The sequence below is a fragment of the Symphalangus syndactylus genome, chromosome 7, assembly GCF_028878055.3.
Source record: "Symphalangus syndactylus isolate Jambi chromosome 7, NHGRI_mSymSyn1-v2.1_pri, whole genome shotgun sequence".
Taxonomy (NCBI): domain Eukaryota; kingdom Metazoa; phylum Chordata; class Mammalia; order Primates; family Hylobatidae; genus Symphalangus; species Symphalangus syndactylus.
In genome coordinates this window covers 127,691,866-127,836,044 of record NC_072429.2, presented here as the reverse complement: position 1 = coordinate 127,836,044, position 144,179 = coordinate 127,691,866, and the positions used below count along the sequence as shown (strand labels likewise).

General features: G+C 38.5%; 1 long non-coding RNA gene across 1 annotated transcript in view; it reads left to right on the top strand.

Annotated features, from left to right (window-relative positions):
• The window catches only part of LOC129486818 (uncharacterized), a 13,137-nt gene extending 4,670 nt beyond the window's left edge, over nucleotides 1-8,467 (top strand). Inside the window, exons 3-4 of the long non-coding RNA XR_008659104.1 lie at nucleotides 5,694-5,786; nucleotides 8,133-8,467. This is a non-coding gene — a long non-coding RNA (uncharacterized lncRNA). The remainder of the gene's footprint in view (nucleotides 1-5,693; nucleotides 5,787-8,132) is intronic.
• The last annotated feature ends 135,712 nt before the right edge of the window (nucleotides 8,468-144,179 follow it).

Genomic DNA, 144,179 nt, shown 5'->3' with positions numbered 1-144,179 from the left:
AAAGAGACTCTGTTTGTCCTTATCCTGGAGAGACCTTGAGAAAAAGTGTTAACTTGTGAAAAATTTTGTGAGATTAGGCAACGCCTCTGAAGCCCCAGGTGTTTATCTGAAAAAATGGGGGATTATAACACTTAACGCTATACAGTTGTTCAGACAATCAAAAGAGACAATATTATATCAAATGCAATACACACCACTGGTACTCAGCGAGGTGTAGTAATTTTTATTCATTATCTTTCAAAAAGATGATCACCTTGTAAAATGCTTCAGTTTCACTCAGAATTAAGTTTTCTTTTAGTCATGTTGTGGGAAGGAATAGTGAATATGTGCATGATTTGATTTACTGAGAGGCACCATGGTATCATGGCAAGAGCTTTGAGTCTACAGCCACCAAATAGCAAAGCCAAATTTTATCAGCGTTATCAACCAGTGTTTCTCATATTTTTATATCCATGACCTCCTTTAAAAGCAGAAAATACTGTCACAGCCAACTAGTATTAGTTGAAATTTGAAAACAATTTAAATGCTACAGCCAAGTTGGTGTTGTGTTGTAACTCTTCTATAAGCTCTTATCTTCCCAAATTGCTCATAATCCTCCCTAATCCTACCTCAGACATGTTTTATGTGTTTTTCCTCATGCATCATTGAGAAACACATTTTAAATACTGCCAGAATGCTTAGGTGGTCCCAAGGAGTTTTTTTTTTACCCAGTTTCGCAAGGTCAATCAAACTCATGGCTCCGTAATTGAATAATCAATCAAATCAAAAACAATTGATCTACTCCAGGCATGTCAGCAACATATTGATTTACCCATTGAGCTCTGTTCAAGTATAATGAAGGTGATGAAAATCATCATTGCATTGAGAAATGGTCAAATAAAGGACCCTGTGCAGGCATTTTCTCTCTCTCCTCCTTAATTATTGCTGTTCTCTTATAAATTGATTTTAAGGTTAATACATAAATCTATATATACCTTGGCATAGTGGGAAAAATTGGTTCAAAACTTCCTTTGGGCCACTTGTCTGTGTGAGCACAAACATGTTTCTTCATCACTAGTGTTTTTGTCCATAAAACACAAATCACATGAAGTCTCTTCAATGAGAGGCTAAAATGTGATCATGTGGGAACAACTGCAAGGCAATAGTTAATAGAAGTTTGGGGATCAAATGACATTGACATGAATTCTAACTGTAATTTTCTAGCTGTGAAACCCTGGGCAATTGACTTAACTTGCTTGTATCTTAGTTTCCTTACCTGTAAAATTGCTATAGAAACAGTAGCTATCTCACAGGGCCTTTACGCATGAGAGTTAGTGATATGGTCAGGCTTTGTATCCCCATCCAAATCTCATCTTGAATTGTAATCCCTATAATCCTCACATGTCAAGGGAGAGACCAGGTGGTGGCAATTCATTGATGGAGCAGTTTCCCCCATGCTGTTCTCATAATAGTGAGCGAGTTCTCAGGAGTTCTGATAGTTTTATAATGGGTGCTGCCTGCTTCACTCAGCACTTCTCCTTCCTGTCTTCTTGTGAAGAAGTGCCTTGCTTCCCCTTCACCTTCTGCCATGATTCTAAGTTTCCTGAGGCCTCCCCAGTCATGCTGAACTGTGACTCAATTAAACTGCTTTCCTTTATAAATTACCCAGTCTTGGGCAGTTCGTTATGGCAGTATGAAAATAAACTAACACAGTCAGGTTGAAAACCAATAGAGCATTTACGTTGAAAGCACTCAGTAAAAATTAGCTTTCCTATTCTTGTTTTTTGAAATGCCTTTCATTGGCTATTTCTGCCTATGTTTCCCAGTGTTATAGTTTCCATTTTATTTCACAAATGCTGAGCTTTCATGCTATATGAGATGGTCACTGCTGTCTGTGATTTCTGATTTCTGATTTCTACCCACTAAATGCACTGCACACTGGTTGTCCACCAAAATCCAATGTCCAAGGCTCCCTCAGTTATAAAACTCCCCAGCACTAGCTGGGCATATGGTTTCCAAATTATAGACCTCATTTCTAAGTCTTCCCTGAAAAGATAGACCTGGTCATTTGGGTAAGTGCTACCCAATAGATTGTAAGATTTGCTACAAGTAACTCCCAGGAAGTATCTGTAAGGAAAAGAAGTATTTTTTTTTTCTGTCTCCTTTCTCCTTTGGGTAAGATATAATGTAAATATTTTGAATAGAATTGAATCATAAACTTGAAAATAAAGTTGAACAGCTTAAAACATAAGTTGGAAGATGAGAGTAGAGGATGGTAGAACAGAAAGATATAAGAATTCTGGGACTGTGAAGTCACCAAAGCAGTTGTGGATCATCTATCAGAGTTTATATCCAAGAACAAGGAAGATACTCATGCCTTGTTGAAGTCACCATTAATTGAAGATGAGGAAAATTCATGTAATCATATTAATAGTTATCATCTTGGCACCATGGAATCAAGTGATTTCCACAGTACTGGCTAAGAAATGCCCTTGGATAATAAATAGCCCAGGATGATGATCTATTTGCATGGGTACACGACTATCTTCATCCCTTTTTATTTAATTACAAACAATAACTGAATAAGTAGATGAATATTAGAAAAAACACATGAATGAACTCACGGCCCTCCAATCCCATCTATTTCAGAACAATACAATTTAACTTTCTCCCAGGAGTTTCTCAGAATTAAGTGTAAATCATGTATATTTTAGCAATAAGGAGTGTTAGAAAAAACACAGGGCTGAGAATTAAGGGAGATGGATTTTGCCCTGTTCCTTCCTGGGTAAACTATGTGCCTTTGAAAATTCACTTTGTATGCACTTTAGTTTATTTCTCTATATGATATACGTCATAACATCAACACTTCCGTAGCATAAAAAGTTGCTTATACAGTAATAGGTATGTAAGTATCTTGAAAAGTTAAAATTTAGAAAATTTGTAAGGTATTTCTGTAGTTTCACTGAGAGATGATGTTGACACAGAGGTTCCATGGAAGAGAACTACCTAGGGATGTTTCAGAAACCAAAAGGCTGCTGATGTGCCAGTTGGCAGGACATCCTACTGGAATTGAGAATATGCATTTATGCACTTGGGTCTGCCATTCACACCTGCGCCCAACCCAATCCCTGCCCTCTGTGAAGAGACACAGCATCCTATTCATCACAGTCTTTGCATGCCGCCAAGAATGTGCTGCTGCTCCTGTCCATTGAAACAGGCGGTTGGTTGGCAAGGCCATCAGACACCTGTTGAGGCTGAGTCATCCCTATTCACAGGATATGCCTCACAGCTTGGGTGGAGCGTGTTCAGTAAAGGATGAGAGTCCTGGTGAGCCCAATCTGGTGCAGCTGATGCTCTCATTCATTGGCAGCTTTGAGGGGAAACTAGAGAGCCACGGTCTAATTTTGCTTACTCCTCATCTTCTCTTTGACAGAGGGATGTTTGCAGTGGAGTGGTCATGCACATGCGTTCAGGCTCAGGAACCTTAGAAAGAACTGTGTTGGGCCTGAAGGACATCAACCATCTCATGGATATTAAAATGAGTGGTGGCATTGACAGTGCCTGTTTAGATCCCTGACACTTTCTTTCAGCATATGCAGCTTTGTTACCACGGTTTCTTAATTTAAGGTCCAGGTGATTATGTCAATTCCAGAACTGACCAGTGGCTTCGTAGATCAAAATTAGTTCCACGAGTCAAGAAACTCTTGATCCTAGCTGATACTTTTGTAATTTGTTAAAGTAATCTATGACTATTGGAGTTTTTACAGGAACCAAATGATCATCTATATTGAAGCTTCTAGGGCAGTCTAAATAGTTAACCCCTTCTTTCAGTTGCAGCTCCAGAATTCCTATATAGAAAGGGTTTAGAAGCTGCAACACACATAAAAAGGGAGAGGTAGGGTCTTGAAAATGAGTTTCCTATGGGTTTTACAAAATATTGAGAGACATGCATTTCTAAGGATGCTGAGCAGGTGATGGCTACCCAAATCCTTACTTTACAACTGGAGCTGCTTTTCTCTCTTTGGATATTGAATTATCTAAAACACAGAAACAGAAATAATACAGGAAAAAATAGCCTTGTTACTAAGTAAGACTAGAGTATTTTGGAACTGGGTTCAAAATAAACCTTTCTTCTGCTTTTCTGCTAAATTAAACCCAGTCACAGGCACAGTAGTAACACTACAGGGTTTTTCTGATAAAACTGATGTCTACATTGGTCTACACTGTAGTCTACACTGGTCAGCTTAGCTTATGGAGGAGAGTGTCTTGTCTGCAGGCAAGCAGATCCCATAAAAGGGAGCCAAGAGAAGTCACAAAGTGACTGTTTTTAAAATCTCTAATTTCTCTTTTTGAGGAAAATATGTCAGAGGTAAAGAGAAGAGCAGAAAGTATCAACTCAGTATTTGCAAAAGAGTAGAAGCTCCTATTTTATAGGCCAGCAGTACTGTTGGGAAAGAAAATACACAACTCCTTACAGTGACCAAGCTCAAACAAAATGGCTGGGGTGAGATAGGAGAGTAGGAAAAGCCCTGGATTTGGAGCCAGATGCAACTAAGTTTGAATCCTGGGTCAACTGTTTACCAGACCTAGACAAATCTCTTCATCTGTGAATGCCTCAGCTTTCTTTCCAACAGAATGAGGGTGCTGAGACTCCAAGGTTTCCTGCAGAGCAATAGACTGAGAGGCTATGTGGTTGAGAGTCTTGGCTCTGGAACCAGAAGGACCTACTTTTTTTCTTTTTTTTTTTTTGAGACAGGGTCTCACTCTGTTGCCCAGGTTGGAGTGCAGTAATGCTATCTTGGCTCACTGCAACCTCCACCTCCAGGGCTCAAGCAATCCTCCTGCCTTGGCCTCCAAAGTAGCTGGGACTACAGGCACCTGCCACCATGTCTGGCTAATTTTTGTGTTTTTGTAGAAATGGGGTTTCCCTTGAACTCCTGGTTTCAAGTGATCCATCTGCCTGCCTAGGCCTCCCAAAGTGCTGGGATTACAGGTGTGAACCACCACACCTGGCCAGTACCTACATTTGTTTAGTAATGGCTGTAATGTTCCCCAAAAGTCGGGTTTTGCATTTGCAAAATAAGGTTGATAATCTATTTTACAGGTTAATTTGGGGTAGTTGCTGAGAGACTATGCATGAAGAATTTTGCATGATAACCACTAAGTAAATTTCATTTTAAAAGACCCAAAGAATTGCTGTTAAATTTTATTAAATAATTGTCAAATTAAGAAATTTAATGTATTTATATATTAGGGCAAATGCTAAAACAAGACAAATTAGGGTTTGCTTATCTAATAATTTCTAGGGCTTTAAGTATAACAGGGGCTATTTTCACCTATCATTTCCAACATTTATCCTTCAAAGTAATGTTGGGTCTTCCAAATCTGAAGATAAACTGAATTATGTTATAAAATATCTGTGCATGGCATACAACCAAAAGCTGCATCCAGGTCAGAAAGAATAATGATAGTAGATCAGATAGAAGTAATCAAGCTTACTGAGGAATTTTATCTATGTTATTGAACTTATTCCTTTCAAATAGGACTTGAGTTCACAACTATTAATTGAAAGGGGACGTTTGAATAAAGTCCATGATTTTTATGTTTTTAAATAGAACACTTATGAGAAATATAAATGCATAAAACAGTTAAAAGTGGAGATGCTCTTTCGAAGTTTCTGGTTTCCCAACTTCCTCATCTTCTCCCTCCTCTAGCAATGACAAGGATTCCCTAAGCTCTATGAAACTGCTAGATAAACACCTACCAGTTTGATATCATATCACTCAAAAGCAAAATTTATTCCTCAGGTGAGTAGATCCATCCAGAAAATCTTAATCCTCAATTTAGTGGAGAAACTCATGATTTGTATAAGATATATAGACTACTCTGTGTAAAAATAAAATGAAGACCTCTCTATATAAAAATGTTTGTTCAGATGTATAGACCAATGGAGCAGAACAGAAGCCTCAGAAATAACACCACACAACTACAACCATCTGATCTTTGACAAACCTGACAAAAACAAGCAATGGGGAAGGATTCCCTGTTTAATAAATGGTGCTGGGAAATCTGACTAGCTTTATGTAGAAAGCTGAAACTGGATCCCTTCCTTACACCTTATACAAAAATTAATTCAAGATGGATTAAAGACTTAAATGTCAGACCTAAAATCATAAAAACTCTAGAAGAAAACCTAGGCAATACCATTCAGGACATAGGCATGGGCAAGGACTTCATGATTAAAACACCAAAAGCAATGGCAACAAAAGCCGAAATAGACAAATGGGATCTAATTAAACTAAAGAGCTTTTGCACAGCAAAAGAAACTACCATCAGAGTGAACAGGCAACCTACAGAATGGGAGAAAATTTTTGCAATCTACCCATCTGACAAAGAGCTAATATCCAGAATCTACAAATAACTCAAACAAATTTACAAGAAAAAAAAAAAAAAACAACCCCAAGAAAAAGTGGGCAAAGGACATGAACAGACAGTTCTCAAAAGAAGACATCTATGCAGCCAACAGACACATGAGAAAATGCTCATTATCACTGGTCATCGGAGAAATGCAAATCAAAACCACAATGAGATACCATCTCATGCCAGTTAGAATGGCAATCATTAAAAGTCAGGAAACAACAGATGCTGGAGAGGATGTGGAGAAATAGAAATGCTTTTACACTGTTGGTGGCAGTTTAAATTAGTTCAACCATTGTGGAAGACAGTGTGGCAATTCCTAGAGATCTAGAACTAGAATTACCCAGCAATCCCATTACTGGGTATATACCCAAAGGATTATAAATCATGCTACTATAAATACACATGCACGTGTATGTTTATTGTGGCACTATTCACAATAGCAAAGACTTGGAACCAACCCAAATGTCCATCAAGGATAGACTGAATTAAGAAAATGCGGCACATATACACCATGGAATACTATGCAGCCATATAAAAGGATGAGTTCATGTCCTTTGCAGGGACATAGATGAAGCTGGAAACCATCATTCTCAGCAAATCATCACAAGGACAGAAAACCAAACACCACATGTTCTCACTTATAGGTGGGAATTGAACAAAGAGATCACTTCGACACAGGGCGGGGAACATCACACAAGGAGGCCTGACAGGGAGTGGGAGTCTGGGGAAGGGATAGCATTAGGAGAAATACCTAATGTAAATGATGAGTTGATGGGTGCAGCAAACCAACATGCCACATGCATACCTATGTATCAGACCTGCACGTTGTGCACATGTACCCTAGAACTTAAAGTATAATAATAATTTTTTAAAAAGTAGTTTGTTGTGCCTAACTTATTAGTCATAATAAAATTAAAGAAAATTAAAAAATGGTATGGAAACTAGAGTGATTACTCAAGAAAGTCTATAGGTACCAAATGTATTATATAAAATTAATTTTAAATAAAACCAAAGTCTAAAGTAACCCTGATAAATATAAACTCTATATAGGCAGATTCATGCCTAAGACATTTTACAGTTTATAATACATTTAGGATGTCCTAGAATATTTGTTGAATAAATAGAGAAATCAATAACCCAATGAAGCAATAATTATGTTAGAATCAATGACATTATTTTCTTCCTTACGAACAAGATCTCTTTTTAATAAACTTACCCAGCCCTGTATGTTTAAATATTATCTATATATCAATGATTCCCAAATTTTCATTTGTAGTTCTGATCCCTCCAATGAATGTCTGACATTTGTGTCTAATTGTTCATTTGAAATATTTTAAAAAGTGTCAATATGAATCTCAACACAACCAAAAGAGAGCTGTCTTTCAATGTCCTACCCTCTTTCTGCAACATATTCTTCCATTTATTTGTTCCAGTTATCTATTGATGCATAAAAAAAAAAAAACAAGAGTTGGTGACTTAAGAAAACAATAACCCTAAATCTTTTCACCTCTTTTTTAAAAAAACAAATCTGCAATTTGGGAAGAAGTTAGCAGGAAAGGCTTGTCCTTCCCTCATGTAGCCTTAGTTGGACAGCTGAAATAGAGGCTGAATGGTCAATTTCCAAGGTGGCTTAATCACTTGGTTGGTAAGTTGGTGCTAGCTCTGAAGCTCACCTGGGGCTGAGGGCCAGGGATCTCCATTCTTCTCCAAATGAGTATCTCCATGTTGTCTAGGTCTCTTCACAGCATGGCACCTGGGTTCCAAGGGGAATCATCCCAAGAGAGAACCAGGGAGAAACTGTATCCACCTGCAAGATCTAACATCAGAAGTCACATAGAGCACCGTTCCCTACTCGTAGCTAAGGAAGTCACAGAGATCTGACCAGGTTGAAGGGAGGGAACCATAGACTCTACTTGTGGGACTGGCTGGGTTCTGATAGAATATGGAACTATGACTTCAGCCATTTTTGGACATTATACTGTGCCACACCTTAACATGTCAGAAGACGAGGACACTGTCATAACTTTCAGTCAATTGCTCAAAGCAAATATCAAAGTATTATCCCGAATATGTCCCCTTTTATTTCACACTCACATCTGTTTAATCAGAAAATCCCATCAACTCAAAACATACCATAAACATGTGTTTGTCTAGGACAACCATCCTCATCCTGGGTGCCATCCTGTCTCTCCTAGTTGGCTTCAGGAACCTCCTAATTGATCACCATCTTCTCTGTTCTTTTCTCCCTACACTCCATTCTCCATATGACAATTAAGATAATCATTTTAAAGCATAAGTCAGATCATAGCCTTCCCTGCTTAACAAAACCTCCAATGACAAAGTGGATCACAGCCTAGTGATAAAGTGGAGTAATTCACCAGAAAGATATAAAAATTCTAAATGTTAATGAATCTAATATCATAAGGACAAAATATACAAAGCAAAAACTGACAAAATTGATTTGATAATTCCACACTCATAAATGGAGATTTTTTTCATAACCTTCTCAGAAATTGATAGATCAGGCAGAGGAAGAATGTTAATGCCATGTATCTTAATGGATTACTGCTGGGCTGAGGCACTCCTCCCCTCAGCCCATGGTCTGTCTCTCGCCTTAAGCAGTCTCGTCTGAATTATTATGTTTATGCATATTTTATGCATATTGAAAAAGATTAGGAATCACTGCCTTAGACTACCTCTCAAACAATAAGGCATACCAGAACGTTCACTGTGGCAGTGTTTTGTGATAGTAAACATTTTGAAAAAAAAAATCAAAATACTGATTTGCAATAGAATGGAAAACAAAATTGTTACATTACATACAACAAAATCAATATGGATACATCTCACAAACATAATATTGAAGAAAAAAAGCAGTTGCAGAAAACATTCAATATGATGTTATATATGTAAATGTTACAAATTTGCCAAACAATATTGTAATTATTCAAGGATGCTTACATGTGCTCTAAAAGTGTGAAGACAGGAATAGTAATGAAAGTCATCAAATTCTTGTTAGAGGTTATGTCTTGGAAAGATGATGGGAGCAAAAAAGTGAAGAGAATATAGTAATGGAATCATGAGGAAAATAAAATAGGTTATTTTTAATATTTCTCTTCTTAAAGGGCAATGGCACATAGATTGTTATTAAATTATTTCTTATACATTTTGTACATATGAAAAAATAGAAGAAATCAAAACTGTAGCTCCAAGCTTATAAAAGCACATTCACACGTGTGCACAAAAGACAAACATAACAGACACACACCCCTCTAGTAGCTTCCCACCAGATTCCTTTTTCTGATTAACAAAGCACACATTCTATGACCTCTGCCTACCTCTCAGATCAAATATCACACCACTCTTCCCATGCCAGTTCATCAAGATCCTCTTTTTTTTTTTTTTACTTTTTTTTTTATTATTATTATACTTTAGGTTTTAGGGTACATGTGCACAATGTGCAGGTTTGTTACATATGTATCCATGTGCCATGTTGATTTCCTGCACCCATTAACTCATCATTTAGCATTAGGTATATCTCCTAATACTGTCCCTCCCCCCTCCCCCCACCCCACAACAGTCCCCGGAGTGTGATGTTCCCCTTCTTGTGTCCATGAGTTCTCATTGTTCAATTCCCACCTATGAGTGAGAACATGCAGTGTTTGGTTTTTTGTCCTTGCGATAGTTTACTGAGAATGATGTTTTCCAGTTTCATCCATGTCCCTACAAAGGACACGAACTCATCATTTTTTATGGCTGCATAGTATTCCATGGCCAAGCTTAGTTCTGCCTTTGAATGTGCTTTCCCCTGTTCAACCAATGCCTTACCAATTAGAACTCAGTTTAAATGTCACTCACTCAAACACCCTCCCATGAATGCCCAAACTAAAGTATTTGCTGCCATTCTTATTACTTTGCCCTCACTTAGACTTACTTCTTCTCATAATGTATTCATTTATTCATAATTGAATAGACTCATTGATTTCTTCTTGTTTGAGACACTCCCACCCCGCCGTGTCTAGGGCTGGAGCTCCAGGAGAGTGGAGACCTTATCTGCTTGCTCCCTACTGGCCCCCAGTACCTCAAGAGGTCTCATCCATTGAAGACAGACAATAAGTGTGTGTTGAGCTGCTATAGAAATGAACATACATTAGAAAACTACTGGAAAAAAATACAACCTAATATTATTAAGTTGTTAGTGTTACTTTCATGTTAAGAAAATTGAAACACCATATTATTTTACATTTTTAAAAGTTTATGTCCTAGTTTGCTATGTATTAGCACAGAGGTCTTACATAAGTCACTTTATTTCTGCTAATTTTTATATGTAAATTATAGAAGGCATTCAAACTTGGCCATTCTCAGTTCCCAGTTAAGATGTGCACATTTTCCTCTCACCTTTGAATGGTGAGAAACATTTATTAGAAAATTACCTGATGCTCAGACCATTCACCCACTTTATCTCCAGAGGACATTCCTCCTGTTGCTTGTATTTCTCAATGTTTAATCACACGTGATTCATCTTGTCTGCAGTTTTACTCTATTGGTGTGGGCTGGTCCTACTCATGTATTTGAGTACTCGGCTCATATCAAGCTCTACTGAGAAGCTTTCTGTATTCTATGGCACCCTAATCTTACTTTAACTCAAAGTTGGTTTAGTTATCCCTCCTCTGAATCTCTGAACTCATATCAACTCCCTACATTTTTCTCTGTCATAGCCCTTATTTTATTTTTTGTTGTTTAATAAACATTGAGAAGTTAATAAACTTTTATATGAAATACAAAGTTTCCCCTCAAAGAAGAATTCTATGCTGTAAAACTTCTGGTCCTTGATCTCTACAAAAGCAGAGACATAAAAGTGAAAAAAAAGTGTGTTTTCCAACTGAATCTTTCCATCTCTAAGCCATACTTGCATCCAAGTCATCTAAGAAAGACAGTTAATTACATCTTCAAAACTCTGTAAAAGAGCAGTAAGAGGTCCTACATTTGGAAAAATTAGAGCCATTATATTGTAACTTTCAAGTTCAGTAAGTTCTTTCTAAAAGCTAACTGCAGTATTTCAAAGTTAGTGTTGCACAGTCTCTTTGACCTAACTTTCTGGGTTTAGTCATGGTCCTGCTAATCAGTAGCTGTTGTGACCTTAGGCAAGTTCCTTGATCACTCTGTGCAAAATGGATGATTCTCAACAAGAATGTTGGGAAAATGAAAGATCTCCTGCATGTACAGCGCTTAGAGTTCTGCCCAGAACAGAGAAAATAGCATGTATGTGTCAGCAATAAAAACTCCTCACTTACTAGCTTCAAAACACTGGCTTTGACCTTTGCAGTCACAAAGAGTTGGTCAGCTTCGCTCCTAGTTCACATAAGATTTTAAGCAACTTGACTAAATCTCTTGTATCTGTTTTTCCCAGGCTCAGGATATTTCTTCATAATGCCAGCAATAATAGTTGAGGACTAATTGTAGTTGCATACTTTGTGGTAAATAATTCCTTTTACAATTTTCCAGTAAATTTTCAATTACTTTGACAAGGTTGGCCAAGGACACCACAAATCTGACCCCTAACTACCTTTCTACTCTCACCTCTCCTCACTTCTCCCCGTATGGCTTGTGCAATTCAATTGTCTTTGGGAGGTAGTGTTTCCAGATCATGGGAATTTCCGCAATAAAGTTGTATTGAACCGAATTGAAATGCTGAAATAATTACCATAAGACAATTGTGTTTTATTATATAAGCTGAATCACTTCTAGGCTTTCAAATTAGTGGTTATCTCTTCTAGCTTTAATACTTCTGTCCCATCTCTGAACCTTTACTAAGCTTTCCTTTTAATTCCAAGGCATTAATATCTCTAGAATCAAGACCTGATCAACAGTGAGAATAAATTTAAAAAGTTTTATGGGTCTGTCTTATTACCATGTATCTGCAACTTTTTGCAACTTTATGTTATTTACTCATCTGATGGACAGTGAAAATTTACTATATGCCAGACTTAAGGTGCATCGATTTGGGGAAAAATCGCTCATCACTTTTTAAGAATTTCAAAACCTAGCTGGAGAGACAGATACATGAAGACAGAGAGAGAGAGAGAGAGAACTAGAGAGAAAATTTTAATATATGAAAATAAGTGCTATGACAGAGAAAAATGCAGGGAGTTGGTATGAATTCAGAGGTTCAGAAGAAAGACAATGAATCCAACTTTGAGTCAAAGTGAGATTAGGGTACCATAGAATACAGAAAGCTTCTTGGTAGAACTGATAGAAGCTGAATACTCAAGCACATGGGTAGGACCAGTCCACACAAATAGAGCAAAACTGCACACAAGATGAATCACGTGTGAGAATCAGTTCATTGGGATCTGCAACTAATTGAGGAAGAATCAAACAAGTGAAATGATCTAGACTCACTTCCTATACAGGGATAATTTTAGGACTTAGCACAGGAACCAGGAAGCTCTGAAATAAGTCAACTTGACTGATGGTCCTGGGTAGTAGAGTCACTGAGCTTTCATAACTAGATTCTTACCTTAAGCCCCAAATATACTTCAGCCTTATAGTGCAACCTTTATTAATTCAATTGCTAATTGCCTAAATATTTAGTGTCACCAACTATGTCAGGCGCTCTACTAAGCACTATTGCTACAGTGATTGCTAAGTTTTGTTCCTGTCATTTACAGAAGCACAGTATCTGCCTTATTCATCTGAGCCCATACCCTATCTTAGTTTCTTAGGAAGCCTCTCTGTCGTTGGGACATTTCCAGGTCCTGCTGAGGCCATGAGGAGGTTTCAAATGCCATTCTAGAACTGTGGTTCTTATGGTCATATCTCTATTACCCTCTCCTAAAGCTCTAAGTTCAATTTCCTCTTCCTGACCCCACTGATACATTTCACCCATTTATTGATGTTTCTCTCTATAAACCAATCTGGATTTCCTCTTTTTACATTTATCCCTGGGGACCCATCTAGCTTCCAAATCATGACCTTCCTCAGATTGTTTCATTCTATTATGAACCAATACCCAGTCCCAGGAATCAAGATCATTGGGTGTGTTCAATACAATTTGGGATTATTATTTCCTTTAAAATCTATTTACTGAACACCTGATGCGTGGCAGGCAAGTGTTTGCTACATAGCCTTGTGCGGTTATTTACTCTCCCTAAACTTCAGTTTATTTAGCTGCAATAATAATACCTGTCTCTTTGGTTATAAAAATTACATGAGATTATAAAGTTATCTTAGGTTTGATTTCCTTGAAGCAGAGCCTGATATGTGGATTCAGGCATATGTAACTTACTGAAGGAGTACCCTCAGGAGAAGCTGGTAAACGAATGAGGAAACAAAATAAAGAGGAATGAGCTATATAAGAATGTAGTTTCAGATAAGTTCTAAATAACTCTGATTTTCTGGGGCTTTCTGGAACATAAGTTGCATGAAAGAACCTGCCCTGACTTGAGGCAAGGTCAGTGGTAGTGGAGGGGGTCATGGTGTATTACAACCGCAGAAACTCCAAGGAGAAGCATTTTCAATAGATCAAGAGGAATCCTCTGGAGAAAGTTGCAAGTGAAAGTTCTGAGCTGAAACACCCCAAGCAATTGAGGAATAGGTACACCAATCCTTCAGGTAAAAGGGATTCCAGGGGACTTGAGAGGCCGGCAATATCATTTGTGATAATAATCTTACAATGGAGACAGAGAAGGAAATGGGTAATTACAGATCAGTGGAATTGACAGAGGTAAGCATGAGCATGAGTGTTTACAGCCCTGGGTGCCAACCAAGGGTGAAGAGAGGCTTCCTGGAGGATGATGGAAGTGAATAGAGCTTTGGAGGTTAACTAGGAGGTGGCAAAGCAAAATCACATGTCAAACATGGTCTTGACAGGAAGGCTCTGACCAAGGACATCATCCAAAATAGACTGCCTGTTTCATAGTCCTACCTGACAGGGAGATAGTTGGTGGTTTCTATCGGGAGAAAGCAAGAACTTGCCTTCTGAGCATCATTATTAAGGTGTAGCATGATAAACTGAGGTTTGATGTGGTGGATCTTGAGTGAAGTTTATTTCTTCCCAGGCAGTCATCCAGACACTGTTCATGTTAATATTCCTTCATCAGGGCCCAAGAAGAGCACACCACAAATGCATAGATTAATATCAGCATGTGCTGGGAACAGCTCCAAACCAAGCTTTCAGCAGTTTGTAAAGATATGTATGAGGCACAAAGCAAAAGATACAGATTGGACTGGCCTGGAAGAGAAAACAAACATACTGTTCTTGCAGGGTGTTGCCATTTGATTTTGTTTAGGGGCCCCTCAGACAAATAGGTGAGCTAAGAGCATCTGATGATTCAAAAAGCAGACTCAAACTGAGGACATTTTGCTAAAACCCCAGCAATTCTATGGATAAAGCTATGACACTTTAAAAAATGAGAGCAAGAGGGAGAGAGATTAACTTCAATCTGTGATGCTTCTGACTGGGCAAAAGGCACTGATTCATCCATGAGATTGCTAATAGCAGGTGTCTTTGGTGATTTATGCCAACAAACAAAGTTGTTGTGGGCCCTAATCCTTTTCCATCTGTTCTATAATAGGGAGTGGAAACAGGAGAGGTTATGAATAATTCTAGAGCTCTGGAATCCTTTTCCCTCTGAAATGGGGAAGCCAGGCTTCCTCATTACTTACCTTGTGATCTTTAAGAGGCGATGGGGCTTTCTGGGGAGTCAGGTTACCGCCCAGATACAGATTCTCTATCCTCTTTTGTAATCTATGCTGATGATGCTTTCTGGACTTGAAATGAGGTAGGGACATAAAAGAAAATCTTTCTCTTCCAGTTAAAATCCATATAGTGAAAAAGTTTTTTCACTGCTTACCCTGAGTCCACCATCAGCTGAGAAGAATCTCCAGGAGTTTAGGTTTTCTTGATAAGAAAGACTGACAAAGATAGTAAGAAGAACACCAAACACGCATTCATAGAGCCTAGGTACCCTCCTCCTGTTGGTGTTTTCTCTGTGGACATAAAATGGCTGTGGGTCCTTAAGTGAGTTACTTACCTCCTCTGACCATCACTTTCTTCACTTTTAGAATGAGGATAATATCTGCATTTTCAGGTTGGGAAGAAAACATTAGATAATTTTGAAAGTGGTACATAAATGTTAGTTTCTCTTATATTATTTTTAGGCATAAACATACAAAAATACATGGAAATCTATAAGTTCTACTTGCTTCTTTAATGGGTAGGTAACTCTGAAGTGAGCTGCTGGGGTGGTATTTGAGCTGGGCTTCGAAGAAGAGATGGGCTTCCATCAGGTAGAGATAAGAGATCAGTGCAGTTCAAATGAGAGGAATCATCTGCTTTAGTTTCCTAAGGCTGGTGTAAGAAATGTACTGCAAACTATTTACATGGTGAGTTTGCTTAGGAAAGCATTTCGTTTGAGGTGTCTGTGGGACTTCTGGGAATAGATGTCCAAGGTACAATAGGTTGGCGATATATGGTTTCCAGAAAAATCATGATAGTGAAACATTATATATGGATGAGGTCTCAGGACCACTTAGCAACTAGGAAAATATAGGTCAGTTGCTTAAACAATAGTAACTTATTCTTTCACAGCAAGGAGGCTAGATATCTAAAACCAAGGGATTGGCAGAACAGTGCACTCTGGATCTAAGAGCAGACATATCCTAGTTTCTGGTGGTTTCTGACAATCCTGGGTGATCCTTGAGTTACAGATGCATCACCCTCATCTTTTCCTCTGCTGTCACATTGCATTCCCCTGTGTGTCTGAGTCCAAATTTCACTCGTCTTGTAAAAATGTCAGTCACTGGATTAGGGCCCACCCTATTCCAGCCTGACCTCATTGTAATTTGATTATATCTACAAAGACTCTATTCCTATATAAGGTCACATTCACAGGTACTGGGAGTTAGGATTTTAACATATTTTGAGGGGAATGTAATTCAATCCACACCATCATGTAAGCAAAATTCCCAGAAGGGAGGAACAGGATATAATCAGAGGAGAGGTGAGTAACTTATCATGAACATACTAGAAATGTGGCAAGTGAGTGGAGCACAAGAATGCCAGAAAGGCATAGCAATCAACAAACAAGTTCCAGGCAAAGAACTGAGAGTGTCAAGATGAGAAACACTATATTCAGAAGCCGAGGCAGGTGCATCACTTGAGGTCAGGAGTTGAAGACCAGCCTGGCCAATATGGCGAAACTACGTCTCTACTAAATATACAAAAATTAGCTGAAAGTTGCTTGAACCCAGGAGGCAGAGGTTCCAGTGAGCCAAGATCACACCACTGCACTACAGCCTGGGTGACAGAGTGAGACTCCGTCTCAAAACAAAACAAAACAAACAAAAACATTCCTGCATTAGAAGAATTTCATGTTGCATTAGAAGAATTTCATGTTGCATATAAAACCATTCTGTACACAATAGGCAGTCAGTGCTCTCCAGGACTGTGATATGTGTGATATCTATGTTATGGGGATATAAATTATACCTCTGATCTCTGTTTTATTCATCATTGAATGTTCAGAACCTAGTATCATTTCTGACAAACAGTAGATACTTGGTAAATATTGTTGAACAAATGAACACCTTCTTTTATAAATGTAGACTCTAATTGAGAGAGAGTAACTTGTTGAAGGACACACAGATAATGAATAGAAACGCTGGCATGAACCTGTGGCCTGTTTGTCTACAGAGTCCATGCTGTCTTAACTACTTCATTGCCTCTTTGAGTAGTTTCTTAACTCTGAATAGTTTATTGTTCCCATCATTGTTATCTATTTTCCACTGTACGTGAAGATCAGATAATACTTGGAAGCTCCTGTATTGCCTCCTGAGACAATGAGACAAGGCAGTCCACTGGGCATGCCATTTGACAGAGGAGAAGCCTTGATCTGGCTCTACTCCCTCAAATGACATGCTCACTTTCTCCCACAGATGTTAGAAAGAGCCTAAAGGACACAGTGACATTTGGCATCTGCAAAAGGCCATGGTAATTCCCTCTGTCACAGGCATTGCCATTCATCCTTTCAATATCCATTAAAAATAGTGCCATATTCTGACCCTCTGCCCATGGAAAAAAACAGTATTCAGTTGGATAGGTTTGCCTCTAGGCATTTATTACTGAGTTGGGAGATAAAATGAAATTTAGGTTCATGAGAAATAAATTATCAGGAGCAAAAGGAAAGTTAAAGTTCACCCAATTTTAGCCCTTATAAACAAAGCTTAAAGTGCCACTCCCAATTACCTCATGTGTGTGTGTGCACATGGTTATCTGTAAGACTTTTCTACATCTTTATTCCACAGATATTACTAGACACAACATCTTGGTCTTCGTCCTTTGAAGGCAAGGATGAAACTTTGGCTTAATCAGTCATTCTTATAAAAAGGGAAATTTAACATTCAAAATATTGGAGGGAAAATCTCACCACTGGATAGAAGAAAGATGTTTTATTGTATGTTCTCCAACATTATATGATATTTAGTTAATAACTATAATTTTAATTTACTGTTATTTTTCACACTTGACTATAACAGTGATCTATGTTTTAAATGGTGTAAGCCGATGTTGAACTTTCTCTGCTGCCAGTAGCTAACTTCACCATCTCTTTCTTGATAGCAATGGTTGGAATTATATCTTAAGTGTAGATTGACTAATGGCTTTATTGAATGGTAGTCTCCTAGTTCTAAAAATGATATGAAACTGGCCGAAGAAAAAAATTAATAGGAATTATTTAGATCAGGGGTTAGAGAGTCACATTTCACCTTGTTTACAAGAGCACCAGAATTTGCTATCCCTTTCTTAGCTCCATTTTAGAGGCAGCACCATCAAGGGCAAAGGAGAGACACTGCTCAGGGCCACTGTGATAGGCAACAGAGCCTAGACTTCATCTTCAGGTGCTGCATGTAGCATTTGTGTTGTGACATTATGTTAATTAAATTAAAAATATAAATTCTTTAGATTCAGGTTAGAGGTAGGAAACCATCACTTAGTTTTCAGCAAACTCACAGAAAGAAAAATTCTATAGTGGGAAGAAAGAGTTGAAATACAAAGGCCAGATATTAATCCCTTTAACGCCAGGTAAGAGTTGGGTTGAGATGCTTGTGTTCAGAAATAACACATCATGAAGAACCTTGAGTTTGAACTTGGATTCAAAAGCTGTGCAAGAATCATTCAACAGTTTTGGGTAAAAAAGATGTCATGCTCAGATCTGTGTCTTTAAAGTGTCATTCTGATAACAATGTGGAGATATGGAAGTAGGCAATACTGTAGACAAGATTATTGAGAAGTCTAGCAAGGCAGAAATAGCAGAAAGAAAACAAAAGACAGATTTTACATGTATTAAGAAAGTGGAATCTGTAGGATTTCTAACTATTTGAATGTGGGGGCAAAGTAATTGTGAAGGGGGAAAGTACAATGGTCCCAGGCTTTTAGTGAGGCAACATGAAGGGCAACCATGTCTTTTGTGAAGAGAGACAAAATAAGAGAAGCTATTTACATGGTGAGTTTGGTTAGGAAAACATCTTGTTTGAGGTGTCTGTGGGACTTCTGGGAATAGGTGTCCAAGGTACAATGGGTTGGAGACAGAAATATATAGTTTTCAGGAAAATCATGATAGTGAAACATTATATATGGATGAGGCCTCAGGACCACTTAGCTACTAGGAAAATATAGGTCAGAACACTTCTAAGTGGTAAAGACAGGAAGAAGATTCATGGAGGCAGATTTAGCAGAAGCAGCTGGATAAGTCATAGATTAAATAAGAAAAACAGTACAGTATGATAGACATAGACAACAAAAGAGACAATTTAAGAAGGAAATGGCCACCAGTTTCAAATGCTGAAGAGACCTCAACTGAAATAGAAAAAGAAGTTATAGTTGATAAACCCTAACCCAAACCTGCTCCTTCTGTGGTTGTATTTGTCCATTCTTGCACTGCTATAAAGAAATACCTGAGATGGTAATTTCTAAAGAAAAGGGTTTAATTGGCTCATGGTTTTTCAGGCTATATGGCATCTGCTTGGCTCCTGGGGATGCCTCAGGAAACTTAACGATCATGGCGGAAGGGAAACGGGAAGCACACACACCACATGGCTGGAGTGGAGCAAGAGAGAGAAGGGTGAGGTGCCACACACATTTAAACAACTAGATGTCACGGTAACTCACTCCCTCCCTATTGCCACAACACCAAGGGAGATGGTGTTAAATCATGAGAAACCACCCCCATGATCTATTCACCTCCCACCAAGCCCCATCTCCAACACTGGGAATTAGAATTCAACCTGAGATTTGGGCAGGAACACAAATCCAAACAATACCAGTGGCATATACCATCTGAGTAAATAGCAACACCACTTAACTCTGAGCTCATGGCCCATACTGGAAAGTCATCCTTAATTCTTCTATTTCACTTCTGTCATGCAATCAATTAGAAAATCTTGTTTCAATATCTACCCATAATCCAATCACCTCTCACCACCCTCACTGCCATAATGCTGTCCAGACCCCATCATCTCCCACTTAGACCATAGAAGCCATCTCCCAGTTGATCATCAGGCTTTCATTCTGATGTTGCTACAGCCTGGTCTTTATACTGCAGCCACAGCAATCCTTGAAAATGTAAATTTTAATATATTGCATCTTTTCTAGAAGCCCCAATAGTTTTCCAACATAATTAGAATTAATTCTACTATTTTTCCTACGGCTGACAAGACTTTATAATTTATTGAGGCCCTGGTGGTCCCTCCAACCTCTTTTCTATTACTCGACTACAGCTTCCCTCTACTGCACCCACAGTGGCCGCTTTTCTTGAACACTTCACTCACCTTCCTGCATCAGAAGCTTCCAGTTTGCATTTTCCTCTGCTAAATTGCACTTCTCTCACGTGTCAAAATGGTTCACTCTTATACTTTGTTTCTTATTCATTTGTTAAGTTCATTACAGAGATCTTCTCTAAGCACCCAAAGAAAAAAGATAGAGTCTTCTTTAAATCATTCTCTATCCCTTTATTTGGCTTTATTTTTCTCCATAGCATTAATTTTACACACACACACAGACACACACACACACACACACACACACATTGAATATCTCTTATTTATTCCAAATGCTTGGAACCAGAAATGTTTTGGATTTCACATTTTTCAAATTTTGAAATATTTGCATTAATTTTCATCCCTAATCTGAAAATCCAAAATTTGAAATGCTCCAATGAGCATTTCCTTTGAGCATCATGTTGCCATTCAAAAAGTTTCAGATTTTAGAGCATTTTGGATTTTAGATTTTTAAATTAGGGATACTCAGCCTGTGTGTGTGTATGTGTGTGTGTAAAATCTCATATCACTGAGATACCAGCTTATGAGGATATGAGGATGAAGATTTTATCTAGTTTGTTGACTGTTGAAGCTCCCTTGCAGGGGATAGTATTTGGAAATTATTAGCACTGAGCCATTGCTTGGTAAATGAATACTGCATTTAAAAATTTATCTTTCTTTAGTTATTGGCTGTTTATCTTCATTCACAGACCGGTGATCTTTTCTGTCTTGATGATAAGTAAGTCCCCAGTAGCTGCAGGTTTATAGCCATCCTTTTCAGGAACTCTAGTGGAAAGGGGGTATTTTTTCCCATTTATTTATTCCTACTTATTTATTCCAACTAAAGTCTCACATTGGAGTATCAATGGATTGAGTTGTGTCATTTGCCTAATTTCTCATCACAAGTAATCCTCGTGATGAGAAAGATGGAATAAACTGGTTGGCTAGGCCAGATTGTGTTTCTACCACTGGAATTGGGATTGGTCAATCCCCAGGCTGCATGGAATAAGAATGGGGTGCTGTATCTCCCCAAGAGAAAATTGAGGTGTAGCTACCATGAGGAGATCTTGAATCTGTGAGATATAAAACTTAAACAATTTAGGGAGAGCATCATTAAGAAAATGAGTATAAAACTACAAATATGATATTGATTATAGGGCATTGGAAGTGGCTTACATGTGTAACAGGCTCTGGAACTTTAACTCTATATTGTCATGGTACATCTGTCTCTGGAAAGGGAAAAAGAAGAAACAGATGTCCCTTCAAGGGGACTGAGAAGGAAAGGAATATACGGACTAGCCCAGTGGAGTACAGGTGAGGAGGACTTAATTAGAGACATGGAGAAGGATAACCATCATTTAGACCTGACTAAGCTACCCTCTCTTCAGCTGAACACACTTCCTGCTCAATGCAGGAATTTGCAGAGCGATTTTCAGCTAGGAAGAGAGAAAAGAGGAATTTGGTCTTAAGCTTTCTGTTCTTACCATTGTCTGCAACTTGCTCTGAAGAGACTTGTGGAAAGAACAGCTGTGTGTCCCCAGTACAGCTAATCCTTTTGGAAAAAAAAGTTACATAACATAAATGTGTTTAGCTTTATCCTCTTCTTCTTCATAATTTAAAACATCCCACAGAATGCCAAGTTTGGGTGGGGTGTGAATATTAATGACTGAATCCTGCACTATACATCTGGCCTCTCAACATAATTAGAATCAATTCCATTATTTTCCCTATGGCTGACAAAGCTCTATAATATACTCTGGTCCTTGTAATCTAGACTTCTTGTGCTGGGGAGGCCGACCCAACTGCCCTGGGAACTGTGGGGCTAAACATGTTGACAGTGGCACAAATGAACTCAGCCCTCAGAGTCAGAGTGGTTCTGTTCTTGTGAGTTCATCAAGGGTTGCCTCAGTGCATGTGTGTAAGTCAGTGAATATCATCCCACGGAGGTCAGGTGAGGCTGCCAAGATATCCTTTCTAGAGATCTAGGGAGGGGGACAAAGAAAGGAGCATGTTTAGGCCAAGTAGGACAGCTGTCCTGTGGACTTTGGCCCCTTGTAATATTGCCTAGCAGAAAGCATCTTTTGAATTTCAAGTGTTTTTCTGAGCTTTCTGGGATTATAGACTCTCACCACCCTGGTGAGTCACATGGGTCACAGACCCATGAAAGACAGAGCTCAGAGGTAATCGGGGCCAATGTCCTTTTGTGTAACCAAAGAACAGACTGAGATATCATAACAGTGATCTTACGTATAAAGTGTTTACTCTGTGCCAGGCAATGTGCTTGATGCTTTTTATGAACTATTTCAAATACTCAAAGCAATCCTCTACCCAAGTAGATATTATAACCCCACTGTACAGCAGAAAGACAAACAAAACATAAGCTTTGAAGGGACAAGGAGAGTAAATAGAAGACACAACATTCAATCCCTTATCTATCTAACCTGAAAGCTCATGATTTTCATAGATAGAAGATCCTTCTTAACAAAATCTTTTATTAATATAATTGTCTTTAATGTTTATAATTAGTGAGTACTTGCTATGTGCCAGATACTGTGCTAAACACTGCGTGTGTATGAGTGTGTGTGTGTTTGCATGTGTACAGATTTAAAAAATTGTTTTTCTGAAAGAATTGGTAATTTCCCCGAGGTCATTCATTGATATTTGATATTGGAACCCAGATCTTTCTGACTCCTGTGACAAGATATTAAAGGCCTTGCAAATGCCCACTCATAGGTGTTGAGGTTCACAGTGCTCCCTGTCACTTGATGACCTGGACAGTTGGCTCCTCCGTGGTCAGCAGCCTGGCAGCCAGGGCTACAGGATTTATGACAAGGTAGCTAAATAGGGAAAGCCTTTCCAGAGGACAATTTTACACTTGCCCGATGATTCCAAAGTAGTTCACTCTGAACTGGACCAGTGGGTCCCTCAAACACTCCAGCCCACAGCTACACGTCATGACTGTGCTTGCTCCACCATGTGCAGTAACCACAGCCCTTGGGTGGATGTGTGGCCGATCCCACGAGCTGGCTTCCCTTTCACTGTCCTGATTGTTAGCTCTTCTGTGGTGACCAAAGAACCGACTGCCTCAGCATTTAGATGTGAAGGTGCACATTAGAGTCCCACATGTCCTGGCTGAGGAACGCACAGTCAGTTTTGTACTTCATGTTCCTCCAGCGCAATCCCGCAATGAGGGTAGTGTGGGGCTTCCTGGATGTCCTGGGTAGGAGGAGCTGATACAAAATCCCAAAGAGAAACGGGACATGGTTTGAAGTACAGAATCTTGGCCAAGGCATTTTCAGTAACTTCCCTCCAAAAAGGTGGTTTGAGATAAAAATGGTATCCCACTTGAGAAACCCTTGTGTTGGTCTGGTCAGGGCAAAAGTCCAGACATTCCAGAAGTTTGTGGAAGAAAAACTAGATTTTCAGTTCCTTGAGGCTTGGGCTTAAATTCTCATTTCAAAAGAATCTAAGATGAAAGGACTCCACCAACTAATTTTAGAGCAAGCTCTTTTATCCCTTTGATTGACTCAAACAGGGAAGGGAGAGAGAAGATTGGGAAAAGAATTGAGATCTTTACTTTAAATCCAACCGGGCGCATGAAGCCAGCTCATGCTATGATTTCATCCTTCACATTCTGGGTAAAACACCTTGCAATAGGTACTGTGGAGTCATTTTGCCAACACATATAAGAACAGAGATCCTCCTGGATGTGCCCGGGTAATTAATTAATTAACTGGGAGATGATGTGAAAACCACCGCTAGACCTCAGTTTCTTCATCTCTAAAATTGGAAGATGGAATCAGAGAATGTAAAATGGAAAAGGGTTGGAAAAAAAAAATCATGTAGTTCCCAAACCCTAAAAAGCAGAGGTATGTGAAGATATCTATATAAAGTCATATAACTAGTTAGTGACAGAAGCAGGACTAGCACTTTGGTGTTCTGAACCCAAGTTCACTTCTTTTGCTCTTCTCTTTAGGTGAAACAGTTTCAACAAATATTTATTTAATGTATACTCTATTATTGAAAGAGTATATTTAATAATGTCACAACCACAAAAAGCTTGAAAATCTGAACTCTGAAGCACTTTGCAGATGAAAGCTGAATTTTCTACAAGCCAGGACAGTATGAGAGTGAGGATGCCTTCCTATCCTTTGGGAGGGCTGGCTCTGGCAAACTCAGCCACTGCCTTGGGAGGAACCAGGAAAAAAAGACTCAGGCAACTGATGCGGGAAAGAACTTCTGAGAGATGGTCCTCTAACACCTGACACTACTGTACAGAGGATGGAAAGAAACACAATCCTAACCTGGCCTACCTGTTTTGACTTCTTTGGTTATCTTTATCTCTCTAGGGCATAGAGTCTGGGGTCCTCCAGAGATGACCGAGGAAAAGATGTTTCCAAAGGATCAGAGAACATAGGAACAAAGAATCAATGAAAGGAAAGTGTCTCTTCATCTGTTTTCCCCTACCTCTCACCTTCCATTATAAGCTGGAAATCTGATCAGCAAACTCCCCTTAACAACCACCCGCAGTGCTCCCAAATGCACATACATTGTCATGATTCCTCCTGGCTTCTGCCTTTTCCCCACATGATATACACCGCCGCCTCTACTATTGAATTTTATTCTGTTCCTTACAATAGCTCTCGTGTATCTTACTCTAAGCTGCTCTCACTACCTGGAAAGTCTCATTCCCTTTGCCTGGAATACTCACCTTCCACTGAGCCCTCACCCCCAGCTACCACCACCATGCAACCATCTACACATCACTTTATCCAGAAAGTCTTTGCAGCCCCTGAATTGTCTCAGGACTCCTCTGATCTACAGGGCACTGCTGTGGTCACCTCTAATAGAATTCATACACTGTATTGATATTTATCTTACTTACTTTCTCCTCAATATACTATAAGTTCAATGACTTCAAGGAGCAATGTATGTTTAGTTCAGAATTTTGTTTCTAGACCTTAGTGTGGTTCTTGACACAGCCTCCTTGCCCCTTGTTAAATATTTAGTGCATAAATAACAATACCTAACATTTATTAAACACTTATATGACTACGACTGTTTAAGGGCTTTAAAGATATTATTAATTCTTTAAACAACTTTTAAAGAAAATGCCATTGTTATCTCCATTTAATAGAGGAGAAACTTTGGGTTAGGGGTGTTAGAGAATTTACTTGAAGCTACATGATAACTTTGTAGTGGAGAAGGGAATGGAAAGCACGAATGCCTTGAGAACCCAAACTCTGACTCACTTTGTCAACTGTTACAAACCCACAGTTCTTACCCGCTGTGTTTATTTCCCCCATGAACTCTGTGACTTCCCTGGGATTTGGTACAAAGGGAATATTGCACTAGAAGCAGATTCCTTTCAGCACCAACATGCTGTCTTTGTGAGACTTGATGTTTGGGTATGGGGTGGAATGGGGTTAGAAACAGATGTCTCTTGAGCATCTTCTCATTGACAGCTATGTGCATGATATCTCAGCTCCCAGGCCTCCACTTTAGCAGAGAAGTTTCCCCATTCCAGTTCTGATGAATTCTGTGAAGAACAAAATGTTACCAAGGCTGGCCCAATGAATAGTTTGCCCAGCAGTTTCTGGCAGTTAACAACACACCCTGTCATATTCATGAGCATCCATCCCAAAGAATAACCCAGTTGCATTTATGGTATTTGTGAGGGTAGAAGTTTGGGTCAAATGGGGTAATCATATTTCATAAGAAGAGATCCAATCAGTTTTAGGCTGTTAAACACTAGGCTTATTTCCTTAAGGAATTGTTGAAGGTTTTCCCCCATTTTATTCCTATTTGACTACTCCTTCCCCATTCACCTGGACAAGATTTTGATGGCAAAGAGGATATTTTATACAAGCCCAGAAACAATGGCTTTAAAGGGGATTAAAGCCATCAGCCCTGAAAAGCAACACGCATGCCCGAAAGAAGTAGACTTCATGGAAGTCAGACGAATCTGCTTGGGTGGATGTGGTAACATTGGTTTTTGCTATCTCTGTTTCTCCAGAGCACTTTCCCATTCTCATTCTTCCTGCTCAGCACACTTCAGGGAGATGCACTAACTCCTTTTGTACTTCATGGCCTGGTATCCGTCAGTTGCTGGGTGCCACCAAAATCATATGTACACAAGAGCTCATTCACTCAACACATATTTATGGGCACCAATTTCCCATGAAGGGTGTCAGCCAAGTGGGATGATTCCGCATTTAAGTACTGGGGTGGAGGAGTGGACCAATGTTCACTATGAGTATAACTACTAGTATGTGTCCAAGGATGAATTCCTAAAATTAAGTCATAGATTCCACTTTTGAGATTTACATTGTTTCTTTTAATTACTTCAGACTCTGTGGTATGTAGGTGAGCCAGCTTGGATTGGGTCAGACACAAGAATACAAATATTTTGTTGTTGTTTTTTGTTAGTGATGGAGTCTTGCTCTGTTGCCTAGGCTAGCGTGCAGCAGCTTAATCACAGCTCACTGCAGCCTCAACTTCCTGGGCTCAAGTGATCCTCTCACTTCAACCTCCTTGTAGCTGGGACTACAGGCACTCTCCACCACATCTGGCTATCTTTTTTTTTTTTTCTTTTTTTCATTTTTTGAAGAGACAGGCTCTCACTTTGTTGCCCAGACTGGTCTCCAACTCCTGGGCACAAGTGATCCTCCCACCACAGCCACCCAAAATGCTGGGATTACAGGCATGAGCCACTGCACCTGGCCTAAACATGTTTCTTTTTACCAGTAATATTATTCCTCAGTGTTAAGATAATTTATATTTGAAACCATATTTTAACTGAAGAACAAACTATTAGCAATTATTTATATCTCAACATATGTAAGCATATTTGATAAGCTAAAATGGAAACAAGGGTAAGTCTCTTTTAAGAGGAGGGACAAAGAATATCTTAAGACTAGGATCCTGGTACTTGAAGTAGAATTTAGAAGAAATGACCTTAAGCACCTCTGTACTGTTGCAAAGAAATGATAGGGTGGGAGGAAGAAAGATGTTGAGAGAGATGCATAGAGAGAAGAGGAATGTCAGAGTTTTGTCTCACAAATATATCCCACAGTTATACCTTCAAACCAATTACATGAGTTTAACAAGAGTAAATAGACTCCCTTAGAAGTCTGTTACAGACAAGAGAATCAAGAAGTTCAATATGGCTCTCAGAGATAAAAAATATTTTTAAAAATCCAGAAAAACAGATATACCTCAATATAAGAAATATCTTTTTAGGTGTCAGATATGCCCCAAAGTAGAATAGCTTACCTGGGAATGTAGTGAGTTTCCAGTCACTGGAAGTGTACAAACAGAGGTTGGATGACCATTTGGTGGAGATGTTGTCACATGAGCTCCAGCATTAGTCACACTTTTAGACTAAAATAAAAAATAAATAGAAATGAACAAATTCTGTGTTGTATACTTAGGTCTGTATTTTCCTTTACTACAAGTAACACAGTACAACTTAGAAAAATGAGGGTTATTTGTTGAATATTTCATGAAGTCCAAAGTTAGGTAGTACAGGGTGGTAAATTGGCTCATAATGCAACCATGGACTAGAGAAATGCGTATTTGTTTTACTCTGCTATCATTATTATTTAGAACTTGTTCTCATGCTCATAACAATGATAAAGTTAACAATGGTAATGATGGTAATAATAATATCCTAATAATATGAACACTTTGTAGAGCTAACCAAGCACCAAGAATTTCTGTAATCACTTTTATGTAATTAATGCATTTACTGATTACAAGATAGCTGTAGTAAGACAGACCTCATGTCTATGTTCCAGTAAACAAAAAAAGGTAGGTGTGTGTGAGAAAGAGAGACTAAAAAGGCTCAGGGCAGGTCCTTTTTATCAGGATAATACACAAGTTTTTAGAAGCTCACCAAAGAGAAGTCTGCTTTTGTTTCTTTGGACAGAAGTACATCACGTGACCATCCTTAGCTAGAAGGTGGACAAGGGAAAAGGAATCATGGATGGGGACTGGGTCAACCCAAAAACAGGTTTTGGCATATGAGTTAATCCTTTTCACAACCAAATGTCATTGATCCTTTCAACAATTCTATATGCTAGATGCCCCAAACAAAACAAAACAAAACCAACAGTGAGGAACACAGAGTTTTGAGTAGCCAGTTATTTAGGTATTAACTTCCAAAGCTGACATGTGAACCTGCGTACAGTGATTTCAGAAATCATACTCCTGTGCTTGTCACTACTACACAAGGCTATCTCCCTTGATTGGTTTTAATGTTCCCCCTTCCCTGAAATATGATAACTGAGATGTGCTAGTCACCTTGAAATAGAAGACCAAGCAAAATTACACAGTGGAAGCCTAGAGTCAGTTTTTTTCCTGTAATGGCTTTCCATGAATTTGCTGGATACAGTAAATGTCTAACGAGGTGAATGCTCAATGCCACTTAAAAAGGCATAAATTCAGGCTGGCACCAGAATAAAGAGCACGGTTACTGCCACCGCTGAACAAGGCACAGATTCTCTGAAAGGAAAGTCATTCTCTGGAAATAGGTTAGATCCTTTCAATAGCACGTTGCTCGTATCAGGTCACAAGAGTATCAGTGATGCAGCTTCAGATTAACGTCATCTGCAGCAGTTCAGTGACCTGAGGAGGATGCTTTTTCCTAGGTTGTTTCATCTGACCTTCCAAGAGAGATATAAGCACTAGGAAAATCTGGATCACTGTATGATGGAGCCATTTCCTTTTTGGCAGAGGCAGAGATAGCAGCCAGGCTATTCCTGTGGGATCTGTAGGTTAAAAGACTAAGAGACTTTGATGACTGCCCAAAATATCTGCTGTAATCCTAGAACTACCTCTGCCCATGTGGAGGCAGCATAGCACAGCCATAAGTATAGGCTGAGTTGGATTTGGATTCCAGTCCTCCACTCCCACACCTTAGCAGTGCTACCTTAACCTTCAAAACTTACATGACTGTTTTGAGAATTAAATAAGTTGACATCTTGCAAGCACTCAACAAGGTGGGTGGCTGGCACAAAAGGAATAGTCCATAGCTGTTGGTTGCTATTCATCATTATTACTGCTGTTGTTCTTGCTGTTGGTTATATTATTATTATTATTTTAAAGAGTAAGTTTGAGTTTCTCAACATTTGGAGGACAAAACACTGGAAAAATCCCAGATATCTCCAAAGCAAACTTGAGGTCCATGAATACGGATTAGAGTTCAGACATCTAAATCAGTACTCGGTCATTAAAATTTGAAGCTGGAAGTCTGTCTTCAGACAATTTCAGAGCAGGCTAGTAGACCTATGAATACTGATTCAGAATGTAAAAGATCTTTACAAATCAATCATGTGGCTAAGGTGAACCAGTAGTGGGAGAATTACCTAGGGCGAGGTACCAGTGTCTCAAAAAATCAACCCGTAGGTCTGTCCTGTGTCTTTCTTAGATAAAGCAGTAGCTTCTACTCAGATGAATAACAACATAAACCACTAACATTTTTTGAACACTCACACACTTACTTTGTGCCCAGATGACATTCTAAACCTATATGTATTAGCACACTTAAGCCACACAGTTCCTGGAGGTAGGTTCTATTATCTTCTACATCATAAAGTTAAGAAGACTGAGGTAGACAGATGTTGAACAACTGGTCCAAGGGTACTGAGCCTGTGAGCGGCAACTCTGGGCTCTGGACTCATGTAAGCACAATAGAAATGGATCCCTTCTCCCTGCTTTACTGCCTTCTGAAGACAGGAGGAGAAGCGGGCTTACAGGAGCTGCTCCTGACCATCACTCGCTTTCTTACTCACTTCTCTCCAGTGATGTTGAGTTCTCTTTCTTTCCTGGACCCATCGAACTTACTCCCATTTGCATTTTCTGTTTTATCGTGTTTAAAATGCATTCAGAGGTCCCTCAGAGGGAGAGAATGACTCCTGAGAAGGTATCATTTATCACAGAATCTGAAACTTGAAAATATAACAAAAACACAACAAAACAAAATCCTATATATTCTATATTCTGGTAGTATATTATACTTGCAATTAAATTGGATTAAATTTTCAGTTCTCAACCCTCTCCTCCATCTCCCAAAGAAAGATTAAAAATCAGCCATCAGAGTCACTTAGGTTATCCATTCATCTTGGTTTGCCCAGGACGATCCCAGTTTATGCCAGTTTTCCTGGTGTAATTATTGAGAATCCTGTTTCACTTTAAAAGTGTCTCAGTTTAGAAAATAAATTATATGGCACCCTGTTCGTAATGGGAATTTCTATGGCCAGTTATCTGTTTACTAAGTAGGGTATCTTACTTAGGTGCAATTCTTTCCAGAAGCAGACAGGGAAAAGGAGGCTGTACCTACTGAGATCCAAGCCTTGACAACTAGATCATAAGTCTAAGGACTAGTCCCTGTCCTTAAGTGACTAGAAAATCTTCCCAGCTCTGACTCTTCTCCCCACCATCCCCACCATTTAATCTCAATTAATCTCAACTCCTGTATCAGTTACTACCTCTATGATAGAGTTGGTAATGTTTGTTCGATGACATTTTTATTTTTTGCATATATTTATTAATTCCATAAAGAGAAACATGATTAATAGCTAAGTTTTTTATTTTATTTCTTATGGTGTCTAGCACAAGGCTATGCATTAACTAGGGACACTAAATGTTGATAGAAAAGATAAAGTACAAGAAGAAGAAAGAGATGTATGAAATATAAAAGCAAAGAAAGAAGAAAAGAAGGGAGGCAGGAAGGAAAGGAGAGAAAGAGGGAGGAAAAGAAAAAAAAAAGAAAAAGGAAGGAGGAGGGAAAGCAAATTTAGTATATATTTCCTGCAACACCAAGAATAAATGGAAGCCAGCTGGTCCCTTACAACAACGGGCTTGTCTTCAACCAAGGCAAGCACATGAATCTTCCCTTGGCCATTCTCTGTGCTACTGTGAGCAATGTGCATTTCTAAACTGAAGAGTTGCAGTCAGGCTGGACTGTAATTGGGTTCATCTCATATTAGCTACTTAAGAGAAGCAATGTGCCTTTCTACTTGGGCAATCTTAGAAGCCTTCTAAATAAATAAAGGATGAAAGGCAATTTGTTTAAAAATAAGGAGTGCTTTCACCAGAGGCTGCTTTCTTCAAGAGTACTAAGTTTCTTCGCAAACAACTACAATACGGAGGTTCTTTTCTAAATGAATAACCTTATTACTTCCAGAGCCCAATCCTTTTTTTTTCCACTGGTTTAACAGAAATCTAATGATTTACCATCTCTTTATAAGTTTGATTTGCAAATAGAATAAATGCTTATCAGATAAAAATTGTTGCTTCCATGATGGTCTCAAGTTAAGCATCTCCTATTAAAAAATACTTTCTCAAATATTGATGCTTTGTGTTTATTACAACATTCTGCAATAACTTGGCAAAACACAAAATTTTATAATTTTAATCATTTTCTCTATACTATGTATAAGAAGTGAACTAAGATTTAAGAAAGTATAATCACTTAAATAATTATTATTTCTCTTTACCTTTAATTCACTAATGAAATCACTTTTTCACTTAACTCTGATTGTATTTATCCATTCATGAATACATGAATTTGCAGTTATTACTTAATGAATAACTACTATATGCAAATGACAGTATATGAGACTTGCAAAACTAAATAAGAAAACAAAATTCAACAATGCTTTATGATTAAACCAGGAAGTAGGGACAGAAGGGTGCTTCTTCAACCTGATAAAGGTTTACAAAAAGCTCACAACTAATCACATATATAATGGTGAAAGAATGGGTTCTTTCCTTCTAAGGTCAGGAAGAAGAAAAGGTTATTTTCTCTTGCCACTTTTAGTCAATATTGGGCTGGAGGTTCTAATGAGAGCAATTAAGCAAGCAAATTAAATAAGGAACATCCAGACTAGGCAGGAAGAAATAGTACTATTTCTATTTGCAGATGGCACGATCCTGTATTTGGGAAATCCCAACAAATCCACTAAAAAAGCGATTAGAACTAATAAATGAGTTCATCAAGGTTGCAAGCTCCAAAATCAATGGGCAAAAATCTACTGTATTTTTATATACTTATAATAAATGATACAAAAATAAAATTAGCAAAATATTCAATTTACAATAGCATCAAAAAGAATCAAATATGTAAAAATTAATGCAGCAAGATAAGTGCAAAATATATACTCTGAATACCAAAGAGCACTGTTGAAAGAAATTATAGACAACATAAATAATTGAAAAAGCATCCCATGTTCATGAATTTAAAAACTTAATATTGTTCAGATGACAATACCCCTAATGTGGTCTACAGATTCAGTGCAGGCCTTATTAGAATCTCAGCTGATTTCTTTGGATAAATTGATGAGTTGATTCTAAAATTCATATGGAATTGCAAAAGGCCCAGAATAGACAAAAACAACCCTGAAAAAAAAAAATAGAGTATCACACTTCTTGATTTCAGAACTTACTACAAAACAATGGCAGTCAATACAATGTGTTACTGTACAAGTAAAGATCAGTGGGATTGAATTGAAAGTCCAGAACAAAGCCATGTGTCCATGGTTAATTGATTTTCAACAATTGACCCAAGACCATTCACTGGGGAAAGAACACTGTTTTCAACAGTTGCTGGTGGGACAACTGGATAGCCGCATGCAAAAGAATGAAGTTAGACCCTACTTCACACTAATCATACTTTTTAAATGTGACTTGGAAATAGTTTATCTATTTCTGAATGCAGGAGACATCAACACACGTACACCTGCATTCACACAGATATAAACACACTATTTCTGTTCAATGGTGAATAATTTTTCTATAAGAAATCTTAGGTGTAGATAGCATATGAAAGCCCTTAAAATAAAGGCTTTAGAGCCAGTGACTTACCCCTCAAGGAAGCTGTAGTCTAGTCAAGCAGAGAAACAAGAAATCCATCAATTCAACATTCTATAATCAATAACATATGGCCATTATGTGGATCAAAATGAGAGCACTAATCTAGACTAGGGTGGGTCAGGGAATGATCCTCTAAGGATCCATGCTTGAGATGACCATTGACAAATGGATGGGTTTGTGATGGTCAGGAGTGTGAAGGATGAACTGTGTGATCCATACATTTATGGAACGTTCCACAAATTTATGGAAAGACTTTAAGTTGGTTTGGCTTTCAAGGGCAATGTATCTTGAGGTATTAAAGACTTTGAAGAAAGAGTGGTAGACCAAGGACAAAAAAAGAAGCCCAAAGTAATGTTGAAACACTTTTAGGCCGGGCGCGGTGGCTCATGCCTGTAATCCCAGCACTTTGGGAGACCGAGGCAGGTGGATCACGAGGTCAGGAGATCAAGAGCATCCTGGCTAACACGGTGAAACTCTGTCTCTACTAAAAGTACAAAAAATTAGCCGGGTGCAGTGGCGGACGCCTGTAGTCCCAGCTACTCGGGAGGCTGAGGCAGGAGAATGGCATGTACACTCAGGCCTGGGCGAAAGAGCGAGACTCCACCTCAAAAAAAAAAAAAAGAAAGAAAAGAAAAGAAACACTTTTTAAATAACCACAGCAAGATGCAAAAGAAGAATCCATATACATGGGTTGTAATATCAGATGGTTTTCTAATCAAACATGAATCTTTAGGGACTCTCCAGTGTTCTTATCTCTAAAGTACTTCTTAACTTCAATGTTCTTATCTCTAAAGTAAGTACTTAAACTTGTTCTAAAATTTCTTTAGCTTTAAATTTTAGAATCCTGCATATTTGCAGACAGATCTCTAGAGCAGACCTTTAAAACAGAAAAGTGTATCTATGGAAAGCACACCATTAAAAACAAAAACAACCACTGCAACAAAAATGCTCCTTTACTTATAAAACAAGCTAAACAAGAACACAGAATGATTTAAAAACAAATCTAAGTCATAATTCCAAGAAACATAGTTTGTTCTTTTTCCTTCTCTTCCCACTCTGTAGGACACTTTTCCAAGCCTTTTAGCCTTTGATGCAGAATAAGCAAGAGGACTCTACTCTCATAATAACTGTAATCCTCTGCTTCAGGCACCAGACACTAACGCTCTGCCAGACCTTCACCACCCGGTGAAGCCAAGCACCAAACCACAAGCAGAATGGCTTGCAGGGTAGACAGCATATTGCCCTGATGTTAGACATGGAACTGCTAGGTCAGCTCCTATATTTAGACAGCTGTTTCACCATTGGAAAAATTACTCTCTCTTTTTCGATCTGAAAACACATAACTCTCTCTCTCTCTCTCTCTATATATATATATACATATATATGCAAATGTATACATGCACACACACACACACACACACACACACACACACACTCCATCCTCAGGGCTAGCTAATTCCTAAAGAGAGTGAACAACTTGTCTGTGAGTGCACCCTTCATATCAGACCAACCAATCCAATAAACCATGTACTTAACCACCTCTTTTATCAAGTTTTTACACCCCAGGCCACTATTCCCCTGCATTAATCACCCTCAGGTCAGGTCATTGTCAATTAGGGACAACCTCTTATGCATCAGAGCCTGTCAAAAATCTTCGTATTAGCCAGTCTACAACCTGCTTACCCTGTCTTGCCCTTTTCTTCTTGGAGAAATCACAATAAAGACTGGTTGCAACTTCCCCCCGCCCCCTCTGCTTTCTGACCAACTCTGATGTTTCTCTGTATGGCCCTCCCATTACCTGGAGTGTCCCTCCTTTTGGGATCTGTAAGTCTAACTGTATTTTCAGAAATAGTTATTTCCTGACCTATTGGCTTTTCCATACCTAAATAGTAATAAAACTTATACTTTAAAACACGTACGAACACACATATGTACATTAATGGCTAACAAAATAGTTATCTTTCCATTTATAGTATCTAGTAAAAGATGAACCTGATTTCAAATCCCACATTCTAATTTTGGTTTAATTATTTTGGGAAAATGTAGGACTCAATTTCATTCATCGTTATGAAAACTGGACAATAGAAACTTGTAGGTAATTCTAAGAAAAAATGCATTTATGTATGCGTGTGTGTATGTGTGTGTTTAGAAGGAGGAAGAAAAAGAAACTTCTTATAAAGTATAGTTACATTAAAGTCAGTGTGTAAAGAAGAAAACCTTGCATTATCAATACTACCCTTGAAAATTACTTAGGAAGCAGCCTAATGATTTTCTATGCGCCATTTTTCAGTGAGTCCAGCAAAACAATCTTTTTAACCAACATTGGAAATTTGTTCTTGCGTTGAGGTGCCAGATGAAATTTTGGTCTGGCCAGGTGCGGTGGCTCACGACTGTAATCCCAGCACTTTGGGAGGCTGAGATGGGCTGATCACCTGAGGTCAGGAGTTCGAGACCAGCCTGGCCAATATGGTGAAACTCCATCTCGACTAAAAACACAAAAGTTAGCGGGGCATGGTGGCAGGCACCTGTAGTCCCAGCTACTCAGGAGGTTGAGGCAGGAGAATTCCTTGAACCCGGGAGGCAGAGGTTGCAGTGAGCCGAGATAGTGCCACTGCACTCCAGCCTGGGCAACGGAGTGAGACTCTGTCTCAAAAAAAAAAAAAAGTTCAAAGAATTCTCTAATGCCCCCTCATGGAAACCCCAAATGTTTTCTGTTATTTGCATGTTCTATTAGTATGTTTTTCAAATGTTACAATTAATGAACCAATAGCAATATATTATTATCAACTAAAGCCCATAGTTCACGATAGATTCACTCTTTGTGTTGTATATTTTATGGGTTTGACAAATCACAGTTTTTCCTTTTCCTGAATGTTATATAGTTAAAATTATGTAGTATGTAGCCTTTTCAGATTGGCTTCTTTCACTTAGAAATATGCATTTAAGGTTCTTTCATATCTTTTCATGACTTTATAGTTTATTCCTTTTTGTTGCTAAATAATATTGCATTGTATAGATATACCACAGTTTGTTTATTCATTAACCTATTGAAAAACATCTTGGTTAAAGCTATTATAAACATTCTTGTGCAGTTTTTGTGTTGATATAAGTTTTCAACTCATTGGGTATATACTAAGGAGTGTAGTTATTGGTTTCATGGTGTCTTCGCCCATTTGGGCTGCTATAACAAAAATACTATAAAGTGGGTGGTTCAAACAACATTTATTTCTCACAGTTATGGAGGCTGAGAAGTCCGAGATCAAGGAACCAGCAGATTTGGTGGCTGGTGAAGACCTGCTTCCTAGTTCATAGGTGGCTGCCTTCTCCCTGAGTTCTCACATGGCAGAAATGGCACTGGAGATTTCTGGATTCCTTGTATAAGGGCACTAATCCCATTTATAAGGGCTCCACTTTGATGACCAAATCACCTCCCAAAGGCCTTACTGTCAAATGCCATCACATTGGGAATTAGGTTTCAACATATAAATTTGGTGGAGACATAAACATTCAGTCTTTAGTATATGTAAGAGTACTTTTAGCTTTATAACAAACTGCCAAATTATCTTCCATTTTTCATGTGACACTTTTCGTTTTTATAAGCAATGAATGATAGTTCCTGTTGCTCTACAACCTCACCAGAATTTGTTATCGCCACTGTTTCAAATTTTAGCCTTTCTAATAAGTGCATAGTGGCATCTCATTTTTGTTTTATTTTCATTTCCCTAATGCCATATGATATTGACTATCTTCTCAAATGCCTATTATCCCTCTCTGTATCTTCTTTTGTGAGGAATGTATTCAGATTATTTTGCTTTTTTTAAAATTGGATTATTTGTTTTCTCACTTTTTTTTAGGATTTTTTGGTGTATTTTGGATATAAGTTCTCTGTCAAATCTATGTTTTGCAAATGTTTTCTTCCTATCTGTGGCTTGCCTTTTTATTCTCAACTTTCTTCACCATTTACAGTATTTTTAATTAGGATATTCATCATATAATGTAAAATTCACTATTGAAAGGTCTACATTTCAGGATTTTTCATATATTCACTCTTTTGTGCAACTATCACATCTGTCTAATTCCAGGACATTTTTGTCACTCCTTACCTACGAACAGTTAGTTCCAACCCCCTTCCCCTCTTCCCTGGAAACCACTAATTTAGTTTTTGTCTCTATTGATGTTCCTACTCTTAAATTTTCATGCAAATAAAATTGTACAATATGTGGCCTTTGTTTCTGGATTCATTAAATTAGTATAATCTTTCCAAAGTCCACCAATGTTGTAGCATGTAACAGGACTTAAATATCTCTTTCTATGGCTGAATAGTAAAGGTCTGGGTTTTCTTTTTTCTTTTTTTTTTTATACCTGTGTAAATTCTCACAGCATTTAGTATTAAACTTATTCACTCAATATTAGTAGACTTATATATAAGTCAAGATTCTAATAGGAGATGAAAGATACACTCAGAAGGAATTCAGAAGAGAACTTAAGGTAGGCACCACTTATAGGCAGGGTTCAGAGAACCAATAAAATGTGTTGAAGTACCAAAAGATTAGCAATTTGCAAACGCCTTACATCCTGAGGAGGTAAGAAGAAGATAGTATGTTACTAGAGTCCCTCGGAAAGCTAAAACCATGAAAGAAGGGCATCCTGGCAGAAGTTTTTATTTTAGAGGGACACAACTGTTGCAAAAACAGCAGAAAATAAATGGACAAAGAAATATTAGTATAGATCCCCAATCTCTTGTTGATTGATTTTCATTGGTTGAATGAAAGTGGAAGACTGATCACGTCTGATGGCTCTGCAACTCAGAGAACAGAGCAGAATGGAGCAGAGACTTTTTGTGGAGAAGGGGTAAATATGATAACCAGCATAAATTATATTTAATTCCTTTCCAACTTTACCTGTTCACTGGAGACATTGTTAAATGAATGAGCAGATAAAATTTAGCACACAAAGATCTCACTGGCTACACCCAGAATGTTTGCATTGGCAAAAGCCAGGACTTAGTATCACATCTGCATACCTACTGCTGTGTTATTTTGAAAAACGAATTCATTATGCCTCTGAGCATGAGTTGTTTCCTTCATGAAAAATAATAATATTACCAATGTAATGGCTGGTTTTGCATCTCAATAATTTAGCATATTAGACATATTGTAGTCACTCAAATGGTTGCTATGATCATACAATATTAACACTTTTCTTAAAAAATCAGTTGAAAGTGAATAATTAAATATAACTGTAGTTATAGATATTCATTCTAAATTTTCCTGAAATTAAATAAAAAGATATTCAATAAAAGGCAAAATGATCCAATTCTAGTCATTAGCAAAACTATGTTGTTTTATTCAATCAATATTTGTATGAAAAATTTCAACATTTTTCCTTCAATACTATTCTCCAGTTATTGGGAGAATGTTTCTATCCATCACTGCCCCATTAAGTCATGGTCAAAATGAAATTTGCCATGATTGCATTATGTTTAATCACTCTGATTTCTGGCTTAAAGAAGACTTTCAGAAAGAAAAAGAAATAACATTAACAATTCAGTTTTTGGAAATATTCATTATATTTAACTACTGATAAACTTTTTCTTCCTTTTCTGGTAAATAGTCCCGTTTCTATTGGAGAAATCCATGCTCTGTGGGTTGAATGTGACATACTTTGGCTCTTTTCTGCATTCCCTCATACAAAGATGCATACTTCACCCAGGTTAATCAAATCAATGTACCTTATTCTCTGAAATTAGGAACTTTAAATAGATTGTTCTTATTTATAGTTGTCAAAAAAAACTATTTTTCAGTGAACTGGCAGTATAACGTGGACTTGGGACCTTCAGCAGCCATCTTTCCTATTATGTGCAAGGTATTTGAGAAGAAAGCAAAGTGAAGGAATGGAAAATGAAATAGACTAACAATGTGACCTGAACCTCTAGGTTTGGCCAGACTTGGCTTTCAATTCACCAGTTTTGTAAACAGAAGTAATAAATGGTTGGCCGGGCGCGGTGGCTCACGCCTGTAATCCCAGCACTCTGGGAGGCCGAGGTGGGCAGATCACGAGGTCAGGAGATCGAGACCATTCTGGCTGACACGGTGAAACCCCGTCTCTACTAAAAAAAAAGAATACAAAAAATTAGCTGGGCATGGTGGCCAGCACCTGTATTCCCAGCTACTCGGGAGGCTGAGGCAGGAGAATGGTGTGAACCCAGGAGGCGGAGCTTGCAGTGAGCCGAGATTGTGCCACTGCACTCCAGCCTGGGCGACAGAGCGAGACTCCGTCTCAAAAAATAATAATAATAAATAAATAAATAATAAATAAATATAAAAATAAAAAAGTAATAAATGGGTTTTTTGTTGTTGTTTAAGGCAGATTGGTTTGTTTCTGTTTCTTGCAACTGTCATTCTCTATATAATCATTTTAGTCATCACAGATTGAAACATGGACTATGAATCTATTCTCTGAATCTTCTACCAACCAGCTACCCACAAGCAAGGTCTCAAATGTGTATGTGCAGAATTCAATCCAAGCAAATGTATACCTGTTCCTCCGCCCACTGCTAGTCATCCGGGGCAATTGGCATCAAATTCCCTAGTGGCTTCATTCTCTGACATTCAGGCTGTATCACACATGAATGGTGTGCTTCCTTAACTAGTCTACCTCAAGGCTCTTACTAAAACTAGGACTCACAGCCTCTTCAGCTGCTTTCTCTGATGCTCATGCCCTCATCTTGGTATGCTGGATCCCACATCTGTGATGATGACATGAGGTGTCAGATAGAAAATGACTGCTAGGGAAAAAAATAAGAATATTCCTCTCTAAAGATTGAGAAAAGGGGAAACCAGATCCAGACATCCTTACCTGTAAACCCTTTCTAAGACTTTCAAGGTAGGCTATAAAGTGTTCTTCTAAGCATGGAACATCCATAGTCCATCTTTCTATAGAAGAAAGAAAGAGACAAGGGAATCACCCAAATTTAACCAATAGATAAAAATGGTTTTTAACTATTCAGTATACAGACATGTATATTTGAGTTAATTATATGTCTCAGTTTGTGGCACATATTATTATTGGTTCATATAAGATTCCTTTAGTTTTTTATTAATTATTTTTATTTTATTTTATCTTTTTCTTTCCTGCCTCTATTTCCTGATCTCTTTCACAAGTAATCTTTCTATTTATAGTTTTCTTTTGATTTGTATGTATTTTTACAGGTTTTTTTTTTTGCTTTGTGTGAACTGCATTATCTAACTCATTTGATATTTGTCTTTCTCTGACAAACCCTCCATTTTTAAGAGCCATCCATTTATCATGTGAACATATACTGCTCTGCTTTTCTAATGTTTTTTATTGGAATACATATAATATAAAATATACTATCTTAATAATTTGTAAGTGTACAGTTCAGTGATAGTAAGTATGTTTATATTGTTCATGCAACACCATCATTGATCTTCAGAACCCTTTTAATTATATGAAACTGAAACTACACACATGGAACAATAATTCCCCATTCTCCTCTGAACCTAGTTCCTGGCAACCATCATTCCACTTTTTGTCTCCGTGATTTTGAATACTCTAAGTACCTCATGTAAGTGAATTTATACAATAATTGTCTTTCTTGTGGGCAGTTTATTTTATTTAACAAAACATCTTAAAGATTCTCTCATGTTGTAGAATATGTCAGAATTCCATTTCTTGATAAGGCTGAATATTATTCCATTGCATGCATATACTACATTTTGTTTGTCCATTCATCTATTGATGGACATGTGGGTTACTTCTACATTTCAGCTACTGTGAATAGTACTTCTATGAAGACGAGTGTACAAATATCTCTATGAGATACTGCTGTCAATCTTTTGATTATATTCCCAGAAGTAGAATTGCTGGATCATATATTAATTTTACTTTTAATTTTGAGGAACCACAATAGTGTATTCCACAGTGGCTATACCCTTTTACATTCCTACCAATAGTGCACAAGGTTCAATTTCTCCACCAACATGTTATTTTCAACAAAAACATTCTATTTTCTGTATTTTTTTTTTTTTGCTAGATTATAGCCATCCTAAATGGGTGTCATTTTCATGTGCGTCCATGTGAACAGACCACCAAACAGGCTTTGTGTGAGCAGCAAGGCTGTTTATTTCATCTGGGTGCAGGCGGGCTGAGTCCAAAAAGAGAGTCAGTGAAGGGAGATAGGGGTGGGGCCCTTTTATAAGATTTGGGTAGGTAAAGGAAAATTACAGTCAAAGGGGGGTTGTTCTCTGGTGGGCAGGAGTGGGGGTCACAAGGTGCTCAGTGGGGGAGCTTTTGAGCCAGGATGAGCCAGGAGAAGGAATTTCACAAGATAATGTCATCAGTTAAGGCAGGAACAGGCCATTTTCATTTCTTTTGTGGTGGAATGTCATCAGTTAAGGCAGGAACCGGCCATCTGGATGTGTACATGCAGGTCACAGGGGATATGATGGCTTAGCTTGGGCTGAGAGGCCTGACATTTCTGTCTTCTTATATTAATAAGAAAAATAAAATGAAACAGTGGTAAAGTGTTGGGACAGTGAAAATTTTGGGGGATGGTATGGAGAGATAATGGGCGATGTTTCTCAGGGCTGCTTCCAGCGGGATTAGGGGTGGCATGGGAACCTAGAATGGGAGAGATTAAGCTGAAGGAAGATTTTGTGGTAAGGGGTGATATTGTGAGGCTGTTAGAAGAAACATTTGTAGTGTAGAATTATTAGTGATGGCCTGGATACGATTTTGTATGAATTTAAAAACTAAACAGAATAAGAGAAGGAGAAAAACAGGTATTAAAGGACTAAAAATTGGGAGAACCTAGGATATCTAATTAGAGAGTGCTTAAGGAGGTTCAGCATAGACTTGCCAGCAAAGATTATTTATTTACTTTAAAAGTTAAGAGTGGCAGTTTGGGGATAGCACCAGGAGATATCAGCTGTGATGGCTTGGAGAAACAGTGTAAACCGGCAGTGTAAACAAGAGCAGGGCATGTATGAGTAGTTGAGAACAGTGAACAGGTGTATAACTACAGAGAAGATAGTAGGGATGACAAGTTTTTTGGGGCACAGTCTAAGCTGGTCTGGTGTCTGGAATGAGACTGGAGCCTAATAAATAGGAGCATCCATACAGGAGCTTAAATGGGCTGTACCCTGTAGCATTCCGAGGACAGGCCTGAATTCTGAGAAGGGAAAGTGGTAAAAGTATTGTCCAGTCCTTTTAAGTTGGTGGCTGAGCTTGGTGAGGTGTGTTTTTAAAAGACCTTTAGTCCGTTCTACTTTTCCTGAAGACTGAGGGCAGTAAGGGATATAAAGGTTTCACTGGATACTAAGAGCCTGAAAAACTGCTTGGCTGATTTGACTAATAAAGGCCGGTCTGCTATTGGACTGTATAGAGGTGAGAAGGCCAAACTGAGGAATTAATGTCTGACAGAAGGGAAGAAATGACTGCAGTGACCTTCTCAGACCCTGTGGGAAAGGCCTCTACCCATCCAGTGAAAGTGCCTACACAGACAAAGAGGTATTTTAGTTTTCTGACTTGGGGCATGTTAAGTAAAGTCAATTTGCCAGTCCTAGGTGGGGGCAAATCCCCGAGCTTGATGTGTAGAGAAGGGAGGGGGCCTGAATAATCCCTGAGGAGTAGTAGAATAGCAGATGGAACACTGAGAAGTTATTTCCTTGAGGATAGATTTCCATGATGGAAAGGAAATGAGAGGTTCTAAGAGGCTGGCTAGTGGCTTGTACTATAGCATAGCCTGCCTTTGCTGGTGTGTGGCAATTAGGCCTGGTGGAACTGCCATCAATAAATCAAGAGTGACCAGGGTGAGGAACAGGAAAGAAGGAAATATGGGGAAATGGGGTGAATGTCAGGTGGATCAGAGAGATACAGTCATGGGGGTCAGGTGTGGTGTCAGGAATGATGTGGGAGGCTGGATTGAAGTCTGGGCCAGGAAGAATGGTAATTGTGGGAGACTCAACAAAGAGTGAGTACAGCTGAGGGAGCCTGGGAGCAGAAAGTATATGTGTCAGGTGTGAGGAAGAAAACAGATTTTGGAAGTTATGAGAACTGTAGAGAGTGAGTTGAGCATAGTTTGTGATTTTGAGGGCCTCTAAAAGTATCAGCTGCTGCACGGAGACATGATGGCCAGCCTAAAACAGTAAGGTCAAGTTGTTTGGACAAAAAGGCTACAGGACAGGATCCCGGTCCTTGTGTAAGAATTCTGACTGCACAGCCCTGCACTTCAGCTGTGTGTAATGAAAAGGGTTGGGATGAGTCAGGGAGAGCTAGAGTGGGGGCAGTCTCTAAAGCTGTCTTCAAGGAATGGAAAGAGGAGTAGGGAAAGGATTTAGGATCTATGGGGTCAGCTAGGTTTCCTTTTGTGAGTTTACATAATGGTTTTGTTAGGATGGCAAAACCAGATATTTAAAGTTGAAAGTATCTAACCATGCCTGGGAAGGAAAGGAGTTGTTGTTTTGTAGAAGGGATTGAGGTTTGGGAGATTAGTTGGACATGATCAGTAGGGAGAGCATGTGTTTTTATGAGAATTATGCCAAGATAGGTAACAGATGAGGATGAAATTTGGGCTTGACTGAAGTAATGAGGGCTATCTGTGAAGCCTCGTGGCAGTACAGCCCAGGTAATTCGCTGAGCCTGATGGGTGTCAGGGTCAGTCTAAGTAAAAGCGAAGAGAGACTGGGATGAACGGTGCAAAGGAATAGTAAAGAAAGCATGTTTGAGATCCAGAACAGAATAATGGGTTGTGGAGGGAGGTATTGAGGATAGGAGAGTATATGGGTTTGGCACCATGGGGTGGATAGACAAAACAATTTGGTTGATAAGGCTCAGATCCTGAACTAACCTGTAAGGCTTGTCTGGTTCTAGGACAGGTAAAATGGGGGAATTGTAAGGAGAGTTTATAGTCTTTAAAAGGCCATGTTGTAACATGTGAGTGATAACAGGCTTTAATCCTTTTAAAGCATGCTGTGGGATGGGATATTGGCATTGAGTGGGGTAAGAGTGATTAGGTTTTAATGGGATGGTAAGGAGTGCATGATCGGTTGCTAAGAAAGGAGTAGAGGTGTCTTATACTTGTGGGTTAAGGTGGGGAGATACAAGGGGAGGGTGTGAAGGAGGCTTTGAACTGGGGGAAAAGGCGGCAATGAGGTGTGGCTGTAGCCCAGGAATAGTCAGGGAAGCAGATAATTTAGTTAATGTGTCTCGGCCTAATAAGGGAACTGGGCAGGTGGGGATAACTAAAAAGGAGTGCATAAAAGAGTATTGTCTAAGTTGGCAGCAGAGTTGGGGAGTTTTAAGAGGTTTAGTAGCCTGGCCATCAATACTCACAACAGTTATGGAGGTGAGGGAAACAGGCCCTTGAAAAGAAGGTAATGTGGAGTGGGTAGCCTCTGTACTGACTAGGAAGGGGACGGACTTACCCTCCACCATGAGAGTTACCCGAAGCTTGGTGTCCGTGATGGTCTAGAGGGCTTCCGCAGCGATTGGGCAGCATCAGTCTTCAGCCACTAAGCCAAGAAGATATGGGAAGGAGTCAGAGAGCCTTGGGCCAGAGTTCCAGGGGCTCTGGGAGTGGCTGCCAGGTAAGTAGAACAGTCTGATTTTCAGTGGGTTCCTGCACAGGTGGGACGCAGCTTAGGAGGAATCCCAGGCTGCGGGCATTCCTTGGCCTGGTGGCCAGATTTCTGGCATTTGTAGTAAGCTTCTGGGGGAGGTGGGCCGGGAGGAACACCTGGCCACTGTGGTTTAGGCATTTGGAAGTTGTGTGCTGGAGATGTGGCTACGGTTTGTCTCACAGTGGAGACAAGGAATTGCAACTCAGAAATATGTTGCTACTTGGCTGCCTCTACTCTATTATTGTAAACCTTGAAGATGAGGTTAATTAAGTCCTGTTGTGGGGTTTGAGGGCTGGAATGTAATTTTTGGAGTTTTATTTAGTGTCGGGAGCAGATTGGGTAATAAAATGTATATTGAGAATAAGACGGCCTTTTGACCTTTTAGGGTCTAGGGCTGTAAAGCATCTCAGGGTTGCTGCCAAACGAGTCATGAACTGGGCTGGGTTTTTATGTTTGATGAAAAAGAGCCTAAATGTGCTCTGATTTGGGATAAAGAAAAAGGAGCATTAACCTTGACTATGCCTTTAGCTCCAGCCACCTTTTTAAGAGGAAATTGCTGGGCAGGTGGGGGAGGGCCCAGTGGAAAGAAACTGTAAGCTGGACCAGGTGTGAGGAGGGGAGGTGATAAAAGGATTATAGGGTGGAGGAGTGGAGGCTGAGGAAGAATTGGGACCTAGCTCAGCCTGGTGAGGAGGGGAGAGGCCAGATGGGTCTGTAGAAAAGGAAGATTAGAAAGACTCAGTGATGCTTGGGGTTGGGACTGAGGGGACAGGTGGGAGGGAAAGACAGAAGATTTGGGACGAGTTGCATTGGGAACAGACTAGGGAGGGACCAATGTGTAAAAGAATGCCTGGATGTCAGGCACCTCAGCCCATTTGACGACAAGAATTATTTAGATCTTGTAGGATGGGAAAATTGAAAGTGCCATTTTCTGGCCATTTAGAGCCATTGTCAATTTTGTATTGGGGCCAAGTGGTGTTACAGAAGAAGATAAGGCCTTTAGGTTTTGGGTCAGGTGTGAGTTGAAGAGGTTTTAAGTTCTTGAGAACACAGGCTAAAGGAGAAGAAGGAGGAATGGAGGGTGGAAGGTTGCCCATAGTGAAGGAGGCAAGCACAGAGAAAAGAGAGAGTAGAGACATGGAGGGAAGGGGTTCGGGGGTTCTTACCCTCCAGAAAAGTGGGAAAGGGGTTGGGGTGCAGAAATAAGGGATTGAGGTGCAGAGATAAGAGGTCAGGGTGTGGAAATAAAGGATGAGGTACAGAGATAAGAGGTTAGGGTGTGGAAATAAGGGATTGGGGCACAGAGATAAGAGGTAGAAGCATGGAAATAAGGGATCGGGGAGGAGAGATAAGAGGTCGGGGCACAGAAATAAGGGATCGGTGTGTTGTTGCCCCCCAGAAAAGCAGAGAAGGGGTAGAAACATGGAGAGAAGGGGTTGGGGTTCTTGCCTCTCCCCCAGAAAAGCAGGACTTGCTGCTAAGGGTGAAGGACCAAGGCAGGCATCTCTGTGTGGTCATACACCTCTGAAATGTGGGTAAATAATCAGAGAGGCATCCCTGCAGTGATTAAACACCAAGGGAAGGCTGCCTTCCCGAGTCCGTGACTGGTGCCGGAGTTTTGGGTCCATGGATAAAACGCATCTCCTGTCTCTACCAGAAAAGGAAAGGAACTGAAATTAAGAGAAGGGAGAGATTGAAGGGTGGCGCCAAGATTGAAAGGAGATAGTGGTTGAGGGATAGAGAGAGAGGTTGGAGAAGAGAATAAGAAGAGGCCGCTTACCTGATTTAAAATTGGCGAGATGTTCCTTGGGCTGGTGGGTCTGAGGACCCAAGGTCGTAGGTGGATCTTTTTCACGGAGCAAAAAGCAGAGGACAGGGGATTGATCTCCCAAGGGAGGTCCCCGATCTGAGTCACAGCACCAAATTTCATGTGCGTCTGTGTGAAGAGACCACCAAACAGGCTTTGTGTGAGCAGCAAGGCTATTTATTTCACCTAGGTGCAGGTGGGCTGAGTCCAAAAAGAGAGTCAGCAAAGGGAGATGGGATGGGGCTGTTTTATAAGATTTGGGTAGGTAAAGGAAAATTACAGTCAAAGGGGGGTTGTTCTCTGGTGGGCAGGAGTGGGGGGGGGTCACAAGGTGCTCAGTAGGGGAGCTTTTGAGCCAGGATGAGCCAGAAGAAGGAATTTCACAAGATAATGTCATCAGTTAAGGCAGGAACAGGCCATTTTCATTTCTTTTGTGGTGGATGCTATCAGTTAAGGCAGGAACCAGCCACCTGGATGTGTATGTGCAGGTCACAGGGGATATGATGGCTTAGTTTGGGCTCAGAGGCCTGACAGTCATGGTTTCCTCATAGTTGTGATTTTCATTTCCCTGTTAGTGATATTGAGCCTCTTTTCATGCTAATTGACCATTTGTGAATCTTCCTTGGATAAATGTCTATCAAAGTCTTTTGCCCATTTTTAAATCAGGTTGTTTATCTTCTCATTGTTTAATTTTTAAAGTTCTTTCTATATTTTGGATACTAATAACTTATCTGATATATGATTTGCAAATATTTTATCCCATTCTGTGGGCTGCCTTTTTACTCTGCTGATAGTGTCTTCTGATGCACTTTAAAATTTTTTTCATGAAGTTTAATTTGTCTATTTCTAGCCTTAGTGCTTGGGCCATTGGTGTCATATCCAAGAAAGCATTGCCAAATATAATATTACAAAACTTTTGTCTTATTTTCTTTTAAGAGATTTATACATTTAGGTCTTACATTTAGGTCATAAATGCACTTTGATTTAATTTTTATATCTGTTGTTAGGAAAGGGTTTAATCTCAAATTTTGCATATAGATATCCAGTTTTCCCAGACTAGAGTCTTCCAGGTTTATTCCTTTTTTTTGAGGATTATCTTGCCTATCCAGGGTCTCTTTAAAATTCCATATTAATTTTAGAATGGATATTTCTATTTCTGTAAATAATGCTTTTGAGATTTTGGTAGAGATTACATTAAGTCTATAGATTACTTTAAATAATACTGTGGTTTAAATGTGTTACCCCAAATTCACATGTTGAAAACTTAATCTAAAATGTAACAGTGTTGGGAGATGGGGCATTTTGGGAAGTGTTTAGGATATGAGGGCTTTGCCCTCACAAAAGAAGTAACATTGTTACAAAAGAGCTTGATGAAGGAAGTTTGTCCCTTTTAATCCCCAGCCTTCCACATCTGAGTATGTAGCCAAAAGGCCTTCACCAGACACCAGAAGTTGACCCTTTGATTTTGGACTTCCTAGCCTCCAGAACTCTAAGAAAATAATTTTATATCTTTATAAATTACCCAATCTGTGGTATGCTAATATGACAGCTCAAAATGGATTAAAGCACATTATTGACATCTTAATATTGTCTTCCCAGTCTATGAAGACAGAATGTCTTTCCATTTATTTATGTTTTCTTTCATTTATTTCAGATACATTTGGTACTTTTCATTATGCAAGTGTTTTACCTTCTTAATTGATTACTATTTTACTCTTTTTTATGTTATTACAGATATAATTTTAAAATATTTACTTATGAGAGTGTTGATTGTTTATAGAAATGCGACTGATTTTTTCATGTTGATTTTATGTTTTACTACTTTGCTGAATTTTTTTATTAATTCTAACTTGGCTTTTGTTTGTTTAAACTTTAGATTTTCTACCCGTAAGATCATATCATCTGTTAACAGAGATAATTTTATTTTTGCCTTTCCAATTTAAATGCCTTTTGTTATTATTATTATTTGCCAAATTGCTCTGACTAGAACTTCTATTATTATGCTGAATAGAAGTGGTAAAAGCAAGCATTTTTGCCCTGTTCCTTATCTTAGAATAAAGGTTTCAGTTTTCAGCATTGAGTACAATATTTGCTGTGGGTTTTACATATTTAGGTTTTGTTATATTTAGGTCATTTCCTTTTTTTCTCAGTTTGTTTAGTATTTCTCTCATAAGATGGCATTGAATATTGTCAAATGCTTTTTTCTGTATCAATGAAGATAGTCACATGTGTTTTAAATTATATTAATGTGATATATTACATTTATCCATTTTTATGTGTTGAACCATCTTTGCATTCCAGAAATAAATTCCATTTGGTAATAGTGTGAATATTTTTAATATGGCTTGCTTGAACTTTGTTAAGATTTTTTGTATCAATGTTTATAAAGGTGATGAAGCTTTTTTTCTTGTAGTATCTTTGTCTACCTTTGGTATCAGGTTAATGCTGCTTCATAGAAAGAGTTAGTAACTGGTTTCCTTTTGGTTAGTTTTGTGTTTCCAAGAATTTGCCTATTATATCTAAGTTATGCAATTTGTGTAGACTTACAGTACACTCTTATAATAATTTTTATTTCTGTACAATTGGAAATCATGTTCCCACTTTCATTTCTTATTTTAGTAGGTTGAGTCTTTTTGTTTTTAGTTCATCTAACTTAACAAAATTAAAAATGTTAATTTGGTTCAGTTTTTCAAGGAAGAATCTTTTAGTTTTATTGATTGTTTTTTACTATTTTTCTATTCTCAGTTTTATTTTATTTCTGCTGTAGTCTTTACTTCCTGATTTCTGTTACCTTTGGGTTTGTTTATTTCCTTTCTCTAGTTCATTAAATTATAAAGTTGCTTTTATTTGAGTGTTTCTTATTTTATAATGTAAGCATCTATAGCTAGAAATTTCTTCATTTGCACAGCTTTCTCTGTGTCTCATAAGTTTTGGCATATTGTGTTTTTATTTTCATTTTTCTCTATTTTCTAATTTACCTTGTGATTTCTCATTTGATCCATTGGTTTTGTAAGACTTTATTGTTTAATTTCTGAAAATATATAATTTTTTAGTTTCTCTGTAGTTACTGATTTCTCACTTCATTCTGTTATGGTCAGAGAATATCCACCCTTTTAGATATGGGGAGGTTTAACTTGTGGCCTAACATATAGTCTATCATGAAAATGTCCCTGGTACACTTGAGAAAAATGTATTTTCTGTTGTTGGAAAATGTGTTCTGTATATGAGTTAGATCTGTTCAGCTTATTGCATTGTTCAAGTTCTCAATTTCCTTACTTATCTTCTGTCTGGTAGCTCTATCAAATATTGAGTGTAGGGTACTAAACTCTGTTACTATTACTGTAGTATTGTTTATTTCTCCCTTCAATTCTGTAAATTTTTACTTCACATGTTTTGATGGTCTGCTATTAGCTTTGTTAATGTATGTAATTGTATTTTCTTGCTGTATTACATCTTTTATTATTTATATAATGTTCTTTTTCTCTCTTGTAACTTTTTAAAAACTTAAAATCCATTTTGCTTGATAATAGCATAGCCACCCCTACTCTTTTTTTGATTACTATTTACATGGAATATTCTTTTCCATCCTTTCACTTTCAACCTATTTGTATCTTTGGGTCTAATGTGAATTTCTTGTAGACAGCGAATAATTAGATAATTTTTAAAATCTATTTTGTCAATCTCTGTCTTTTGAATGGAGAATTAAGTCTATTTACAATTAAAGTAATTACTGATAAGGAGGGAATTACTTCTGTTATTTTGCTAATTGTTTTCTATATGCCTTACAGCTTTTTGTCCCTCACTTCTTGAATTACTGTCTTCTTTTGTGCTTAGTTGATTTTTTGTAATTAAACTTTTAAATTCCTTTGTTTCTTTTTGTGTAAATTCTTTACATATTTTCTTTGTAGTTAATATGAGGATTATACTTAAAATCCTAAAGTTGTAATACCCTTAAGTTAAATTTATGCCAGCTTAACTTATATAACTCTGCCCTTTTTATAGTTTTTAGTACAAAACTCTGCTCTTTTAACAGTTCTGTCCTCATTTCTTTCTGTTATTAATGCCACAAAATTTCATTGTTGTACATTGTGTGTCCAAAAACTTAAACTATTAATTTTTAAATGTAAACTAATCCTAAATAGTGTTGAAAGAGAAATATACAGTACTTAGCTTTTAGACTAGTTTTTTAATGTGTTAGTCTCTTTAATTATGTAGACAACAAACAAAAAAATGGTGCCACACATCATCATTACAATAATACTAGTTTTAATAATTTCCCAGGTATTTACATTGACTGAGATCTTTATTTCTTCATATGATTTAGAGTTACTATCTAGTTTTCTTTCATTTCAAAATTCAAGACTCTCTTGAGCACTTCTTGAACAACAAGTCTAGCAGTGATAAACTCCCTCAGCTTTTGTTTATCTGGCAATGTCCTTATTTCTCTCTCACTTTTGAAGGATAGTTTTGCTGGATATGTGATTCTTGGATAACAGAGGTTTCTTTTGTTCATTTTTTGTTTTTTGCTGGACTTCTAGTTTCTGACAAAAAAATCAACTGATGATCTTATCGAAGATCCTTTGTATGTGATGTGTTACTTCTCTCTTGCTGCTTTCAAAATTCTCTCTTTGACTTTAGACAGCTTGATTATAATGTTTCTCAGTGTGATTCTCTTATAGTTCATTCTTTTTGGAGTGGGAGTTTATTGAGCTTCTTAGATGTTTATATTCATGTCTTCCATTAAATTAGAAAAGTTTTCAGACATTATTTCTTTAAATATTATCTCTCCCCCTTTTACCCTCTGTTACCCTTCTGGCAATGCCATAACATCTATGTCGGTCTCCTTGAATGTGTCCTACAGGTCATGTATGCTCTGATGCTCTGATCAGTTTTCTTCATCCATTTTTCTTTCTGTTTCTCAAACTTGACAATTTTTTTGTCCATCTTTGAAATAGTCTTTTTTGCTTGCTCAAATCTATCTCTAAAATATTCCAGTGGAGTTTCATTTTCTTTTTTAATTTTTCAGCTCCAGAATGTTTTTTCTGTGTGGTTTATGTTAGGTTTTATATCTCTTTAGACATTTTTTATTTGTTCATACATTTTATTATTGACTTTCTCTGTGTCATCCTTTGGTTCTTTGAGAATCTTTAAGGCTGTTGTATTAAAGTCTTTTTCTAGTAGTTCTGTCATTAGGTCTTTTTTGGAGACATTTTTTATTGATTTACTTTTTCTTTTGAGTGGGTCATACTTTCCTGTTTCAGTTTTTTATTAACCTTGAGATTTTTTGGGTGCTGCTTTTTGTTTTGTTTTGTTTTTGTTTCTTCATAGTTATAGGCTGTTTCTGTGTGAAAGATCAGCCTAAGTTGTAAGCTTAAGGTATTCTCAGGTCTTTTCTGAGCTTGGGCCTACCCCTGAGCATGCATAGTGACTTTCTAAATTTTCTTATATATGAAGTTGCTTTTGTATATTCTACTCTTCAATGTCTGACTCTCAAAAAAAGATGAAGAAAAAAATGAAATGAGGGGGATAGCATCAGTCCTTTAACTTCTCTGGAAATCACTTCAGCCAGAGCAGAAGAAGCTTGCAACAATGGGAAGAGATGTAAAAACAATGGTCACAGCCTCATTGTCTGGACTTCTGTGGTCAGAAGCAGCAATTATCAAATCACAGTTACCTAGTACTTAAAGACTAGGGTTCTTTTGGCCCACTCATTCCCCTTTAAGCTATCAGCAAGCTGCTCCAGGAACAAGTTCACATCTGCCCACCATGGGGTTGAGGGATGGGGCGTGGGTAGCTGCTAATGTGCTAATAGCTGAAATTGGCTGAAATGAACAGCAATTTATGAAGCAAGTCTTCCTCTGGAAGTTTTAAGCTTTCAATAGACTTTAGAGTTCCAAAGTAGTTACTTTGGATATATTCTGCCATTGTAATTGTTGTCTAGGTATGGAGACAGATTCCTGCTGCTTCCTACTCTGCTACATTTCCAAAATATTCCTTTATGGTTTGATTTTTATTGCTGAAAAATTCGCCATATTGTATATCCAACATATATTACCTATTCATTCTCCAAGTGATGGATACCCAGGAGGCTTCTAACTCTGTCAACACAAATAAACTGCAGTGAGTAGCTTCAAGCAAAATTACTTATAGAGCTGTGTGGAATATATATCTCAGAGAGAAATCTTAGGGTTATTAGAATGTATACATCCATTAGTCGGCAGTGTATTAAGTCTCCTTTATCTGAACATCTGTCCATGTCTGGTGTTAGCTTTCTAATTTTTGCCCTTTTCACTTATAACCATAATTGTATAAATTGAAAGAAATCATTTGCTAAATAAAACTGAGCATGCATTCAAAATAATACATCTTGATCAAGTACAATGATCAGAGACTCCATCAGTAAAATTCACCACAACTTAGCTAAATTTATAAAGATTAAAGAAGAAAAATCAATGGATACATTTAATTTTGAAAAAGAACATAATAAGCTTCAGCCCCATTAATGGTTAAACAAATAAACAATAACAACAAAAACAAATAGGAAATAAATGGAAATGTTCTCAACTTGATGGACATTACATAATGAAACAAACTAATAAGCAAATAAAACAAATGATTGGCAAACTTTGGCCACAAATCTTCTAGTATCATTAGCAAGACATGAATGCGTATCTCATCAGCAATAATATATGAAGCAAGGAAATGAAAAAAAATAGGTATTAATATGTAAGTAAAGAAATAATCCTTAAAGATGATTTTTTTCTATTGGTTAAAAAGTAATGAAATCAATAGATAAACTGTTAGAGTTTATGAGTTCAACAATGATTCCTGATACAATATCACTCTTGATAAATCAACGTTCTTTCTTTACATAAGGAATGAGCAACTAAAAATGTTTGAAAATAAAATATTACATAATGTAGCAGAATAGTAAGTTTCCTAGAAATTGAACTAACCAGAATTACTAGATTCCTATGGGCAAAACATTAAAACTCCAAACAGGACATAAAAAGTAATCTGAATAAATGGAAAAGCTTCCATGCTTTTAGACTGGATAACATTTTAAAGATATTAATTCTTTCCAGATTAAGATACAAATTTGATGCAAGCTTAATAGAAATTCTAATTATATGATTTTAACATACTTAGTAAACCTATTCTAAAAGTTTAAGTTGACTAAAAATCGCTAAATTAACTTTAAAAATGGTGAAAAGGGGAAGCTTGCCTCTACCAGATATCAAGACATATAGTAAGACTGTAGTAATATAAATACTGTTTTATTGGTGTAGAAACAGGCAAATTGACTAATTTGATAATAAGTAGCTCTGCAACAGGCTCATTAGCATATGACATCTAAATATATGATAAAGTTGGCACAAGAAATTAATGGGAAAAGGACAAATTAGTAGATGGCATGAACACGGCTGGTTCATTTTCATTTGAAAAATGAATCCAGATCTTCATCTAACACTACATATAAAAAATTGAAATCTGGAAGGATTAAAGTCATAAAAGTAAAAAATAAGCTATAAATTTAAAGGGAGCTTTGCTCAGTGTTTAAAATTTAAAAAATGATTAATATCAACAACAGAAATCAATCCTCTGCTGATTCAACAGAACACTTCCTCCCCCAAATACACCAGGCTGAAGATACAAACAGGCAAGTTACAGAAAAGAAAACTAAAGTGAATACGTGCATAACAAGATGATCAAAATTATTCATAAACAGAGATGTACAAATTTAAACACAAAGAGATAGTACTGTGCACTTATAGAGTAGCTAACTATATCTTTCTAGACCATATAATTCCTCCTCCTTTTAGAGGTACAGAGGTCTCTGTATTAAAGTCCACCATTAATAAATCGAATTTTATGAAGAGCTCAGAGAGAGCTTTATAAGATATTTATTATAAAATCATTCCCCTTTTAAAATAAGCTCTCCCTCAGAAAATAGTTATTAAAGGTCTCAATAGAAGGGCATGAGTATAATCATTAGAGTCAGTAACAAGTGTTTTTACTCTGGTCATCTCAGTGATACAAAAGAAACTGTGCTATTTAGCTGTGTGCTATGAAAGAATAAGTTATGCTTTGGTTTGTTAAAGTACATCATGTCTTCTTTATTTCTAGGGCTGCACTTACCTCCATGAGCTGTGACCATTAAAGATTTGTATTATAAGAAATAGTAAACAAGTTTGATAACTGAAACCATTCCATTCAATTATTTAATTAGTATTCATCTAATCATTATCATATCTTTATTCTTCATATTGTCTGTAGTGAAAATGGACAGTAAGAATGGTCTTCTTGTCTTATTGGAGTTTTTAAATGCTCCCATTTTTTCATAGATTTCATGAGTTCAGGGCTGCTTTGAGATTTACTTTTTACTCTCTAAAGCATTACTTACAATGTATATTCTTTTTTTTTAATTATACTTTAAGTTTTAGGGTACATGTGCACAATGTGCAGGTTTGTTACATATGTATCCATGTGCCATGTTGGTGTGCTGCACCCATTGACTCGTCATTTAGCATTAGGTGTATCTCCTAATGCTATCCCTCCCCCCTCCCCGCACCCCACAACAGTCCCCAGAGTGTGATGTTACCCTTCCTGTGTCCATGTGTTCTCATTGTTCAATCCCCACCTATGAGTGAGAACATGCAGTGTTTGGTTTTTTGTCCTTGCGATAGTTTACTGAGAATGATGATTTCCAGTTTCACCCATGTCCCTACAAAAGACATGAACTCATCATTTTTTATGGCTGCATAGTATTCTATGGTGTATATGTGCCACATTTGCTTAATCCAGTCTATCGTTGTTGGACATTTGTGTTGGTTCCAAGTCTTTGCTATTGTGAATAGTGCCGCAATAAACATACGTGTGCATGTGTCTTTATAGCAGCATGATTTATAGTCCTTTGGGTATATACCCAGTAATGGGATGGCTGGGTCAAATGGTATTTCTAGTTCTAGATCCCTGAGGAATCGCCACACTGACTTCCACAATGGTTGAACTAGTTTACAGTCCCACCAACAGTGTAAAAGTGTTCCTATTTCTCCACATCCTCTCCAGCAACTGTTGTTTCCTGACTTGTGAATGATGGCCATTCTAACTGGTATGAGATGGTATCTCATTATGGTTTTGATTTGCATTTCTCTGATGGCCAGTGATGATAAGCATTTTTTCATGTGTTTTTTGGCTGCATAAATGTCTTCTTTTGAGAAGTGTCTGTTCATTTCCTTCGCCCACTTGTTGATGGGGTTGTTTTTTTCTTGTAAATTTGTTTGAGTTCATTGTAGACTCTGGATATTAGCCCTTTTCAGATGAGCAGGTTGCAAAAATTTTCTCCCATTTTGTAGGTTGCCTGTTCACTCTGATGGTAGCTTCTTTTGTTGTGCAGAAGCTCTTTAGTTTAATTAGATCCCATTTGTCAATTTTGGCTTTTGTTGCCATTGCTTTTGGTGTTTTAGACACGAAGTCCTTGCCCATGCCTATGGCCTGAATAGTAACGCCTAGATTTTCTTCTAGGGTTTTTATGGTTTTAGATCTAACATGTAAGTCTTTAATGCATCTTGAATTAATTTTTGTATAAGGTGTAAGGAGGGGATCCAGTTTCAGCTTTCTACATATGGCTAGCCAGTTTTCCCAGCACCATTTGTTAAATAGGGAATCCTTTCCCTATTGCTTGTTTTTGTCAGGTTTGTCAAAGATCAGATAGTTGTAGATATGTGGCATTATTTCTGAGGGCTCTGTTCTGTTCCATTGATCTATGTCTCTGTTGTGGTACCAGTACCATGCTGTTTTGGTTACTGTAGCCTTGTAGTATAATTTGAAGTCAGGTAGTGTGATGCCTCCAGCTTTGTTCTTTTGGCTTAGGATTGACTTGGCAATGAGGGCTCTTTTTTGGTTCCATATGAACTTTAAAGTAGTTTTTTCCAATTCTGTGAAGAAAGTCATTGGTAGCTTGATGGGGATGGCAATGAATCTATAAGCCATTTTCACGATACTGATTCTTCCAACCCATGAGCATGGAGTGTTCTTCCATTTGTTTGTATCCTCCTTTATTTCATTGAGCAGTGATTTGTAGTTCTCCTTGAAGAGGTCCTTCACATCCCTTGTAAGTTGGATTCCTAGGTATTTTATTATCTTTGAAGCAATTGTGAATTGTAGTTCACTCATGATTTGGCTCTCTGTTTGTCTGTGATTGGTGTATAAGAATGCTTGTGATTTTTGTACATTGATTTTGTATCCTGAGACTTTGCTGAAGTTGCTTATCAGCTTAAGGAGATTTTGGGCTGAGACAATGGGGTTTTCTAGATATACAATCGTGTCATCTGCAAACACGGACAATTTGACTTCCTCTTTTCCTAACCGAATACCCTTTATTTCCTTCTCCTGCCTAATTGCCCTGGCCAGAACTTCCAACACTATGTTGAATAGGAGTGGTGAGAGAGGGCATCCCTGTCTTGTGCCCGTTTTCAAAGGGAATGCTTCCAGTTTTTGCCCATTCAGTATGATATTGGCTGTGGGTTTGTCATAGATAGCTCTTCTTATTTTGAGATATGTCCCATCAATACCTAATTTATTGAGAGTTTTTAGCATGAAGAGTTGTTGAATTTTTTCAAAGGCCTTTTCTGCATCTATTGAGATAATCATGTGGTTTTTGTCTTTGGTTCCGTTTATATGCTGGATTACCTTTATTGATTTGCATATGTTGAACCAGCCTTGCATCCCAGGGATGAAGCCCACTTGATCATGGTGGAGAAGCTTTTTGATGTGCTGCTGGATTCGGTTTGCCAGTATTTTATTGAGGATTTTTGCATCAATGTTCATCAGGGATATTGGTCTAAAATTCTCTTTTTTGGTTGTGTCTCTGCCCAGCTTTGGTATCAGGATGATGCTGGCCTCATAAAATGAGTTAGGGAGGATTCCCTCTTTTTCTATTGATTGGAATAGTTTCAGAAGGAATGATATCAGTTCCTCCTTGTACCTCTGGTAGAGTTCGGCTGTGAATCCATCAGGTCCTGGACTCTTTTTGGTTGGTAAGCTATTGATTATTGCCACAATTTCAGAGCCTGTTATTAGTCTATTCAGAGATTCAACTTCTTCCTGGTTTAGTCCTGGGAGGATGTATGTGTCTAGGAATTTATCCATTTCTTCTAGATTTTCTAGTTTATTTGCGTAGAGGTATTTGTAGTATTCTCAGATGGTAGTTTGTGTTTCTGTGGGATCAGTGCTGATATCCCTTTTATCATTTTTTATTACATCTATTTGAGTCTTCTCTCTTTTCTTCTTTATTAGTCTTGCTAGGGGTCTATCAATTTTGTTGATCTTTTCAAAAAACCAGCTCCTGGATTCATTAATTTTTTGAAGGGTTTTTTGTGTCTCTATTTCCTTCAGTTCTGCTCTGATTTTAGTTATTTCTAGTCTTCTGCTAGCTTTTGAATGTGTTTGCTCTTGCTTTTCTAGTTCTTTTAATTTTGATGTTAGGGTGTCAATTTTGGATCTTTCCTGCTTTCTCTTGTGGACATTTAGTGCTATAAATTTCCCTCTACACACTGCTTTGAATGTGTCCCAGAGATTCTGGTATGTTGTGTCTTTGTTCTCAGTGGTTTCAAAGAACATCTTTATTTCTGTCTTCATTTCGTTATGTACCCAGTAGTCATTCAGGAGCAGGTTGTTCAGCTTCCATGTAGTTGAGCAGTTTTGAGTGAGTTTCTTAATCCTGAGTTTTAGTTTGATTGCACTGTGGTCTGAGAGACAGTTTGTTATAATTTCTGTTCTACCTTTGCAGAGGAGAGCTTTACTTCCAACTATGTGGTCAATTTTGGAATAGGTGTGGTGTGGTGCTGAATAAAATGTATATTCTGTTGATTTGGGGTGGAGAGTTCTGTAGATGTCTATAAGGTCTTCTTGGTGCAGAGCTGAGATCAATTCCTGGGTATCCTTGTTAACTTTATGTCTCATTGATCTGTCTGATGTTGACAGTGGGGTGTTAAAGTCTCCCATTATTATTGTGTGGGAGTCTAAGTCTCTTTGTAGGTCACTAAGGATTTGCTTTATGAATCTGGGTGCTCCTGTATTGGGTGCATGTATATTTAGGATAGTTAGCTCTTCTTGTTGAATTGATCCCTTTACCATTATGTAATGGCTTTCTTTGTCTCTTTTGATCTTTGTTGGTTTAAAGTCTGTTTTATCAGAGACTAGGATTGCAACCCCTGCCTTTTTTGTTTTCCATTTGCTTGGTAGATCTTCCTCCATCCTTGTATTTTGAGCCTATGTGTGTCTCTGCACGTGAGATGGGTTTCCTGAATACAGCACACTGATGGGTCCTGACTCCTTATCCAGTTTGCCAGTCTGTGTCTTTTAATTGGATCATTTAGCCAATTTACATTTAAAGTTAGTATTATTATGTGGGAATTTGATCCTGTCATTATGATGTTAGCTGGTTATTTTGCTCATTAGTTGATGCAGTTTCTTCCTAGCCTCAATGGTCTTTACAATTTGGCATGATTTTGCAGTGGCTGGTACCGGTTGTTCCTTTCCATGTTTAGTGCTTCCTTCAGGAGCTCTTTTAGGGCAGGCCTGGTGGTGACAAAATCTCTCAGCATTTGCTTGTCTGTAAAGTATTTTATTTCTCCTTCATGTATAAAGCTTAGTTTGGCTGGATATGAAATTCTGGGTTGAAAATTCTTCTCTTTAAGAACGTTGAATATTGGTCCCCACTCTCTTCTGGCTTGTAGAGTTTCTGCCGAGAAATCAGCTGTTAGTCTGATGGGCTTCCCTTTGTGGGTAACCCAACCTTTCTCTCTGGCTGCTCTTAACATTTTTTCCTTCATTTCAACTTTGGTGAATCTGACAATTATGTGTCTTGGAGTTGCTCTTCTCGAGGAGTATCTTTGTGGTGTTCTCTGTATTTCCTGAATCTGAATGTTGGCCTGCCTTGCTAGATTGGGGAAGTTCTCCTGGATAATATCCTGCAGAGTGTTTTCCAACTCGGTTCCATTCTCCCCGTCACTTACAGCTACACCAATCAGACGTAGATTTGGTCTTTTCACATAGTCCCAGATTTCTTGGAGGCTTTGTTCATTTCTTTTTATTCTTTTTTCTCTAGACTTCCCTTCTCACTTCATTTCATTCATTTCATCTTCCATCACTGATACCCTTTCTTCCAGTTGATCGCATCGCCTCCTGAGGCTTCTGCATTCTTCACGTAGTTCTTGAGCCTTGGCTTTCAGCTCCATCAGCTCCTTTAAGTGCTTCTCTGCATTGGTTATTCTAGTTATACATTTGTCTAATTGTTTTTCAAAGTTTTTAACTTGTTTGCCTTTGGCTTGAATTTCCTTCCATAGCTCGGAGTAGTTTGATTGTCTGAAGCCTTCTCTCAACTCATGAAAGTCATTCTCCTTCCAGCTTTGTTCCGTTGCTGGTGAGGAACTGTATTCCTTTGGATGAGGAGAGGCACTCTGATTTTTAGTTTCCAGTTTTTCTGCTCTGTTTTTTCCCCATCTTTGTGGTTTTATCTACTTTTAGTCTTTGATGATGGTGATGTACAGATGGTTTTTTGGTGTGGATGTCCTTTCTGTTTGTTAATTTTCCTTCTAACAGACAAGACCCTCAACTGCAGGTCTGTTGGAGTTTGCTAGAGGTCCACTCCTGACCCTGTTTGCCTGGATGTCAGCAGCGGTGACTGCAGAACAGAGGATTTTCATGAACCGTGAATGCTGCTGTCTGATCGCTCCTCTAGAAGTTTTGTCTCAGGGGAGTACCCGGTCGTGTGAGATGTCAGTCTGCCCTACTGGGGGGTACCTGCCATTTAGGCTGCTCTGGGGTCAGGGACCCACTTGAAGAGGCAGTCTGCCTGTTCTCAGATCTCCAGCTGCGTGCTGGGAGAAGTACTACTCTCTTCAAAGCTGTCAGACAGGGACATTTAAGTCTGCAGAGGTTACTGCTGTCTCTTTTTGTTTGTCTGTGCCCTGCCTTCAGAGGTGGAGCCTACCAAGGCAGGCAGGCCTCCTTGAGGTGTGGTTGGCTCCACCCAGTTTGAGCTTCCCAGCTTCTTTGTTTGCCTAATCAAGCCTGGGCAATGGCAGGTGCCACTCTCCTAGCCTGGCTGCCACCTTGCAGTTTAATCTCAGACTGCTGTGCTAGCAGTCAGTGAGACTCCGTGGGCATAGGACCCTCCAAGCCAGGTGTGGGATATAATCTCCTGGTGTGCCGTTTTTTAAGCCCGTCAGAAAAGCACAGTATTAGGGTGGGAGTGATCCGATTTTCCAGGTGCTGTCTGTCACCCCTTTCTTTGACTAGGAAAGGGAACTCCCTGACCCCTTGCACTTCCCAAGTGAGGCAATGCCTCGCCCTGCTTCAGCTTGTGCACAGTGCGCTGCACCCACTGTCCTGTGCCCACTGTCTGGCACTCCCTAGTTAGATGAACCTGGTACCTCTGATGGAAATGCGGAAACACCTGTCTTCTGCATTGCTCACGCTGGGAGCTGTAGACCGGAGCTGTTCCTATTCGGCCATCTTGGCTCACAATGTATATTCTATAAGATTCTTCTTTACAGGTTGACCACAAATAGTACATAATTGTGGTGGGTAATTTTATGTGCCATCTTGACCATGCTAAAAGATGCTCAGATAGTTGGTAAAACATTATTTCTGGCTGTGTCTGGGAGAGTGTTTCCAGAAGAAATTAGCATTTGAATGAGTATCTGTGAGAGAAGATCCACCCTCACAAATGTGGAAGGGCATCAACCAATACATTAAGGAGCTAAGCAGAACAAAAAAGTGAAGGAAGAGTAAATTTTCTTTCTCTTTTCTTGAACTGGAATATCTATCTTCTCCTGCCCTCAGACATTGGAGCTCCTGGTTCTCAGGCCTTCAGAGCATGCCAGTTTCTACAATAAATTCATTGATACAAACACACACTCACACACACACACACCCTATTGATTGTATTTTTTCTGGAGAGCCCTGACTAATATGAAAATCAAGATTCTTCTTTATAAGTTATTCACCAACAATAGAGGACTATTCAGTAAAAGAATTTCACTTAATTTCAACAATCTCATTATCACTTATAGGATATTTTGTCACTCACACACACAACAACGAAATCTAACCTTAATATTGCAAAACTCATAAATTTAAAAATGCTCTTTAGCAGTTTGTGTAGGAGGTTTGTAGCCTTTATGGGAAGAATAACACCAAGCCTTTGTTTAGCTGTCAATCAAGGGAACAATGAATGTGAACACTGGCCAGTCTATTGTTCTCCTTCACAGGCTAACAGTCTTTCAGTGAATATCACAAAAGGAATGCACAGGTGATTAAACACCAAGTTTCACACACATATGATCCTGAGCTCTTCGGGTGTGATTATTTCCCCAGAAGCCTCATAAAACAGTTTTGAATCACCTCTTCCACTATCCAGGTGAAATTTCCTCTAGTTTGAATATACTAACTCCTATCCCTTCAGCTAACTGGTTGAGCACCCAGATGACTCTACTTGGAGAAGAAAGACAAGATATTATTGTGCACACCACTTTCAGTGGGAGAAACACCTTGGAAAGTGTTACTGCAGCTTACTTTTAGAGAAATGGGTAGAACTTGGCCAGTTAGCAAAGGGAAAGGCAAATGCTAGCTGCAGAGGTCGAGGGAGATAACTCTCAAGGGTCTGGCAAGAGGAGGTGTTCCAATAGAAATTGGGTCACAGATGATGTGACAATTGTGCAAGAATGTAACAAACCATTCATGTAGTGGTTGGTTGTACATATTGAAACAATCAGTGGACTCTTGTATACATTTAGTCTGCTTAGTTCAATAATGTATACAGTTGACCCTTGAACAACGTGGATTTGAACTGTGCTGGTACATTTAGATGTGGATTTTCTTCTGCCTCTGCCACCCCTGAAACAACAAGACAAACACCTCCTCTTCTCTGTCCTTTGCAGCCTACTAACTGTGAAGACAATGAGGGTGAAAACCTTCATGATGATCCACTTCCACTTCATGAACAGGAAATATGTTTTTTCTCTTATGATTTTTTAAAAACATTTTCTTTTCTCTTGCATGCTTGATTGTAAGAGTGCAGTACATATTATATATATAATATATGAAATATGTGTTAATCAGCTATGTGTTCGCCAACTATGTTATTAATATAAGACTTTTTATGATTTTCCATATAACATTTTCTTTTTTCTAGCTTACTTTACTATAGGAATACAGTATACAGTACATACAACATGCAAAATCAGTGTAAAGCAACAGTTTATGTTATTGGCAAGTTCAGGTCAATAGTAGGCTATTTGTAATTAAGTTTTCTAGTTAAAGTTGTATGTGGATTTTCACCTGCTTGGGGAATCGGCACCCCTAAGCTCTGTTTTGTTCAACATCAACTGTATAATTTTTTTAGCCTTGGCCCATTGGCAAATGGACAGAAACATTTGTAAACTTTGCAACTACAAGGAAAAGTACAATTTGGGAGCAATAAAAAGTTAAAATTTCTTTTAGACGTTGATAGAAACTTCAAAGAAAGATGATGCAAGACTATTAATAAAAATAAGTTTTAAAAATCATGTCAAAGGTGATTCCTTTTATTGTTCTTAGAACACTGTAATGTATAGAATAAACTCAGTTTTAAATGTATTTGGAAATGTTTTTGGGTTTTATGTCATGTCAATGTCTACACAGAAAAATGTCCTTTTTATTGTTTAAGTAAAACTTTAAGTGTAAAGAGCTGAGCTAGTCATCATAGGAACATTGACGTAATCTATCCGAGCAGGTAACAGTGGAGTTTAATTCACCTTTTCCCCCATTTCTTTGATGTTCAGTCCCATTCTGCAGTCCACAGATAACCAATGTAAAGCACTCAGTATATGCCCTTAAATATTATTAATAGTGTGTTCTTATAAGATAACTCTTTCTTTATATGTGTGTTTTAATTCACACAAATTATATTATGTTGTAACCTATCTGTTTTTCTATCTCAATACTTTTGTTGTGATTTACCCATGTAACTATGAACATCTAGTTTGTGTTCCCTACTGATGCCCACAGTGTGTTAGTGAACATCCATCACTTACTTATTTCCTTAAAGATTAGCTTTGGTTGACTTCAGTTCCCTGACACCAAAAATAACACTGAAAAACAGGCTTGTATATGATCCCTTTCAAACATTTGCAAGAATTGTTCTGGTCTACACACATGGGAAATTTGCTTACATGCCTCCCATAATGGTTGTTACACTTTACTTTCCATCAACAGTGCATAAAATTTTCTATCTCTTAAAGTCCTGACAACAAATGATAGTCTCAATATTTCTATTTTTTACCATTCCAATCGGTGTAAAGTAGTATCTCGTTTTAATATTCATTCCTGTGATTTCCGATGAGCTCAAGCATATCTTTGTATACTCTTCAGACACCTGTGCTGCCATTTCTGTAAATTGCCTGGTCACTTTGCCCATTTTTCTACTATAGTTTTCTGCTTTATTCTGCTAATTTGGAATTGAGGCATATCTCAGAAATTAATTTCTCTTTAATTTTAAATATTAAAAATATATTTTCCCAACACATAACTCATTTGTTAACACTGCCTAAGGTATTGTCTCAAATAAAGATCCAGAAATGTATAGAATTATTTCATTTGATGATTTGTGCATTGGAATCTTGTTTAACTAGCTTTTCACCACTTTAAAGTCATTAGGATATTCTTGTACAAGGCATTCTATTATACAGGTACTGTTTGAAGTATTTCACATGTCATAGCATGTTTAGGTCTAGGAACTACCTCCAAGCAAATAAGATCGCTGTTGTTGTTGTCCCCATTTTACAGATGAGAAAACTGAAGCATCAACAAATGAAATAACTTGCCCAAAATTACATAGTTTGGATGTGAAAGATTCTATGTTTGAACTCAGGTTACCTGGGCTCAAGAATTCATGCTCTTATAGTTAGGTTTCTAATACCTCTAGTGTCCACTTTTTCAAGTTAACAATATTAACTTCTTTCTTTCTTTCCTTCCTTCAATTTTTCTTTCTTTGTCCCTCCCTCCCTCCCTCCCTTCCTCCCTCCCTCCCTCCCTTCCTTCTACAAATACTTAAGGCCCTGCTGTATGCTGAGTATAAATTAGTAGTTATAGTTGTTATTTAAGCCATAAGCCTAGATGAGGTCACCAAGCGAGAGTGAGTCTAGATAGGGCAGGGAACACCAAGGCCTGAGCCCTGGGATATTCAACATTAAGGTGGGGCCAAAAAGGAAATACCAGAAGAGGATGCTGAGAAGGAGCAATCAATAATGTGGCAAGAAAATCAAGAGTCTTAAATTTCCTGGAAGCTCAGTGAAGAAAGTGTTTCCAGAGGGAGGAGTGATCAACTCCATTAAATGTTGCAGAGGATTCTAAGTGAGTTCTCAGAACTAACTGCGGGTGCAGCATTAATAACCTGTGCAAGAGTAGCCTTGCTGGATGATAGGAGCTTAAGAGAATGGGGAAAAGAAGAGTTGAAATCAGAGAGCAGAAACCATGGGTTTTTTGTTTGTTTGTTTTTGTTTTTTTGAGACAGAATCTCCTTCTGTCACCCAGGCTGGAGTGCAGTGGTGCGATCTTGGTTCACTGCAACCTCCACCTCCTGGGTTCAAGTGATTCTCCTGCCTCAGCCTGCCGAGTAGCTGGGGCTACAGGCACGTGCCACCACACCCGGCTAATTTTTTTGTATTTTTAGTAGAGACGGGGTTTCACTGTGTTAGCCAGGATGGTCTCGATCTCCCGACCTCATGATCCACCCCCCTCAGCCTCCCTAAGTGCTGGGATTACAGGCGTGAGCCACCCAGCCCAGCAGAGACCATGTTTTTTTTTAAAAGATTTCTTCAAAAGAGAATGAAGAAAGAGAGTAGTAGCTGGAAAGGGAAGTAGCCTCAAAACAGAGTTAGGAACTAGTTCACTGCTATCCATCTAATTATACCACAATTTATTCAACCAGTCTCTGTTGATGGCTATTTTGTTGATGGTAATAATGCCATAATGAAGATATTTATACATATAAACTTATAATATAAATCATGTTTTTCTTACCAGCCAGTCATCTCAATACTCACCCATATATACTTATAGATGACAGTGTTTTGTTATTTCTATGGGCCAGATTTGCAGGTGATATGGTTTGGCTGTGTCTCTACCCAAATCTCATCTTAAATTGTAGCTCCTATAATTCCCATATCTCATGGGAGTAACCCAGTAGGAGGTAATTGAATCATGGGGGCAGGTCTTTCCTGTGCCGTTCTCGTGACAGTGAATAAATCTTACAAGATCTGGTGGTTTTATAAAGGGGAGTTCCCCTGCACACACTTTCTTGCCTGCTGACATTTAAGTCATCCCTTTGCTCTTCCTTTGCCTTCTGCCATGATTGTGAAGCCTCCCCAGCCATGTGGAACTGTGAGTCCATTAAACCTCCTTTCCTTTATAAATTACCCAATCTCAGGTATATCTTTATTAGCAGCATGAGAACAGACTAATAACAGCAGTTATTGGATTTCTGAATAGAATTGCATAAGTATCTTGTATTTCTTAGGTATCAATGTATCGAGGTACATATATGTGTGTGTATGTGTGTATATATATATATATATATATAAAACATACAATATAATTTAAATATAAGTTACATTTCCACCAGAAATATTCATGTATATCTTTCTCTGGAATACTCACTGGCAAGAAAAACACATCCGTGGATTGTGCTTTTTGGTGCAAAATTGTCAATCATGATCAAGTAAACTTACAGCAAGTGCTTGATTTGATCTTCAAAATGAATGTGTGATGCTCATTATTCTATGATCCCCGGTTTACAGATCCAGAGAGAGAAAGATGCTTGTACAGAAGCACACAGCTAGGAAGTGGTAGAACTGTTTCAAACCCAGGTCATCTGAGTTTAGATTCATTTCTCATCCTTTAATTTTCTACTGTCTTATTTGTTACTGGCTCTATTCACAGACCCTTCTCAGTCCCTCCCACTGGGAATAGAGCAAACCCTTGTGACACCTTCCGTGTAAAGACCTGGCTGCACAGCCTGCTGCCTGCCCTTCTTCGCCAGGCTCCAGGTCCCGTTGGCCCTGAGTGACTGTCTTCCCACTCTGAGGCCCCCGGAATCTCAGCACATATTACACATTCCTCCAGCAAAATGAGTGCACTGGCAAGTACCCAGGGACACACAGTTACACACAAGCCTCCCCCAGCTGGCTGGACTTTCTCCAGTTGTGGTCATAAATAGCCACAAAGACAGACATCAACGCAGGTTCTGGAGACTGGACGAAAAGCATGTTGGGTTGGGTGGGTGGAACCACAGGCATTCTGTACAGACGGCGACCAGTGACATCTGCTCCAGCACGCCAAGAAAAACAGAACATAGTAGAAAGCAAAAGGATTCTCTCACCTCCCTGCCCTATGTTCTTCTCCCTCAGAAATGCATTTCTGATAATCTTGAGTCTAAGGTTGTTAATCACTAGATAACACTAATAGTTACAGCTATTGCTTATTTTGGAAATCAACAAATAATAAGTTATGGGCATCTCACATTCATTATCTTCCAGCTTTGAAATGTAGGTTTGATTATTTCTGATTCAGAAATGTTGAGTAACATACTCAGGATTACACACTTAGCAGGGGCAGAATCAGCGTTGAGACTCAGACCTACTTTCCTGGTGTCAACTCTTAATAGGTTTCTACTTTAACACATTGCATTCATCACAAAGTTAATAATGATAAAAGAAATTTGTGAGTATTTAATATGAGTTGGGCACAGTGTTGAGTAATTCACATAATTTTTTCAGTTATTCTGATAATTCTAATTTTATCAGTTCTTTCCTCCACTATGATTTATTTTAAATACTACTTTCTTGAATAGATGAAGGAAACAAATCTTAGATATCTAAGCAATTTTCCCAAAGTTCTAGGACTAGTGAGGTCTATAGATAAATTTGAGATTAGGTATATATGACTCTGGAGCCCCACATCTTGATTTTCTTGTTTCCCAAATACATATATAGTCTTTACCATCTCTGTGGTTTTCTGGCGTTCCCAACAGCAATTCAAAATAATGTCTTTCTCAAAGTTCAGGAAATATTTAAGATTTAATAAGAGATTGAATTATCAAATGTATTTTCAAATGAATAAATGGTTTTTGCCTTCAGGAAGCTGTTACTAAGACTTGTTTTTAGAGCTATAAGCTTCCTGTTTAGTTTCTCTTTGGATAACCTCAAGGTGCCTAGTTTAATGTTAGAATGTACAAGTTAATAAGTAAATATTCTTATGGAAGTAATTGGTTAATTTAAATCTCAACTCTTAAGAATAACTTTCAGTCATACTATAGAGGAGGATGAGCCACCTGCTGTTATCTAACGAATGCCCCCTCCCTCTGTTTCTATTCCCCACCTTCAATAATGACCACAGCTGTCAGTTTAGCTGAGCCAGTCAGAATAAGAGGTTAAAATCATTATCTCCATGATAGAACCTCTAACTCCAACCAGAATCAATGAATTCCTAGAAATGGAGGAAGAGTTCATAAAAAAACACTTCTTGTGTTCCTTAGATTTCTTGGACCCAGGCCAAGCCAATAAAAGATGGATAGGGACACACATGCTATTTATAACACAGTGCATGTGGAATCCTCATTTCCTGGAAATCCATATTGAATCACTAACAATTCTAAGACTTCAGGTGATGCTGTAAAACAAATTAATACAGCATAGGCATACAGACACCCCCAAGTGTGTACATGTGTGTAACACACACACACACACACACCATATTTCTCATTAGAAAAATGAACACTTCAAAGTTTCTTTTTGTATTAACTTTGTCTTTTGTTTTCTGTATTCTAATGCTTTAACATCTGGGGCCTTGGTTACCTTGGTAACCCTAGAGGGGCTGCCCCTGCCAGAGCTAGCCAATTTCTAGAGCCCAGGAGCATGCCTTTCAAATGCAAGCAAACCAATTCAGAGCCCACAGCCCACTATACTCCTTGCCATTATCCACCTGCCTTGATTACCTAAGGGCCAGGTACCTGTGAACTAGGGATAGTGCCTACAACCCTGAGCCCACTGAAATTATTCAAACAAGCCAATCCTACACCTGCTTACCTTGCCTTGTCTGTTTCTTCCTACTGAAATCACACTAGGGCTTTTGTCCATAGTTCCTCCTCTCCCTCTGCCTCTTGACTGGCCCTAGTATTTCCCCTGAATAGTTTCACCTGGTACAGCATGCCTGCTCCTCTTGGGATCTGTAACAAACCATCTTCCCAATGGCAATCCTCTCCTGATCTGTTGACCTCGACATTCCTAAATATTCATAAAATCTATATTAAAACACCTCTGGTGTCAACTCTTAATAGATTCACATTCTTCTGAATGCAAGGGCTGGCATCATTAAAGAAGCATAAATTTTCCAAGGTATTCAAGAGTGTCAGCAAAGGCAAGGGAGAGCACTCTTAACTTTGGATGATACGATAATACAAGGACACACATGTCAGCAGTCACTCCTACTGATAAAAGGAAAAGGTGTACTAATCGCAAAAGACCTCTGCTATGGCTCCTCTGAATGTGCAGGCCCTGTAAATTCAAGGTTCTTGGCACTCTCTGTGGCATTTATGACTACATTATTGATTTAAGTTTGCAAGACTGGAGGAAGTATCCACAAGTTTCTTGCTCCATTGCTTCAAGAGCTAATTGGCTAAGCTTTCTTAAGCATGAGTAGCAATATAGTAAGCCTTCTGGGTAATTATGCCTTTTCTATTAAAGATAATGCTTTGCCAATTTAGGAACAAATTTAACTAACCAAGAATTGCTAAGTACTTATAGCAAAGTATAAAGAAACACCAATACTTAGATACAAATTAAAGGGCCTCTTGACTGCCCTGCATGTATTCTCAGTAACTGCTTCATCATAATCAGAATGTTCTCAAGAGTCAATAAAAAACATCCCCTACCCCATATTTTGGAATTAAAGGGTCACCAGTACTTAGCTTCCTGAACAAAGGTAGTGTCAAAAGGTGTTAATAATCAAGTGTGGTGATTAAATCATGAGTTCTAGCATCACCTGGACATGGGCTTGATGGCTACCTCCTAAGTGTGTGATCTTGGGCAACATAATTAACCTTTCTGAGCCTTAACATATTTATCTAAAACTGGGGATAAAAAGAGTATCCACTTTAAAACATTGTCGTAATAATTAAATAAGTTAATACACGTGCTTAGCATATTGCCTGGCTCGGTCATGGGCACTATACAAGTTTGCTGTCAGTAGATATCCCCAACAACTGGTTAGATACTTCAAATAAATGAAGACTGGATGCATCACAGGTTTTCTTACTTTCAAGGTACTTTCTCCTCATTTGGTGTTATTCTCAATAGCACAAGCCTTATATTTTTATTCTCTATTCAAGAGAAATTTGACTCAAGCAGAATTAGGTACTACCTCATGTATGTTAACAGGAGAATTCATAACTTTCCCACATGTGTTTAAAGTCCTATAAAGGGCTTTTAAAAAATAGAAGTAAATTTACCTACTGGCTCAATTTCTTCTTAATGCTTCAAACCTCAATGTTTTACTGTAATTTTATTTCTGCTGATTATTAATTAAATCCCAGCATTAGTCAGGTCATTGGAAGCCAGTTTATTAAATAGCTGGGTCTCACCCCCCACCTTTGGAACACTACAAACCATTAAATAGAACAGTTTTTAAGTAGACATGCACTGTGGTTTTCTTACATCTTTCTCCAAAGCCTTCGAAAATTACTATTAGTGTCATTCAAGTTGGGAAACTTAGTCATATTTTCTAAACCTTATGGCTGTGTCCCAGAATGAGAAAGGACAGAGAATAAGTCTTCAACAGCTGGGAGAGGTTTTGTGGATTTCACAGTGGTTGGGAGCTACTAACAAGGAAATATTACACATGGCCTTTGGCAGGAACATATTATAAAATCCAGAGCCTTTTGTTAAGGGCTGAGTAGGGTATTATTCATAATTGTTATTTAATTTGGTCTTCTTCCCATCTTCCTTCTAACAGAAGGCTTTTCTGCCTTGAAAAATTACACCATTTAAAGATGCCCTATGTCTGTGATTATATGCTACATAACCTGGCAAATATTCTTCAAATAAAAGCCCAAAAGGCCAGTAAAATTTGCAGTAGCAGATGGCATTTTCACCAAAGAACAGAGCCAGTTTTTCACGAAGGTAGAAGAAGGACCCACCCCCACTTGACTAATAACAGGAAATGTTCATCACTCCAAGAATATCTCATTTATTTGACTGACTCCATTAATCCCTGGAGCATCCTGATAACTCCAGGAAAGCATCCAAACTCATCTCTGTCTGGCTCCTTCTTGTGTCACCAGCCCCATCTCGTACCATTTCTCTGCCCCACAAACACTAAATTCCAGCCATGTGCACCTTTAATGTTTCAGTTTCTACAGCTGACAAGTGTCCCTGAGTAGCTGATGACATGTAGTAATAGGTAAATTTATTGACGCACTAATTTTAGTCATGCGTGCTTCAGGCTGGTGAGCTTAAGGGAGTCATTACGCTGCTGAATGAGACTAGCTGCCTGCCCAGCATTTGTTTTTCAATAGCATTTTGCCATTCTTTTGTTTATTTCTATATATGCTCTTTATAGGATGTATTAGTTATTTACTGCCACAAAATCCTGTGCTACAAGCAAGCACACCCCTCAGTGGCATACTACAATCAATGTTTGTCTTGCTCCTGTGTCTGCAGGGTTCAGAGGACTGGAGAGGAGTGTTGGTTGATGCTACCTGGGCTTTCCCACAGTGCGTATTCAGCCATGAGTTGTCTGGTAGTTCTGCTGCTCTTGTCTAGACTTGCTGGATTGACAGGCTGTCTGCTGACCTAATATGGCCTCAACCAGGACAATCAAGGACAACTTGTCCTTCATCCTCCTTCATGGTAGTCCAGATATGTTCTCACAGCAGTGGCAGAACTACAACAGCAACCAAGAGCAACTGTACAAACACTTTCGAACCTGTGCTTGTGTCATGCACGCTAATACCCCATGGTCAAAAAGAAGTCAGATGGTTATGCCCAGAGTTAGAGTGTGAGGCACTGCAGAGTTATATGGCAAAGGGCGAGGATATAGGAAGGGTAAAGAATTTGGGTCATTTTTGCAATTAATCTACCCCACAGAGAAAATGAATTTCAGAGTGAGGTTTGAGAAGGCCTCTCTTCTATTCCACTTGAATTCTGGACCAGATTATACTGTCTTTCACCTCCATGCCATTGCACGGATGGCTCTTTCCCCTGTTCTTCACATTACCACTGAACCCCACCCAGTGCTGTGCCAACCTCTGGAGGTAAGAAACAGTACAAAGAAAACACAACTTTTAACTTTAATGAGAATATAGTTTATTAGGGCAACTGACATGTACATAAAATTGAGTTGAGTAATTAAAGACAGTAACATAATGTTTGATTCATGGTAAGAAGGTATAGGGGATTGTGTTGAGATGGACCTTATCCAACATCTCCATAGCCTCAGACAACACCACTCTCATTACCCTTAGGAAGATGCTGTTGAGACCACTACTGTAATAATCTGAACTTCACTGTCCCATGTACTTGGCAGCAAGACTTTCACTGGCTAACTGAAGTCATAGCTTAGCCTCATAACCCATTTACCTCTATTGTTTGTGAAAAGGTGGACCATGGGAACACCCCTTGAACTAGGTCATATATGCAATGATATAGGGGTCAATCTCCGCTGGGGATGCTCCTCAGAAAGGAATTGGAAAATAGGCAGCTAAAACACAAAAAGTAAAAACAGCTATCTCATAAATGTTCATTTGATTGCTTCTTTTAAAACATGCCTTTGAACTAGGTTATTGGTTCAGTTTTCTCCCAGTGAGAATAGTGGAAACTTAAAAAAAAAAAAAAGAAAAGAAAAATAGGCAACAACTTAGAAAGCATGGTGAAGCACCAACATTTATTCTATAGACAGAAAAGTTTGCCTCTCACAAGTGTAAAATGTAAAGACAGCTCTTTCAGAAGTGAGATTGCTATGGAGCTACACAGTTGGGATTAGAAGGGCAGTATGCAGGTATCAATCACGACTGTCCAGACAAGTATAACAAAAAGATACAGAATCTGCTGGTAAGAGAGAGTATGTGGGGGAAAGGCTTCATTTGAGCTTATAACATATGGGTTGAGGGGTTTTCTTTCACAAGAACACAGGGAGGTGGCAGGTGGAGATAACAGACTTGAGAAACTAGTTCAAGAAACTGCAAGGAGTTCAGTATAAAAGACCTGTGTCTTGGCTTTTTGCAAGAGTTGCATGTCTTTGAACTTCACCCTGATGTAAGTATTGAACACACACACATACACACTCAACTTGGCAGGTTTGCTGGCTGCCCTCCTGTAATGTAACCACTTTGCAACTTCATACATTTCCCTAGAATCTCTGCAAAGGAAGGTAGAAAAAAAAACCCACTAGGTTATAAGTTCACTAAAGCTTCTCCACGCACAATGAAGAGAAACAGCATCTTTCTTTGACAGGAACACAGACTCGGGAACTAAATATATTTGGCTTCAAATACTACATCAGTGGAACATTGAGCTAGACTTCTGTTCTAATTCCTACTGTAGTTACAGAGTTGATGCTACTTATCTTGCAAAGATTTTGTTAGGATTAGAGAAAAGTCATGTTAAGCACCTAGTGCACGTTTCTATCTACCATGTACACATCAAGTTGTGTGACTATCTTTCTTTTTGTTTTATTTTGTTCTTGTTTTTCAATGACTGCTGTAATGCTTAAAATAATTTATGATTGCTCCCTAGCAATTCGGAAGGTCAGTCTGAATCTTTTTCCTTTAAAAAATTTCTTTTTCTTCTCTACCTTGGGCCAACTTACAGTAACTTGCTATGTTTTAAGGAAGCTGCTTAAAACATTTCTGCAACAAGACTGTGAATCAATCAATCAATCATCAATCAACATATTATCATCACTATGAGAGATGCAGAAATTTCCACAGATGTAATCGTCAGAATGACTCAGGATAAGTTGGATGGAACACTATTGGTAGAAGATTTCTTTTCATTAAGCAATGAATTAAGCCATTGATTTTAAGATTTTGGAAATCATACTGATATATTAATGTTAATTACCACATGTAAGTGTACTCAGATAATGGAACCAAGAATCCTGGCTTGGGATATATACTCTTTTCTTCCTGGAAATCCCAGAGAAGGAACTTTAGGATACCCAGGGAAGATGTTCTTTCCTCCACCAAAAAGCATTCACACCTCACTCCTCACTCCTCTGAGCCTGTTTTATCCTGAGGTCTAGTCTGCCTTTCTCTAAAGGCTTTGGATCCTTGGCAACTGATCAGAGCCTTTCCAGCCTCCCTAGCAGGTGATTCAGGTTCAAACCACACAACTAAATGCTTTTTATGTGGAAGGACCCTGAACTCAACTGGGGTCTTAGATTTCCACTCTGCTTCTTCCCAGCGTTTCCCGGCCTTACGGGCTTCCTTATTTCTCATAGGTAGATGGGATCAAAGTCACAGGCTTTACTAAGGTAATCTACTGTAGTAATTGAGACCTGGGGTCTAGAACCAAATGGTGTGGCTTCCACATGGGCTATGTCACCTATTAGATTATGACGTGATAGCTGACAACTCATTCAACTGGTCTGTGTCTCAGTTTCACATTCATAAAATGGGGTTTGTGATCATCCTGACGTTAAAGGAGTGTTGTAAATTGAATAGGTTAAGCCATGTGTAGCATGACACTGAATCCCCTCCATTCTGCGTCCGCAGACTGTGGGCAGTAAATATGCTAAAGATTCTATATTTCTCTTTTGTTATAATTTCAACTTTTATTTTAGATTCAGGGGGTACATGTACAGTTTTGTTACATGTATAGCTGTATAAAACATATTTTGTAATGTGGAGTTTTGGGATATTAATGACCTTATCACCCAGATAGTGAGCATAGTACCTAATAGGTAATTTTTCAACTTTTGCTCTCTCTCTCTCACCCATCTAGTAGTCCCAAATGTCTATTGTTCCCATATTTATGCCCATATGTATCCATTGTTTAGCTCCCACTTATAAGTGAGAACATGTGGTATTTGTTTTTTTGTTCCTGTGCTGTGTTAATTCACTTAGGATACTGGACTCTACCTGCATCCATGTTGCTGCAGAGGGTATGATTTTGTTCTTTTCTATGGCTGTGTAGTATTCCATGTTTTCTACCTACCACATTTACTTTATCCAATCCACCACTGATGGTCAGCTAGGTTGATTCCATGTATGTTATTGTAAGTAGTGTTGCAATGAACATAGTAGTGCATGTGTAGTTTTGGTAGAATCATTTATTTTCCTTTGGGTATATATCCAGTAATGGGATTGCTGGATTGAAGGTTAGTTCTAAGTTCTTTGAGAAATCTCCAAACTCCTTTCCACAGTGGTTGAATGAATTTACATTCCCACCATTTGCTTGTCTTTGCAGCCTCTGCAGCATGTATTATTTTTTGACTTTTTAATGATAGCCATTTAACTGGCATGAGACAGTATCTCATTGTGGTTTTGACTTGTATTTCTCTGATGATTAGTGATATTTAGCATTTTTTTCTATGTTTGTTGGCTGTCTTCTTTTGAGAAGTGTCTGTTCATGTCCTTTGCCCACTTTTTAATGGGGTTGTTTTTTTGCTTGTTGAATTGTTTAAGTTCCTTGTAGATTCTGGATATTAGACCTTTGTCAGATGCAAATTTTGTGAATACTTTCTCCCATTCTGCAAGTTTTTTGTTTATGCCCATGGCAGTTTATTATGCTGTAAAGAAGCTCTACAGTTTAATTAGTTCCCAGTTGTAAATTTTTGGTTATGTTGCAACTGCTTTTGATGACTTCGTCATACACTTTTTTCCCCCAAGGCTGATGTCCGGAATGGTATTTCCTAAGTTTTCTTCTAGGATTTTTATAGTTTGAGGTCTTACATCTAAATCTTTAATATACATTGAGTTAATTTTTGTATATGATGAAAAGTAGGGGCCCAGTTTCACTCTTCTGCATGTGGCTAGCCAGTTATTCCAGCACCATTTATTGAATAGGGAGTCCATTCCCTATTGATTTTGTAAATCAACTTTGTTGACCATCAGATGGTTGTAGGTGTCTGGGTTTATTTCTGGTTTCTCTATTGTGTTCCATTAATCTATATGTCTATTTTTGTACAAGTACCATGCTGTTTTGGTTAATATAGCTTTACAGTATAGTTTGAAGTTGGGTAATGTGATGCTGCCAGCCTTGTTCTTTTGGCTTGGGATTTCTTTGGCTATTTAGGCTCTTTGGGCATTCTATATTGGTTTTAGGAATTCTATATTTCTATATGATGATCAGAGTCACATCTTTGTTAGACAGAGGCAGCAGGGAAAGGGCGAGACACTCCCCTCATTCTGAGCACAATGCTATGGAAAGAGTATAGAGTTTCTAGTTAGATGGACTATGGTCTGCCCTTGGTTGCTATGGAAGCTGGAAAAGATACTTAACACCAGTGTACTTCATTTTTTAACCTTGTAAGTATTTTGTGGCTCTTAAATGAGATAATGTAAATGGGGTTCCTTGCATAAAAGTTGAGACTTTTTATAATTCTTCATGTTTCCCTTTTTTGCTTCAGCTATTTGGAAGCTCAATACCTGACAAAAGCTCAAGCACTGTCACCATATAATCCTTTTTTTTTTTTTTTTTTTTTACAATTTTATTCTCTTCCATCGGTGTTACTTCTGTTGTCTCAGTTTTCATGATTATTGATCCCACTGAATATGTGATTTTATTGTAAGTCATATGAAAAACTTATAAATTATAAAAACAAAATGTTAAAGGTTTTAACTCTATTATTCCTGGTGTCATAAATTGCCAGCCACCCCATCAGATGTTATTTTGTATCCTATATTTGCATATTATATTTATAATATGTTATAAATATTAAATTTACTTGAGACTCAAGAATATTCAAATATATTTGGATGGAAAACAATTGCCCTCAATAAACTTATATCCACAAAAACATTACTTTTCTAGATAATTCTCTCATTCACTTTTTAAAAAATAAACAGCAGTAATAAGGAAAGGGATACCTTGTTTACTAGTTGGTAGGTACTTGTAGGCCCTTTGCATATGTTGACTCATTTGAACTCCAAAACAACCCCCAAAAGTAGACATTTTTATAGCATGAAGAAATGGGCTGAGAGAGATTAAGTAATGAGTCCATGGTCACATCACTGATAAATAGAAAGATGGGCTTTAAGCTCAGTTTAGTCTCACCTCAAAGTCCAAGCTCCCTCCATGTGACAGGTTTGTAGTCTAATTAGTGTCACATAAAATGTAGAGAAATACTCTAGATTTTCCAAAATCCCATAGCAGAGCAGGAAATAAACAAAACAATGCCTAGACTCCAAGGCCTCCACAACAAGCAGGAAATCACATCTTCCCATTGTCTGGGCTAGCCAAAGAGCATTTTGTAGGGGCCTGCCTGCCAGGGTCCATTTCAGTGGTGTGTCCTACAGGTCCTACCCATCCCCCATAAAAGCATGATTTAATAAAGATCTAGCATCCAGTTCCTTCATGCACTATGGTTGGAATTGATAATTAGGCAAGGGGTCTCTCAAGGAAGGAGCTGCCAGAAGTTTTTAGCTTCTGGATCTATAATTTTGTCTTTGCAATATTTTTTTGAGGTATTTCAATGGAAAGTAACCACAGCACAACACATTGGCAGGTATATCCAAGAACCTCCAGTCCAGTGCCAGGAGCAGGAGCTAATGAGGATATATAATATTCACATTTCCAAAGAACCTCAAAGAGTTCCTCAATACTTCTCAGGATTCCCTGTAGCACAAAAGCCATTGCGGGATAGAGAAAGGGTGTGTGCTTCCCTCCAGCCTATGGCACTTCATATATGTTGCTTTGAAGCCCAGAAAACTAGAAAATGAACAATCTTTATGACTTGGGTAATTGATGCCGAAGCAGGAGCCTTCCTGAAAGAGGCCTGTCTCACTGAGAGGTGCCATCCATGCCCCCATCCAGATCCACATTCCCTGCCAAAAGGAAAAATTGAGGACATAGGTCCCACCTTCAGATTCCCACCCTCCCAGTAGCTCCTCATGATTAAGTTCTTTCACAGCTTCTACCTGGTCAGTAGGCCAGGAGATGGTGTTTCGGCCAATGATTTTCAGTAACACAGCCGATTCTTGAAACCCTAGTGATCACATAATTCCATCCATGATTAAACTCACCGTGGGAAAGCACTCACTTTTCACCAAGCATACACCAATACACAAGGCACTTGATTTAATTCTCACAACCTTTTGAGATAATAATATATAAGCTTCTTTAAGCATAAGAAATTAAAGTGGCCTAGATGTCACTTTGCTAGTTAAAATTGAAGCTAAGAATGGTCCTGAGGCATTCTGTTTCACAGTTCAATATTCTTTCTGCTACATCACAAGAACTTGACTCATTCATTTTCATTCAGTCATTCTTTTATGAATTCATTTAAGAAACATTTCTTTGAGTGCCTGGTATGTGCTGTACATGGTGCAGATCACAGAGATACAGCAGTGAACAAGACAGATCAAGTCCTCGCTGAAGTTACATAATACTCAGGGGAGGAATCTAGTGAACAAAGAATGACACAGAGTGCTGAGAAAGTGAAATATTAAATGCCCGGAAACCTACAGGACACAAACTAGTCTTGGGAAGATGGGTGTCTCAGAAAGATGGGTGGGGTCACAGAACAATTCTCTGAACAAACAACGCCTGAAGCAGCATGGGGAAAGGGAAGCACTCCCAGGCAGAGAGGGGAAAGAGCATGTGCAAAGGCCCTGAAGCAAAAAAGGGCTTGTGCTGTTCAAAGAACTGGAAGAAGTTAAATTTGATCGGAGCATCCTCTGATTGCTCTAAATCACACTGATTTCTTAATAAATGCCAGCCAACAGACCCCATCATCTAATGAGAAAAAAAGAAGACAGGGATTCAGGCCAGAAGTTTATTTCATGAATGAGAATGTGCTTTTCCCTGGAGTGGCCTCTGTGTGAATAGCATGCAGGAGCAAGGAAAGAAACGACTTCATACTCAAGAAACACATGACAATTCCCATCAAGTCCCTGTTAAGGGGATGAAAATAAAGTTAAATTCCTGACACCACATCTTACTCCATCTATTATCATTATTTTAGCCATCACACTGGCCCAACTACTGTTCTCCTTTTAACTCCAGAATTAACAACATTTAAAAGTTATTCTTTAATGTATATACCAGGGGTCCTAACTGATATATTCCACTTAAGCCCAAAGAAAGCTAACTGGTCGCATTCTCTAGCCTTCCGATATGGGCATATCTTTATCTGCCACTCCTGACTTCCAGGAATATGGCAAAGAATTTGATTTCACTTCTAGTTACCCAGAGCTTTATTCTAGAAAGGAACTGGTAGAAAGAAAATGAACATTTATTGGACATTTACTATGTGACAGCCACATTTTATTTAATACTATGTATTGCATAGAGGCATATAAAGCAGATGTAATAATCCTATTTTCTGAAATGAAGTTCTGAAAATTACGTTATTTGTTTATAATCACACACAGTAAAAACAAGAGTGAGGACTTGAATCCAAGTTTTGATGGGAAACTCATGTTTAGATTTAGGACAAAGAACTTCTGAAGGCATTTCCTATGTGTTACTCTGCCCATCCTTGGAATCTGGCTACATTTGAGACTCATTTCCCTTCCTTGGAAATTTGTCAGCACAAGGTCTGAAACCCAAGTATGTAAAATGGGTCCAGCAGTTTTTAAATAAATGATCTAGATAAACTAAAACTTAAATCTCAAAATGGGAGACATATATAAAATGGAAATTTTCTGGTTGAGAAATTTGGCTTTCAGGATGAGAAAACTCAGAAAACAGAGAAATATTTTATTTTCAATAGTACAGTACTCCATATGATAACTTTATTCATCATTTACTTTAAAGAAGAGAAGCAAAATGAGCATCTCATGACCACATTCCATAGGGAGACAATCTCCTTTGTTCTCATAAATCATCATGGTGAAATAGAAAGAAAGTAGGTCTCAGACATGGTCACACTCGGCTTTTAATTCTGCCTGTGTTGTTTTCCAGATGAGTCATATAGACATATTACTAAATCTCTGAACTTTTGTTTGCTCTTTTATACATTGGTCATCAAAAAAATCTCAAAATAAGGCAATAGGAGTTTTTAAAAACCCCACTGTCAGCTAGTAGGCATTCAACAAATGTTAATCCTGTCTTTTCACATGAACTCACTGGGTACTCAACAGTCAATATTGGTTTCTAGTTTTACTGATCCCCATAGTTACAATAATATCTAGTACTTACATGTTATTTTCTAGCACTTACAAAACATTTTCTTTTTTGTTGTTGTTTTTTGAGATGGAGTTTCACTCTTGTTGCCCAGGCTGGAGTACAATGGCACAATCTCGGCTCACCACAACCTCTGCCTCCTAGGTTCAAGCAATTCTCCTGCCTCAGCCTTCCTGAGTAGCTGGGATTATAGGCATGTGCCACCACGCCTGGCTAATTTTGTATTTTTAGTAGAGATAGGGTTCTCCGCGTTGGTCAGGCTGGTCTCGAACTCCCGACCTCAGGCTATCTGCCCACCTCGGCCTCCCAAAGTGCTGGGATTACAGGCGTGAGCCACCGTGCCCGGCCAAAATATTTTCAAGTGAATATCTTATGCAATTATTCCAACAACCATTTGATGTGGATACCTTTGCGTTAGCCAGTTTTACAAATAAAGAGAATAAAGCTCAGGCAACATGACCTGAAAAGTAAGTATGAGACCTCTGGGACCCCAGTGCCTGGGTTTGAATTCTAGCTTTTGCTCCATGATCTTAAGTGAATTACATAATTACTCTGTGATTTAGTTAACTCATCTTAAAAACTGAGAAGCACAATGAGATCTATCTAACAATGTTGTGAGCATAAACTAAGTTAATACAACTATATACTTAGAACAGTAAGCACTCCATTAATGTTGTATATTATTTTACTCTGCAAAAATATAGCTAACTCTTAGGCAATTGGCAAAATGAAAGAAGGCAATAAATGAGTTGATAGAAGTAGAGTATTTAGACTCATTCTTGGCACATAGTAAGGGCGTAGCAAGTGTTACCTACTCTTGTTGGCCAAGATCACACAGATATGTAGGAAATGTGGTTCTTGAATAAGAGTCCTTGGGAATTAAAGCCATTACAGGTGAGGAGGGAGGTGGTTGAGGAAGTTAATAGTGGAGATCCTGGTCTCCTAGTCTACCTAAAATACGGGAGTTGAACACCACCTTTGACAATTGTGGGCATATAACATGAAGATTATTAAAGTACTTTGCAAAATTTGAAGTTCTATAAGAGGATGTTATTATTTATATTATTATTCATGTATATGTTTGTGATCGATGAATTGAGAGATAATGATTTAATCCTAATATGAGACTAACTTCCAGGTCTGTAAAAGTGGCCAACTCTCCTGGTACAGTAGAGAATGAAGAGTCTTTGGTTTTGAGTTTTACCTGGCCTAGGATCTAGCCTCTTCCAACTAGCATGTGGTTTTGAACTTCAGGCTTTAGAAATACAAGCATAGGCCGGGCACAGTGGCTCATGCCTGTAATCCCAACACTTTGGGGGGCTGAGGCAGATGATCACCTGAGGCTAGGAGTTTGAGACCAGCTTGGCCAACATGGTGAAACCCCCCCTCCACTGAAAAAAGAAAAAAATTAGCCAGGCATGGTGGTGGGTGCCTGTAATCCCAGCTACTCGGGAGGCTGAGACAGAAGAATTGCTTGAACCCAGAGGCGGAGGTTGCAGTAAGCTGAGATAGTGCCACTGTACTCCAGCCTGGGTGACAGAGTGAGACTCAGTCTTAAAAAAAAAAAAAAAAAAAAGAAAGAAAAGAAATATAAGCATATTAATTTAGTAAACTTTGTTACAACTAGCATTTTCTTTCTCTCTCTCTTTCTTTTTTCTGTTTTGGAGATGGGGTCTTGCTCTGTCACTCAGGCTGGAGTGCAGTGGCGTGATCTTGGCTCGCTGCAACCTCTGTCTCCTGGGTTCAAGCAATTCTCCTGCCTCAGCCTCCCTAGTAGCTGGGACTATGGGCACTTGACGCCACACCTGGCTAATTTCTTTTGTATTTTAGTAAAGACAGGGTTTCACTGTGTTGCCCAGGCTGGACTTGAACTCCTGAGCTCAGTCAATCCGCTCACCTCTGCCTCCCAAAGTGCTAAGATTACAGGCGTGAGCCACCGCACCCAGTCCATCTAGCATTTTCTTAGTTATCCACTATTTGTATATTTTGGTTAGATGGTAAATCTTCAATTAGCTGAAATTTTCCTGTTCCTGAAAGAGGAATGGCTACTGTGCACAGACTTCTATGTGCTAGTATATTAGTTATCTACTGTTGTATAATAAAGTACCACAAACTTAGCAACTTAAAACGATACCCATTTATTATCTCACTGCTCTGGAGGTCAGAAGTCTAGATGGTGTAACTGGCTTCTCTGCTTAAGGTCTTACTAGGCTGAAATCAACGTGGTAGCTAGCCGCATTATCATCTGGACCTTGGGCTCTTCTTTCAATTCCTGTTATTGGCAGAATTCAGTTCCTCATGGTTGTAAGACTGAGGTCTTCCTTGTTGGTTGTCAGCTGGGGGCCTCTCCCATCTCCAGTCCTTGCACATGGCCCTTCTGTCTTCAACATCAGCAATGGCATGTAAAATTTTTCTTGTGGTTGAATCTCTCTTACTTCTACTTCTACCACCAATCAGAGAACATCCTCTACTTTTCAAGAACTGTTGTAATTAGGTGACAGAATCCGAACTAAGAAAGTAATGGTCAAGATGGAAAGAAGGAGAAGACTCACCCTGAATTAAGAGGTAGTAACTCATCGCAGTGGGAGATGGGAAGAAGGGGTGTGCTCTGGCATATTTATATTCCCAAGGTTCTCTCAGGTTTAATTTAGACCAGTATATTTTTCTTATCAAAGAAATGGTTTAATTTAGACCAGTATATTTTTCTTATCTAAGCAAATAGGTTAAGATAATGTAGGGTTTGAGACTTGAATAGAAATACTTTCCACATAATTTTGTTATCTTATATTTTATTTGAGTGAACTATTTATTTATTTATTTATTCATTCTTCAGATGGAGCCTCACTCTGTTGCCCAGGCTAGAGTGCGGTGGTGACATCTTGACTCACTGCAACCTCCGCCTCCTGGATTCAAGTGATTCTCCTGCCTCAGCCTCCTGAGTAGCTGGGATTACAGGCGCCCACCACCACACCCAGCTAATTTTTTGTGTTTTTAGTAGAGATGGGGTTTCACCATGTTGGCCAGGCTGGTCTCGAACTCCTGACCTCAAGTGATCCGCCCACCTCAGCCTCCCAAAGTGCTGAGATTATAGGTGTAAGCCACCATGCCTAGCCAAGTGAATTATCTAAATGTGTAGGATCATATTTTGAGGTGTCAATTTCTCTGTTTTTGATCATAGTTTACAAAAAGTCATGGGATCTACAACAGTGCCAACCTCTATGTATCCTGTATCCTGTCTCCATGTTAAGCTCTAGGTTCTGACAAAGCTTATAGGTCTAACCTTAGAGAGTAGAATAAGAGGCGCTTAAAAAGTAACAGTATAGAATAGGACAATAGTGTAATAATAATAATAGAAAAATATAAATAGAAGAACTCATAAAGTGACTTTCTCTGAGAATTGTGTACCACTAACTAATTCATGTCACTCCAGTGGATTGTATTAGCCACTAAGTGAGAATACACTGTGCTTTCCAATGCCCTAGTTGGTCAACACTGATTCCAAATAAAGAACTCCTTATTTATATGAGAAGATGAACCCAGTCAGTCAAGTATTTTCCTGCTACAACAGAGCAAGGGAAAATATGACCCAAGGGGTTTCTGCCTCTATCAGGATTTGCTGTGGCTTCCTCTTCGTGAGAACAAACTCTCAGGACTATATTTCCTCTTCCCTTCCACAAAGGCATGTGAAAATATAAAGCAGTAAAACCACATAAACAGCCAAAAAAATACAATCAAACTCTCTCTAGCCTCAGGAGGCAATGCTTGGCCTGGTTTTGTGTGCTAGCAAAAGGATAGTTCAGGAAGAGGGGGTGGAAATTTCTCATTATTTTCTCCTCTGATGTTGTCTTCCTTGGTTAATAGCCCAAAATGTCCTTGCTCTGGATATAACCAAATTCCTCCAGCTGTTAATTATCATCTCTTGGGACTTTGTGGGCCCATGGATAAATTCTTATATTTTTAATATCAAAACTTATATTAAATAAGTAGTACTAAGTTTCTCTTCCTTTTGAAGTCTTACCCAAATTAATAATTTTGCATATGCTGTTCTTTTTTCCTTTCTTCTGTCATCTTCTTCTTTTCCTCCTCCTCCCCCCATCCTGCTCCTCCTCCTCCTTCTTCTTCTCCTCTTCCTTCTTGTTCTTTTCTTCTTTAGCCTGTCATTGCTGTAGATGCTAAGGAAAAGTAAAATAGTCTCAGGTTAGGCTATAAAAGAGAGAAATCCAGTAGATACAAAAATTGGAGAAATCAGCTCTTAAACGAGTTTTTAATTTCATCAAGGCGAAGGCAATAATCACTCACTGAGTGCTCATTTTCTCCCTGTTGCTGCGCTAGACCAGGAGAAGCAGAGATGAAAGGCGCAGGAGGAAGGAGTCACATATACATAGACACTATTTGAGGAGGAAACCAAAGTGCAATTTGATTAGGGTTATGGGATAGGAATGTTCGCTGTGCTTGGGGAACACACATGCGGAAGCAATTTATTCTGGCTGATGGGCTCCAGTAAAGTTCTAGCGCTGAAAGGCTGGACTGACCCCAGCTGTATAGAGCAGAGTTGTAGTTTTCAACATTCTTCTGATTGAGTCCTATAATACAAAATCTATTTTATGTAGCTCTCCAGAACACACAAACACGTGCATAGACAACTTTTACGAAACTGAACTAACCAACACTTCCTGTGTGTAATACACTCACATTCTTTTCTTCCATTCTGTTTCAATTACTTTAGATGCTAGCTGAAACTTATTTAATCGGGTTTCTTTAATATATTCGTGAATTGAGACCCCCAGCTTAGGAAGCCCTGGAATACAGCATGGACTTTGAGGTGACACAGAACTGGTTTTGAATCGTGGTATTGCCAACAAATAGCTCTGGGATAGGGCCAGTTCGCTTAACTTCTATGAGTGAAAAAAAAAAAAAAAATTGGTAAGTGGCTCCTCTCTACCTGATTAGGTGGTTATAATTTTTAAAGGAAACAATACCTGTAAACAGCTTAATATAGTGAAAGCTCAATAGATGGGTCAGGCAAAGAGTAGGAAAAAGGAGCATCCAAGGCACCCTGATTTGGTAGGATTCACCTACCATTCAAAACAAGGTAAGTCTTGATGACTCAGTGTGTAGCGTGCAAGGTGGAAATGAAAATAACAGTCCGTGAGGCTTCTGCGCCCAGCAGACTCTGGGTGTGTATGTGTTTTCACGTGAATATGTGAGTGAACAGGTACGTGTTTGTGTGTGTTGTGGGGGTGAGTTTGTTTTTTGGGGCGATTGCATGTGTGGGCATCCATGTGTGAGTTGGGGAGACAGTAGAGGCAGTAGTGTCAGTAGAAGGATTAAATCAATTCCCTTTCATTCAACAACCTATTAACCAATTCCACTGAGCTTTTCTTAAACCAACCATCCCAAATTTTTCCTGAGACCTTCCTTTTACCAAGAGACCACAGCCTCTCTGTGACCTTAACACAGTCACATCATTTCTGGATTTTATCTCCCTTATATTGGACTACATCAATATGTTTGAAGAGTCCTTTAGAAAAGCAATAGAGTCCCTTTTCAAGCACAGTATTCAGAGGATTCTAATATTTAATTATGGTTTTATATATACAGAGAAATAGCGATATAGATATATAGTAATAGCTAAAATTTATTTTGCACTTACTATATTCCTAGCTCTGTGCTAAACGCTTTACGCACATCAGCTCATGACAACGCTATAATGTATAAGACTCATGAAGACCCTATAATCTCACGGCTATTTCTATCCCTATTACACAGATACCTGGCTCAAGGTCACAAAGCTAGTGAGTAACATGTTTAGGATGCAAAGCTAGATGCTGTATTAGTCCGTTCTCATATTGCTATAAAGAAATACCTGAGACTGGGTAATTTATAAAGAAAAGAGGTTTAATTGGCTCATTGTTTCGCAGACCCATTAGAAACTGCTCCCATGATCCAATCACTTCCCGCCAGGCCCCACCTCCAGCACTGGGGATTACAGTTCAACGTGAGATTTGGCAAGGACACAGATCCAAACCATAGTAGATGCAAATATATCTCACTGCAATGAGATATAGATTTGCAATGTGATTTCATGAGGAAATAAATAAAGCACTAACCCCTACAATCCTTTTCCACATCCAAGGAAATAGATATATCCATGCTTTATTTATGCAAAGATATTTTTATATATTCGTGTATATATTTATGTATGTGTATGTTTAGATAGATGTATACATTTACATATTTATGTATTTATGTGTAAGTTTATATAGTCATATATTTTATATTTATACATGTTTAGATAGATGTATACATTTACATATTTATGTATTTATGTGTAAGTTTATATAGTCATATATTTTATATTTATACATTTATGTATCTGAATGAATAAATGATATATTACAAATCTATATAAAAAAGTATATGTATAATGAAAAAATATATATAATTAACTAAATGCATGTTGTCATATTACAGAAATCAGATGTGCAGTAGGTAAACGATATAGCCAGGACTCTCATCAATGTCATCTCTGTGCCTTAGAACCCAGCACTCCCAATACTTCTCTCTACAACTATCTCCAAGACTGGAAAAGCGTCAGACTTGGGAAGTGATCATGACACCTAACTGAGCTTCTGTTTTGCAACCAAAAGTGAATTATAAACCCTAGATAACAAATCAACTCTCAAAGCCTACATATTGATCCCAGTCCTTGCCGTTAGGCAGTGCATTCTGCTAGGGATGCATTCACAAGACTTGTTGTTTGTGATTCTAGGGTAGCATTCTGAGACACATTAGAGAGTATTTATTTTCACTGAGACCCATGCTTAGCTCCAGGGGAGCGTGATTGTTAAATATAATGCATATTTACTACTGTGCCTTGAAAGAGGATTAGTGAAGGAGGACGCTACTTTAATTTCTTCCATGTGACTCAGAGCAGTGGTGGTGAATTTCCTCTCCATACTTTAAGATCACATTGTGGTTAAAGAGTTAAAGGCTAATTAAGCTCTCTGTCAAAAGCGACAAAACCCTGGCTTCAATAGATTCCCCCTGGCAAAAACATCTTTTGCTATGAGGCTTTCTCTGCCTGTTTCCAGTCTCTGATTGCAGTTCATGCTGAATGGAGGCTTCTTAAACGGGGCAGGAGGTTTGTCTCGTAAATATGCTGGAGTCAGGGAGTGAAAGCGGCATTTACATAGGAAAGCAGCTTGTGATTTTCTGTCATGGTTGCAGGCAGTAGGAACAGAGTTGGCAGTACCAGACTCCTTAGCTGTTACAGGAGAACTCAGTAAGGGAGGCAGGTGGGCGATAATTCATCAGCCTCTCCTTGTGCTTTGTTATTACAGGAAGTTAATGAGACAATCTTTTTCCCATTTAAGGATCAGCAACTACAGGAAAAATGTATTGAAACCTTTATACTTCTTGTCGATGCCTGTACCTTATTCAATCACTCCAACAACCATTTGATGTAGGTACCATTGTGTTAGCCAGTTTTACAGATGCCTCTAAACTCCTTGTTAATGTCTGTAGCTTTTTCTTATAAGCTTATTAGCAGAAAAATACAAGCAAGCTGGCAAAAACTGGCACTGTGTTTGGCACACAACAGTAGTTTCCCAAGGTCAAACAGAACAAACATAAAAAGTAAAGCAAGTGTTTCATTCCAAATTTTAATAATTATGTTTTTGTACTATGCAGCTTCCATATCATAATCAATTAAACTTGGAAATATTATATTGAGAAATGTCTATTTTTACATGATGAAGGAGAAGGAAAACAATAAAAAGCTATAGGACTAAAACCAATGTCAGTTATGAGTCATACTGAATCCCAATAAAACCACTACTCACTACTGTGGCCCTGGTCCCTGTCTTAGTGCTTGTCACATGGGAACCTTTTATTAACTGCCTGTTGACCAAATTGGTGAATCCACTGAAAGCACTCACCCTCATTTGATCAGAATTTTTAAATTACTCTACGAATGATGACTGGGTTGCTGGACTAAGCAGAGACCTTAGAACTTTGCCTGACACAAAAGAAAGCCTTCATAAAATACTTATTTACTGAATATCTCTTGGTATTTTGGTCAATTATCTTGAAGCCTAAAATAAATCAATGTAAATAATGGCATATGTTATTGCATCTTAGTAACAATGATAACAATACTAAAATTAATATAGTAACAATGACAATAAAGATTCCTAGCTCTCTAGTATAAATGATGCTCTCACAAATGTGGATTGCTGCAATGCTTCTGGAAAATATTATTAATTTTCAAGAGATAATACATTTCCCTATACTTTGCCTTACAGAGGTAAAAAATAGACATTTTTTAAGTTCCAGACTCACATCGTCTCTTTGACCTCAGAAACTTTAAGAAATCTGCCAAACAATGTGTTTTTTCTACTTTTCATATTTTATCATAATTAATTTTATGATAAAAACTTTGTAAATACCTTTACCATTAACACATTGTTTGACAGTCAATATAAAGATACAAATAGTTTAAGTGTGAAAATCATAGCTCTTATTAGGTAAAAGTAAGTCAACTGCTCAGAAGAACTACAGTTATTCTATATAGGTGGATTTAAAGGCAATGCCTCCCACAGGTCGTCATGGAGATGACGTACCTAAGTCAGATTTCTATAATAAAGCCTTCATGTTAAACAGAAGAAGGATTTTTGCATTGTTTCTTTTAACATCCCATCAGCATGAGAAAAAGGCAAAATTATAAAAGGGGCATTTCTCCTTGAGTAGCTAAAGTGACAGGGTCTGGTGCCTTAAAAAAATTTATGTATATGTCTGGAAACAAAACAAAAAAAGGAACCGGGAAAATAAGCATTCTTTCATTTATTCACTCACTCATTAGAAAAATAGTTATGAACTTACTTTTCTGTGGTTCAAAATATTACACAAAGAAATTATTTCTACCAATATTAGTCTCAAATTCAATTATCATAAGAATATGTAACTATGAGCAAGTTTGTAAACCATCATTTTGCAATATCTAAAATGCGGTGGTTGGAATAGATGACCCTTAAAACCTCTTCTAATTTAACATTCTATGATGTTGAATGTTAAAAACAAAATGGTTGGCAAAAAACAATGTAAGCAGAACAGAAAAATATATTTTGAGGGTGGAATTTAATGGGATTTCCTTGGACAGTTTCATAGTTTATGCCATATAGACAGATAAAAATGGCATAGTTCATCTTATTGAGTAACCTATTCTACTGCTTTTAATCAGTCATCTTTGCAAATTTTCAGATCATTTGGCCTTAGAAGCTAAAACTGTGTCCAACATGGCAGTCAATGAAAAAGTGTAAACCTCTGGTGTCAGAGAGAGTTTGTCTAGCCTTTTCGTATAATAAGCGTGTGACCTAGTCAATTTATTTAATCTCTCTGTGTGACAATAATATATACCTCAAATGTTGTGAAGATTAAATAACAATGAAAGCACCTAGTGATTCCTGCAAGGGACATTCTAAATTCGTGTTTTTTTTCCTTCCTCTTAGAGAAGTTTTATTCTTATAAATAACGAAGTCGATATACACTTAAGAGCTTCCATGTCTAAATATATCTCTTAAATTCCTCATAAGACACTAAAGTAAAATGTAAAGTTAGGATACCTATAAACAAAGGGAAACTCTGTGCTTTTCCAAAGCAAAGGCACTTCATTTTAGCTTCTGGAAGTGTAGTTCACATTAATTCCCTGAACAATTTCCTGAGTTAGAAATATGCCATAGAGACATTTTGACCCAAGCAATATCATTTTCAGCAGAACAAAGATGTTTATGTGCTGTATAGTATTTTGGCATTTGATGCTGGGAGCAAAGTTTGAAAGTTCTGAATATACATGAATATCCTAACTTCATTTAGCAGCATCTCCTTTGAAAAGGTAAACTTGATATGCTTTTAAATTTCATGCCGTTGGGTCTAGTTAAGATGGCAGTCCTGAATGAAACACACTTAAAATCTACTCCCTGAAGTAGAAAAGTTGGGCTAGAAGTTTCTCTTCTTCCTCCTTCTTTTCTTTCTCCTTTCTCTTCACAGACAAAAATGTTGGCTAATGAAAAATACTTTAAGGAGATTCTCACTTATAAGGACATAATTTCTTAAAAAAAATTAGTAAACAACAACAAAAAAAAGTTGAAAGAAAAAAACTAATCAGAGGCTTCTAAATTAAAGCAACTTCTTTTACTAACAACAATGACATTCATGAAATTTTTAAAAATTTTAACAGCCAGTACTGTCCTATTGTGATGAAACTTGTACATTGCTAAAGTCTTTGGAAACTGTATGACTCTTTAGGTAATATTTAACAAATATTAAAAGCCAGAAAGATATTCATATCTTTTGCCCCAATAATTATGAATCTTAGAATTGTTTTATTTATTTTATTCAAAAAGTCCTAATTGTGTGCCCCAGTTGAGCACTTGATCTGCAAAAACAAACAAGGCAAAAACTGTCTGAAAAAGTTTATAGTCTAGTGAGAAATTTATTTTAATTAAACAATTTAGCAAAACTGAATGGCATACGTAAGAAATTTTCACTACAGTGCTACTTCTAGGAGCAAAAACTATTATGCCTACCTAATATCCAACAATAGGAGGATAATTAAGTCCATAACTTTATTAGGTAGTAAAATATACGTTTTAAATATGATAAATGTGAACACTCCACATTGTAGATATCAGAATACAAATATTAAGCAAGATTTTATAAATAGTATGATTTTATTCATGTAAAACATATTTGAATGGAATAAGATGGGAATATGAGAAAATGAAAACCGTGTATTTGTCATATAGTGGTAGACTTTTTTAAAATTCAGTATTATCTTATGAGTCACAATATTACAAGGAAACCACAGTTTTTAATTTTAAAAAGTAGCAAAAAAACTCTTAATATTTTCTGATCAATAATAATTACATGGTGATATACAGAATTGGCATGTTATATGGAAATCTGAAGCTTTCTTTTTGGCATATAGTTTTGTCCTACCTGTGAAATATTGTAAGTTCTTTGAGAAATTTTAGTTTTTTAAAATTTAGTTTTATTTTTGATTTCTAAAAATTGCCGTTAAAATCCATTTCTAAAATGTAGGGTAAAGGCAGTTCAGGAGAATGCAGATAGAATAGAGATCAGAAACCCTGGGCAAGTCACTTCATTTCTTTATGTTTCCTCATCTGGAAAACGGGGATAATTGTGTTCACTTGATTTTAAAAGAAAGGAAGGAAGGAAGAAAAGGAGGGACAGAAAGTGGGAAGAACAGAGGGTGGGAGGAAAATGAGTACAAAGAAAGCAGGAAAGAGGGGAAGGAGTGAGAATGAGAAGAATGGAGAAAGCCAGCCTGAAAAGGGGGCAGAAGTGGTGTGCTTCTGGATTCGATGTACACCAGAAAAGAAGAGCTGCATCGGCCGTGGTGCAAGAGAAGGAAACTGGACACAGACGGAGCAGATGCTGCAGGCTGGGTGGCCAATATTACACTGTAGGGAACACTTCAAAGATGCATGATCTAAATCTCTATAGTTCCTGAATTACAGGGCAGGGAAGTTCATAACGTTATTTTTCAAAGTGGATATACTAGTGAGAGAATTTATCATTGGAATAACATTTTACAGCATAGAATGAATTCCTTTTCTTACAACCAGGAAACCAGTCTGAACTCCCCTCATCCGAGCCCAGTAGAATGATTCCATCCTTCATTTGAAAATCCCTTTCGATTTACCTTCTAACATAAATTCTCCATTCAACTCAAACCCTTTAGTGTATGGTTCAAAACTTACTTTGTCTGTCATCGCATGGTGTCCTTCTCTCACTCCTTCATAGCAAGAAATTCTCATCCTATCCTCGTAGCCTTCAACCACCTCCTGAACTTTTCGCCATCTCAAAAAAGCCTTCTGTTATTTATAATCATCCCCGGAACACTGTCTGAAATGCCAACCCCTGACTCGCTTCCCTTTTGGATATTCAGTGAACTCCTTCTCCTTCATCAATACCAAATTCAACCTGCATTTCCTTTGAAAAACCTTCCTTAATTCCCCAGCAATACATCCCCCTTTCTCTTCTGAGTATCCCTAAAGCTTTGCTTAATAGTTGTGCTTTTGAATAAATAAACGGAATGGTGAATGGATCAAGAAATAAAGCAAGGGAGGAAACCTATATTTTGTGAGATCAGAATCTTGGCCATTTTTTTTTTTTTTTTGCATAGGAAACAACTTTATTAAAAGTTTTAATAAGACTATAAACATAGCAAATCCAAGTTTTTACTTCATATACTTCTTATTTGAAAGGTATGTGAACTAAAATGAGAAACAAACATTAAATGTAACTAACTGCTCAGCCATGCATGAACCTGGAACACATCCATCTTGAAAATTCAAATCCCAAATCCATCTCTAATTGTTCTAGCTTACCATTACTTTTGGTTCTTCTTCCACTTGCATCACCAAAACCCAATACCTTTAAAATTTTTGACAACCTATACTGTTGTTCAGGAAGAGTTGGGCATCTTCTTTGCTCTGTGGTTATGCAACTCTCTTATTTTCAGATTTATAAACACCAATTCGATGTGAACTTTGGATTTGAGGGCGCTAAATTTGAGTCATGGCTTCATGCCATGTTATTTGGGTGGCCTTGGGCAGAATATTTTACCTATCTACAACCTCATTTTACCTATCTTTTATAAAACAGGGAAAATAATAGTACCTGCTTGATAGGGCCCCTTTCTCTCTTCCTTTTTTTTTTTCTTTTAAATTTTAGAGAACTATGTGTTCAGTGCTTTCCACATAGCAACTCATTTATCTTGGCCAACAGCCCAATGAGTTGAAAGTGAGAAAATGCTTGAGCTGTGCTTCATGCAGTGAGGAGCACATAAAGAGCTCTCTTTTGTAGATGGTCCATGCTAATTTCCATTGATTCTTCTTAATCTTAGCTAGAAATCAGTGATGGAGGAACCTTAGAGGTTTTCTAGTCCGCCTCTTCATTTCAAGAATGAAAACGTGGCAGAGGGATAAATGATGTTCTAGATCATAAATGATGTTCTCAGATCACAGTCTGACTTTTCTGGTGTTGGTCCATCTCTATTTCCAATACACATTTACTTTAGTCTAAAGGCATAAAGACATAGGATGCGTTGGAAGAGTCTCCTTGGTTAAGCATGTATGTGGCCCATTAGCAAAGACTTGGAACCAACCCAAATGCCCATCAATGATAGACTGGATAAAGAAAATGTGGCACTTATACACCATGGAATACTATGCAGCCATAAAAAAGGATGAGTTCATGTCCTTTGCAGGGACATGGATGAAGCTGGAAATCATCATTCTCAGCAAACACAAGAACAGAAAACCAAACACTGCATGTTCTCACTCATAACTAGGAGTTGAATAATGAGAACACATGGACACAGGGAGAGGAACATCACAAACCAGAGCCTGTCGGGGGTGAGGGGTTAGGGGAGGGATAGCATTAGGAGAAATACCTAATGTAGATGACTGGCTGATGGGTGCGGCAAACCACTGTGGTACGTGTATACCTATGTAACAAACCTGCAAGTTATGCACATGTACCCCAGAACTTAAAGTATATATATATATATATATATATATATATATAAAGAATCACACAACAGAATGAGGAGATATTTGATTATGGCTATTAGGGAGTATGAACATGGTCAAACCACACTTTTGTTAAATGCTGTCTCTTCTTTAGCCTATCATACATGTACATATTAAAACATATATTCAGAATAATTACACCAGGCTATTAAGGCAGTGTATGTAAATGCCAAAACTAAACTGGACATTTTGGGATAATGGGATTGACTATCTCATTATAAAAAGCCTGTAATGCTTCTTTAGGAAATTCCTGCCTCAATATTTGCAACTTCAAATATTCTCATGTTATTTAATTTTTGCTTCTTATTTCAGTTTCACAGAAACTGGGGGTGGAGGGAGTACAGAAATCAATAGCTTCCAATCTCATGATTTTGCATTTACTGACTGCCTCTCTTGCCCACCCCTATGCTATGTTTTTTCATTAAGATGGATTTTATATCACAAATATATATGGTAACAATTTCTTGCTGAAACCAACAGCCTGCTTCAGCAGTGATAAGTTTATCACAGATCATAATAGATCGAAGTGAATACCTCAAGCCAGCGGGTAAATCTTGTCCCTTGTTATGTTCTGGGACAATGACTTTTACCAAGTAGAAATGTCACAGCTGCCTCTATAACTTTGTGCAGTCCCCATAATCTATGAATTATGTTACTGGTGAATTACTTTTAGGGAAAATAACTTGGGAAAGAGCATACATTTTGAAAGTTGTTAAAAAGGAAACTGTTGACATAAATATGTACAGGAGAAGATGAACATATGGAAATTTTCATGGTAAGTTTTCCTCCAGAGTAAATGAAAAGGGATGTCAAACCACAAAGAATCTTTTCCCTGAGCTTCAGAGAGTGATAGCAGAAGTCTTAAAAAGGCACTTAATGGAATCATATCTGGAAATGGTTGAATCATAAAAAGGTGTAGCATCCAATTCTCTGTTCAAAATGCCTTGGAAACTTTAGCTCTCTTTCCAAGAAAATGAATAACACTGTGGCCTCCTTTGAGGTGAGGCGAGGTTATTTTGTGAGTCATTTCTCATGTAATGGTGGGTTAAAGATGAACATTGCCTTCTTTCACCTTCCCACCCACCCAGATCATGCTTACCCTTCAGGATTTAGGCACTAGTGTCGCCTCCCTGAAGGATTCTCTGCTGACCTCAGCTCCATTTGCATTCACTGCTTCCTAAAATCTAAGTACTAGATGTTCGTAGCATACAATTCTACATTTACTTCAAAAATTATCTTGCATTGTACTTGAAGCATATTCCACCAGACTACTAGCTTCCTAAAGGCAGAGATTAAATTCTGCTTCTTTGGTGCCCAGTTCACTCTTGGGTTTTTTGCAGTGGCTTAATAAATATTGGCAATAATTGGCTTAACTATTGGAATAATGTATCTGTAACCTCTTCAGTCAAGGGCAGAGACTTGGTGTGCCAAATAGAAAGAACTGTCATTTACCGAGCTCCTCCTCTCTATCAGCAATTATGTCATTTTTTAAAAAAAAATTGTGTTATGTATTTCTAATAATGACATCATCATTGTGTCCTCATTTGGCAACTAAAGAAACTGAGGCTCAAACATGGTGAACTGCTTGCTCAAGAGAAAATTGCTATTAAAAGCAAGGTTTATCCAGCACTAGGATTACCAACATACATGTGCAATAAATGATATTTACCACTAAAAATATTTCTGTTGTATCAGAGATAGTCTCCCCATAAATCAATGGAAATGGCCCATAGGAAGTCTTTCCTGGTCCCTCTTTCAGGTAAAGCACAAATCTTGTCCCTTTCTGGGTGGTAAGAATCTCCCTGTTTGGCTCTTGGATTCCCCAGCAAGTTCAGGTTGCCTGGGTGGAGAGGAGTAGGGCAGCAGCAGATTCCATCTTACTCAGCCCAGTGACTTCTTTGTCTACACTGAGTCTCCCTTTCAGCTCCCAGGCAAAAAAAAATTATGAAAATAAAAAATGGTTCCTTTTCAATGGCCGATTAAAGATTGGTTCAAAAAGCAGATTTCAAAAATTTTTAAGTGTATGATGTTTTATTTCAGCCTGCAGGGTAGAAAACATCTGGCTCTTTACAGAATTTTGCCGATGCCTTTCTATACTAATTCTTACTCTCTTTCTCCTTCCTTCTAAGGGCCCAGGGCCTTTGTGCTGCCTGTGATAGGCCATGCTTGCACTGCTATAAAGAAATACCTGAGACTGGGTAATTTATAAAGAGATTTAATTGGCTCACAGTTCTGCGGGCTTTTCAGGAAGCATGGTGCTGGCATCTGCTTGGATTCTAGGGAGGCCTCAGGAAGTTTTCAGTCATGGCAGAAGGTGAATGAAGAAGAGGCACATCATATGGTAAAAATGGGAGTGAGAGAGAGAGAGAGAGACAGAGAGAGGAGAAACATCTTGACTGGATCTTGTGGGAAGCTCAGACCCACAGCTCACTTATCACCAAGGGGATGGCCTAAACCTTTCATGAGGGATCTGCCCCCACGATCCAAACACCTTCCACCAGGCCCCACCTTCAATATTGGGATTACATTTCAACATGCGATTTGGGTTGGGACAAATATCCAAACGATATCACAGCCCTTTAGTTAGCCATACCACTCCATTTTCCCCCCAACCTCCGTTATCACTACTCCAAACACTGGAGTTAATTTTCCCCAGCCCCATATCATATGCCCAATCTTTCATTGTTCTCATCTGAGCTAGTTAAATGAAACAATCTATATTAACATGAATGGCTGTCTAGGGGCAGAAAGAAGATTATCCCTTTCCTTCCCACCATTAAAGTTGTGGCTGGCACTCTTATAACAAAAGACAGTTTAACAAGAGAAATGGATAACAAATTGATTTGATTAGACTTTTATGCAACAATGGCCTTCAGATTGAAGACCCAAAGATACAGGAGAAGCTGTATGATTTTATGCTTAGGTTCAGTGAAGCCAGGACAGTCATGTAGAAATGTGACTGGACAAAAAGGTTATGAGCTAATGATAGTTGAGTGAGGAAACCCAGCAAGGCCTGTCTGTCCAGATTCTTCTTGGCCTCTCTGTTGTAGCTTTTTATTTTTTTTCCTCCCAGGTATGGGGTAGGACTTCTCTGGAATAAAGGTCTCAATTTCTTAATGGCCTGCTGTTACACAGAAAGATGAGGGAAGGTTAGAGTAATATTTTCAGGCTTTCTAACTGGCTTTGGGGGAAAGGGGTTCTGGTTTCTATGACCCATCCTGGGGAAGAGGAATTCTAATTACCATTCCTCAGGAGAGAATAAGGGGTGAGAGACAGGAGGGCAGAAGTTCAAAGAGAAATTTTGCTTATGAGGCTTTCATTTTGGCGTATTGGCTTTTCTGAGCCTCAACACCAGATTGTCTGAGTCTGTAGCTTTTAGTACTCTACTCATTTGTAAAGAAAGCACATTCTCTATGCAGTATAGGCTTTGGGTGGCTGTGCAATGCAGAAAGTAAAACTTTGCCAGTCCCTGATGCCTTTCATTCTCTAAGAGCTTTACATCAATTAACCTATTGATTCCTTTCAGCAACTCTAAGAGTCAAATGATTATCCTTATTTTTTACCGAGAAGGAAACTGAGGCATAGAGAGGTTAAATAGCTTGCTTATAATGAAAACGTTGGTATTAGGCAGACTTCAGTTTCAAATCCAGGCAGCCTGGCGCTAGAAGCTGGGCCCATTCTTAACCACCGTGCACACTGCCTCTCATCATGTGGTTGTTAACGACATGGGTTGTGGAATCAGAAAACCTTTTCCTTCTGTGGGCATGGCTTTGGACAACTTACTCAATCTCATTAACTTCAGTTTCTTCATCTGTTACATCATAATAATATCAGTACCTGATTTACTTTGTTCTAATGTGGAGTAAAGGGAGTAAAACCTGAAAAGGCTAAGCATGATGCCTAACATGTGGAAACAGTACCCCAATCAATGTTTGCTTTCATTCTTATAGTTTTATTTTTGCCAAGGGTGTCATTTTAGACAGCATAGAGGGCCAATATGGGATCTTACTTGAAAAACAGCATTTCTTGGTGTCCTTAAATTACTCTGCATAGAAAACCTATCTTACTCATTCATGAAACTCACTCTGAAAATATATACATGTACATAATGTGCACATATGTTCTTTCCTGATGAGGAAGGTAGGGAGGGCTCCTCCAGTTCTGCTTTGTGATGCATCTGAGCTCCTGAGTATAGTATAATCACTTTCTTTTGTGGCTTTGGATTTATATACACATTACAGCCACAGGCACGCAGGCATATATTTTTAGATCACTCTCTGAAAATGGAGCATCCACATTTTTAAAAATAAACTTGTGCTGGGCTAAAGCTGGAATCAATGAGTGGGGGAAAAAAACCCCACCATCTACTCTGCCTGCTCCTTGTCTTTGCAGCTAACAGCCAAGTCTTATTCTTCCACCCTGATTCCAACTGATTCTTTTCCTTTCTATGGTAGAAAAAGTGGTGCAGATCTCAGCAAATGACCAGAGAGGAGTTGGCTGTTAAATATAAATTTCTGACTCTTAGAAATTTGGCTCCTGACAAATGTTCTTGAAAACTTTTAGGATGTGGCAGCATATTTCAAAGGCTCCCTTAGGAAACCTCAAGTGAAATCAGGCTTCTCACAGATCCTCTTCAGGCTGTGACCTCACCTAGTGCCCATTGCAGGGGACTGGATCCGGTGAATACATTCAACTCCTATCCATGGACTCTGTGAAAGACAGGAAGGACAAACCTCTGCTCCCCGTCCACTCAATGTGTATCCAAACAGCCAGGAAAAATGTTTTCATGGCTGATTACTGTTGCTGAGGCAACTCTATTGATCCTTCCTATGGTAATATTGGCAGTTTCCCCTGGGGATTGGAGAGTGGGGTTGGGTGACAGTTCTCTGGGTAAGAGATCAAGGCATTATTAAAAAATTATCCCCATACCGCACTCTGTTCCCAGTCCCCAAAAGTCAAATTGCAAAACCTGATTTTAAACTCTGAGGAAATGCCCAATCTCCTGATTGTAGGCAGAGCGGAAGAGGTCCCTGGGATTGATGGGAAAGACCTCACTGGAAGAAGCTCAACTTCCCAAGACAGGGATAAGGGGAGGAGTCAGGAACAAAAGAGAGGAAACAATTGTCATTCAGCTTCTAAAGGGTCAGAGGCAGCACTAGGGGCAAATCCTTTAATTTGCCACTTAGGAAGATTTAGAAAGGTTTTGGGGGAACAGGGGAGGTCAGTGAGAAAACGGGAGATTACAACAATTATAAAGGAAAAGAATTCTGTTCACCCAGTACCTTGGGGAAGGTTTTAAGGCAGACAAGATTGAGAAAAGATATTAGTAAAACTCTCCAGGAATTAATGGTATTGCCAGTGACACAGATTTGTAATCTTCCGGGTTAACTCAGACAAGATCAAATAGTTTTGGAAATGCAGTCTGCGCTTTCGGAACGACAGCAGTCACTGTGACTTCTTCACTTTATGTGCTATTTTGCTTCTAAAGGGCTTCAAAGTGTCTGCTTCTGTTACTCCAGCCTGCCTTCAGAATGAAATGAAAAAAAAAAAAAAATTGAGGGAACAGATTGACTCTGAAGCATTCCAGAGAGAAGAGGTTTGGCACATAATCCCATTCCAAAACAATGTTACCAAAAACAACTCTTTGTCTTTCACCATTTCATTGTTTTCTGAACACACCCAGGTGGAAGGAGCTCCAGGTTTGCTTTCAGATTTGCCAGGGATGGAAACTCAGACCCCAGTATCAGCAGCGTAACTGCACAATTTATATAACCTTTCTGAGACTGAGTTTCTGTCACCTCTAAAATGGGAAGCACACCATTTGAGGAGGCGACCCCAGCATGCTACAAGCTCTTGGAAAACATAACCTATTATTTCTGTTATATCTAGTGACTCCCAAACGTAAAGCTAACCTATTATGTTAAGAAGACTTAACAAAAGGTTTATAACTATTTGAGGAAATTGATTCCATGCAGGCTTGGGAATTGTTTTTAAATTCAGAAGAGAAAATGCTATTTTATCAGTATTGCTTAAACAGAGCTTAAATAGTGTCACTGTTTCTTTTAAGAAGGCGAATTGGACTGGGCTCACATTGCACGTATATTTCATCTACAGTTGCCACATATGTGTGTTTTTCTCAGCAAGCAGCACATATGGAACAACTCTTTATGGAAAATAAGAGTGATGTCATCTGCCTAGCAATACCAGGATATGAACTCAGACTCCCACAGTGCCGTTGGATCCACACAGCTACCAGCGCGCTCTGAGGAAGGGAGACTATTTTGAATGTTTCCGGAGTTGTATGCTTTGATTTTCTTCTGAGAAGTCACTGGGAGGGTGTAATCTGATTTCCACAAAGAGAAATGGGTGTGTGGGGACAGAAATAGTTTATTCTTAAGGATTCCTAAGGAACTCTTTGAAAGTGTTTCTCATATTTCAGAACAGAAAAGTAAAAAATGGAGCAAATGTGTTCCATTCCCTTTTATGTTGAGGAAAACAGTTCCCCTGTCCTTTCAAGAGCTCCTGTCCCAGGGAATCTGCTCAGACTTGCTATTCAGTCTGCATTCTTCTGTGGCATTGCTGAACAGATTAGCTCTAAAGAGAAGTTTAGTGCTTCTCCGATGATTTAAATTATTTTAAACAAGGATTTCAGGATGAAATGAAAGGAAGCCAGCTATTGGGGCATGTTCTTTCCTTGAGGAAAACCTGTTTGTTTGTTTCCTTGTCTTAGAACAGATAATTTAAAAAAATTAAAGTTTATTCATGCAATTGTCTTGTGATGGCTTAAATCCCATTCTTTGTAGCTCTATACAATGCCCTTCATTAGCATTGATCTCCCTATAGAAAGATCCTTGGTAGTTACTTGGAATTCAGGCTCCAATTCAGGCTCTAGTCTGTTAAGAACTAATCCCTATAAGCTTGTAGGAATTGCCACCCTGGGCTGCACTGAGAGAACTGCCCAGTGTAGCTGGAGAGGTCAACTGGTGGTCCCAGGACTGATTTCTTGCAGAAAGTAGGTTTGGTTTGGCGGAGTTTTTGAAAAGGATTTAAGTTGACATGCTTTTAGCCAGGGGTATGCACTCTTTTCACCTCAGATCCTAGCTGTCCCTAGTACAATTACCATTGGCCTTAGAATCATGTGAAATTACCTGTTCAGTTCCCAGAGGCATTTGAATTTAGGACCCTGGAACTGGAAGGGGCACCCACAAGATCTAATACGGTGTAAATTCTTATAAAAAGTTCACCAAATCCTGACAGTGATCAAAGTGAAGTCACTTACCTCAAATCTCAAAGTTTCTGTTTTTCCACTACGGGTTGATGGTGGCTCTGCTCCATGTCTTCATTTAAACGTCCAGGCTCTATCTGGATGTAGCCATGTTTATTGCAGAGGAAAAATGGAAAAGAACCAGTGTCTTTTAAAACCTCTGGCCAGAAGTTGCACATGATACTTCCGATTCCATTGGCCAAAGCAAGTCACGTGCACAAGCCTCACTTCCTAGAAGGGAACAAATATTAGCCTTCTGCAAGAAAAAGCAGTGGATATTTCAGACAAAATACTACTAACCTCATCAATAAAAAATATTTATGAGCTTAGCAGAAGCTAAGTGACGTGATAAGAAGGGAATCCAGCCTTCCCTCAATTAGAAAGTGAAAGACATACGAGACAATGTTCAAGAGTATAAAAATTCTGTTGTCAATGCATGCCCAACATTTATTCCATATTTTATCTGGTAACAGAATCTAATTTCTCCTTTGAAGCCCATTTCTCTTTCTCATTTGTAGTTCTGGAGTAACTGACTCCAGATGTCCTTCCTATGCCAGAAGTTATTAATTATATAGGGTGGGAAAAATGCTAGTTTTGTTAACTGAATAAATAAATACTATGGTTCCTGTTATGAGTTGAATTGTGTCTCTTCCCAAATTCCTGTTTGAAGTCCTAATACCCAGTACCTCAAAAACATGACATTATTTGGAAATAAGTTTGTTGTAGATGTAATTTGTTATGATGAGGTCACGCTATAGTAAGGGTGGGGCCCAAATCCCATATGACTAGTGTCCTTTTAAAGAGAAAGTTTGTGCGCAGATGCACACAGGGAAGCACACTGTGTGAAGACGATGCAAAGACTGGGGTGATACAGCAGAAGCCAAGGAACACCAAAGGTTGCCAGCAAACCAACAGAAGCCAGAGGGCCATGGAGCAGATTCTCCTTCACAGTCCTCGGAAGAAACAAATCCTGACAACATCTTGATTTTGGACTTCTTGCCTCCAGAACTGTGAGACAGTAAATTTCTGTGGTTTAAGCCATCCAGTTTGTAGTACTAAGTTACAGCAGCCCTTGGAAACTAATACTTTGGCCTTGGTTGACTATGCAAGGGAGAGAAAGAGATGTTTGATGAAACACAATCTTGGCACAAGTGAAGGATCAACAATCAAATAATAAACAAAAGTTCCTTTGATCTGATAAGGAAAGAACATAAACATTGTAAGGAGAGTGAAAATCATGTGGTGACCACCAGACAGACTATTTGGAGGCAAAACTCCTTATCTTAGGTATTTAATAGAAAGCAACAAAGACCACCTGGTCGCATCTGGTTCCAGGCCTCTTTCAACTTTTATAAGTAACTAAAGTCTCGATGTATCCCTGAAACTCGTTTTACAACCCTAAGCTCCCGCCTTAAGCTCCATAAATACCCCGATGAGATAACCACCAGGGGGCGCTCAGTCCTCTCGCCGAGGCATGCCGCTACAGTGTATTGGAGCTTTCCTCCTTTCTAAGAAACTTTCCTTTTTCAAACCTATACTGTTATTGGTAAATTCTTTTTACCAACACGAGAGTTGACCACTTCCTGTTTTGGGGCTATCACACCTCGCCCAGTAGATTGGTATGATTGAGGGAACTTTTAGGGAATAGCACATAAATAAACCATTGTAGGTCAATGTTTTAAACTCTGACGTACATCATAAGAAGTTTTTAATTCAAACAAAAATCAAAAAGTTGGGGGTATCCTGTGAGCCTTCCTGTTTCTATAAATGTCATAATGATTTTATAAACTGATATAAATACTTTTAGAATAATATGCTCTGTGATATATTCCTTTTAAATGGCCAGCGGGGGTCACAGGGGTGAGGTTGTAGTTTTGTGTTAATGATTTAAAGTAAGAGCTGTAGACCCAGAATACCTGAGTTGAGTCTGGCAGTATAATTTCGTGAGTTACATAAACCTCTTGTCTTAGTTCATTTTCTGTTGCTTTAACAAAATACCACAGACTGGGTAATTTATTTTTTTAAAATAAATGTATTTAGCTCACAGTTCTGGAGGCTGGGAAGTCCAAAAGCATTGTATTGATATCTGGTGAGGGCCTTTTTGTTACATTATAACATGGTGAAGGGCATCTCATGGTGAGAGGGCAAGATCACGTGGGTCAGTTCAGGTTTCTTTTCGTCTCCTATAAAGCCACTAGTTCCATCATGGGGACCCCACCCTCATGACCTTATCTAATTCTAATTACCTCCTGAAAGTCCCATCTCCAAACATCATTGTCAGGGACAAACTGCCCCAAGAAAGCTTCTTGGTGCTGCCCACCACTCCCGCTAATGCTCCTCAACTCTTCTCCATGCCGCCCACCATTTCCCCAAGCCTCTTTACATTTCTAAGCCATTATCTAGGTGCCACGGTGAAGCCAGCAGACCACTTATCAGACCATGCTTCAATAAGCAAACCTCAATTACAAACCATCTACGCCGCACAGGGTGAAGTGGTGGGAAGCATAAACAAACTTTTACCTACACCCTCCTGTAATAAATGTCACAAGGTGCTCTGTGGCAAAATTAACCAGCAAACAACTCCGGGATGTGGCCATACCAAAGAACTCCCTGAAACTCCCCTCCCCAACATAAACCCCTAATTCTGTAAGCTTGGGGCTGCTTCCCATGATTGTTAAGGGGGCAGCTGGCAGGTTAATAAATTGCTTGCCTGGGCTGGGCACGGTGGCTCATGCCTGTAATCCCAGCATTTTGGGAGGCCAAGGCGGGCGGATCACGAGGTCAGGAGATTGAGACCATCCTGGCTAACACGGTGAAATCCCATCTCTACTAAAAAATACAAATAAAATCCATAATTAGAAAAAGAAAAAAAGTAAGCCAAAAGACCAAAGTAGGAGAGGAAAAGTTTACGTTCAAATTATTTCATTGTTACAGTCTTATGAGCATGTAAAAGTTAAATAATTTTCTAATTGTTCATTATTAATATACAGAAATATGATCAATACTTATACACAGATCTTTCATTCAGCAACCTTCCTAAATTATCTTAACAATTTTTATCTTTTGTAGATTCTTTTGAGCATTTTAAATATACTATAAAATAAAAGTATATATGCATTATGTGTGAGTGAAGACATTTTTACTTTTATTTTTTCCCAATCTGTATGTTTTTCCCCCTTTCTCTTGCCTTACTGAAATGGCTAGAATCTCCTCTATAATGTTAGAGATAGCAATAATAGAAATCTTTAGTATGTTCTCAATCTTAGGGTGAAAGCGTTCAGTTTTTCCCTACAAAGTGTCATGCTAGGTTTTTATTTTGTTTTGTTTGGTAGTTACCCTGCGTCAGATTAAGGAAGCTTTCTTCTATCCCTAGTTTCCTGAGAATTTCATCTTGAAAACATGCCGAATTTTATTAAATGCCTTTCTGTGTATACTTATATCATGTTGTTTTTATCATCTATTTTGATGATTATCAAAATTGTCTTGTGGTTAGTTATCTTGATTAATTTTTAAAAAGATAGACCTGTATTATAATCTCAGGACAAGTCTCATTTGGTCATGATGTAGTATTTTTTACTATATCTCTAAATTTCATTTGATAATAGTTTATTTAGGATTTTGCTTATATGTTTACGAGAAATATGGGTCTACATTTTTTTGCGGGGGATGAGAGGTCATATTCTTTTCTGCTTTTGGTATTAGAATTGTATCATCTTCATAAAATGAATTGGGGCACGTTCCTGTTCTCCATTTTTCTGAAAGCTTTGTGTAACATCTACAGTGGGTTGAGTACTAGACCCCTAAAAGATATGTTTATCCAGAACCTCTGAATGTGACTTCAGTTGGAAAAGTGTCTTTCTAGATGTAATTAAGTGAAGGGTCTTGAGAAGAAATCATTCTGGATGACAACTGTCTTTATAAGAGATTTCAAAGGGAGAAAATGGAAGAGACAGCCATGTACAGATAGAGGCTGAGATTGGAGTTATACTTCCAGAAGCCACACAGTACCTGGAGCCAGCAGGAAACTAAAAAAAGATAACAAGCGATCCTGGCCTAGTGCCTTCAGGGGTAGTGTGTCCTATCAACACCTTGTTTAGGGTCTTCAGGCCTCCAGAGCTGTAAAAAATAATTTTCCTTTGTTTTAAGCCATTCTGTTTGTGATAATTTGTGATTGCAACCCTAGGAAATTGATATGATCTCCTACCTGACACTGGAACCAAAACTTTAAGATGAGTCATAGACTTAAATGTGAAAAGTAAAACTCTAAAGTTCCTAGAATAAAACATAGATATAGGAGAATTATCTTCATAATCTCATTGTTGGCAAAGATTGCTTGAAAAGCACAAAAGGATCAGGATAAACAGCTAGTGCATGTGGGGCTTAATACCTACATGATGGGTTGATAGGTGCAGCAAACCACCATGGCACATGATTACCTATGTAACACACCTACACGTCCTGCACGTGTATCCTGGAATTTAAAATAAAAGAAAAGAAAAAAGCACAAAAGGAACCCACTACAAATTTTAAAAATCGATAAACTGGACATTATAAAAATTATAAAGTAAAAAGTTAGGTTCATTAACCTGAATATACTTTTAAAAACTCCGAAAAATTGACAAGAACAGCAAATAACTGAATTTTAACTAAATAGATAAAAACTTTAGGCATTTCTAAAAGAATATCTAAATAGCCAGTAAGTATGAAATGGTGCTCAACACCATCATTTTGAATCTTAAAATTGGGATAATTTCTTTTTCTTCAGCTAATATTACGTATGTCACAAGCTTGTTTTAAGACATCAATGAAAGAATGTCTACAAGACACTGGGCCCAGTGTGGGACGCATAGTAAGTGAGAAGTAACTATGATTCCAAGGGCAGTGTTCAACTAACCTATTGCACAACAGTGTATAAAGTACATTGCAGAAAATTTGAAACATATTTTTAAAAAAATAAGATCTAACAGCAAAGACCTTCTGTTGTAATTTCTTGAGTTGTTATAGTATTAGAATAGTAAATGCACACAACTCTCACTTTCCAACTGGGACTAGACAACAACTTTTTGGTTTAATTAAGAGCTACAGAATAAAATCACCTTGCAAAATAACCCAAGGTACCAGCAGACCCCTGTGACTATTGAGAAGTCTTTATTTCTTTTCTTGCCTCATTCTTCTTGTTTGCTTCTGGAGGCGAAAATGCCAAACAGTAGAGATTTTGATAGTTTGTTAGTAACTTTATGCTGATGACAACTTCAGCTATTCCCTCCACAGAAGGTGTTTCATGATGTGGCTGTTACTCTCCCTCCAACTTTGTCTTTACTGTTGTCTTTCTCCCACCTAATATTTTAGCAACATTGAACTAAAAGTTGAAAGCAGATCTCTGATCTTGTTGTACTATCTCATGTTTTACTTGTATTTATATCTGCTATTTTCCCCCCGAAACACACTTCCCCCTCAACTACTTTCCCCCAAGCTAGTCTAGCTCCTACAAATCTTTAAATCTCTGTCCACAAGTCATCTTCTTCTAGCAGCCCCTGAGCATCCCTTCCAAGTTTCTACAGATCTCTTTCAGAGTGCTTAAGACAACACATTAGTGATGTCTCAATGCCATCCCTCCCTCTCTAAACCCGTGTTTCTCTAACATTTTGGATTTCACTCAATTACAAGGGGCAAAATACTTCACAGCATGCTTCTCCCGTTGTTATTTGATAATGGATTAAGGACTCTCTGCAATAACAAAGAATTGTATCCATTCCTTCCTTATCCAAAAGATCCTGGAGACCCACCAGTGGGCCACAGATAATACCCTGGAAATCACCAGGCACACATATATTCTCACTGGTATAATGGTTAAGTATGTGAGATCAGGCTGAATTCTCGAGTTTGAATTGTGGCTCACTCACTTACCAATGGTGTCTTGTGCAAATCACCTAACCTCTCTCTCAGTTCTCGTCTATACAATGACAATCATAACGGTATGTTTCTCATCAGAATAAATTGTTAACTCATGCAAAATATTTACAAGAATGCTTAGTGTGTAATAAATACACTCTAGGCAATAGCTATTATAATTAGTGGAGTTATTTCTATACCATCAGCTTTTATCACATTTCCTACAACATAGTAGATGTTAAATAACTGTTTACTAAATGAATTAGTGGATCAGCTCATATGGGCTGCTAACTGCCTAGCATACCGATAAGTGCAGAGAGGAATGAGACTCAGCTGCACCTCAACTCATTTTTGTCATTGCTTATAACTGCATTAAGCAGTTTGAGGACATCTGAAGAAAAGAACCAAGAACCATCCCTTCCTGGGGGTGAACTTCAATCTTGAGAGTTGTGAGAAGACAAAGAGGTGCTTGCCTCCTTCTGTGTGCACAGAAGCAAGATGATCCTATGGAGGAAAGAAAGGGCTGAAGAGAGAAAGAGAGATAGAGAAAGAGAGAGAGAGTAGGGGAAAGAGAGAGAGAAACAGAGAGCGAGTGAGAGAAAGTGAGTGCATGTGTGTGTGTGTGTACGTGCAGGAGAGAGACAGAGAGAGAGACAGATTGTGTGTGTTTATGTGGCATGTGTGAGTGTGTGTGTCTGTGTGTGTGGGGAGAGAGAGAGAGAGGGAGAGAGAGAGAGATTGGATTAGAAGCCAGGAAATTGGGGTTAATTCTGTGTGGCATTGGGCAAAGTCATTTAATATTATCATTTTCTCCATCATATTGGAATTATTTGTGCTCTAGTTGTTCCCATTAGACAAGCTCCTTGGGGAAGAATCCATGTCTCATCCATCTTTAGTGTCCTGTGTTTCACACAGTAATGGCGCATGGCTGCCTTTGGGTAAGAGTCTTTCAAAGGGAACTAAATGCAAAGCCTCTGTTCTTTATTTATGAAGATGCCTGCCCAGCCCATCTTTGAGATCTTGATTAATTAATTAGTGAGAGTGCTTACTTTGAAGACCTTTAAACATTCCAAAGGCTACAGAAATGTATGCTATTACTATTAGTGTTTTCTGAAAAATAGCAAGTAACCAATACATACAAAAGGCACAATTTACAAAGCATTTTCATATCCAATGACCAGTTTAATTCTGGCTGACACCTTGATTTATAGAAACGCATTATTATGCCAGTTTCTCCAAAGTTCCTGTTTTAATGAACATTTTGGGAATAAAAAAATATGTTTTACATTCATTGAGAGATGCTTGTTTTCAAAAGATTTTTAGAGTAATTCTTGCCTAATAAAAATAATCCGTTTTGTTTTTTTCTCTCACAAAAGTTGGGATGTTTCATACTGAACTTGCATTTACCTGGGTCTGAATATGACCTCAGTATCAGAGAACTCTTCAGATAGAAATTTCCTGTACATGTCATGGTTTAGAAATTTTGAGGCTGGGTGCAGTGGGTTGTGCTCGTAATCCCAGCCCTTTGGGAGGCCGAGGCAGGCGGACAATCTGAGGTCAGGAGTTTGAGACTAGCCTGACTAACATGGAGAAACCCTGTCTCTACTAAAAATACAAAATTAGCCAGGCGTGGTGGTGCATGCCTGTAATCCCAGCTGCTTGGGAGGCTGAGTCAGGAGAATTGCTTGAACCTGGGAGGCGGAGGTTGCGGTGAGCCGAGATCGCGCCACTGCACTCCAGCCTGGGCAACAAGAGTGAAATTCTGTTGCAAAAAAAAAAAAAAAAAAAAGAAAGAAAGAAATTTTGAAAATTGATATATTTATTTGTTTTAAAAGAGTATAAAATAAAATAAACGTTGAGAGTGAGTGCAGATTAGGAGTTGGATATACTTGTGTCTCATTTCTCATTTCTCTCATGGCCATGTGCATATAAGAATCCTTATTGGGCCGGGCGCAGTGGCTCACGCCTGTAATCCCAGCACTCTGGGAGGCCGAGGCGGGTGGATCATGAGGTCAGGAGATTGAGACCATCGTGGCTAACACGGTGAAACCCCGTCTACACTAAAAATACAAAAAAATTAGCCAGGTGCAGTGGCGGGCCCCTGTAGTTTCAGCTACTTGGGAGGCTGAGGCAGGAGAATGGGGTGAACCCGGGAGGCGGAGCTTGCAGTGAGCTGAGATGGTGCCACTGCACTCAGGCCTGGGCAACGGAGTGAGACTCTGTCTAAAAAAAATAAATAAATAATAATAATAATAAAAATCCTTATCTGTAAAACAGAGAAAAAGCCTGTGCTAGCTCCTAAAGTGATTTTGAGGACTACATGAAATAATGCTGGTGGAGAATTTAACACTGGGCTCAGCAAATAGCAAATGCCTAACAACATGTTTCACTGTTCCTAATAACTATGTTTTATAAATGAATCATAGTTATTAATAAAATGCTTTTACACTAATAATAGTAAATGTAGGGGTGGTTTTGTTGTTAGGAAAACCAGTGACCATGCTTTGGTATGACTTCCAGGCCAGTGAATAATTCACAAGTACGATCAGTTTAGGGTCTGGTAAATCACAGCATTTTGCTCCATTCTGTGGTTGCAGTTGGTATCTGTGTTTCATGGCTGCTGTCACAAGCCACCACGTATACAGTTCTGGAGATAGACGTGTAAAATGGGGGCCAGGCACAGTCGCTCATGCCTGTAATCCCAACACTTTGGGAGGTCGAGGCGGGTGGATCACCGGAGGTCAGGAGTTCGAAACCAGCCTGGCCAACATGGTGAAACCCTAATAAAAATACAACATTTAGCCATGCGTGGTGGTGAGTGCCTGTAATCCCAGTTACTTGGGAGGCTGAGGCAGGAGAATCGCTTGAACCTAGGAGGCAGAGGCTGCAGTGCTACCCTCCAGCCTGGGCAGCAGAGTGAAACTCCGTCTCAAAAAAAAAAAAGAAGTGTACAATGGGTCTTGCTGAGCTAAAATCAAGGAATAAATGCAGTAGTGTGGCAGTGTGTTCCTTTCTGGAGGGTCCTGGTCAGAATCCTTTTTCTTTTCTAGACACCACCTACATTGCTTGGCTCATGGCCCTCTGACATCTTCAGTCAGCAATGCCACATCTTTCTGTGCATTTCTTCCATAGTCACCTTCCCCTCTGATTTTCTTTCCTACCTCCCTCTTCTACTTTTAGGCACCTTTGCATTGATATTAGACATACTCATACAATCCAGGCTAATCCTACTTTGAGGTCAGCTGACTGGCAACCTGAATTCCATCTGCATTTGATTTCTCTTTTCCATGTAGCCTGACGTAGTCACAAATTTCAGAGTTTAGGACATGGACATCCTTGGGGTGGAAGTGGGAGGCATTATTCAGCCTCCCACATAGCTCCAAATAATACCAGGTTAGAAGATGATTATCTGCTCTGAATCTGAAATTAGGAAAGTTGCAGGTTTTGATTCTGATTTCGGATTTTGAACTGATACTTCGTATGGCCCCAGGCCCTGTTTTCATATGGCCCTGTTTTCCTACCAGCATGCAGTCTTAGATATACCTATTCTACAAGATAATCCTTGTTTCTGGGAGGGTCGTGAACTATCAGGAAATCCAGCCCAGTTTGATACAACGGCAGAAATTGACAATGGCTTAAAGTTTATGTCTTTTTAATTTTGTTCTGACGTCCTGTATTTTCCTGCTTCTTTGAAAGCCACCTAAAAAGGCCCAGTGTTTACAGCATCCTTCAAAACCCACATCTAATTTCCTGCAAAGTCAGGAAAGCTTAGGGGTGAAATAAAAATGTCAGAGGATTTAGTGGCTGTGAAGCTCCCCTTGACAGTGGAAGGAGCTGCATCCCGTGCAAGTCATGACCAGCGTTGAATTGTTCCATCCGGATGGGAAAATATGAACAACTGTGGATCAAATGGCTTTCCTGTACCAGGTTCTTTATATGCAACATCTCTAAGTATCATCACCATCATTGTGAAGCAAATAAAAATAAATTTTAAAGGGATTAAATAACTCATAGGACATTCAGCTTGTAAGTAGCATCAGAGGCAGGAGTCAAATCACAGTGATTCTGACTCTAACAGCAAATAGTTTTCCATCTTCTCCAAGCCTCCCCTGCACACACTTATGCTGGTTGTACATCACAGTGCTTGGTTTACCATCTATCCTAGAATGAGAGCTGTTGGAAATCTGAACCATGATTCTTTCATTTGTCTCCTGCTTCTAGTCTTGTGCTTGGTGTGTAGTCAAGCTTCAGCAACATTTGCTTATTTTAGGAAAGTGTGGCTCAGCTAGGACACTGGTATGAGTGTCTTAGCTGCACCAACCTACAGAAAAACCCATTTTTGGAGAGACAACATCAACTTTGGTACTGGTGGAAAATTGGCCCGGGATAATTTTTTCTTCATAAGCCATTCCCGTGATATTTGATTTGGCTTTCTGAGACATATTAATCAATCCTCAAAATTCCACTGAGGAAGCAACTCTACTCATTGGTAATCAGCTGGTATTTATCTACTGAGACACTTGGGAGGCAAAATGGAAAATGAAGCCCTTTTGCTGGAGTGCTTTAATTTAACCCCTCTCTCCCAATTTCATTTGAAACTCATTTATCTTGCAGAGGTGCACCACTCTGCCTAAAAGTAATACTCTTAAGGCAATTAGCACATATTTTCTGAATGACTCACACCTACTAAGTAACAAACATTGTTTTTGTCCCTGGGTGGTGTATATTTGGATATCATAGGGCTAGCAAATGTTCAATTCACATAATACAACATTTATCTAAAATTCAAATATATCATGTATGTAGTACTCCACAAGTACAGGCTAAAGTCTCTTTTAAGAATTTTTTTAGTCTTCTCGGGATCTTTTTCTTTTTGGATGACTTTTTAATACTATGGAATATTTTTAGTCATTTAGGACCAAAGTGCTTTTTGACAAATGTGCCTGAAAATATCCTGCACATAAGCAAACCAGGAAAATATATGAATCCATTTAATGCTTGAAGCAGTATCTCTCATAACACATATGAAATGTGACCATTATGCTAAATATTCAATATTTGAAACACTTTTTAAACCTCTTCCAGAATGGCTAGAATTATACTGACAATGTTAAGGAGATGGAGCAACTGGAATGTTTATGCACTGAGAATGAGATTATAAATTTGTACATTCAGTTTGAAGATGTAATGGCAGGATCTGCTAAAGCTAAACAGGCATACATCTTAGGATTCAGCAATTTAGCTCCCTGGTGTCCGTGTGTGAATACTCCTTGGTTTTACGCATATAAATATGCTGGGTTTTTCACCAAAAGACGCATTCATTTCTGCCCAAGTAATTTTTGTGTATGGCTTTATTGATAATAGTCCCAAAGTAGAAATAACTCCTATTTACACGAAAAGTAGAATGAATTAATGTGATCACACACACACACACACACACACACACGGAAAACTGCATAAGAATGAAGAACAAGCTATTACAGTAGACACCGACATAGTCGAGAGTCACAGACATAAAATTATTATGTGAAAGTCTGAAACAAAATGAAGTTAAAAACTAATCTGTGATAAATGATTGAGGTCTCTGACGATTGAGGTCATGTCTCTTGGGAGGATCTGTGAAGGAGGTTTTCAGCATGCTGCAAATGTTCTGTATCTATTCTGGCTGGTAGTTATGTGAGGATATACACATGTAAAAATCCATTGAGGTATACATTCATAGCACGTTATGATATGTAAATTATACCTCAATAAAAAGTGAAATAAAGTACATGCATAAATCATATATTTTAGGTAAATATGTGGAAAATTGACTACTAGGCCTATGGCCTTATGAAGGAAGGCATAGAGCCTTTAAATGCAATTTTCTTTATAGATCCTTTATTAACACTGCTATTGGAACGGTGCTCCTCTTTTTTTGAGACCCTATAGCACTATGTGAGTGTCCTTCACATGGGACCTATTTATTCTTCTTTCTCACCTATAGGAGTGTTATGTTATCTCCCCACTCTATTCCACAAGATAGGGGATCTTGGAATGCAGAGATGCAGAGGTCACATCAGACTCATTCTTGTCCCCTTCCTCCCTCCATGGAACATTGCCACAGTGTCCAGGTCCCCCTGTAGGGACAGCCCACATGGGTGTATTGAATTTGATACCTAATCCATGCCACTTAACCTGGGGGAGCTACTGTATTAATCTGCTTAGACTGCCATAAAAGAATATCACAGACTATGTGGCTTACACAATAGAAATATTATTTTCTCAGTGTTCTGGAGACTGGAATTTTAATATCATGATATCTCCAGGATGGGTTTCTGGTGAAGGTCCTCTTGCTGACTTGCAGATGACCACCTTTTGTCTTCACATGGCCTTTTTTTTGTGTGCTGCAGAGAGGAGGGGTCTCTAGTATCTCTTTGTCTTTTTACAAGGCCAATAGTCCCATGGGATCATGGCCCTACTTTTATAATCTCATTTAGCACTAATTAGCCCCTTAAAGGCCCTATCTTCAAATATAGTCTCATTAAGGGCTACAGCTTCAACAAATACATTTGGGGTGTGGAGGACAAAATTATATTTATAACAGCAACATTGGCTGAGCCTCTTTTTCAAGTTTTCTTGGCTCCTGAAATTCTCTACTCACCTCATCTTCACCATAGGTTCTGCATGGACTTCTAGTCCTGTTATACCTCCTGCCCCCATGGTCTGATCTCACATTCTCTCACTCCTTGGTTCTTTCCTCAGCTTGCCATTCCTAGTCATTAATTGGAAAAGTCCTTGGATAGAATCCTAACCAGTTAGAACCCCACAGAGGACACCAGCCCTGGGATCTTCTGATGTCTCTCTTATAGTATTCGTAACATTTCTTCTATGACACTATGTATTTCCCCAAAAAACTCATGTTCTATGAAAATGCTTATAAAAAATCACAAACCTTATGAGAAAAATCAGATTAGAGGAAGATGACTCAAAATTTATAAGAGACTCTAGCTAGAACCCTAATAAAAACAATAACTATTCCAACTGGAAACATAATACACAGTTAGATTTCTACTGGCTTCTTCCTACATTACAGTCAATATTTGTCCCCTTAAATATGGGGCTTAAGCCTCTTTCTTAGCAATGTAGGTCTTTGAAGGTCATTTGCTTCTATTAGAGTGCACAATGATCAGTCTTAAAAGTCTGATCCAAGATGTAGCTTTCTCCATTCATTCATTGTTTCAATTCAGAAGGAAATGTCGTCGTAGTTCTTTGTCTGCACAAATGTCCCTCCATGTTAGGTTAACATAGTGGAAAGCCTGCAGCTCTGGAAGCCAATAAATTAGCTACCACTTGCACTAAAGAAAGTCCCTTCCATAGATTTTCAATTTTTACTTCTGATCTTTCTCTTTACTTGTTGCCCTTGATTGCTTCAAAAATACCCACATATTGAAAAAACTGTGCAGGGATCAACACAACTTCTACATTTTATTGACATCATTTCCCCATTTACCAATGGCCTGCCAGATCATCCCTGCCAAAGAAATACTCATTATAACTAAACAGAATGTCGCAAACCTTCAGGCCCTGCTCTTTCAAGATACTGCTTGCCACTTTCTCTATGTTTCAATCACCAGAGCTGGCAGGGACACAAAATTAACCTTTTGTGTTACTGACAAGCAATTAAGAAATACATCAATTCCTAAATCTACAATCTGGGAAGAGGAATTTTAAGGCAGAAGAGGAGACAGTGTCCAAGACCCTAGCAAGGATTAATTAGCTCTTTTATTCACATAGTCATGCATTCAATTAACATGTTTTGAGCATAAACACTTTATTAGACAGTAAGCAAAAGAAAGAGACTCAGCTTCTGCTCAGTGCTGCCACTTATGTTACTTTACACAATGCCCACAGCCATCTGGTGAGGCAGATATTCTTTCTCATTCTCTTTTGCATATGAGGAAGCTGAAGCTCCCCAGTAGATGACAACACAAGTATGATGCACCCAGAGTAGAGGATTCATTTGTGCTGTCACTCAAAAAATCACTGATAAAAAACTGTTAGATTCAGAGCATTATTTTAGGCTCTCTCCTGACTTTCCTCTTGATTGAGCCAAGATTCCCTTCCCTCTGACCCGTCTATGTTCTTCAAATGTAGATTAGCTTTTCTAATCTTCCTGAGTTGTGATTTAGCTTTTCCCTAACATGCTGCTTCTATGATGGCCCTCTCAGTTTGAAATCATATATCCCACATGCAAATGACACCCATTCCTGGTCATGATTGGGGTCAGAGAAATTGTACTTGGCCTAAACATAGTGACTTGAGGCCCTAGATTTCTAGAAGGTGATATTGGGCATAGACACGCAGTCATACATTAGGGTATCTACAAGTATTCTCTTTTTCACTTGCTCAAAATTATGCAACAATAGGACAGAACATTATTTGAGAATTGCTCTGTGTGCATCTAGATTCCATGCTCATTTAGCAATGCCATTATTTCCTTCTTGTATAATTAAAAAGACATGCAAGATACAGCTTCTATTCTTAAAGCATCACAACTGATTAGTAGGGAAGGGAGAGTCATGTCCATTAGATGCATGATCTAATGCCATCCGTGTGAAATGCTCAATTAGAGACACAGGTTCCTAGAGTGACTGGAGTCAGAAGAGCCAGGTGACATTGGATATTGAGTGGATTAAAAAAAAACTCCATAGAGGGCCTCAGATGTTTAACTGGGCCCTGAAGAAATGGGACTCTAGATTACCAACGGGAAATTGGATAATGTAGTCAATCATTCCTCTCCTCTTAAAAAATGTTTACATATTGACAAAACTGTTCAGGGATAAGCCTCCACCTCTACCGCCATAGTTGCACATGATTTTTAAGTTGTCTCATTCATGTTCCAAGTTTGTCCTGTGTAGGACATAATCTCATTACCTCCATCTAGCTATATTGTCTCCAGTCACCATTTATTTATAAATTATATGGAAACATTAATTCTTCCTGGACCACAGAGTGGAATTACAACCAAGTGAAACTTGGCTGTTCTTGGCCTTCCCCCCACCTCCTGAATACATCATACATGACCCTGCTCTGAAAGCTTTCAATGTATTCACTCATCCTTAGCCTTAAATTGCTATAAAAACGTCTGTCTTCAAGTCAGCCCAGCGCTCTTGGAATCAGTGTTCCCACAACTTAATCCCTGTGGGCACTTTCTGACATCCCTTTTGGGTTGTACAAGTAATGAATCATCTTTGAAACTTCTGGGATCTGACTTCTCCTCCTCCAAGGCTCCTTTTAGACTTTCCTTTCCATTTGCCAAAGCCTCTGATAACTTAGAAAATTCAGTAATGCACCCATTGATTCCAAGGAAAACTTTTTCCTATGTATTTCCCTTATGGAACTGTGCTTTTCTTCTTTCTCCCTTTTCATGGCATAGATTTCTGCAGTTCCAGGAAACACCTACACATAGGCATTATTTGAAGCCATGAAATTTCTCTGGTGAGTCACAACATGTCTTCAGTTCTCCCTTTCCTCTATAAAGTTATAGAAAGTTGGATGAGAGAGGTGGTAGAGTACAGTCGTTAAAAGCCCCCACTAGAGTCAATCAGTCTTGATTTAAATTTCTGTCTGACATTAGCTAAACTTCACTAAGTTATTTGACTTCTTTAAGTTTCCACTTTTGATCTGTAAAATGGAAGAATAATCACAGAAAGAATTAAATAAGAAACCACATGTAAAATGCTTAGGGCAGTGCCTTACCCACTGAACCTATACACTCCCTAAGTGTTGACTATTTTTATTTTGATTCATGAGTTCATCAATTATTTATTAAGATCTCTCTCCACACCCCTTATGCCAGGTACTAGGCCAGACACTAAATATAAAGTGATGAACAAGACTGATGTAGCCCCTGCTCACTAGGTCATTAGAGTTCCTTTAGTTGGTTAGTGACATGGACAAACCACAATCTTCCTCTGTGTCTTGTCACTTCCACCTCCTTGTGTCTCATTCTCATGGCTACTGCCCATTCGTGAGGGGAAAATAAAACAGAGGACATAGGTACATACATTAGATACTTATTATTGGCCAGTGTCCATGGTATATCTTTTTCAAAAGAATAAATGCAGCATAAAGTGACTAAGGGTGAGAAAGCAACGAAACAGAGGTGCACTCACCTGCTCATCATCAGCAAGGAACTTCTTCAGGGTGCAAACAGCAGGCTAGCATTTCCACGGTAAACTTATCTGGCAGTTGCGCCACATTGTGCACCTACAGAAACGGTCATATACATAAGTGACAGTAGCATTCCAGTTCCCTGAAAAGAGGAAAAGTAGAGGGGGATATTGTGACGTTGCTACATAACTCCAGTCTTGGCTCAGCAAGAGAGCTGTAGGAATAAGAATAAGAGGAATAATGCTACTAATACTAATACAGTAATGATGAAGTAGCTTTGTATTTGTGTAATATACTTGACATTACCGACAACAAGAAGTGACAGCCAAATTATGCATTATTTCCATTTATTGATGAAAAAATGGTCCTGAGAAACTAGAAGAATTTTCCAGAGACACACTCCCTTTAGAATGTAATGGAGTTAAAACCTTTCCCCCACTAGATTGAGCCACCCTTGAGATCAGGGGCTATTATCATTCTGAGCAATACTTAGAAGAGGTTAGCATGAGAGGATCTGGGGGTCAGCATATCCTTGTTTTAAGTTTCAAATCCTAGCCCTGCACTCACTTGCTGTGTGTCTTTGGACAAATCACATAAACTCCCAGAGTCAAGTTTGTCATTCACTGAACAGGGCTTAATGTGATTACTTCTCAGTGATCTTGTGAGGATTCAATGGGATCATACACATAAAGGGTTTAGCCCGGTGCATGTAGAAAATGCTCATTAAATGACAGTCATAATTTCTTTTTTTCATTTTCCTCCCCCTTATCTGCTTCTCCTCCTCATCTTCTCATTATTATTACTACTTTTATTGTTGTTATTGTATTACTACTATTACTGCTATATAGTGACATAGTGAAATACATAATGGGTTTGGAATTCTAGTTCCAGCTGTACCACTTTCTAGCCTTCTTGATTTTGCTGAACTAAGAGTCAGAAGAGATATATTTCTAGGTTATTTCCAATCATTATACCATCTTGGAAGTGGCAGGGGTGCTATACTAGACTGAGATAAATACCCCATTTTCTCATTCATTAATTACTCTTGAATGCAACCAGCCTGCCTCTAATTCATATAGCTCTAAATCTGTATTAGACAAACAAGGCTTCTCTTTAGTCATGATTAACGTGAAGGGCTTGCTGTCTGGTTGGTTGATTTAGTGGGGAATCTGGCCTGTAAGTCACATCTTTTACAAACAAGCAATATCAGTCATTGGTTTATCCAGACCACTCTTTCATTTCCAATGTTATAGGCCAAAGCAAACAGACTTCCCAACATCAAATAGTTTCACGAGCTGAAATGGCATTCCTTGCTTGTAGGCACGTGGCAGTAACACTCCTAGGCGATAGAACTGGATCAAGGGTGAAAATGGCGGCCAGGAAATGTCTATGATGCATGGGGTGTTTCCTTCTTCTTGCTGCCATATCACAGTGGAAAGGGTGAGAATTCAAGACACTTTGGATCTGTATTTGAGTTCTAGCCATGTGATGGGTAAAGAGTTAGATCTCCCAAAGTTGTGGTTTCCTCACCTTTAAAATTGGGTTGGCAACACTTGAGTTGTTATGAGAATTAGAAATGCCTTATAAGCTGGGCACAGTGGCTCACGCCTGTAATCCCAGCACTTTGGGAGGCTGAGGCGGATGGATCACCTGAGGTCAGGAGTTTGAGACCAGCCTGGCCAACCTGGTGAAACCCCATCTCTACCAAAAATACAAAAGTTAGCCGGGCATGGTTGTGCATGCCTGTAGTGCCAGCTACTTGGGAGGCTAAGGCAGGAGAATTGCTTGAACCTGGGAGGTAGAGGTTGCAGTGAGCTGAGATCATGCCACTGCACTTCAGCCTGGGCAACAGAGCAAGACTCCATCTCAAAAAATAACAAATAAAACAAAACAAAACAAAACAAAAAACCCCAAATGACTTATAAATACTTTATATGGAGTGTCTGACATGGTATTTGCCACATAGCATGCTCAATAAACTATAACTGTATAGTTGTGATTACTATGGTTAGTATTTAGCTAAAATTATTCAATTTTGTTTTCCACAAAGGTAAAAAGGTGGTATTTATCGTCTAACCAGATGTAGGTTATTCTGGTATCAGAATGTGAAGCATGTGCTCCTGCTATTTGCTGGGCTGGGGGGCTCAGCATTGCCTTTACTTCTCAGATACTGATGTAGTGTCTCTGCCATCCTCTGTCCTGAGGAGCTCACTTAGCTGGTGACAGCATCAACTGCAGAAATTTCCACCCAAGAAGAGGTAGATTTCTATTTCTCACTTTGGCTTCTCTGCTTCTCATTTCCCAATCAGCCTCTCTACAGAGTGGGAAGGGACAAGTTCCCACCCTCTGTTATCCCCATGGTGGGTGCATTACCAAGTATTAGTGTATTTAGTGGCATATCCTGTGTGTCAGGCAGGGCTCTCCAGAGAAGCAGAACCAATAGGAGATTATATATATACACACACATATTTTATTGAGAGGAATTAGCTTATATGATTATGGATGGTGAGAAATCCAATGATTTGCTGTCTGCTAGCTAGAGATCTAGGAAAGCTATGGGTGTATTTCAGTCTGAGACTGAAGGTTGAGGGCCAGGAGAGCTGATGGTATATAATTTCCAGTCAGATGTCAGCAGAATGTGAGATGAGATGACTGAGCTCAAGCAGTTCTTTTGTTCTGTTCACTTCCTCAAGGGATTGGATGATGCCCATCTGCACTGAAGAGGGCAATTTACATTACTGAATCCACCAACTTAAATGTTAATATCATTCAAAACACCCTTGCAGACACTCCCAGAAATAATGTTTAATCTGGGCATCCCACAGCCCAGCCAAGTTGACATATAAAATTAACTATGACACCTTGTTCTTTAACTACTTACAAACACTACTAGGAGAGCTGATCAACCCATGTTCAAGTGCTAACTGTTATAATATTCTCTATATCACACCTCCCCTTTGCTCCCATCCAGTCTTAAGGCCCTGTTGGTGAATTGATAAAGTTCTAGCAGTCTCAGTTTCTTTTATGATATATCTTCTGGCCTTTTAGTCCCAATTGTGAGGTTGGCATATTTAAAAAAGTTTGAACTCCCAAAACTGAATATAGTTCAAGTCATTATCCCACATCCCTGGCCCATGAGGCTCTTCATCTTAAGTGCCGATCAGTGGATGCACTGCCCATGGATACATTGAGGGAGGCCGAATGTGGGCTCAGTCACCATCAGACTCACTTTTTGGTCGTATCAAGTAATTGGTATGAATTAATTCCAAGGAAATGTGTGGTGTGAAGAGAGAAGAGAATAGAAAGGGAACTAGATCTGACAGAAATCTCTGTGCCAACATGATGATGATCTTCAATGTGTATGTGGCCATTGGTCTGGTGCTTGCTCAGTTCCATTGGTTTCTTTCAGCATGCAGTAACAGAATACTGCATAGTATAGTAATAGCATAACTCTATGTAGACGCTAGTGTCTGGTGAGCAAAAGCATAAGAACTAGTTCCATTTAATGAGCACCTACAATGTGGGCATTCAGTCATAATCCTCACAACCACTGCAAGGTAACTGATATTTTTTCTATTTTACCAAAATAGGAACTAAGATTTAGGTAAGTTACCTAAGATTCTTAAGGTCACACAGTGGATTAGGGACAAGGGAAGAAAGAAATCTCAGGTTCACAGTAAATCCAAAACTCATGCTCCCTTTTCTTCTCCTCAGTGGTGATGAGTCAGCATCACACTAGGGATGGTTCCGATTATTCTAGGCTAAATCTGAATACATATTTGCTTTATTTAATCACCCTACACAGAGGTTTCTTTTCAGCACAAAGAAGTGCCATTTGAAACCATCCAAAAATAGTTCCTTTTTTCTTTTGAGAATTAAGTTATTGGATCACCCTAATAAAAGCAAAGCAACAAACCAGAAAGATGTTCAGATTTTTCTCTTTTAAAACTAGGATCAAACAACATAAATAATCCATGGAAGATGCAGGATCCAACTAACCTAATATCTTCCAAGTTGATTTTCTCTCTTTCTAAACCGGTTCACTTTCTCACGTTAATTCTATTTGGCATATATAACAAAGGCCAAGGACAAAACTTGTAGTACATATGGCTAGGAAAAGACTTCATATCTCCTATGCAAGAAGGGTCCCCAACAGGGCAAAGAAACCCATGGAATATTGCTTAGATTGCCTTGTTGTCACTTTTGGTTTTATTTTTGTTATGAACTTCTGTGCAAGTTCAGCAAACTGATGCAAAACATAATGTGAGAACATATTTATTTAATCTTTGTGAGCAAGACTTACATCACAGTTGGGGAAGTTTGCTAAATTAAGTATCTCAGACTCCCTAAATATTCAGTAATTTATTTTACTCTTTAAGTTTTGTTTTAGTTACTCCTTTATTGCACCTGAACTCTGAGTTCTGTAGAACTTAGTGGGTATCAAATCTTGCAAACCTGAGCAAGGTTTTTCTCTTGTTTCCTATTGATTAAATTAGTAAGAGTGGCTGGGCGAGGTGGCTCACGCCTGTAATCCCAGCAATTTGGGAGGCCGAGGCGGGCGGATCACCTGAGGTCGGGATTTCAAGACCAGACTGACCAACAGGGAGAAACCCCATCTCTATTAAAAATACAAAATTAGCCTGGAGTGGTGGTGCATGCCTGTAATCCCAGCTACTCGGGAGGCTGAGGCAGGAGAATCACTTGAACTATGAGGCGGAAGATGAGGTGAGCCAAGATCGTGCCATTGCACTCCAGCCTGGGCAACAAGAGTGAAACTCCATCTCAAAAAAAAAAAGAAAAAAGTTAGTAAGAACATATCATAGCTATTATCCACTCCAGAATTGACTACTTAATACACAAAGGCAACATGTAATATGTACTTTTGACCATTTCAGAGGTGGGTAGCATCAAAATCTCATCAACTGAGCAAGTATTTGCACTCGACCTCCTGGCATTTAGGAGACAATAATAAGAATAAAAAGCAGAAAAAGAAAAGCCACTTTTCTTCAGAAATTTACAGATACAGTTAGCTTTATATGAGATGGTAATGGTTTATTAAAAGAGCTTACTGTGTGTCAAACACTATGGGAAATTCTTTATATCCAGAGTCAATAGAATACAGAGATTTCTTTGGATTCGGCAAGAGGGCAAACCAGAATTTTTTTCATTTTGGATAAGTGATTTTAGGCAATTATTTTAACCTTTCTTGACATCTTAAAATCATTTAAAATAGGATTTTAATTACATATACCTCATAGAACTTACCTCATAAGATGAAGCTTCTGAGTACTTAACACAGCATCTGGCACACAGTAAGGGTTTTGTAACTCAGTATTTGTGGCTGTTGCAATTCGGCTTCTAATTAAGACTATGATGTGTCATTGGTTAAGGGAACAGAAGACATCAGTCATATAAGACCCCTTTAGCACTCAAACTCTATGACTTTAAGATTTCATACAACAGGGATCCTGGCTGGGTCAGAATCCAAAGTTTGATATCACCAAAAAGTGAGTCTGGTGGTGACTGAGCCCACATTCTGCCTCCCTCAGTGTATCTGGGCACCCCATGGCCCAGCCAAGTTGACGTATAAAATTAATGATCACACCTTGTTCTTTAACTACTTACAAACCCCACTAGGAGAGCTGATCAACCTATATTCAAGTGCTAGCTGTTATACTATTTCCTGTATCACACCTCTCCTTTGCTTCCATCCAGTCTTCTTCAGGCCCTGTTGGTGAATTGATTAAAGTTCTGGCAGGCTCACTTTCTTTTATGATGGATCTTCTGACCTTTTAGTCCTAATTGTGAGGTTGGCAGATTTAAAAAATTTTGAACTTCCAAAGTTGAATATAGTTCAAGTCATTATCCCACATCCCTGACCTCATGAGGCTGTTCATCTTAAGTGCCAATCAGTGGATGCACTGCCAGTGGATACATTGAGGGAGGCAGTGCCAAATATAATTAATGTGAGAAAGTAACCAGTTTAGAAAGAGAGAAGATCAACTTGGAAGATATTAGGTTAGTTGGATCCTACATCCTCCATGGATTATTTATGTTGTTTGATCCTAGTTTTAAAAGAGAAAAATCTGAACATCTTTCTGGTTTGTTGCTTTGCTTTTATTAGGGTGATCCAATAACTTAATTCTCAAAAGAAAAAAGAAACTATTTTTGGATGGTTTCAAATGGCACTTCTTTGTGCTGAAAAGAAACCTCTGTGTAGGGTGATTAAATAAAGCAAATATGTATTCAGATTTAGCCTAGAATAATCGGAACCATCCCTAGTGTGATGCTGACTCATCACCACTGAGGAGAAGAAAAGGGAGCATGAGTTTTGGATTTACTATGAACCTGAGATTTCTTTCTTGCCCTGTCCCTAATCCACTGTGTGACCTCAAGAATCTTGTGTAACTTACCCTAACATTAGTTCCTATTTTGGTAAAATAGGATAAATACCAGCCACCTTGAGGTGGTTGTGAGGATTATGACTGAATGTCCACATTGTAGGTGCTCACTAAATGGAACTAAGTTCTTAATGCTTTTGCTCACCAGACACTAGTGTCTACATACAGTTATGCTGTATTCTGTTACTGCATGCTGAAAGAAACCAATGGAACTGAGCAAGCACCAGACCAATGGCCACATACACATTAAAGATCATCATCATGTTGGCACAGAGATTTCTGTCAGATTTAGTTCCCTTTCTATTCTCTTCTCTCTTCACACCACACATCTCCTTGGAATTAATTCATACCAATAAGCTTATGGATCATAGGATTTTCCAAGTTTTCCTCATCCTCCTTGCCTTTCATCATGCCTAGATACCACTGCCTCCTCAATTTCTGTAACAACTCTCCTTTGTGTTTCAAGACCCTTCTTAAGCATCAGCTGTTCATGGAAATAGCTGACCTTCATTTCTACCTCTAGACTGAACGATGGGGAGACCCTCGTCTATGTTCCATCTCTGCCCTCCCTTATCTATAGGACATATAGTACCTATAGTATAGGACCTATAGTACCCTCATCAACTGCTATTATGATGAATTTACTCTTCTATGGCAAAAGCAAACTGTGAGCTCCCAAATATGGAAGCAAGTCTATTAATTTCAGTACTTTTAGCAGCCCAATATTAAGCCTGACACTGTAAGTTACCAAAGAAATGTTGAATGATGGAGTGGCTGAATAAATAAATCTTCTTGAAATAACTTATTAATATCCCTCATACATAAATGTTATCTTTAAAGATAAATACATAGAATAAACATTACTTCAAAATATATGGCTTTATAAATATTTTGTGACTGGGTCTATCATTGATCTTTCTACTTACTTACCTGCAGTGATTTAATCTATTTAATTAAAAAATAAAAGCAAAAAATTTCCTGTGAGACACAATTTTCTATTGCTTGAAAGAAAATATGTCCAAGCATACATATTAATTGATTTAATTACTCTTTCACTCAGTCTGCTGTGTCCCCCAGACTGGAGTGCAGTGGCATAATCTCTTCTCACTGCAACCTTGGCATCCTGGGTTCAAGCAATTCTCCTGCCTCAGCCTCCTGAGTAGCTGGTGTTACAGACATGCACCACCATGCCTGGATAATTTTTGTCTTTTTAGTAGAGATGGGGTTTCACCATGTTGGCTAGGCTGGTCTCAAACTCCTCACCTCAACTGATCCACCTGCCTTAACCTTCCAAAATGCTGGGATTACAGGCGTGAATCACTGTGCCTGGCCCTATCTGAAACTACTTCTACTCCTGGAACTGTGCTAGGTGCTGGGGAAATAGTGCTGTACTAGAGATATGCAGTCTTTTTCCTCCCACAGACTGTAATCTTGGGGAAACAAAAAGGAACATTAATTACTAAATATAGCTACTACATAAAAATCCAAAACTGAAGCAAGTCCATTGAAGGAAAATGGGAGGGTCTGAAAGGAAGTTCTGCCCTACTCAAAGAGGACCAGGGAGGCTTTTTTGGAGTAGTGACAGTTAAGAGAAGTTTTGAATATTGAAAGAGATCTAGGCAGATAAATGGATTGGGGAGAGGGCAAGTGGAATAAGAGATGGGGACACATTAATACTTTACAGCAGGAAGTAGCCATACAGAGATCAGGGTGGCTTTCCAAATATTACCTCTGCTGAAATCAAAACCCAAAGGAAACAAAACCAATTTATTTATTTTATTTTATTTTATTTTTTTATTATTATACTTTAGGTTTTAGGGTACATCTGCACAATGTGCAGGTTTGTTACATATGTATCCATGTGCCATGTTGGTTTGCTGCACCCATTAACTCGTCATTTAGCATTAGATATATCTCCTAATGCTGTCCCTCCCCCCTCCCCCCACCCCACAACAGTCCCTGGAGTGGAATGTGATGTTCTCCTTCCTGTGTCCATGAGTTCTCATTGTTCAATTCCCACCTATGAGTGAGAACATGCAGTGTTTGGTTTTTTGTCCTTGCGATAGTTTACTGAGAATGATGGTTTCCAATTTCATCCATGTCCCTACAAAGGATATGAAATCATTTTTTGTGGCTGCATAGTATTCCACGGTATATATGTGCCACATTTTCTTAATCCAGTCTATCGTTGTTGGACATTTGGGTTGGTTCCAAGTCTTTGCTATTGTGAATAGTGCCACAATAAACATACGTGTGCATGTGTCTTTATAGCAGCATGATTTATAGTCCTTTGGGTATATACCCAGTAATGGGATGGCTGGGTCAAATGGTATTTCTTGTTCTAGATCCCTGAGGAATCGCCACACTCACTTCCACAATGGTTGAACTAGTTTACAGTCCCACCAACAGTGTAAAAGTGTTCCTATTTCTCCACATCTTCTCCAGCACCTGTTGTTTCCTGACTTTTGAATGATGGCCATTCTAACTGGTGTGAGATGGTATCTCACTGTGGTTTTGATTTGCATTTCTCTGAGGGCCAGTGATGATGAGCATTTTTTCATGTGTTTTTTGGCTTCATAAATGTCTTCTTTTGGGAAGTGTCTGTTCATGTCCTTCATCCACTTTTTGATGGGGTTGTTTTTTTCTTGTAAATTTGTTTGAGTTCATTGTAGATTCTGGATATTAGCCCTTTGTCAGATGAGTAGGTTGTGAAAATTTTCTCCCATTTTGTAGGTTGCCTGTTCACTCTGATGGTAGTTTCTTTTGCTGTGTAGAAGCTCTTTAGTTTAATTAGATCCCATTTGTCAATTTTGGCTTTTGTTGCCATTGCTTTTGGTGTTTTAGACATGAAGTCCTTGCCCATGCCTATGTCCTGAATGGTATTGCCTAGGTTTTCTTCTAGGGTTTTTATGGTTTTAGGTCTAACATGTAAGTCTTTAATCCATCTGGAATTAATTTTTGTATAAGGTGTAAGGCAGGGATCCAGTTTCAGCTTTCTACATATGGCTAGTCAGTTTTCCCAGGACCATTTATGAAATAGGGAATCCTTTCCCCATTTCTTGTTTTTGTCAGGTTTATCAAAGATCAGATAGTTGTAGATATGTGGCATTATTTCTGAGGGCTCTGTTCTGTTCCATTGATCTATGTTTCTGTTGTGGTACCAGTACCATGCTGTTTTGGTTACTGTAGTGTTGTAGTATAGTTTGAAGTCAGGTAGCGTGATGCCTCCAGCTTTGTTCTTTTGGCTTAGGATTGACTTGGCAATGCAGGCTCTTTTTTGGTTCCATATGAACTTTAAAGTAGTTTTTTCCAATTCTGTGAAGAAAGTCATTGGTAGCTTGATGGGGATGGCATTGAATCTATAAATTACCTTGGGCAGTATGGCCATTTTCACAATATTGATTCTTCCTACCCATGAGCATGGAATGTTCTTCCATTTGTTTGTATCCTCTTTTATTTCATTGAGCAGTGGTTTGTAGTTCTCCTTGAAGAGGTCCTTCACATCCCTTGTAAGTTGGATTCCTAGGTATTTTATTCTCTTTGAAGCAATTGTGAATGGGAGTTCACTCATGATTTGGCTCTCTGTTTGTCTGTGATTGGTGTACAAGAATGCTTGTGATTTTTGTACATTGATTTTGTATCTTTAGACTTTGCTGAAGTTGCTAATCAGCTTAAGGAAATTTTGGGCTGAGACAATGGGGTATTCTAGATATACAATCATGTCATCTGCAAACAGGGAAAATTTGACTTCCTCTTTTCCTAATTGAATGGCCTTTATTTCCTTCTCTTGCCTCATTGCCCTGGCCAGAACTTCCAGCACTATGTTGAATAGGAGTGGTGAGAGAGGGCATCCCTGTCTTGTGCCAGTTTTCAAAGGGAATGCTTCCAGTTTTTGCCTATTCAGTATAAAATGGCTTCCTGATTTCCATTAGTTTCCCTGCCTGCTTTTCATTAGATAAACTACCTGTATTCCATTGGATATAATCAGGTTTATTTGGAGCCTTGGACATTTGTAGAAAATCTGCATTGAGTATAGTCTGATGAAATAGAGACAGTGCCTTTATATGCTAAACAGGCGAGGAAGAATTTTCTATAATATAATCAAGAAATCTGGTGTGTTGACTTCTGCTTGGTTAATCTGTGAAGCCAGTCACATGTATATGTTTGGTTGTATTCAGAAAAAGCAATAACCAGGTAGTTTGCTGTACATTCAAGGCAGAGGATGTTGCTGAAAGAGCCAAGTAATAGAAAGAGCACTGAATTTCAAGTTAGTCAAAATTCTAGCCTCTGTTTCTACAGTGGTCAGGAAGCAGCTTCTCCTCGATTTTCTATTTTCTCAGAAACATGGGGTTGGATGACATGCTTTCTCTGGGTCTCTTCTTCTAAATATGTGTGGATTATCCCTCAACATTAGCAGGAGGGCAGCTGAGACTTCACAGAGCCAATTCAATCATCCCAGTTGCTTGAAGACCAACTGTAGCCTCCGAAAAAATGCAGTAAATCAGACTTCCTCAGGGTTGAATTTATGCTCATTGTAGCTTCTTCTTCTGTGTTGCTCTTCCTAACAGAGGACTCTCGTTCAATTCTAGGTACTTGGCTAGAAATCACACTTTAAGGAGATAAAGCGCTATGACACCAGAAGGGTGTTATTGTTCAAATCATTTAAGGGACATAACTGTAGCTAATTAACAGGACTCCTGCAAGGGTGGTAGACTCTTTCTTCCTTAATTGTGGACATTTGTTTTCTTTAGTTGAAAGCCCAGTTTAAATTAGTTTTGTGGTAGCGATATTACACCATGAGTGCATATGGATCTTGGATTTCTCTAAGACTCAAAACTGGAAGATCTCATTGTAGGACATTACTGAGAGCCCTACTTCATGCTTCCTTTTAATAGTTGGCTTTTTTTTTTTTTTTTTTTTGGATGTAGAGGTCATTGGGTTTCTGATTATTTCATTCAATATATAAATAGCATCTTGTAGCATTTTGCCATATGCACATTGAGCATGTCCAGTTGTGTTCTTGATTCCAAACCACCGTTTTATAGCGTTAACCTGTGGCATGTATGTGAGTTAACCTCTGATATGCAGTCCCCTAGGGCTATAAATTTCCTTAAGTTAGAAACAGTCTATTTCTGCTGGCTGCCACCTAGAGAACTCAGTCTTAAAATTCTACTGCATTGATTCCCTCTAGCCCTTCCCAATTTGACATCTGACTTCCCTGTCGCTGTAATTCAGCAGCACATGGCTTGTCCTTTAATACAGAATAGAATTGAGTTGGTTTTTGACCAGTGTGGCCTGCCTTCCAGTTAGTACACCACAACTGTAAAAAATGTGTAATTCTCTTTGATTATTAAAACATTTTTGGGCTTGGTGGAGATCTCTTTGATGGTCTCTGGACAAAAAGATGATTGCAACGGGAAAATTCTACAATAGAAAAACTCTTGGTTTTGACCAATTCTGCCAACTCTACTCTGTGTGCTTATTGGCAAGTCACTCATATTCAACAAACCTCAATTTCTTCAGTTAAAGAAAGTAATAATATTGATGTCAGGCATTGACCAAGGATTAGAGTAAATGGTTATCTTTTCAGTGGCTTTTTCCTCTTTATTCTTTTCTACTTTTCTAGCTATTTTATTTCTCTTTTTGTCTTCTTGGTTTTCTCTTTATACTTCATCTTTTCCTTTTGTTTTTATGTTTTGCTTTTATTTTCTTGCCTCATCTGTTATACTAAGTACCATATCTTCCACTCCTCTAATGACCGTGATGTCTTCTCTGTTTCTACCTAGCATCCTTTACCCCTTTTCTTATTCAATGCATTGTGTGTCACTTGAGGGATTCCCCCTATACCAGGAGTTTCCAATTTTGGATACCCTGGGCCACATCGGAAGAATAATTGTCCTGAGACACACATAAAATACACTACCACTAACAGCAGCAGATGAGCTAAAAAAATATGAAAAAAAAGAAAAATATCATAATGTTTTAAGAAAGCTTACAAATTTGTGTTGGGCCACATTCAAAGCCATCCTGAACTGCATGCAGCCCACAGAGCATGGGTTGGACAAGCTTGCCCTACACTATAGTACCATGGAAAGACAATCAAGTTGGCCTGACCTCTTCCAGAAAATGGGTAGGCTGGGCATCCAAGCTACATCAATAAAGTGCTTTCTCCTTAAATGGAGTGGTACGAATGCTGAAATCCCATCATAGATTTATCTTATCCATGTTGTCCTAAAATAACTGTTCATTGGATCTTTCCAACTAGATCCCTAGACCTATTCTAGAGCTCTTTCTTCTCTACAGCTAATTATTTAACTTTTATTTTGTTTAAGCAAGCCAGAGAACTATTATATATATATACATATGTATATTTGCTTATGCAGCTTACCTCTATTATATATATATATACCCATTTGCTTATGTAGCTTACCTCTGAAATTCCCTAAATAATTCATTCTTATTTTTTTTTTCACCAGAAGTGTCTCCCATCTCTCAACAGCAGATACTAAACCCTGGCGTATACTAGAAATATACACACAGGAGTATGCTATACAGAGCAAAAGCAGATGTCAAATGGTATTTGCAAGTCCCCAGCTATGTGTGGGACCCAACACAGCATCACCCTGGATGCCGCTCTTCTCCTGCCATAAAAGTGGGCTCTAGTTGCTGGAGTAATGGAGAGAGCATGTATAGGGGGAATCCAGTCACTGCTAAGTGTTCTCAGAGACCAGGCACCAGAGATGGGGTTCTTCTGGCTCATGGAGCATTAAAATCTCTTTTATTTTATTTTATTATTATTATACTTTAAGTTTTAGGGTATGTGTGTACAATGTGCAGGTTTGTTACATATATATACATCTGTCATGTTGGTGTGCTGCACCCATTAACTCGTCATCTAGCATTAGGTATATCTCCTAATGCTATCCTCCCACCACCGCACAATAGTCCCCGGTGTGTGATGTTCCCCTTCCTGTGTCCATGTGTTCTCATTGTTCAGTTCCCACCTATGAGTGAGAACATGCAGTGTTTGGTTTTTTGTCCTTGTGATAGTTTGCTGAGAATGATGGTTTCCAGTTTCATCCATGTCCCTACAAAGGACATGAACTCATCATTTTTTACGGCTGCATAGTGTTCCATGGTGTATATGTGCCACATTTTCTTAATCCAGTCTATTGTTGTTGGACATTTGGGTTGGTTCCAAGTCTTTGCTATTGTGAATAGTGCCTCTATAAACATACGTGTGCATGTGTCTTTATAGCAGCATGATTTATAATCCTTTGGGTATATACCCAGTAATGGGATGGCTGGGTCAAATGGTATTTCTAGTTCTAGATCCCTGAGGAATTGCCACACTCACTTCCACAATGGTTGAACTAGTTTACAGTCCCGCCAACAGTGTAAAAGTGTTCCTATTTCTCCACATCCTCTCCAGCACCTGTTGTTTCCTGAATTTTTGATGATGGCCATTCTAACTGGTGTGAGATGGTATCTCACTGTGGTTTTGATTTGCATTTCTCTGATGGCCAGTGATGATGAGCATTTTTTTCATGTGCTTTTTTGGCTGCATAAATGTCTTCTTTTGATAAGTGTCTGTTCATACCCTTTGCCCACTTGTTGATGGGGTTGTTTGTTTTTTTCTTGTAAATTTGTTTGAGTTCATTGTAGATTCTGGATATTAGCCGTTTGTCAGATGAGTAGGTTGCAAAAACTTTCTCCCATTCTGTAGGTTGCCTGTTCACTCTGATGGTAGTTTCTTTTGCTGTGCAGAAGCTCTTTAGCTTAACTAGATCCCATTTGTCAATTTTGGCTTTTGTTGCCATTGCTTTTGGTGTTTTAGACATGAAGTCCTTGCCCATGCCTATGTCCTGAATGGTATTGCCTGAGTTTTCTTCTAGGGTTTTTTATGGTTTTACATCTAACATTTAAGTCTTTAAACCATCTTGAATTAATTTTTGTATAAGGTGTAAGGAAGGGATCCAGTTTCAGCTTTCTACATATGTCTAGCCAATTTTCCCAGCACCTTTTATGAAATAGGGAATCCTTTCCCCATTACTTGTTTTTGTCAGGTTTGTCAAAGGTCAGATAATTGTAGACATGTGGCATTATTTCTGAGGCCTCTGTTCTGTTCCATTGATCTATGTCTCTGTTTTGGTACCAGTACCATGCTGTTTTGGTTACTGTAGCCTTGTAGTATAGTTTGAAGTCAGGTAGCGTGATGCTTCCAGCTTTGTTCTTTTGGCTTAGAATTGATTTGGCGATGCGGGCTCTTCTTTGGTTCCATATGAACTTTAAAGTAGTTTTTTCCAATTCTGTGAAGAAAGTCATTGGTAGCTTGATGGGGATGGCAATGAATCTATAAATTACCTTGGGCAGTATGGCCATTTTCACAATACTGATTCTTCCTATCCATGATCATGGAATGTTCTTCCATTTGTTTGTATCCTCTTTTCTTTCATTAAGCAGTGGTTTGTAGTTCTCTTTGAAGAGGTCCTTCACATACCTTGTAAGTTGGATTCCTAGGTATTTTATTCTCTTTGAAGCAATTGTGAATGGGAGTTCACTCATGATTTGGCTCTCTGTTTGTCTGTGATTGGTGTATAAGAATGCTTGTGATTTTTGCACATTGATTTTGTATCCTGAGACTTTGCTGAAGTTGCTTATCAGCTTGAGGAGATTTTGGGCTGAGACAATGGGGTTTTCTAGATATACAATCATGTCATCTGCAAAGAGGGACAATTTGACTTCCTCTTTTCTTAATTGAATACCCTTCATTTCCTTCTTCTGCCTAATTGTCCTGGCCAGAACTTCCAACACTATGTTAAATAGGTGTGGTGAGAGAGGGCATCCCTGTCTTGTGCCCATTTTCAAAGGGAATGCTTCCAGTTTTTGCCCATTCAGTATGATATTGGCTGTGGGTTTGTCATAGATAACGCTTATTATTTTGAGATACGTCCCATCAATACCTAATTTATTGAGAGTTTTTAGCATGAAGCATTGTTAAATTTTGTCAAAGGCCTTTCCTGCATCTATTGAGATAATCATGTGGTTTTTGTGTTTGGTTCTGTTTGTATGCTGGATTACATTTATTGATTTGTGTCTGTTGAAGCAGCCTTGCATCCCAGGGATGAAGCCCACTTGATCATGTTGGATAAGCTTTTTGATATGTTGCTGGATTCAGTTTACCAGTATTTTATTGAGGATTTTTCCATCGATGTTCATCAAGGCAATTGGTCTAAAATTCTCTTTTTTGGTTTTTTGGTCTCTGCCAGGCGTAGATATCAGGATGATTCTGGCCTCATAAAATGAGTTAGGGAGGATTCCCTCTCTTTCTATTGATTGGGATAGTTTCAGAAGGATTGGTTACAGTTCCTCTTTGTACCTCTGGTAGAATTTGGCTGTGAATCCATCTGGTCCTGGACTTTTTTTGGTGGGTAAGCTATTGATTATTGCCCCAATTTCAGAGCCTGTTATTGGTCTTTTCAGAGATTCAACTTCTTCCTGGTTTAGTCTTGGGAGGATGTATGTGTTGAGGAAGTTATCCATTTCTTCTAGATTTTCTAGTTTATTTGCATAGAGGTATTTATAGTATTCTCTGATGGTAGTTTGTATTTCTGTGGGATCGGTGGTGATATCCCCTTTATCATTTTTTAGTGCATCTATTTGATTCTTCTCTCTTTTCTTCTTTATTAGTCTTGCTAGTGGTCTATCAGTTTTGTTGATCTTTTCAAAAAAACATCTCCTCCTGGCTTCATTAATTTTTTGAAGGGGTTTTGTGTCTCTATTTCCTTCAGTTCTGCTCTGATCTTAGTTATTTATTGCCTTCTGCTAGCTTTTGAATGTGTTTGCTCTTGCTTTTCTAGTTCTTTTAATTTTGATGTTAGGGTGTCAATTTTAGATCTTTCCTGCTTTCTCTTGTGGGCATTTAGTGCTATAAATTTCCCTCTACACACTACTTTGAATGTGTCCCAGAGATTCTGGTATGTTGTGTCTTTGTTCTCATTGGTTTCAAAGAACATCTTTATTTCTGCCTTCATTTCATTATTTATCCAGTAGTCATTCAGGAGCAGGTTGTTCAGCTTCCATGTAGTTGAGCAGTTTTGAGTGAGTTTCTTAATCCTGAGTTCTAGTTTGATTGCACTGTGGTCTGAGAGACAGTTTGTTTTAATTTCTGTTTTTTTTACATTTGCTGAGGAGTGCTTTACTTCCAACTATGTAGTCAATTTTGGAGTAGGTGTGGTGTGGTGCTGAAAAGAATGTGTATTCTGTTGATTTGAGGAGGAGAGTTCTGTAGATGCCTATTAGGTCCACTTGGTGCAGAGCTGAGTTGAATTCCTGGATATCCTTTTTAACTTTCTGTCTCGTTGATCTGTCTAATGTTGACAGTGGGGTGTTAAAGTCTCCCATTATTATTGTATGGGAGTCTAAGTCTCTTTGTGGGTCACTAAGGATTTGCTTTATGAATCTGGGTGCTCCTGTGTTGGGTGCATATATATTTAGGATAGTTAGCTCTTCTTGTTGAATTGATCCCTTTACCATTATGTAATGGCCTTCTTTGTCTCTTTTGATCTTTGTTGGTTTAAAGTCTGTTTTATCCAAGACTAGGATTGCACCCCCTGCCTTTTTTTGTTTTCCATTTCCTTGATAGATCTTCCTCCATCCCTTTATTTTGAGCCTATGTGTGTCTCTGCATGTGAGATGGGTTTCCTGAATACAGCACACTGATGGGTCTTGACTCTTTATCCAATTTACCAGTCTATGCCTTTTAATTGGAGCATTTAGCCCATTTTCATTTAAAGTTAGTATTGTTATGTGTGAATTTGATCCTGTCATTATGATGTTAGTTGGTTATTTTGCTGGTTAGTTGATGCAGTTTTATTCCTAGCCTTGATGGTCTTTACAATTTGGCATGATTTTGCAGTGGCTGGTACTGGTTGTTCCTTTCCATGTTTAGTGCTTCCTTCAGGAGCTCTTTTAGGGCTGGCCTGGTGGTGACAAAATCTCTCAGCATTTGCTTGTCTGTAAAGTATTTTATTTCTCCTTCACTTATGAAGCTTAGTTTGGCTGGATATGAAATTCTGGTTTGAAAATTCTTTTCTTTAAGAATGTTGAATATGGGTCCCCACTCTCTTCTGGCTTGTAGAGTTTCTGCCGAGAGATCCGCTGTTAGTCTGATGGGCTTCCCTTTGTGGGTAACCTGACCTTTCTCTCTGGCTGCCCTTAACATTTTTTCCTTCATTTCAACTTTCGTGAATCTGACAATTATGTGTCTTGGAGTTGCTCTTCTTAAGGAATATCTCTGTGGCATTCTCTGTATTTCCTGAATTTGAATGTAGGCCTGCCTTGCTAGATTGGGGAAGTTCTCCTGGATAATATCCTGCAGAGTGTTTTCCAGCTTGGTTCCATTTTCCCCGTCACTTTCAGGTACATCAATCAGACGTAGATTTGGTCTTTTCACATAGTCCCGTATTTCTTGGAGGCTTTGTTCATTTCTTTTTATTCTTTTTTCTCTAAACTTCTCTTCTCACTTCATTTCATTCATTTCATCTTCCATCACTGATACCCTTTCTTCCAGTTGATCACATCGGCTACTGAGGCTTCTGCATTTGTCACGTAGCTCTCATGCCTTGGTTTTCAGCTCCATCAGGTCCTTTAAGGACTTCTCTGCATTGGTTATTCTAGTTATCCATTCATCTAATTTTTTTTCAAAGCTTTTAACTTCTTTGCCATTGGTTCGAATTTCCTCCTGTAGCTCAGAGTAGTTTGGTCATCTGAAGCCTTCTTCTCTCAACTCGTCAAAGTCATTCTCCATCCAGCTTTGTTCCGTTGCTGGTGAGGAACTGCGTTCCTTTGGGGGAGGAGAGGCACTCTGATTTTTAGAGTTTCCAGTTTTTCTGCTCTGTTTTTTCCCATCTTTGTGGTTTTATCTACCTTTGGTCTTTGATGATGGTGACGTACAGATGGGTTTTTGGTATGTGTGTCCTTTCTGTTTGTTAGTTTTCCTTCTAACAGTCTGGACCCGCAGCTGCAGGTCTGCTGGAGTTTGCTAGAGGTCCACTCCAGACCCTGTTTGCCTGGGTGTCAGCAGTGGTGTCTGCAGAACAGCGGATTTTCATGAACCGCAAATGTTGTTGCCTGATCATTCCTGTGGAAGTGTTGTCTCAGAGGAGTACCCAGCCATGTGAGGTGTCAATCCGCCCCTACTGTGGCGTGCCTCCCAGTTAGGCTACTCGGGGGTCAGGGACCCATTTGAGGAGGCAGTCTGCCCATTCTCAGATCTCCAGCTGCATGCTGGGAGAACCACTTCTGTCTTCAAAGCTGTCAGAAAGGGACAATTAAGTCTACAGAGGTTACTGCATCTTTTTCTTTGTCTGTGCTCTGCCCCCAGAGGTGGAGCCTACAGAGGCAGGCAGGCCTCCTTGAGCTGTGGTGGGCTCCACCCAGTTCGAGCTTCCCAGCTGCTTTGTTTACCTAATCAAACAACTAACTGGGCAATGGCAGGTGCCCCTCCCCCAGCCTCACTGCCACCTTGCAGTTTGATCTGGGACTGCTGTGATAGCAATGAGTGAGACTCCATGGTCATAGAACCTTCCAAGCCAGGTGCCGGATATAATCTCCTGCTGTACTGTTTTTTAAGCCCATTGGAAAAGCGCAGTATTAGGGTAGGAGTGACACACCAGGTGCCATCTGTCACCCCTTTCTTTGACTAGGAAAGGGAATTCCCTGACCACTTTCATTTCCCGGGTGAGGTGATGCCTTGCCCTGCTTCGGTGGCTCTTGCACAGTGTGCTGCACCCCCTGTCCTGCACCTACTGTCTGGCACTCCCCAGTGAGATGAACCCGGTACCTCAGTTGGAAATGCAGAAATCACCCATCTTCTGCGTCACTCACGCTGGCGGCTGTAGACTGCAGCTCTTCCTATTCAGCCATCTTGGCTCCTCCCTCCTGTAGTGGTTCTAAAATCTCTTAACCTGACTGCTCCTTCATTCAGATTCACTCTTTCACAAAGGCAGATGGGATTGTTTTTAGTGTCCCTTGAGCTTCCTTTTCTCAGAGGTGTCAGTTACCACCTCCACCTTCTACTGAAGCTTTATTCTGTGAACTCTGTTCTTCCACTTTACACACATATATACACACACACCTTTAAAGTTTATATTTCTCCTAACCCAATAAAAATATCAAGAATTCTGGGATAGTGGAAGCTCTCACTTAAATGTAAACTCATGCAGATCTAACTCTCAATATTCGCATTTTCCTTTGGTGATAAGCATGGACACCATTTAACTCTAGTTTCTCTATGCAAGACTGGCTATCTCAGTATCAGGCAGCATGGGTTTTAGTCACTTAATTTCACTGAGCTGTATTATTTACCTATATACTTGTAAGGATATATACTTGTAATGGAGAATGTAAATGGGTTGTAAACCTAAAGAACAGAACAGAGTGATTTAGGAAACTCTCCTTTACCAACTGAAGAGCACTTCATCTCTATTGTTTACTTTTCCCCAATTTAAAGAGAGTAACAGTTTCTAGTACAGAAGAATGAAACAGCATCTTCTTGTTGGTGACATGTAAAAAACGTATGCTAGCCTATTGCACATAAGCAATAATGTGACTGCTCTATAAACTCGTTGCCTGAAATGGTCTAGGAAAATTGAACAATAAATATATCATGGTGATGGTATTACCATCACATCAGGATCTTATTTATCTAGGGAAACTGTTAACAGCTCTGTGCTTAGGACACAAGTTCAAAAGAATTTGCCTAGAAAAGACCAAGGCTTTAAATATTCCCTCTGAAATGTGGGCTGCTGAAGCAGATTGTAGCAGTCATTTGTTTGCTGATTAGTTTAGAACATTTGTTGTACTGTAATTGCAGGGAGAAAAAGCGTGTGATCATGTGGCTCATTCTACCAGTCAGTGGTGGGCATATTTTTCTCCAGGGAACAAATCATTGTTGTTGTTGTTTTCTCTCTTGGAAAAGCTTACAGTGCAGTGGGCTATAACCTCTAATAGATACAATACATCTTCTATGAATAACTTACAAAAGAAATCAATGGTTTGTTTCATAGGCATTGTCTCCTCGAATTCCCTTATACGTTTGCCTTGCCTTGGTTGGATAACTTAAGAACAACCATACTTCATAATAAAAAGTTGTCTCGTAAACATGGACTTGGGCTGACAACATTGGTGGAGCTTGTTTATTTATAGCATTAATTGTAATCCTAGCTCAAAGTAGTCTGGAAGAACATCCAAAAAAGGAAAGAAAAAGAGTAAAACTGATAAAGCACACATCCACACACAGTGTTACTCTGTAAAAGGTACACTAGAATCATTGAATCTGTTCCCATGGAGTGGAGTGTAGAAAAATGAGGTTTAGGTACAGTAATAATAAAGAACTTTATAACAGTTCAAACTGCCCAGTGATGGCTCAGGATGCTTTACAACACTCTAAGTAAGTTCTTCCTCAGAAGAAAAAGATGGAAGACAAATATTTTTGAACTTGAAGGAAGAAGGGACAAATGAGACCATGGGGTCAACATTTAGTAGCAATGTGGACCTGAACGAATATACTTAGCCTCTTTGAGCCTGTATTGTTTTCTACAAAATGATGATGATGATAAACAACAGGATCTTGAAGATTGAATGAACTTGTGTGTACAAAGTGGCTAACATAATACTTCAAATATATCTGGTATTCAATAAAGGTTAGTTGCATATTTCTAGCAATACTGAAAGCTTAGGTATTTCTCAGGATATGAACAGTTGGCACTTTGGATTCATTCTCACCATCTTCTAAGGGTATCAGCCTATGCTTTTGAACCTAGAAGGCTGGAATCTACCTTTTCGACATTCTCATCAAACTCAGGTTCGCATGGAAGTTAATTCTCACTTATTCAATGCACTTATGCAAGTTTTGAAGGCAAAATTGTAGTAGAGGGCATATTCCTAGAGCTTTGGAATATTTCTTGCTGGGAAGCAAGGCTGTGGAGGAATCGGTGTCGATTCTCCAGCTTCTTGATCTTGAAAATCAGCTGTGGTGGTGGAGGAGGAAGGACTCTGAGTTCCAGTGTCCATGCAGAGGTGCTGGCATTGGCATTGACTTCTTGATTGCAGCTTCCTGATCTTGATCAGAGCCACGGCAGTTTGTTCTTGAACTCAGTAGCAGTGGGCTATCCTTTCCCTTCCTGTGTCAGAATGCTTACCTTAGCAGGTCACTTCACTGTTGAGACTATTCCTCAGGTCTTTCCAGGAAGTGTACAAGCAGCTATTTAGGTTTTAAATATCTTTCTTCTTAAAAACACCTGTGGTAGTTTCTGCTTGCTACCCTGAGCCCTGAGAAAAGTATAAAAAGGGTTCCCTAAGAATGTGCAATTTAAAAAGAATGAAATCTACGATTAAAAAGAATAAGGGGAATTTAAGAATAGGATGTAGCCTCTTAAAGATTTAAAAATTTCATTGATTAGCATGAAGAAGATATTTTGAAGTAATTGCAAACTTGTAATTAGTTTGTTTCATAGACAAACATACAAAGTATGTTATAAAGTAATTATTAATTCATAAAAATAATTTTTAAACAAATTATTTATATAATAAATGATATTCGGGGAGTAAAGGAAATAGAAAAGTTTATTGTTGAATAGAAAACTAAGAAAAACCCTTGCATAAAATATGGAGAAGAGGTTGTGTTCCTTCTTAATAGATAACTACACCCACCAGATGAGGGCTACGAACAGACTGATTTGGTTCAATGTGAGCAATAAGTTTCTAATGCCCTATAGTGAACAGGCTGCCTTTGATGGGGATGAACATATTATTTAAATAGTGAACAAACAGCTATTTTCCCAGTATACATTACAAAACATTCTCAAGTAAGGAGCTGAATTAGGGAAACCTAATGGTCTCTTCCAATTTTAATATCCTATGATTTTACTATCATGTTTATTGTAACCTCACCCTTTTCATTTAAAACTGATGTGTGAAAGCAATTTAAGCTAAACTTTTTAGAAACATAACAATTATAATAATGGAAGCATAAGGTAGCTCACTGATATTAGTACAATTAACACAATTTTTTTGTATTCTACTTTTAAGTGTATGCTTATATATAATGCACAAATATATGTACATATAATATACATGTATAGGAATATGTATATGTTCACAATGAGCACAAATGATATGCACAAGTTTATTAGTCATTGATCCAACCATTAAGCTATTCATTTATTCCTCTTTTTATCATTTGATAAATAAGTTAGGTCTGTGTTATCTGGAAGACCTAACGAGTATACATATATACTTACAACTGGTCATTAGCTACTAAAATAAAGGAACAGAGCAAATTGGATGAACAAGTCAGAACAGAAATGTGTTCTATCTGGATGTGTGTTAGAAAGTCTATCAGGGCCAGGTGCGGTGGCTCGTGCCTGTAATCCCAGCACTTTGGGAAGCTGAGGCAGGGGGATCACCACTTAGGGTCAGGAGTTCAAGACCAGCCTGGCCAACATGGAGAAAACTCATCTCTACTATAAATACAAAATTACCAGGGCATGGTGGTGCGTGCCTGTAGTCCCAGCCACTCGGGAAGGTGAGGCAGGAGAATCACTTGAACCTGGGAGGTGGAGATTGCAGTGAGCCAAAATGCACCATCGCACTCCAGCCTGGGCAACAAGAGCAAAACTCTGTCTCAGAGTAAAAAAAGAAAGTCTATCAGAAGATGTTTCTGAAATCCAAGGTTTTCTTCTTAATCCTCTGATGGCCTACATTGAAGCTTATATATTTATCTGGTGCATTGAAAAGAAAATTTAAAATTTATAATGTATTTTGACTATAAGATGGTATTTTATGGACTCTAACCCTATTTCAAATACTTTTTCTTAGCCAGGAAACTCCGAAATTAATACTATCATAGAAGTTCATTTCATACCAAAAGGAAGTTTTTAAAAGTATAATTTTCAATTAGATGACCTCTAACTTTCTGACTTGAAAGTCAAGAAACTTTTATGGAGTGCCTTCTATGTGCATGGCACACTACTAGGCAGAAGGCAATGAAACAATAGATACTGTTAATATATATTTTGGTTTTTTCCTGACTAAATCACTCATAATCACAATGAGATTATGGATTGATAAGTGGTTTAAGAATTCTAACTTGCTATGCAGATGTAAGTCACCATTTATATCATGGTTATGAACTTGGATTTCAGTGATGTGTATATAGATTCTGATTCTGACATTACTTAACTGTGATTTAGGGCAATCTTTCTGTGCTTCAGTTTTTTTTTTTTTTTTAAACCACAAACAGGTGTTATAAAAGCAGCTTCACAAGACAGTTGTAAAGGTTAAGTAACATGTGAATGTGTTTGAAAATCAGAGTTCATTACATGTTTGTTGAATCTGTTTGAATTATAGGAATATAGTGGAGTATGAGAAAGAGGAGGGAATAAAAATCCAGTATGTTTATATTAGACAGGATTGAGTCTAGAACAAAGATTTTCCCCCTTTGTAAACAGAAGACTTAGCTTTAATTTTACTGTTCTTTAGTTCTTTCTGTCCATCTCCAGCTCCACCCAACTCTGAGTACTCCATAATCTGCCTATAGACCAACTCCTATCCAGAGCATGAGCTAATTCACACCAAGTCTTGCTGCCTAAAAGCCTTATACCTAGAAGTCATGTAGGAATTGAGAATTGTTTCTTCAGTGTTGTGCCCTGTATTCAAGATACCACCACATCTAATAAATTGAAGCCTACCCTTTGTTTGTAGAGACTACTTTTCAAATCAGACAGATTTTCATGGAATTGTGAGTCTGTCTATCCACCTGAATATGTCACTGCTGGAGATCCCTAACTATCAACATCAGCCCAGACCTAGCCCTTCAAATTATATGACCTTCAAATGCCATGAGTTGGATGACTGGACGTTTCCTTCAAGTACCTGAATCACATTAATTCTCTAGCATTTCCCTCACTATTTTAGGGGTCTTGACATCTTAGTCATGTGTGTGGCCAACATTTTATAGGTTATAGAAATAAAACCGTTCTAGAGCTACCAAGTATAATATAAAATCCTATGAGTAGGAAGCAGGAAGGGGCTTTAAAAGTCCTACATCAGGCCGGGCGCGGTGGCTCACGCTTGTAATCCCAGCACTTTGGGAGGCCGAGGCGGGCGGATCACGAGGTCAGGAGATCGAGACCACGGTGAAACCCCGTCTCTACTAAAAAATACAAAAAATTAGCCGGGCGCGGTGGCGGGCACCTGTAGTCCCAGCTACTCGGAGGCTGAGGCAGGAGAATGGCGTGAACCCGGGAGGCGGAGCTTGCAGTGAGCCGAGATTGCGCCACTGCACTCCAGCCCGGGCGACAGAGCGAGACTCTGTCTCAAAAAAAAAAAAAAAAAAAAAAAAAAAAAAAAAAAAAAGTCCTACATCATTGTGCAAATGGACAGTTATTTTATCTGAATGTGTGTGCTTTCTCTATCTAGTACAGGAAGCAGATTGTGGGGAAAATGGATGGTAAGTATGGGTTCACTTTGTGGTGGCATAAATCATGTTTAGAATATTCTTAGAGTTCTGGGAGGCTCTGTGAGACTCCAGATCATTTACTCCCTGTAATTACATTTCATCATATTTGCTTTTGGGTTTGTCTGTTAATAGAGTCTCTTGATCTGCTTAACTGCCTCCTCTGTAATTGAACAGTCGAGGAAAGCATATGGATAATACCATGCTAATGATATAGTTTTAAAATTTAGGATGATTTAAAAGGAAATTTTAATCTTCTACTAAGTTCAGCCTCAAACTGCTCTGGTTATAATGGTGATTTTTTCAAGCTTATCATTCCTAAGAAAGCTTCACATTTCATAATGCTTGCTTTGCAGCCAAGAAGCCTTAATTAACATTTGTTAAGAACTAGAAGATGCATCCTACTCTTTACTGTTTATTCCTAATTCTCATCCATAACTGAAAAGGTTAACGTTTCAAATGGGATTACAGAATAGTGGTGTCACTTTCCTATATTCATAAACCAAGTCAATGTTTAAAAATAGCTTATGTTCACATTTATCATATAGTTTGAAGATCTGCTTGAGAAGTAGGCTGTGTAAGTCAATTTTGCTGCTTAACAACAATCCTGAAATTTTAATGGCTTATAGCCACAAGCTTCCCATTTTTTTGTTTCTTTTGTTTATTTTATTTTATTTTATTTTATTTTATTTTATTTTATTTTATTTTATTTTATTTTATTTTTGAGATAGGAGTCTTTGTATGTTGCCCAGGCTGGCCTTGAATGCTTAGTCTCAAGCTATTCTTCCATCTCTGCCACCCTAAGTAAGTGGGATTATAGGCATGAGCCAACATCCCTGGCAACAAACTTTTTCTTCTCTGTTTTTGGATCAGATTACGTGTCAGTAACTGCTCCAATTCTGCTTGCTCATGCTCCACATGTCTTAGCACTTTGGAGTCCTACGTGAGGGAACAGCCCACATCTGGTACATGCCACACTCATGGCAAAAGGCATAAAGACAAAAAAAGCTGTATAGTCACATTTAAAACTAAAACCTGGAGTGTAAAAAGTCGATTAACATTCTAATGGCTAGAACAAGTCAAACAGCCAGGCTCAATATCAGTGGAGTGGGAAATATCTTCCTTCTACAAGGAGAGGGGAGTGAATATTTGAAAATGATAAAATAATTTATCACATAGGGCCAAATGATAATTCTAGTTACATGTATGTCTAAATGGCCCATATAATCCTACAAATCTTCTGAGACCTACAATTTGGCTCCACTACTTGTATTTGACCAAAAATCTTCTCAAAGCCAAGTATGTATCTTCTCAATTATTGCTCTTTCATGAGACAGTATGGAACAATAGAGAAAAGATGGAACTTCAAACTTCTGATCAGAAGACTTGAGTTAGAGCTTCAGCTCTATGAGAAGCTAGTGTTTGATTGTGTTTCAGTCAATTCACTTCCTTAGGCCTTGGATTCCTGTTCTATAAAGTTGTGCCAAAAATAATAACACCTTCTGCAAAAGTTGTTATGTGGCTCCTCTGAGTTGTATCACAGGAGAATAAGTACATGTGTCACCTGCAAAGTACATGTATAGGTATTGATAAGTGTATTTTGATAAGAGGTAGGAAAAATGAAATAAGAAAGTCATGATTAGATCTTGGTGATATGAATGGAGTGGGAGAGGAGTAGGGACAAGGAAGAGAACACTTTGAAGAAGAGAAGAAAGTTACAAATATGGCAAGGTGCTTATAATGAATCTCATCATTTCTCTAACTGTATCCACACTGAAAATGAAAAATTGACACCCTCATATTTCTGTTATTAAAAGACATCAAGAGCTTCCTTGGCTTTCTCTTTTTCCTCTTGGACATACAAATAACATGGAAGACAGGACATAATTATCTGTATGCTCTTTTGTCCATCCCATAATTCTTGCAAGCCTTAGTTTTCTTATCTGCTAAACAGGGTGATCAATCCACCTAGTGGGTTTTTCTGAAAATAATTGTCATGAAAGTGCCTTGAAAACCATGAAGCATTCCGTACAAGAAGTTATGAAGTCATCCGTAAGATAAGAGACCTGGAAAATCATTAAGACCTTTCCAACTCATAAGTTTTGTGATTTTGATATTATTTGTTTAGACTTGAAAAGAGTTTTAGAAACCAAAGAGTTTAGGCCTTAACTTCACAGATGAAAATATTCTCAGTTCTATTATTTCAGTGCTTATAATGTAGGTGATATTTAGAATACTGCATTTCAGAAATTTGGAATTTTAGATATCTTAGTGCAAATAAGAAATCTTTCTGTTGTAATGTGTAGATGGCTTGCTTTATTCTAAATTTCTGCTATAATTTACTATCGTTCCCGTTAGTCTTCAATCCAATTCAAATAAATGAATATGCACGAATTCAGT